This window comes from Gorilla gorilla, chromosome 12 (genome assembly GCF_029281585.2).
Source record: "Gorilla gorilla gorilla isolate KB3781 chromosome 12, NHGRI_mGorGor1-v2.1_pri, whole genome shotgun sequence".
Classification (NCBI taxonomy): Eukaryota; Metazoa; Chordata; class Mammalia; order Primates; family Hominidae; genus Gorilla; species Gorilla gorilla.
In genome coordinates this window covers 45,014,361-45,158,539 of record NC_073236.2, presented here as the reverse complement: position 1 = coordinate 45,158,539, position 144,179 = coordinate 45,014,361, and the positions used below count along the sequence as shown (strand labels likewise).

General features: G+C 38.8%; 2 long non-coding RNA genes across 2 annotated transcripts; one reads left to right on the top strand and one right to left on the bottom strand.

Moving 5' to 3' along the window:
- Window positions 1-25,317: 25,317 nt before the first annotated feature.
- LOC129531848 (uncharacterized) lies at window positions 25,318-135,049 on the top strand. The gene is made up of 4 exons (XR_008677282.1): window positions 25,318-25,411; window positions 123,008-123,107; window positions 124,840-125,014; window positions 134,859-135,049. It is a non-coding gene; the product is annotated as an uncharacterized lncRNA (long non-coding RNA).
- On the bottom strand, window positions 55,137-57,945 carry LOC129531847 (uncharacterized). The gene is made up of 3 exons (XR_008677281.2): window positions 57,519-57,945; window positions 56,938-57,015; window positions 55,137-56,712 (listed from the first exon to the last, which is right to left on the bottom strand). It is a non-coding gene; the product is annotated as an uncharacterized lncRNA (long non-coding RNA).
- Window positions 135,050-144,179: the final 9,130 nt, after the last annotated feature.

Here is a 144,179-nt window from a genome sequence, read left to right as displayed (position 1 = left end):
GTAGTAAATGTACAAGATAAGTCCGGAATATCTTGTTGTAACTGAAGAAAAAGGGACTATCAGAGAATACTGGGTTCAGATGCACACAGGAACACTAGGGGCTCCAAGTGGTCAAAGCTGGAGCAATCTGAGCATTAAAAGGAACAGTGATGTGATGAATTGAAACACATCAGGTGTGCCAAAATCCATGCGATCTTAATGAAAATAAATGAACACAGTCTCTCCAGTTAACTAGGGAGGTTGTTAGGCTATCACTCTATTCTGAAAATTGGCACATAATGTAAAAGAATCAAGAATTTTTCTTGCATTTCCAATATGACTGTTCATCAGAGTAAAAGAATATATGAGGAGAAGAATTCCAATCGATCAATGGGGAAGAATAGGCAGAACATCATTTTGCAAACTCAAGTACAAATAATAGACCTATATAGCAATCATCAGCAGCTGAAAACACCATTAGATGAAAGTTTGATGAGAATTCTATGGAAGATAGATCAGGCTGTGAACCCATTAACCCACTGATCAACTTAACATCATGAAGAACATCCTGTGCTTTTTTTTTTTTGTTATTATTTTTTTATACAGAGTCTTGCCTTGTTGCCCAGGCTGGAGTGCAATGGCACAAGCTCGGTTCACTGCAACCTCTGCCTCCTGTGTTCAAGTGATTCTCCTGCCTCAGCCTCCCGAGTAGCTGGGATTACAGGCATTTGCCACCACGCCCGGCTAGTTTTTTTTTTTTTATTTTTAGTAGAGACGGAGTTTCACCATTTTGGCCAGGCTGGTTTTGAACTCCTGACCTCAGGTGATCCACCAGCCTTGGCCTCCCAAAGTGCTGGGATTACAAGTGTGAGCTATGGCGACCGGCCCATCCTGTGCTTCTTGATGGTATGCTATGGGAAATACGCATAGCATTACCAATGAAATATTTTTAAGAAAAGAAAAAGGAACCTGAATCTCTGAATCTGAATCTGACAAAGTTTCTGGAACCTAAGCAGCAGTTTCAAGGAAGTGAAAGGTTTAAAGGCTTATACAATGCAGGGATGAAATTGGAAGAATCTAGTTGTGAAAAATTCTACAAGGCCAATGGCCTAGTTTCTTCAACAAATAAAGGAAGTAGAATAATACAAAGGGCCATTAAGTCTTTTGTTTCATTGTTATGAGCTCCCCACAGTGAGTGACCAATCCTTCTGTTTGCCTAGGAGAGCCCCAGATTATGTTTATTCAGAATAATTACTACTGTAGCCCTGTCACTCTCAAAAGTGTCCTGATTTGCGTGATTATTGTACACAGTCACACTACCCATCAGCCTATATCACTGTGCAAACACACAGCCAAACTATCATACATCCAACTGTGTATATTGAATTTGTGAAAAGATTATGAGAGAGTAACAATCCTAATTAGTGTGCCCTAGTTTGCCACTGTGTTAGACAGTTTGGGTTACCATAACAAAGTACCACAGACCGGGTGGCTTAAACAAAACATTTACTGTCTCACAGTTCTAGAGGCTGGAAGTCTGAGATCAAGGTGTTTGCAGAATTGGTTCCTTCAAGGGCTGTGAGGGAAGAATCTGCTTCAGGCCTCTCTCCTAAGCTTGTAGGTACCATTCTCCCTACATGTTCACATTATGTTCCTCAATAGGCGTCCATGCCAAACTTCCCCTTTGTGTGAAGGTACTAGTCAAATTGGATTAAGACCCACCCTAATGATCTCATTGTAACTTGATTGCCTCTGTAAAGACCACATCTCCACATTCTGGGGGAGCGGGGGTTAGGGCTTCAACATATGAAACACAAGGAGGGGGATGCAATTCAGCCCATAACAACCACCAGGACTCTGAATGCTAGAGAAGCTATTAGGGTTTTTTGGTTTTTTATTTTTGGCAAATAATGGGGCAAATTTGAGACTTACAAAGGAGTCAGGTATAGTAGGATAAAAATCCTCAAACCTAGAAGGGAATATCACAGCCTCTGGAGGAAGAGTTCAACTGGGTAAAGAACCCTATCCTGAGTTACTGGAGATAGAAGCTCCATCTTGAGACATTGATTGATCATAGGTGGGGTGGGGAAATCCAGGATTTAAATCCTGCGGCTTGTGGGTATTATTCTCAGTTCTTTCAGAGCTAATACAATCCAATGCCAAGATTGAGGCCACAGTTTATTATAGAAAGAAGTTTGTGGTGGAAAAAAGGCTCTCTCCTGTCTCACTAAGAGCAGCCTCAATAGCTATTGGGTGAGAAGCCCGCAGGCACAGGCAGCTCCAAGTACAGCATTTATAGTGGAAGAACAGACAGGGCAAACCACCAGCTGTGAATAAGTCCTGTATGGTAGAATGAGGAAGAGATGCGGCTAGAAGTGAGAGTGTAAGGACTTCGAAAAAAAAGCAACCCTGCTAAGGGAAGAGGCAGGGCATAGAAGACGTGAAGTCTTCTAATTCTTGTTTGTGTGGAGTTGTCATTCAATTCTGTTTTTGGTATTACTTATGGTTGCTTGTTTTCCCCTGCTATAATTTGACTAAGCAAGATAAGAATTTCACAAAGAAATGCAAAAATTCTAATAAAGAAGAAAATGTATCTTTTTTAATGTGGATAATTTTATTTTATGTATTTGTCTAAGATCATTTTATGTTGCTATAACTGAATAACACAGACTGGGTAATATATGTAGAGTAGATATTTCTTTATTCATGGTTCTGGAGGGTGAGAAGTCCAAGAGCATGACACTGGCATCTGGTGAGGAGTTTATGCCACATCATGACAGGGCACAAGGCATCACATGACAAGACACAGCAAGCCTGTATGTCAATTCAGGTCTCTCTTTTCTTATAAAACCACCAGTCCTGTTATGGGGTGTATTAGTCCATTCTCATGTTGCTAATAAAGACATACTCGAGACTGGGTAATTTATAAAGGAAAGAGGTTTAATGGAGTCACAGTTCCAAATGGCTGGGGAGGCCTTACAATCATGGCAGAAGATGAAGGAGGAGCAAAGGGACGTCTTACATGACAGCAGGCAAGAGAGCATGTGTAGGGGAACTCCCCTTTATAAAACCATCAGATCTCATGAGACTTATTCACTATCACGAGAACAGCAAGGGAAAGACCTGCCCCCATGATTTAAGTACCTCCTATGGGCTCCTTCCCACCAAAGGAGGGAATTATGGGAGCTACAATTCAACAGGACATTTGTGTGGGGACATAGCAAAACCATATTATGGGGTCTGCACCCTGATAACCTTAGCTAATACTAATGACTTCTCAAAAACTCCACTTCTAATCAACATATGAATTTGGGGATTAAATTCCCAACCCATGAAATTTGGGTGGCATAACTAAACCACAGCAGTATTTTTATGCACATATTTTTTCTTAATCACTGGAAGATGTAATTATAATCTTCCAATTTGAAGTTCTTTCTATGGCTCTGAGCCAGACACATATTTAAACTCACTGGCAGGTATTTTAATTGCTTACCCTAGTCTATTATTATTTCTATCACATATTAATGCTGGTAACAGACTGGTGGACTTGATGAGAAGGCAGAAAAGAAATGACTTTATCTTACTTTTATATATTGTGAGAAAATCTCATATACAATACCTTTAATTATGTTTTATCACATCCAACTGTTATAAGGATACGATTTGCTTAAAGCCAATGGTTTAATTCCAGGAACACGGGTTCTTAATAATGACTGTCCTTTATGAACAGATCTTCTGTGCTGACTAAAGCTTCCCACATTTGAAACAACATTGACATTGCCTCAATAGAGCAATAAATAAGTAACTAGGGTGGAAGTTGGAACTAATGCACATACGTAGCAAGTTGGTAATGATCTCCCATATCACTTAGGCTTTCAAAGCTCTCTCTTTTTCTAAAACCATTTTGTGCTTTCTAGGCAGCCCCCAATGTCATTCACGTGTCCAAAGGCGTCTCTCTCTTCACCCTCAGAGAAAGCAAATCAACCACCTTTCTTCGCCCATCTGACAAAGTGCCTGATTCCAGCCAGAGACTATGTAAGCCCTTGGAGTGATATCAGTCTCTATTGACTGAATGTTAACCCATGGAATTAGGTAAGGATTAAAAATTAAATACATAAAATGTTTCAAAATTGCTGAAGGAACAGCTGGATGCTGGCAAATAAACTGCTTCTGTGAAGAACCTGTCACAACCAGAAAGTGGATCCCAAACCTGGCAGTGGGTTATTTTTATCTGAAGCAGGCAGGAGATAGAGAGACACTAGGAAAGACTTCCATTAACTTATTTGCAAACACAGGAAATTGGGAGTAATGCTACTCCCATTCTCTGTTTAACATTGAAGAAACAGAGGCTTCTAAAAGCAGGAGGTGGGTAAGGTGAACGTACAGGTAAGTCCCCCTCAAATAGAGAGAGAAATATAGAAAATAATAGCAAGAAAGTGTTTGCCAAAACTTTTAATACAGGACTATGTCTGCGTAGAGATATTTTAAACAGTTCTTCCATTCCCAGCAATATTGACAAATGAAAGTAAAGTTTCACTCCATCTACAGAATGGAGACTATATTAGCTGTCAGCTGCCTACCAAATAGGGACATTGAGAGGATTAATGAGGATCTGGGTGCTACACTGATCGTTGCCATAGAAATGCATAGCTAAGTAGGGTTGTATAAAAGATGTGTCAAATGCAATATTTTTCAGCCCATGGCTGACAATAATGGGAAGACAGAGTGTCCTTTTGCATTAAAGGACTCAATGGATTAGCATGTCCAATGCCTCTATAGTACTCTCCCACCCTCTGTTTTGTGTGTGTGTGTGTGTGTGTGCAACTTTTAGTGGAACCATCAGCCTGAATCTAAAAGGCCTTTAGCAGAATTGATTCAGCCCGTGTCAGTGGATTTTCATGACCTCAAGTAACCTCAGGGCTCAGCAAATGAGTGGGGTATATTCATCGCTGTCAACACAGTGTCTTCATAAGCAACATGGATTTTAAGCCTCTATTTTTTCTGTCTTACAGAAGTGTAGGGGGATTTTTGTCTTACCTATTCTATTGTTTTCTTTTTATGAATATAAATCTAAACACTCTTCTTTTTTATCAGATATCCATGTGAGTCTATTCTACACAACCATATGAAAACCTTATACCGATGCTTACTGGTTTTAAAAGAGGAGATGTCGAACTAAAGAATGGAGAAGAATTTGCAAGGAGTGGGAAAATGCCACTACCCTGCTCAGAACCTTCACTGCAACCCAGACTGTGCCTGTATCTTAGGAGTGCAGATGATTGAGATGGTCCAAGGGTATCCGGAAGAGAGAGGAGAGGACCCAACAGCATGGATAGTGCATGCTGAGCACTTCTCAAAGGAAAACCCGTGGCAGTGGATTCAGTCTGAACCTCTTACTATAATCATACAGCATAGCTGGCAGGGGCTTGCCTTATTTATATGCCACATGGAGCTGCAGTGGCACCATATTATTGTGTGTTTTGGGAGAGGTGGATGTGAGTGTGGGTGTGGGTGCACATGCATGGATGTATTGGACTGTGAGAAAGTATGAGCTGAGGCCTAACTGTTCACAGCAGAGGCAAAGTCCTATCGTGAACAAGAAAAGTGAGACGGGTTGGAGGGACCCTACTTCAGGTCATAGGTAAGCAGGGCTGCCAACAGAAGGGAATGGAAGTGGGTGAGCTTGCAGAGTTCTTTCCGCTTAGTCAAAGAAGGCAGCGGCACTAACAGCCCAACCAGTGACAAGTGCAAATTAGAAAAAGGACACTTCCTCTGGGCATTTTACTCCCATCAGCTAAACATTTCCCGTTGTAAGTGTTAGTCTGTTTAGGCTGTTATAAAAAAAATGCCATAAATTGGGTGACTTACAAACTACAGAAATTTGTTTCTCACAGTTCCGAAGGCTGAGAATTTCAAGAAATTCTGCCATTAGAAAGTGGGAGTTGGGATTAGGCACTAATCCTCTTCAAAGGCCTCACCTCCTAATACTATCATTTTGGGGTTATTATTTCAACATATGAATTCTGTGGCCCACAGACATTCAGACCACAGCAGTAAGTACACAAGTCTCTGACAATTGTGAAGGGCTGTCACTCCCAGGAACTGTGCAGTGCACAATCTGTGAGACCCTAAGTGGCAGCGTGGAGTGGTAATTGCTGCTGCTGCTGTTCTATGGACCTGGCTGCTGGGGCAGGCCCCAATGTGACAGAGTCAATACGTCAAGAAGAACTAGACATCTGTTCCCATCCTTCAGCAGCAGTGGGTCATAAATGGGTTACCTGTGCTGGCCACGACCTTCACGGGCACAAATAAGCCCTGAGCAGTACTTGTCAGGCCCAACCGCATGAACATTTGCAGGAATAATGAAAGCTCAGGAATTAATGACCATAGAGGATGTGTGGGCTCTATTGAATGCCTATCTTAGAAAAAAAGGAGAGTTGGAAAACTAATAAGCCAAGCATTTGTTTCAAGAACTTAGTGAAAGAAATGGTCAAATAAACCCAAGATAAGGTGAGATAGGAAATAATAAAGAAGAAACTAACCCCAACAAGAAAAGTGAATTTATGGGTCAACCAAGTGTCCCGTAGAAAGACTTGTTTCTTCCTATCTCTCTGTCTCTCTCAAGCACACATGCTCAATCTGAAATAAACATACAGACTCACATTCTGGAAACCTGTGTCCCTGCTTATGGGAGGAAATTTGCAATCTCTGATCTACTTCCTGAGATTTAAATGTAGAAAAATAGAAATGTCCATAAATGTGAATGAAATTTCAGAGGCCAACTGCTTAAATTGATATCTGTTCATTCCAGCAGACAAAGCCTCATCATGGTTTTTGAGCTGCTGTGCACAGAAAGAAGATGGCACATCATTTGCCAGGCCCAGGCCGGCCAGTACAGACACATGCCTCAGCAGCACTCTAAGACATTAGTGAAGGCTGAAGCATTTTGCCATCTGGGCAGCGTGGGTGTTGTGCTTTAAGTCTGGTGCTTATGTTTCTGGAAACAGACATACAACCATCAGGTTGGCTAAACTTTCCTCATGCTTTGTGTTAGAAAGGGAGAGAATAGATTACAGGAGACAATGACAATGATAAGATGATTTCTATGGGTTACTGCAATTCAACCCCCTGTAATAACACATTGATTTCAATGTTTCCCCTACACAAAGAATTCTCATATGTTGCTGATGGTAAATGATGCCCCAATATTCAGTCAATCTAGGCAAAAATAAAGTCCACTAAATGAAAGAAAATCACTCAAGCTGAATTGGCCTCATATAGAAATGGCTCAAGAGTTAAGAGAGGGAGCACATGCTAAGATAAAGATTACAGGGGAAATTGTGTTTATTTAATCAAGGCCCAGATGGGCTGAAGGCAGAACACAGCTCCCTGATTTGCATAACTTTTTCTCACTGAGCCATAAGCAAGGGCTTTTCCAATATCCAAGGATAACCTCTGAATTCAAACAAATCATTCTTCTGACCTATGGCCAATCTTTCAGCCTCACACAGATGTCTCCCTTTATGTATAAGGAAGGAATAATCATATCACTCAAACTCAAATGTTCACTCGGGATTAACTAATATTTAAAGTGCTCTTCTTTTAAGAGCCACGCCATGCAAAAGGGAAGTGGCTTATACATATAATACAGCAGTTTATGGAAAAAGACTCCATGGTGTGGTGGAAAAACACTTTTCTAACAGAGCAACCTGGATCCCAGTCCTGGTCTGCCACGGTTTAGCAACATGACCATGGGTAACTCACAAAAACACTGAGTCTCAGTTTCCTCATCTATAAAGCAAAACATCTGTATTTGAGGAGTTTTTCTTTGTCAAATTACTATATCACCATGACCAATGCATACATATGTATTACATATGACATTGATATAATTATTCCTTTCATATAGATAGACAGAAGATATAGATAGAAAATAGATAATAGAAGATATTGATGGATGAAAGAAGATATAGACATGAATAGATGATAGAGGATATAGACACATATAGTTGTGATAATGTAGCATATTTTTTTCCCAAAATGTGGTAAAATAAAGAAATGTTTGACCTAAAGACTTCCCATTTTATTGAAAAGTATGAAATATATTGAAAAATACAATAAAACTAAACTGAGCCAAAGTTGTTGCAGCAACTTTACAATTGCCTAAGTTAAAGTCGTTTTCAAATACTTAAGTGACAATATGCACTAAAAAATAGAATCTTTGAAATACAGAATTGAATAAATGATGCACTGAAAGTTATAAAATTGTGAATTAAAAATACATAAAACAATGTAGTGAATTAATCTTTAAATGTAACATATATTTATTCACTTATTTATTTCATTGGAATTTATTCACTTATTTATATTCATGCAGCACCTACTATGTGCCAGATGTTGTTCTGGGGGTACCACAAGGGATTAAAAAGAATAAGTCCATGTGCTTTTGAGTTTGAAATCTGTAGCAAGTGGAGGTAGCTGCTATGAAGCTAATGAAAGTAAAGTAAGGACATAAACAGAGGCAAGGGGGAAATATCATAGACGTTGTGGCTGTATGCATTTGGTTGTGCCAGACCCACGTCACCTACACCCTCTTCCACATCCCAAAGGTCAGATACTGGGAACATCTGCAGATCTCTTGGAGTCTTTCTTTCCTGTGGGAGCACAGGGCATCTTCCCAGGTGGAAGTCAAGGTCTTAGAGAGGTCACGCCCCCAGAAGTGACGTTCACCCAAGGACAGGAAGGGAGATGGAGAATAAAGCTCTAGCTTGCTCCCCTGTGGGGAAGGGGAACTCTGAGGGGTGTGCTGGGCTTCAGCTCCCCCCTTGCTTGTTAGTACACCCTGTCTTGCCTTTCTCCTCTTCCCATCTCTGCTACAGAAGCTTCCTGGGACCACCTCCCACATAAAACTACTTGCCTCTCTAATCTTTGTCTGAGAGTCAGCTCCTGCAGAATCCAGAAAGGAAGCCCTCTCTGATGAGAGACTTGAGCCAAGTGAATGAGTCACACAGATACCTGGGTGATCCCAGGCAGAAACCGTGGGGTGGGTGGGTGTACAAGTCAGTATGCTGGGGACTGCCACAGACCCCTGTGGGAAATTACACATACTGAGATAAGTATTATTTAGAAGTTGGAAGAACAATAGAGGGAGAGATCCATACATGTGTGAGGATCAGAGAAAGTTGCTTGGACTGTATAACATTCAAAATGGACATTGAAGAACACTGACAGATTAGAAAGCTATTTCAGATGGAAGGAACCCATGAGCAAAGACGTGCAGAGTGGAGTCCGTGGAACTTGTCCAAACAATCAGTAAAATGAAACAGAGAAAATACATGTTGGTTCACCTGCCCCAGCCTGCACGTACCTATTTTCACTTTACTAAAGCCTTGTTAAATAGTTTATTGAAGGCTACACTGATTGAGGCTACATAGCAAAAACTATGAGTGAAAGAAACAAAACATTGGTTTTAAAGAAGCACTTGCTCTAGCTGAACAAACAAGCCATGCCTGCATGGAATATGAATATGCCAACAGATACAAGACATAATGAGGACCTACTTACCTGACATGTTCCTGCAGAAGTCCAAATGAGGGAGTCACATGGTGCATTGATACAAAAAGATGAGTTTTGAGTAGGTTGTTGCTTGTCAACATGTACCTATTTACCGAGGCCTTCCTGTTCTGTTCACAGATGAGGAAGCTTGGGTAGGAATCTTTGCACTTTCCCCTCCTGGCCATGACCTCAGTGGTATCCATTTCTCTGTGTCTCATGTATCTCATCTGTATGTAGAGACAATCACTGTAATGCAAATACAGTGTTAACAAAACACCAGGAATTCAGTCTAGTTCCTGCTGCTCACCCCACACAAAGCCAATCCCTGAGACAATGGGTATTTCCAAGGAAGAAGGCTTTAATTGGGTGCTACAGCCAAGGAGGTGGGAGATCAGTCCCACGTCCATCTTCCTGACTGACTAAAACTAGGTGGTCTGTATAGCAGGCAAAAAATGTAACCATGTGTGGGAAAATAGGAATTAGGGAGGGATAAGGAAGAGGAGTTGATCAACAGGAAGCAGGTGGTTGGTTAGGCAATCATGAGGGGGCGAGGGGTCTGAAATCTTATTGTCCAAATGCAGTGATCTGGTGAGTTGCAGCTCCTTGCTACTGTCTAGGAGGCCTGATGGTTGGTTTCCTGAGAAGGGAACTCAGATAAGACAAATATAACTTTTTCAAGTTTAAGACTGGGATCAGTTTCTATGTTTATTCAAAGAAACCATAAACATCAGCTCTATAGGACAACTGGGTCAATTTCAACAGCATCTACCTCATAGCAGGTGCTCAATAAGTGCTATTATTTGCTCTGCCTCTTCCTTCTTTTTCTCCTTTTCTTTCTCCTTCATTACCACTACCTGAATGCCTTTCCTTTCTAGAAGACACCACTTTTAGTTGTCCACCACAGCCCATTCTTGGCCTGCTGGTCAGAGGAGTGCCACCTACTCTTCTAGTAGACAGCCACATATTTGGGATTATAACTGACTTCTTGGAGATATTCCTCTAATAACTTACTTTTCTTTTTGCAATCTACTCTCTGCTAACCTTCTATGGCAGGAACACACAAACATCCTCAGTGAACATTCTAAAACACATATACACCCTGAAAAAGTATCAAAGAAATTAACATCCTCACTGAACATTCTAAAACACATATACACACCCAGAAAAAGTATTAAAGGAATTAAAGAAAGGAATTATTTATCTGTAAAGTGTGGATAGTAATAACACGTACCTCAGAAGACTCTTGTATTAAATGAATTAATGCAGTAATGCAGGGAATGCTTCAAATATGCCTGTCCCCATATAGCTGTTATTATCAACTTTATTATCCATTCATTTTAAGCTTAAAGCAATCATTTTATACCATAACTGGCTGCTAATATTGACCTCCAATATCAAGATCATTAAGTGGTTATATTTACTTAAAAGTTGACACCATAATTATAGGGGTAAAAGGCGCAGCTATGGAAAACACCTAAGTAGACTGTTAAATTCACAGGATCTAGATTGGCAGAACAATTATCTTTTCCCTAAATGAACATTTTATACCAGTTATAAAACCATCCTATCCATGCCCAATGTTTTCCATTCAATAGCTTTCATATTTCATCAATAATTTTGTGTTTCATGTGTCATTGCATCACATGTGTTTGTCAGATAAAACAGACAACTAAATAACACCCACATTGTCATTGTCATTTTCATTAGTTGAGAAATTTAACTGAAAACTTTTTTTTTCTGGAAGGTTGTTCACTTTTAGTATTTTTAACACTTTAACATTTATGCCTCCTGTAATTAGCAATATTTTAAAAGCCACTGATGATTCAAAATTTAAAAATGAACATGAGGTTTGATGTAAAAGTCAAAGCCTATAATTGGAAATAAATAGGTCTGAAGTTTTTACACTCTTTGGAGAAACTCATAAGATTTCTCTCTAATCCACAGGAAGGGAAGTGTTGTTATCCATCCCATTAGAAAGCATAATATCAAAACCAGATATAAAATAGTGATGTGTAGCAAATTCTAGTTAATCTGTGGGAATTTCTTACCAGGACAACTTCCCACCACTACCTACATTTCAGCCAGTTCCTCCTGTATCTAAGCTGGGCTTATCTCAGTTAATCTATTCTCAATTTATTACTCAAACTAACAACTATATTCAGAAGGGCTGATCTGCTGTAAACACATAATAAAATAAAAACAAAATTCTGGTCTATTAGAAAGCGCTGGAGAAATTACTCTGAGATTATGTATTCTATTAGAGCATTCATTTCATTGTTCCTTCCTTGATGTTTAAATTAGAAATCTGAATAAAGGAGTAAAGTATCTGTACAGTATGCAGGTACCTATAACGGGTGACCTTTTTAAAAGAGGTATTATAGAACAAACCCAGTGAGGATTTCTTTTTTCAGGTTTGTATGTGTGTGCATGCACGTGTGCCATTTCAGAATTATAAATGGAATACATACCCATTTTTAAATTAAAAATTATGGAAAAATATTAATAAGTAAAAGTCCTCTTGTATTAGACATGGCTCAAAACACCTTCTATGTTCTTTTTCTTCTTCTTTTAGTATCCACTGCGTTTCAGTATGGCACACTGAAGCCCAGCTCAAGACGGTCTTCTCTGGGATCTGTTGTAGCTACATGAGGGTATCCAACTAGAAGTGATATATACCTTCTAAATCACATTTTTATAAGAAATCTATTTATCCCACATTCCCATAGTCTATATCACAGGTTGGCATAGTGGACCAGCTTTAAGCAAATGGACAATGACCATACCCTCAGGAATGTTAGAGAAACAGAGTTCCTGAATGAGTTTTAAGAGCACAGTCTCCTACCAAATCTAAACTACAAGCTTGCTTCCTGACTACTGAATGAGAAATAATCACCCTTCTGTTTCATTTGAGCCACTACATTATTGACTTCTTCATTACCATAGTTTATTCTCTAACTTACACATCGCTCTATACCCTTCTATCCTAAAATGATCACACCTATGCTTTTGATATATTATACTTTCCAATATTTTTAAGTCCAATATTCAACTTAAAAACAAGAACGGTTGAAATCTAACTTTCTCTCCTTCTCTCTCTCTCCCATCTCCAGTTTTGCGTTATTTTTGATAATCTGACATTTAATCTAATGTGCGTTCTATGACATTACCAAATCATCCTGTTCATCAGTATTCTAGGTCATTATTAAAATGATGTTATTCATTGTCATTTAAAGGGCAATACTCAATATCATTTTAAGGATATTCATTAATACTATATAATAATAATAATACCAATGCAGCATAAATTTGATAATATTTTCTAAAAATACATTCCCAGAAGCAGGTAAGAAACATTAATCTCTTTATACGACAATTGTCTTATTCCTAACTCATCTTTTTCATGGCCATAGTAAATGTCAATCGTTTTTTTCAGTGAAGAATTTCAGTAAAGTTATTTTTTTAATAATAACTGCATCTGTATTTCACTGAGGAATATTTATTGTTTCCCCTGATAAAAGACTACCTTGCCTATGTACAAATTCTTGCACCACCACTTATTGCCCCAAAATTCTATATACATTTTAAAATTTTCTTCTGTAGTTTAGTACAGCAGAAAACAGCAACAAAAATATCTGAGGTCATGTGTATTCCTTAAAAATAACTTGTTTTGTTTCTTTTTCTTTTTCCTTTTTTTTTCTTCCTACCAGGACATTTGCATAACTCTGTTTTGGATTCAACTTAGGGTTCTCATTTTGGGGGGTTTGAAATATAATTAAGATCTTAAATCAGCATACTCAGATACTTTTAAAGCTCAAGAAAGTTTCTCCTTTTATATAATTGACTATGGCTTATATCATCATTTTCTATTGGAGCTCCATTCTCTATCCTCCATGTCTATCAACTTCTCCTTCAATACTTTTATTTTTTGCTTCCTTTCAATCTTCCTCCCTTCTTCCATTCCTAACTTTCTCCCTCTCCTTCTCTCTCTCTCTTTTGCAACCTAAAAAAAATTATTGTCTCACAGATTTTGTGAATTTGGCATTTGAGACGACCTTAGCTAGTTATTTCTACCTCACAAGGTTGGCCAGGGCTGCAGTCATCTGAAGGTTTAGCCACAGCTGGAGGATTCACTTCCAAAATGACTATTGGCAAAAGGCCTCAGTTCCTGGCTGTCGTTGGCAGAAGACCTCGGTTCTTCACCACGTGGACTTCATAGGGACGCTTGAGTGCCCTTGGATGCAGTAACTGGCTTTTCTCAGAGCAAATAATCCAAGAGAAACAGTAAGTAGGAAACAAAAATGCCTTTCATGACCTAGTCACAGAAGTCACAAACCATCTCTTCTGTTACATTTTCTTTATTAGAAGTGGGTCAGTAAGTCCAGCCCATACTCAAAGGAAAAGAAATTAAACCTAACTTCTTGAACCAAGAAGTATCAGAGGATTTGTGGATATATTTTGAAACCACTACTATGAGTTACCAATTTGTTTTCTCTTTTTCATTCCTATGGGTGAAAAAATGTACAATATGTATCATGGTTTTTAGGTGCATTTCTTTGTTATGTGTGAGACAATATTTTTTAAAAAGAACTATTTGTATTTATGTAAACTTTCTGTTCATCACCTTTATTGATTTTTCTATTGGGGTTTTGGTATTTATGAATATGCATTGCAATTTTTTTAGATCGACTTTAGTTTTTAGAACAGTTTTAGATTATTGGAAAATTTGAGAAGATAATACAAAGAATTCTTATGTACTCCACCCACTAAGATCCCCTTTTATGCACACTTAAATTAGTATGGTACATTTACTGTAATCAATGAGCCAATATTAATACATTATTATTAACTAACGTTTATTCAGATTTCCTTTGTTTTCTCTTAATGCCATTTTCTATTCCAGAATTCCATCCAGGAGACCACATTACATTTACTTGTCATGTCTCCTTAAGCTCTGTAGTGAATTCTTACAATTTTATGTTGCTTCAGCATCCATCTTTAATAGAAGTTTAAATTTCTCAGACTAAAAGCCAGGCTTAGTTACCCTTCACACAGTTTCTAGTTTTATACTATGCCCAAATGCCTCAAGCCTGTAGGCAGATAATAACTTAGAGGTATCTCTACTGCCTAGGAAATTGAGTGTCCTGCTTTTGTGGCCCTTTGCTTTAAATAGGCCATTCATGCTTTTTCCCACAAACTTAAAGTGACCCACACCCTCTTCCCCTGTATGTACTGCTAGCTGCCACACTGGCTGTCTTGCTATCTCTGCCTAACTCTCCATTCCTGCCTAGTATGACCTGGGGACAGAGGATTACCTTCCTGATTCATTATGCCCCCCTTGCCTAGGACTTATTTATTGCCTATAAATAAGTCTCTGAACTTGTTTCCTATTGTGATGGAATATTAAATTTCACCTTCCATCTAAAGAACCAGGAGCTACTCTAGACTGGGTTGTCCCCAGAACACCACAGAGAACAAAAGGTAGGGCTCCCAGTGCCAGAGCAATGGTCAGGCAGGAATAAACTGGACGCTGGTCAGACAAGACCCACAAGGGCATCTTCCAGTATAAAAAAATTTCCTGTGTGATGGACCTCCTGGGCGTGGATCAGGCAGCTAGGCATTAGACCATCTGCCAGGTAAAAGAACCATCCTGTGAAAACCACACTGTGAACACCCACGTCCAGCTCCTTGTCATTTCCTGTTAGGGCAGGATTGCTGGCTGATCCAGAATTAGAACCCCATTTCAGCCGGGGGCTCTCAAAACAACCTTCTCTTGGCTGTACAGTTTCTTTTAGTTTTCTAGTTTTTGATGACCTTGATAGTTTTAAGAAGCACTGGTCAAGTATTTTAAAGGAGACCCTCTCTGTTTAAATTTGTCTGATATTCTTTTCATGACTAGATCAGAGTTATAGTTTTTTAAGAGGAAGACCACAGGGGCATTTTTATCACATCATGTCAAAATACATACAGTCAATATAATTTATTACTGTTTCTATTGCCTTGATAGACAACCTGGCTGAGACAGTGTTTGTCAGTTTCCCCACTGGAAAGTTACTCTAAAGTTACCCTGTAAAGGTGGCTCTCCCCATACCCCAGTCCTCAGAAAGAAGCCACTATGCATGGCCCACACTTCCAAAGTGTGAATTTATGGCACTCTCTCGAGGGTGGAGTATCTTCAGAAATAATCTGGAGTTCTACTGCAAAGGAGATTTGACTCTTCTTTCTTATTTATTTATTTAATCATTTACGTATTCTCAGTATAAACTCATGGTTATTACTTCATACTTTGGATTATAATTCATTACTTTGTTGTTAATTTTGCTGCTAAAATTGTTGCCACTTAAGCAACTGGAAGCTATTTAAATTGATTTCCATGTCCCTTTGACACAGCGTCATCAGTGTAGGAGTTTTTGGTGAAGAGGAGGCACTTGCTTTCTGAAACTACAAGGGGCTCCAGGCTCATCTTGCATAATTCTTGCCCAGTCCTAGAATCAGCCATTTCTCCAAGAAGCTATTGGACAATGGTGTCAAAACCCAGGATCTGAGCAATTAGAAGTGTGCTCATTGCTACTGGTATATGATTTATTTTAGGCCCCCTCAGCTGAAAAAGTAAATAAATACATATGTATATACTAACCCATGTATGTACACATAGTACAAATATTTCTACATATGTGACTATCTGTATGTATGTTAACCTAAACATGAGTTTATATTGTTTTCTCCAGCTCTAATCCATTACCACATAGTTCATTCTAGCTTCCTCTATTGCTTATTTGTAAATTTCCCACTCCAACAATGAACAACATGACTCCCACCCTCTGTTGTCTGTTTATTTAAGTGTCCAATTCTGATATCCATTTATAGCAGCATCAGGATTGTTGACTCATACCCCATGGGAAACAACATTAACAACTCGAGTACCATTGCCTTTAATCTTACAGACAGCACTTATTTCCAATGTTACTTAGGTCAGTGCCTTTCCTTTACAGACCCTTCAGTGAGATTGTTTCATACACTTTTTTAAATACAATCAGATTCCCTTGTCACAGTCTGTATTCCTCCCTGGGATCCCTTCACACTCAAAATGATTTTGTTTTTACTTTGCATTCGCTAAGATTCACTATTTGTTCTGTGCAGTTCTACAGGTTTTGAAACATGTATAATGTCATGTCTCCACCATTATAGTATCATACGGAATAGTTTCACTGCTCTAAAAACCCTCTGTGCTTCAACCGTTTAACCCTCATCCTCTGTACTCAAACCCTTGGCAACCACAGATCTTTTTATTGTCTGTATAGATTTGCTTTTTCCAGAAGATCACATAATAGGAATCATACACTATGAAGCATTTTCCAACTGCTTCTTTTACTTAGATTGCATTTAAGATTCACTCATGTCTTTTTGTAGCTTGATAGCTTATTTCCTTTTATTGCTGAATAATATTCCATTGTTTGGAAGTACCACACTGTGTTTGTCCATTGATCTATTAAAGGGCATCATAGTTACTTACAGTTTTTTGGTGTTTGTAAATAAAACAGTTATAAACATTTGCACGCAGGTTTATATGGACTTACATTTTCATCTCAATTGGGTAAGTATCTAGGAGTGCAATTGCTGGGTTGTATAAGGCTATGTTTAACTTTTTAAAAACTGCCAATCTGTTCCTTCATAGTGAATGTACCATTATCTCTCTTTTTGTATCTGCCATTGAGAGACTTCACAGCACTGTTCTTCATGTTAGTGTTTCCATTTTTAGCAGCATCATTTGTTCTTTTTATAGTTGACAATGTAGAATCTATTATTGCACTTGTCAGATTACATTTAATCATTCTTTTCTTTCACAACTGTCTTCTTTATATGTTTTCCAAACCTCTTCTTTCTATAATATTCTGATACTATTTCATTAAGGTCATCTCTTCTTGCTTTCTGTTGAAGGTGCTAACTAGCATTCCATATCTTCTGCTACTAACCATGATAAATAATTTTCAGATGCCCAATCTTCATTTGAGTGGTCAAGATGATCATTTATCCTTCTATTTTATTTTTCTACTGAATGAACACAGGTCTGTGAGGTATCAGTGTTTGTTAATCAATAAAATGTTTTTATTTCCCCTGGTCCCACTTTCTAGATCTAGCACTGGATGTCAGGGAGATATGCTTTGTTTCTAGGCTAGTGTCCAGTGTTAAGCCTGACATTTTCAAACATTTTCCCATTGAAATTAGAGCATCTCTTCTGAAGAGCATTGCTGGTTCTCTCACAACTTATGCAGAAAGAGTTGTCCAAAATCTACAGTTCTCAATATGTATTGCTACCAGGGTTCTTCCTTGTATCCACTTATTCCTCCTATGCTTTATTTGTTGAAATTATAGCTCTTCCAAACCAGCATCCTCTCATTGGTCTACGATAGTTTCAACACTGCTGTCTTCTGGAATTGTGTTCACTGAATACAGAAAGTAGATGAGTATGCAGAGCAGTAAGGGTAAAGAGAATTATCATAAGAAATGGACCCACATTACTATGGAGAACTGCAGTCAGCAAGCTGAAGACCCAGGAGATCTGATGGTTAAGTTCCTCTTCAAGAGAAGGAGAAGACAAAGGTCCCTTCTCAAGCATCAGGTTAGAGGAGTTCTCTGCTACTTAGTGTTTTTTGTTCCATTTAGGTCTTCAATTGACTAGATGAGGCACACTCACATCAGGGATGGCAATCTGCTTCACCCAGTCTACTAAGTCAAATGTTAATCTCATTCAGAAACACCCTAACAAACACAGCCATAATTATATTTGACCAAATGTGTGGGCACCCCATTGCCCAATCATGTTGACACAGAAAACCATCAAAAGAAGCGAAGCACCAGATCTTAAATAAGTTTAAGTATTTAGATTTTGTTTTTAAAGTAGACAAGGAAGATATTCTTCTGAGGGTAATAACACCACCTGATCTGTTTTGGGAAACATAACAGCAGCAAAGAACCTTCTGGATATATCTACACATGGTTCTAATAAGAATGGTCTTTGCAGCATATTTCTAATGTCAAAAACTTTAAATAACATAAGTGTTCATCAAAAGAAAAATGGCTAAATATATTTTGGATTACAGCATATTGACATAATAAAATATTGTGTAACCAGTTAAGAAAAAACAAATTGAGGAAGTTATTTAAACTGATAGGAAATTATCTCCAAAATATATTAATTGAAAAAGTAAGATGTGAAACAGTACATACAGAATGCTACTATATAAGAAAGAAAATAGGAGAAGAATTATTTTACTTGCATATGCATATTATCTAGAATGACAGAAGAAACTGGTGGCATTGATTGGCTTCAGAAATAGAACAGAGGGGTTAGAAAGCAGGAAAACATTGCTGGGAAGGCTTTTGCAGTTGTTAAATTTAGAAATGTGCACAAAAGTCTGTAGCATTTGTTATACCAATACTGAACTATCTGAAAAAGAAATCAAGAAAAAAAAATCCCATTAACAACAGCTACAGAAAAATGGTACCTAGAAGATGAATGATCTCTGCACTGAAAACCATGAAACATGTATGGAAGAAATAGAAGAGAACATAAATAAATGGAAAGATATTCCAAGTTCACAGATTAGAAGAATTGATATCATTAAATGTCTACACTGCCCAAAGTAAACTACAAATTCCACACAGTCCCTATCAAAACACTAATGACACTTTTCACAGAAATAGAAAAAAAAGATACTAAATTTGCATGAAACCACAAAAGACCCAGAATAGCAAAAGCAATTTTGACGAAAAAAAAAAAAAAAAATAGCTGGAGACATTACACTACCTAACTTCAAATTCTACTTCAAAGCTATAGTAATCAAAACAGCATGGTACTGGCATTAAAAACAGGCACATAGATTAGCAGAAGAGAATGGAGAACTCAGAAACAAAACCATGCATGTACATCCGACTGATTTTCAACAAAGGTATGAAGAACACACATGGAGAAAGGATACTTTTCAATAAATGGTGGTGGAAAAATTGGATCTCCACATACAGAAGAAGGAAACTAAACCTCTATCTTTCAACATATACAAAAATTAACTCAAAATGGACTAAATACTTTAATTTAAGACCTGAGACTATAAAGCTACTCTAAGAAAACATAGAGAAAATGCTTTATAACACTGGTTTGGGCAAGGATTGTTTTGGATAGGATCTTAAAAGTATAAGTCACAAAAACAAAAATAGAGAAATGAGATTACATGAAACTAAAAAGCTGCTACACAGCAAAGGAAACAATCAACAGAGTGGAGGTACAACCTACAAAACGGTAGAAAACATTTGCAAACAATACATCTGACAAGAGGTTTCCAGAATATACAAGAAACTCAAACAACCCAATAGCAAAAAGAATAAATAGTGCCATTAAAAATTGGGCAAAGGACATGAGTAGGTATTTCTCAAAAGAAGACATGTAAATGGCCAATAGATGTATGCAAAAATACTCAACATCATCAATTGTCATGGAAATGCAAATCAAAACCACAATGAGGTATCACCTAACTCCAGTTAGAAGGGCTATTATTGAAAAGACAAAATCTGACAAGTGTTGGCAAGGATACAGAAAAACCTGAATGCTTACACACTGTTGATGGTAATGTAAGTTAGTACAGTGATTATAGAAAATGATACCATGTTTCATTAAAAAATTTAAAATAGAATTATCACGTGATCCAGCAATCCTACTACTGGTTATATATCCAAAAGAAATAAAACCAGTATATTGAAAAGATACCAGCACTACTGTCTTTATTGTAGCACTCATCATGATAGCCAAGATAGGGAACACGTAAGTGTTCATCAATAGGTGAGCAAGTAAAGAAGACATGGTATATACACACAAGAGGATACTATTCAGCCATAAAAGGAATAAAATTCTTTCATTTGCAACAACATGGTTGAAACTGGAGAATATCATGTTAAGCGAAGTAAGTAAGGCGCAGAAAGCCAAATACTGCATTCTTTCACTTACATGTAGAATCTAAAACAATTGATCTGAGAGAAGTGAGAGTAAAATAGTGGTTACGAGAGCCTGGGAAGGATAGGAGGTAGGGTGGATCAGGAGAGGATTGGTCAACAGGTACAAAGTTACAGTTAGGAAGAATAAGTCCTGGTTTTTTATGGCACGGAAGGGTATTGCTAACTATATATTGTTAACTATAGTTAACAATAATGTATATTTCAAAACAGCTAGAAGAGAGGATTTTGAATGTTCTTACTACAAAGAAATGATAAATGTTTGACATGATGGATTTTTGAATCATCCTGATTTAATTATTATGCAACATATAAGCATATCAAAAAATCACATTGTATCCCATAAGTATGTACAATTATTATCTGACAATTAAAAATAAAATAAAACTAAAAAAAGATAGCTGAATTAAACTTTTCCAGAGAAACAATTCAACTTCAATAGCATCTTTATATTGCCTTTGAGTATATTCAATTGATGATGTACATTTAAAATTATTATTATTATTATTATTATTATTATTATTATTATTATTGAGACGGAGTCTCACTCTGTCACTGAGGCTGGACTGCAGTGGTGCGATCTTGGCTCACTGCAACCTCCATCTCCGGGTTCAAGTGATTCTCCTGCCTCAGCCTCCTGAGCAGCTGGGATTACAGGCGCCTGCCACCATGCCCGGCTAATTTTTGTATTTTTAGTAGAGACGGCGGTTTCACCATATTGGCCAGGCTGGCCTCGAACTCCTGACCTTGTGATCCACCTGCCTCAGCCTCCCAAAGTGCTGGGATTACAGGCATGAGCCACCATGCCCAGCCTAAAATTATTTTTAATGTCATGTTTGCTGCACACCACTTGAAGTAATTTCTCTTCATTTTATATTATATTTTCATGTTTTATTTCAGCTTTTATCTAAGTTCAGGGGTACATTTGCAGGTATGTTACATGGATATATTGTGTCATGCTGAGATTTGGGGTATAAATGATCCCAACACCTAGGTAGTTTTTCAACCCTTACACCCTTCCCTTCCTCCCCACCCTGGTAGTCCCCAGTATTCATTGTCACCATCTTCATATACATGAGTACCCACTGTTTAGCTCCCACTTATAAGTGAGAGCATGTGGTACTTGGTTTTCTGTGTCTGTTTTAATACAGTTAGGATAATGGTATCCGGCTGCATCCATGTTGCTACAAAGGACATGATTTCATTCTTTTTTATTGATGCATATTATTCCATGATGTATATGTATCATGGTTTCTTTATTCAGTCCACCTTTGATGGACATCTAGATTGGTTCCATGTCCTTGCTATTGTAAATAATGCTGCGATGAACATAGGAGTGCATGCACCTACATGGGAGAACAATTTCTTTTCCTCTGGGTAGATAACTAATAATGGGATTGGTGGGTCAAATGGTAGTTTTGTTTTAAGTTTTTTGATAATTTTCCAAACTGCTTTCTACAGTGGCTGAATTGATTTACATTCCCACCAACAGTGTATAAGCATTTGATTTTCTCTGCAACCTCACCAACATCTGTTGTTTTTTGACTTTTTAATAATAGCCATTCTGACTGGTGTGAGATGGTATCTCTGTGGGATTTTCATTTGCATCTCTCTAAGTATTAGTCATGTTGAAAATTTTTTTCTTTTTTGTTTTTTCCTTAAGACAGAGTTTTGCTCTTGTCGCCCAGGCTGGAGTGCAATAGCACTATCTGGGCTCACTGCAACCTCTGCCTCCTGGGTTCAAGCAATTCTCCTGCCTCAGCTTCCGGAGTAGCTGGGAATACAGGCGCCTACCACCACGCCTGGCTAATTTTTGTATTTTAGTAGAGACAGGGTTTCACCATGTTGGCCAGACTGGTCTCAAAGTCCTAACCTCAAGTGATCCATTCTCCTCGGCCTCCCAGAGTGCTGTGATTACAGGCGTGAGCCAACAGGCCCGGCCAAGAATTTTCTAAACATATTTATTGGCTGCTTGTGTGTCTTCTTTTGAGAAGTGTGTTCATGTTCTTTGCCCACTTTTTAATGGGATTTCTTGTATTTTGCTAGTCAATTTGTTTAAGTTTCTTCTAGATTCTGGATACTAGACCTTTGTCAGATGCATAGTTTGTGAATATTTTCTCCCATTCTGTAGGTTGTCTGTTTACTCCCTTGATAGTTTCTTTTGCTGTGCAGAAGCTCTGTAGTTTAATTAGGTCCCACTTACCAATTTTTGTGTTTTTGGAATTGCTTTTGAGGACTTAGTCATAAATTCTTCACCAAGGCTGATGTCCCAAACTATATTCCCTAGGTTTTCTTCCAGAATTTTTATAGCTTTAGCTCTTACATTTAAGTCTTTAATCCATCTGGAGATAATTTTTGTATACAGTGAAAACCCGGGGTTGAGTTATATTCTTCTGAAATGGCTAGCCAGTTATCACAGCACCATTTATTGACAAGGAAGTCTTTCCCCATTGCTTATTTTTGTTGACTTTGTTGAAGATCAGGTGGTCATACGGGTGTGGCTTTATTTCTGGCTTCTCTATCCTGTTCCATTGTTCTACGTGCCTGTTTTTATACCAGTACTATGCTGTTTTGGTTACTGTAGCCATATAGTATAGTTTGAAGTGAGGTAGTGTGATGCCTCCAGCTTTGTTCTTTTCGCTTAGGATTGCTTTGGTGATTTGGGCTGTTTTTTGATCCATATGTATTTTAGAATTTTTTTTACCAAATAGATGAAAAATGTCTATAAGGAGAGCTACAAAACATTGCTGAAAGAAAACACAGGTAACACAAACAAACAGAATAACACTCCACATTCATGCATTGTAAGAATCAATATCGTTAATATGGCCATACTGCTCAAAGCAATACACAGATTCAATTCCTATCAAACTAACAACATCATTTTTTAAGAAATATATTTTCAATAAATAAGGTCAAAAATTTAAAAAATAAAAGTAAAATAAAATAACAACAAGCTTGAAATCAATGTGAGGGAGAGATGAGAGAAATGAAAGATTGGGGTACTTCTAATCCCAGTGCATTTTCTCCAAAGCTTGGCCCCAAACCACCCTCTGAGGAGCCCTGCCCTTCCTCACCCCACTCTCATTACCCATATAACACTACATGGGAGGGGGGCATTCTATTGTCTGCATTGTTTTTCTTCCTGTAACATCAAATAAAGTTAAAATTAATATTTTTAAGGGTAGGGACCATTTTCTCAACCTTATTTTGATGCCCAGTACTGAGCAAAGGAACATACGCATGGTAGAATCTCTAAAATTATTTTTTATAATAATAAGGCTTTTGTGATTTAACTAAACAGTGACCCATAATTTCCACAACATGTTCCAAAACACTGGTCTTATTATTTTATAGTGTGCCTGTATCTGTATAGCCTTTTAAAGGCCCATAAAATCAAGACATACATTATAGTTTTAAAATGTAGGCTGTAAAAAGAATAGAAATATAAATAGATATGATTTTATAATAGCAGACATTACAGTAGAGCACAAATCTGAATAAATAGTGTATTCTAACTATAAAAAGTTGCTGGAGAGTTAAGGCAAAAACCTGGCCAATACAATTTAAAGTTTTCCCACATGTAGCACAAACTTCACATGACAACTAAAATTTTATCTGAATGTTCAGTACTAGAACTTCAAATCATTTTCAGAAATGGCTTTTTTTTTGTTTTTGAGACGGAGTCTCGCTCTGTCACCCAGGCTGGAGTGCAATGGCACTATCTTGGCTTACTGCAACCTCCTCCTCCCGGGTTCAAGCAATTCTCCTGCCTCAGCCTCCCAAGTAGCTGGGATTACAGGCATGCACCACCACACCTGGCTAATTTTTTGTATTTTTTGTAGAGATAGGGTTTCACCATGTTGGTCAGACCGGTCTTGAACTCCTGACCTCAAGTGATCCACCCGCCTTGGCATCCCAAAGTGCTGGGATTACAGGCGTGAGCTACCGCACCCGGCCCAGAAATGGCTTTTTGTTAAAATATTAACTGCATTTCTCCATTTCCTCATCTGTTTCTGAGAAAGGAAAATCTTCAGTTGAAGTATAATTTCATTTTTTCCAGCTAATTTCCACACATAATCTAGGGTCATTTGTATGTCTAATTGGTACGAAAGGGAAAGAAGAATATACAGAAACAAGAAATAAAAATTATTTATATATATACACACACTGGGAAAGTACATTCTTCTAACTCTACATGTGACTGAAATTCAGGGGACACATTCATACAATTTGAGACTGAGTTTTTTCTCACATTTTCTATAAAAATGCAAACATCATTGGTTATAAGTATGGATCCACACATATAAATGTTTAATTCTGAAAATAAGAAATTATAAATCCCTTCTGAGGCAATGGTGAGTAAAGAATGAGAGTTTATATTTAAGCAGACAAACCTAGTGACACTAGGGTTGAAGTCAATGATTCCCAAAATTTGAATTAAGTTGAGACACTGTTTCATGTTTTTGAAATTTCACAACCACAGCAGAAATGACAAGGCATAACAAGTCATGTAAGGGAGCTCTTTGGTTTTTCCTGGGAGTTAAAGTAAAGATTTACCTCCTCTTAATTTTTCCAGTGGGGGGTAAACAAACCTCTCTAAGCCTCTTCTGGTAAGGGCTTCCGAGATAGTTTTTACATGTAGGAAGAGAGAACAAGTGCAGGCAACGTCCAAGGTCCTCTTGTTTTGCAGATCACTGCACAACAGACCCTCAGGCAGAACAAGTTTAGATAGTGACTCTTAACCAAAGTACAAGTTAGCATCACCTGGAAGACTTTACTAAGCATGGTTGGCTGAGAGTCTGTGGGAGCAGAAGAGGAAACTGAGGCTTTAGAGAACTGAACCACATTGGCAAGGACATCCAGCTCATAAACAGTGAGTCTGCCTCCAACTCGTCTTTCTTCCCAGCTCAGATGTCTGCTAGGGCTCTATCTGGTAACTATGTCAAAGACATAATTTTAATTCAGAACAAGATTAAGAATCCTACATTTCTTGATGTTGGTGAGTTAAGTTGATATATATTCTGCTAGTGATTAAGATTTTAAATTACTAGATTTAGAGTGAGATTGATATGATCACTTATTTTCTTCGAGAAATTCACAAATGAAAGGTCAAGTGAGGATTGAAAAGTAGGGGTCATTATTTGAAAAGATCGTTATCTCTAGTAAGTCTTTAAACAGAGTGCCCTGACAACATTAGTGGAACCAACAAAATGTGTATTTTACCTTAAGTGGGGTCAGTATTCACAAAGACCTATTGAGCCTTCTTATTAAGGAGCTTTAACTAAAGGACTAGGGAATGCACCCACCACAAGGTGTAGATTGCTATACAGTGTAAGAAGATCACTGTGCAGTGTACTGTGTGTATGACATGTATTGTAAGGTATAGATCACTGTGTTGGTGTGAGAACTACATAACCACACAATATAAAGAGAACACAGCAGTGGAGGGAGTAGATGACTGTGCAGCAGAAGATGTCCTCAGAATGCAGTATAGAGAGTAGATCGCTATGTGGATTACAGTGTTGATCACTGCACCGTATAAGGTGTCAGTCACTGTGTCGTGTAGGGAGCAGATCACAGTGCCATAGGATGTACACCACTGTGCAGTCTAGCGGGTATCACTGTGCAGATTGTATCACTGTGCACTGTAGAGAGTGTATCACTGTGCACTGTAGGGAGCAGATCGCTATGCCATAGGATGAATACCACTGTGCAACATATAGTGGGAATCACTGTGAAGTGCAGAGAGTGGATCACTGTGCAGTGCAGGGTGTGGATGACTGTGCACTCAAGGGAGTAGATTACTGTGCAGTGTAAGGTACAGACTATTACACAATGCAGGGTACAGAGATGTGCAATGTAGTGTTCATCCCCATGTAATCCAGGAAATGCATCACTTAGAGTTTTATCTGAGTTTACCAGTTACCATCTTGTTCATAGTGGTAAGATGGTCTCTTTATATAGGAGCAATGTGTTTTTCAGTGTTTGCTTTTCCTTGGTGTCCTTCATGTGTCTTCGATGAATAGTCATCTCAGAAAAGACTTTGTTGAGCCCCTCACAGTGTGCAGGCACAGTGGAGAGCAAAGACTACAGAGAATGTGGTTCTACCTTTGACTGTTATACGATCTGATAGGGCAGTAAAATACCAAAGTGTTCCCGAAAACATTTATGAGAGGGTGTAATAAATGTTACAGACTGAGGCGCAGCCTTCATCTGAAAAGGGGATGAGTGGCTGATAAGAGTAGCAAGAGAAGTGAAGAGAACATAATTCATAGAGAAAGGGGACTTATAGCTGTGTGTTGGATGGAGGGAGGGCAGTCCAGGATGTGGCAATACAAAGTCTGTGTAAGTCTTGGTTGACTAAGTGATGAGGTTAGAAGGTTACTCCCTCAAGGGTGGCCAAGGAACCATGCACATCGGCATCACTGGGGAGTCTTCATTTAAGAAGCAGGTTTTTGAGCCTTCTCCCACTTAGTGAGAGCCTCTGGGAATATGCATTATAGCCAGTTATCCCAGGTGACTCTCCATGGCACTAAGGTTTGAAACTGCTGGTTAAATGACAGAGACACATATGTGGATCTGGAGAAACTAGACTGAAGCCAGGAGAGCAACAAGAGAGGTCAGCAAGAAGTTTAATGCCAAGCTCCGGTGTACTGGATCATACTCAGGGCTGTCCTTGAGCCCATGAAGGTAGAGGAGAGTAGAAATAAATGCTGCCTGGAAACGGGCACAAGGATGTTAACAAGAGCAAGGCATGGCAACAGGGTACAAAGCTGACTGCAGGCCGGGCGCGGGTGGTGGCTCACGCCTGTAATCCCAGCACTTTGGGAGGCTGAGGCAGGCAGATCACTTAAGGCCAGGAGTTTGAGACCAGCCTGGCCAATATGGTGAAACCCCGCCTCCACTACAAATACAAAAAAATTTAGCCAGGCATGGTGACACGCACCTGTAATTCCAGATCCTTGGGAAGCTGAGGCGGGAGATTGCTTGAACCCAAGAACTGGAGGTTGCAGTGAGCTGAGATTGCATCACTGCACTCTGGCCTGGGCAACAGAGAGAGGCTCTGTTTCAAAAATAAATAAATAAATAAATAAATAAATAAATCTGACTGCCAAGCCAAATAAGGGAAGTCATGCAAATCTTTTTCAGTCTCATTTCCTGTCTTCTTTGAGGAATGTGGGGTAGGTCACATGATCTGAGATTGTGTCCTTCTCTGAGCTGGAAGCAGAACAGTGTACCCTCATACTGATGAAACAGAGACAAGAAATGTCCCTCCTTCTCTCAGACATTATGAAAAACACATATCTACAAAGTTTATGGGGCTTTAGTACCTCCAAGCATGTAATTTCCCAGATGAAGATGTCTAATAGAGGTTCACTGCCAGTGGAATTCACCACAAACATCTCAACACAGTGTTATCCAGCCTGTCTGCCCACATACCTTCTACTCTGATCTCCCACTTATTTTTGGAGATGCCATGGACAAACTCCAACCAGGAGGTTTGTCCTCTGCAGCCCCAGCATCTGCAGACCTGCTGCAAGCCACAGCCAACCGTCTGCTTGATACTTCAAGCCCCCTCTCAAATTCCAGCTCCTTCATAAAGCCCTTCTGATCCCACCTGATCCCTCTTCTCTCCAAGTCCTTGGAACGTTTTATGATAACTTAACACCTTCTGCCTTGTGTTCTGGCTATGTGAACACTAATATCCCTCTGGCTGGGCTGGGGCCTACCAGAGAATGAGTTTGTACTCTGTCATTATCACTAAAATTTTCCTGGATCCCTACAAAACAGGCTGCATATACCAGATGCTCAATAAATATTTATTCAACCAAACTGGACTCAAAAAATTTGTAAAGTTTCAATAGGATATACATAATGAAAAATTGTTTATTAAGTTCAGAACTGTTCTGCTTAGTGAATGCATGAATCAAGCATCAAAAACCTCAGTGCAATATGAGAAACTTGCACCACTTACTCACCCTCACTATCAGTCAGAGCAGTGTTTTCTTTCCCTGGGATTCCCTCATGATTTGCAAGGCAGATCCGATCCCCTCCAGTCCATTCTGATCCGTCCCCTTCATCCATCAGGCACCGACAGCACCAATCCATGATTACTAAGGGAGGCAGAAACCCCAGTCAGCTAGTCTCTTTGTCTGGACATAGGGCTATTCATGGAAACTGCATATTCAGTGTACAAATAAGTGTCAGCTGAGAGTCTGAACCAAATGATTGATTGCTCATTTCTCCGTGAGAGCACTATTTGGAACAAAAGGCCTGATTATCAAATCACGGACACAAAAACAAAATAAGCTGATGGCGCCTTCTGATTATGAACTGAAGGTTTTCTGCTAACTTCATCCTGAATGCCTCCTTCTCAGGCTTCCAGGCACCATATGATTAAACTTGACTGATGGGAGCTTAGATCCAAGGGATGTTAATTTATAGATCAGCTGCATAGTGCCTTATGCATGGATTTTTGGGCTTCCTTAAGCATAAGCCTTTGGGAGCTCAAGGACTCTGCCTCACTGGGTTTGGAAAAAAATTGTCCTATCAGCTCAGCACACTCTAGGGAAGCTTTTATGGGCTTCAGAGAACTCCAGATGCCTTTGATTGGCCTGTCTTTTGATTGAATACAGAAATTATTTGTTGCTTCCAGTTCATAATTTCTAAAGTTTCTTACTGTTGTAGCTTATTGAATCCATGAACTAGAGTTGATGTGCATAGAAAAAATACAAGATATAAATCTTCACTCTTCTCATGAAGAACTATTGTGCATTTTCTCGGCAGGCAAATACATGAAGCATTGCAACACAGATACTCTAGTGAGACCAAAAATACAGTTTTAGCTTTTCCTTTGAAAAATGTTTAATACTCTTGTAGCTGCAAACACAGAAAGATGAAACTAAATTTGTACAAACAACAAACAAGGCCAATAGTTCTTTATGTTATTTTTGCCATGTTTATTGATGGAAACAGAGACATGGGGAGTTTTACCTGACTCTGAGCCAGAAATGCTCAACTGTCTTCTAAAGAATTTGTCCAAGCATAAAGTCAAGATAGAAGGAAAAGACAATACCTAGAATCAGACATTGTTGTGGATTTAAGAACATTCTTGCTTTAGGTAAGGAGAGCAGCTGTGACATTCCTCTCGTTTCACACTCAAGTTGTGTGGGGCTGCTAACTCGGGCAGGGACAAGCCTACAACTTCTCATTTTAACCTGTGTCCACTTGCTGGGCTGAACCTCTGCTGCCACTCACAGTCTCTTTCACAGTCTCTGATATTTTGTAATGGATCCTATGCCTAGATTTTACATTATTTTTTCACATTTCCTTGTAGAATACTCTCAAGTCCAGAGAAAGGGAAACTATTAGGTACAGTAGGAATGTAGAAAGCAAGAGGTCTCTGCTTGGAGAAGGCTTTTTGGAAAGCAGTTTTTGAAATGGTCCTGAGTCAGTAAGTTTGCTTTTGAGATCCATCCTAAGAAATACATTTAAAATATGACTAGGTGCTCAAAAACAACAAGCTCATTGAAGCATCTGTGACGTTGCTACCCTCTGGAAAATGGAGACTTTGCAATGGTGGCAGTCCAGTCACCAAGAATCAGTTGAGGATTAGCTACTGTGTTGGAATGATGCTTTAGGCAGACACGAAAATTGCCATGTCCATGTGTGTCAGGCACTTCAGAAGGCATTATCTCTTTTAATCTATAGAATTACCATTGCCATTCCCATAGAGGGTTAAATGAAACCTATATAACAAGCTGGTAATTGGCAGAGCAAAGGTTTCCATCCAGGCATTTCAAGTCCAGAATTTGAGTATTTAAGCACTTTCTTTTACTGCAAAAGAATTTTCTCACTATACACACAAAACATGTTTCATTCCTCATTGAGGCCCATTGCCGTAGTGAGCCACAAGATCCCCTGGAAGGTGGGAAAGCCCTTAGTAATGAGAGTAGAAAATGGCGGAAGACTGTGGTGCTAATCAGAAAATACTCCAGAGACATCAGATCTCCATTGGTCCCGGAAATTCTACCCCAATATGGTGATGTCTCCATCTACCTTAATCAACATGAAACTTACCAAAATTGGTTCATTTTCTTTTAGATGTATGAGAATCAGGCAGAATCTCTGGGCCATCATTGTTATCATTAACTCATTCATGAGACATACTCTGAGCCAGGCACGGTGCTGTGGATTTGGGCTGTGGGGACAAAAGCATGCCCCAGCCATTAAGGAGCTCAGAGTCCAGTCTAGCAAAAAGAAAGTAAATAGATGATTCCAGTGTGATCAGTGATCTTGGAATAGGCTGGAGGATACAGATATTCAGGGGCAGCAACTGTCATTAGCCCATATCATATGCTATATTTCCTTTTCTTAGGGCCTTGTTCTTGATATTTTTTCGTACAAGATACCACTTTCCTCAAGAAAGCACAGGATAAGTTAATATCTATTAATAGTTAAGGGAGGTGGGTTGATCTCAACATAGTAGACTTTTTTAGTACATGTTCATTGTTTGCTAATATTTATATCAATTGCTTCTCCACTAAGCATCCATCAATTAAACCTTGGAAAAACGGAAATAGGAAGAGAAAATCAAGCTGGATTTTTTTTTCTTTATATGAAATAAAAGAGAGAGTTGAAAATATTTTTAAAGGCACATTAAATAGACCCAGATATTTGAAAAAGTATTTATACCACATGTATATAAAACATGTGGTATACTTTAGAATTCCTGGCTCCTTATGAAGATATTCAAAGTTAAAGCACTTACATTCATAAAGAAAGCCTGTGTGTGTATATCTGAACACATAACCCACAAAGCACTACTTTGGTCCATTTACAAGCAATATAATCATAACATAAATTTTAAAACTAAGTCCCCATTAATACACAGATTGTCCTCCTAGAGTTCAACTGGTCACCCAAGGGCAACAGCAGCTTGAAAAAGACTCTGTGACTTAAGGGCCCCCCACCACCTTCCGTGCCACTTGACATCATCTTGCCTCTTCAAAGTATGGAAATCCAGAATACGTTTTGCAGAAAGCTCAGGTCAAAAAAGCTTTGGGCTAAGGGTGTTAGCAAGAGGAAGGGCACAAAGAGGCTGGCAAGTTGCTCCCACTGGACAAACAACTCTAGTCATCTACCCATCCACCTCTGTAAAATGAGATCATGGAAGAAACACTGGGAAGCTCTCAGAACAGAGTCTGGAATGAGTAATGGGATTTACAGGGGAATTCTCACTGCCTTTCACACTCTGCCACTTTCTGACTCTGTGGAAGAGCATGAGATGAGAATTCCGCATCGCGTTCTGATAATGGACTAATGTATTAGATATGAAACAAACTCATTCCCATATAGGCTGTTTGTTAATTTTCAAAGCACTCCTATATCTACAATATCATCTGATCCCCATAATCATCCTACTGAATGATCCTAAAACATGTCATAGTTGACAGAATGTTTAAAAATAAGATGTGAAAAACATGTAGGCACAGGTAGGCAGGAAGATGATTACAGATTTAACTGTAGATGGTGGGGGCAAGCCTTTTAAACGTTTTATTTCCAGGGAGGTGCTCTTCTAGCCTGTGCGTCTTGTAGCCTGTGTGTCTGGGTGTGCATTTTTTAGAAGCGTACAGAATGAATAAGCACACAGGAGATGAGGGTGAGAGATAGCTGAGGCAAAGGCCCAGAGGTATTACTCCAAGGAAAAGGGAATAATTACTCAGTATCTCTACCAGTTCGGTATGTATTACCTGTGGTAAGAAATCTGTCACAGATGCCTGACTTCCCTCCACCCTCAGTACCGCCCCATCAAAAGCAAAAGTCTTGTGTGAAGGCTTTGTTGTGGACAAGGAATGCAAAAGCAGGCAAGACCGATGATGAGAATTTGAAGCTAAGAGAAAATGAGGCAGCCAAGCATATCCCAAGGCCACTTATGCCTGATAGAAAAATAAAGAAACTTTAATTTGTTCACGCTTGACAGCCGCAGAAATGTGAGCCCCTGAGCAGACTGTGTCAAAAAGGAGAATTATTCTGTCTTGCTTCTACAGCTTAGGAAACACAGAGGGGTTGAGGATAAGGGCGCCGAGCTCCACACCCCCTTGCTCAGTCACAGTGAAATTTAACATTTCACCTGTGCTGTGACTGGCATTGAGATGCTTCCCAAAATCTATTTATGAAGACAGGGGCTGAATTTGCATGACAGTCAGGAAAAATATCACAAGATAGAATATATTTTAATATTTAAAATACAAATTACCCAAAACGTGATGAAAGTTTGCTTTTGCTGCTCCATCAAAACAGATGATTTATAAAACTGTGCATTTTCAATGGACTAAAATGTAGGCCATGATGGTGAGTAGATCGGCAAGAACGGTGACCCCCACCTTCCCACTTGCAGTGACTGCATTGCACTGCCCAGTGGGTGTACGGGAGCACTGGATACGACTGTAGGAAGACTGTTTACATGTTCTTAATTGGGTCCCCTAAGCACAGAGCCTAGTCAGGCATGCTTTTAAGTACAGATCTTTATACTTCACTTGTAGTTACAGGTTATTTTCTTGCTGCTTTGAGACAGTTCTCAGAAAACTTGTAAAAGGCAGTTACACACCTGGAAAAGGCCATGCATCATCAGACAGACTGGCAGGCCAGGCATTGTCTACGTTTCCTAAGAGGAGTATGTAATGAGTGTGTTGCTGGGATGGGTAGCTGCAAAGATGATAATACACATACCCCTTCTCTAATATGGGGAGTGGAATCAAAAAGAGCAAATATTAGTAACAGTAACTTGTCAGAGGAAGCTCCAGAGCTACCTTGACTCAGTGTTTTCCCTCCGTTTTAAATATTTATTTATTTATATACTCATTTATTGATGTTTTACTGATTGTAAATGCAATGTATATCCATTACAGAAAGAAATCTTAAAGTACAAAATATGAACATTAAGTATAAAATCCGCCTGTAACGATATCACCTAAAGATTATAACAGCTAAAAGTTTTAGTGGATTTTCTTCAAATTTTGTATTATGAATTCTTAAATATTAGTGTCAGGGGAGAGTTTTTAACCACTATTTCTTCATCTAACCCCATATCATTAGTAATTTTCTATGTTTCCATATATTTTCCTACAACATCAGTGTTAATGTCTCCACAACATTGAATCCATTCAATGAAGTGGATGGGTATGTCTGCATGAGTTTGACCTCATTTTGAGGCAATTAAGTCGTTTTCTCTTTTTTGTTAATATAAGGGATTTTTTCAATAGGCACTTACATATGTGAATACTAGCCTCATTTTAAAATTATTTTCCTACAGTAGATTTTTATAATTGGAATTGCAGGGTCAGACACACGCGAATTTTCTGTGTTCTGGCTCAGGTGGTTCCTCACAGACACAGCTCAATTTGCCTTCCCTGGAGCAGGAGGAAGGGTGGGTATGTCGGCAAGGGAGGCCGAAATCACTCCCTCTCAATGATGGGTTGAGAACTTCTGAGAAAATCTGACCAAAATTCTCCCTTGTAATTTTCTGCCATCTATTAATTCATGCCAGAAATTTATTTAATGGGAGACTAAATCTTTTATTACAAAATACGTGTGTGTTATGATGCAAATAGCTATGGAAGAGAAACATTATCACTCGAATTCTGGCAGTGCATGTGATTAAACCACGTGTCCCTTTTCATTCCCTACATACCAGCAGAATTTTATATATCCGCAGAGAGCAGAGCACTAGGATTTTAAAATGAAAAGAGTAGAAAGTTAAAGGAAAACAAAATTGATACCAGAAGAAAAATTCTCATCTGCCATAATGTTCCCATGCATATTTTGATAGGAGAGAAGAGATATCAAGCTCTACTTAATAAATCAGTAAATAATAGATTTTTAAGAATTGGGATTCACTTTCCTTCTGGTTAAGAACTTGCATACTGGCATTGAAGGATTTCTGCTTCCAAATAAACTGGATTAATGAGGATGAGTTTATTCTCCTGCCTGAAGCAACAACAACTAAACTGAGACAAAATATGGGTAACAATAGTTTTCAAGTGACTGACCATCAAATATAACCCTGGATATACGAATGAGAGTGACCCCTGAGAGATAGAAAACAAACAAGGTATATTTTAGGATTTCCTGAGTTTACTAATAAAAGGGAGTTTGTGGGATACTATAATGAGAGGCAAAATCCAGGTAGAATTCAGCAGACACCCTAAGTTGAAAAGAAAAAGCTGCGAGTCAGAGAATATCAAGGCAGCTGGGGTGAGATTACCAAAATTCTGAGAGCTGCGCTAAGAAAGAAGCCCAGAAATTTGCAGAGAATCCTATTGTAGCATTCAGCAAAATATTCATTCTTTGAGGAACCTACTAAAAACTAGAAAAAAGAAAAACTATTAAGGACAATGCCCAAAGCTGACATGCAAAAGGGAATGAATCTGTTTCCAGGATACAGGCTGGAGAACCTCAAATTTTATGGATCATTGGATTGCATAATAAGAAGGTATTTGCTTCAATATTTGAAAATAATTAGCCCTAAACCTAAGGCTACTCTGATCTTCGGTAGGAATTCCTAAAATCAAGACACAGATACATCAAACTGTTTCCAACTCTTTAGCTATGCCAGAACAAATCTCAAGAATATCTATAAGAATACCAATATATTCACATACCACAAGATAAAATTCAGTGTCCAGCATTCAATAAAATATTTCCAGGAATATAAAATAAGTAGGAAAATATAACATAATGAGGAGAATACCAATCACATAAAACTTACCCATAAATAACACAGATGTTAAAATTAGCAGCTAGGGACATTAGAACAGTTATTATAACTATATTACATATGTTCAAAACACTCTGAAGTTAAACAGTGGTCATTGTTGTACCATTCAATGAATATATTAAAAAGCACTTAATTGCATACTTTAAAGGGATAAATTTTATAGGATATGAACTATATCTCAATAAAGGTATTATTTCTTTAAGAAGGTGAAGTAAATAATTTTTCAGACATGCAAAAGAAGTAACATTCATTAGCATCACACGTGCACTACAAGAAAAGGTGAAGAAAATAATTTAAGCAGAGAGAAAATAAAACCAGAAGGAAATATAAGTCTAAACAAAGGAATAGAGAACAAAGGATAAGGTAAATACATAGATAAATATATGGAATTGTTCTTATTACTCAAATCTCTTTAAAACATAGTTTACTTTGTAAATGAAAAATAATGTATTTCGAGTTTTATATGTATAAGTAAAATATATGATAAAAAATAGCATAAAGCCTTATAAGGGAGAAATGAATGAGTACCATTTCAAGGTCTTTAAAAAATAATTTTATTTTGGATTTGGGGGTACATATGCAGGTTTGTTACATGGGTATATTGGGTGATACTGGGGTTTGGGCTTCTCGTGAACCCATCACCCAAATAGTGAACATAATACTCAATAGGTAGGTTTTCATCTTTGCCCTCCTCCCTTCTTCCCCTCTTTTGGAATCCTCACTGCCTATTGTTTCTGTCTTTATATGCATGTGTACCTATTGTTTAGGTCCCACTTATAAGGGGAACATGCAGTATTTGATTTTCCATTTCTGTGTTTGGAAAGATGAATGTGGACTTAGGCCAGCCAAGAAACCAGAAAATAGCCAATATGAAGAGGAAAACTAAAGCCAAGGGAATGTGGAGCTTGTCACCGGTGCCACCCCATGCTGTTATCCTGCTCTCCACTGGACTGCCATTACCTGTCTCCGTCAGTCTAGCATCTTTCTTCCTCACCCTGATCACCTTGGTCTGCAAGCGCTTAGAATGAGCAGGCAGTTCACAGCTTTGGAGGGACAGTGTGAACGGGGACAAGAGGGTCTTCTGTGCAATGCCACCCAGAAGATTGGAGATAGGGCATGAGTTAGAAATAAAATTTTCCTCTTTCCTGTTTTAGCAGAATGGCAGTTACAGCTGAAAACTCGCCTGTGCTCAGATGCTTAGGCTAGAGGACATAGAATTGTGCTGGCTTTTATCTCTTGCTCTGTCTGCAAAACTACCTAGTTAATAGATTTCTCTATAATATTTATCTTAATATATTATAATACATGATTGTTGAAAGCATTTAGGAACTATATTCCTAAAATCACTGCTCCAAGTCCGCTGAGTCTTAAGGGCATGATATGGGACAAATCTTGTTATTGTTTTACAAAGAGGAGCAATGTTAAATTTTAGCAAGTCAAGTTGCCCTTGCTTTGGAGTTAAGCCTTGTCATAAAGAGACGATACCTTCAGGTGTTCAGAACTGAGCCACCCTGCTTTGTGGCTGTACCAGCCTGGTGGTGGGATTGTGTCACTCCTGCTGCAGCTGCTGTCAAAAGGTGCTCTGGAGATAATGGCTTTCCTTGGATGGGAAATGAGCTCTGTCTGTCTTTGAGACATTTTGCTCCTAGCTCCAAGTACCAATATCTGGAAAGCAGAAAAAAGTGCCCCAACAATTGACTGCTGTCTGGGTTGCAGTTAATAGTCATTAACAGCTGACAAGGCAAGACCACTGAGGATGTAAAACCTCTTTTGCTTCTTTTTCTCTGCTCTGCTGTGCTCAATGGGTGCACGTTCACTTGTATACACATACATATTTCACAAGCAGCTAGGGGTAAGCAGTGATTTACCCCAGAATGGAACCTGTGCACTTGGCAAAATAGGCTTCCATAGTTCAATGGAACTGTTTTCATGCTTTCTCAAGGATGAAATGTAATTGCTCCCAATGTTGGGAGAGAAGCCCAAAAGTTCCTCTGCAAAACAGAATCCTTTCCTATTCTTGTTTCATATTATGAAAAGTTCAGAATCCTTTGCTTTAGAGTCCGATCTCACTGACAAATTTTACGAGGGGGAAAAAGTTCGTAACAAGAAGGAAATTGTTCATGAGCATTAAATTGAGTTGTAATCTAGCCACGATTCGGTATTCATGAAACACAAATATTTACCGGTCACCTAGTGGGTGCTTGTTATTTGAAGGATAAAACATAGTCCCTGATTTCAACCAGATCACTATCTAATCAAGAAAGTGATAAATTAGAGAATAGGTATTTATCTTTGGAATAATATGCCTGAATGATTGTAAGTCAACTGGGATCAGAGAGAGGGAACTCAAAGACCTGGCAGCTTGGTCACCTAGCCATTCTTTCTTCCATGTCTAAGGATTAGTCCTCAGATGAACTTGGCTACAACTCCAAATTTGACCTGGTATCAAAGTTCCAACCTACTGTGTGCCCAATATATACTAAAATGGTGTATGCCATAGTATTATCTATACTTTAAAAACAAGGAAAAGGAGACTCAACAAAAAGCTACATCACAAATCTAGTGGGTGATAGGGTGGACCTTCAAAATCAAGTAGGCCTAAATTCAATGTCCTTGATAGGATAGCATCATAATACCCAAATGATGTACCTCAGTAATAACCTCTTAGTGATGGATTCTCAAAACCTTGAGAAAGAATAGCAACCCAACTTCTATTGCTATTGTTAGGACATCAAGTAGGACATAATCCCCTTGGTGGGCAGGTCACTCAGTGTGATGCATAGGTCATGATGCATGGTGACCCAACAGGGAACTCAAGAGAAATAAGGGAAATAGAACAAGTGCTTTTCTGTTGGAAATATTTTATTACTGTTTAGTTCAGTTAAACTCCCAAAATATTTGGTCCTCCAACTTTAGACCCCTAACACTAGGCTGCATGTTGTTATTTTGTAAACTCTAGTGAGCCTAATGTCAGGGAAACATGCAGGCCCACAGCAAGTTGTGATAAGAAGCAGCCCTGGGCCGGGTGCGGCGGCTCAAGCCTGTAATCTCAGCACTTTGGGAGGCCGAGATGGGCCGATCGTGAGGTCAGGGGATCTAGACCAGCCTGGCTAACACGGTGAAACCCCACCTCTACTAAAAATACACACACAAAAAATTAGCCAGGCATGGTGGTACTCACCTGTAGTCCCGGTTACTCGGGAGGCTGATGCAGGAGAATTGCTTGAACCCAGGAAGCAGAGGTTGCTATGAGCCAAGATCAAGCCACTGCACTCCAGCCTGGGTGACACAGCAAGACTCCATCTCAAAAAAAAAAAAAAAAAAAATGCAGCAGCTCTGGTAAGCCTTTTCCAAACACAGAATATCCTGGAATAACAGAGTTTTTCTAGGAATATGAGAGACTTTCTGCCAAGCTTCAAGGCCAAACAAGCCTCTTTGGGCTGAACCAAGCATGTGGGCAGATTCTAGGTCCGGCGTCCTCCAAACAGGCTGTAGGTCTGTCTCGTAGACATGCAACCCAATTATACTCTCCTTAAGGGTGACACATTATTCACTAGAACTAAAATAGGCTGGTGAGCCTCTCTCAGACATGATCATCCTCTTAAATGCGGCAGCTGATCTTTCTGGTAATGTGGAAGGGGACACAAATAAAGGAGCTCTTGCTGTGACCCTAAAATCAAGCCCTAAATAAGCTCTTAATTTTCACAGTGAAGAGCTTTTTTCAAACATTCAGTCAAGCAGTCAGGATGGGATTTCCCTTCTGAAGCCAACTCTTAGCTGCTGGCTTTAAGTATAAAAGTCCCTCTTCCCGCAGAAGTAGCAAGAAAGGCAAATGGACTTGCCCCTCTTGAGACATGAGATTCTGGGTTAGTCACCCACGTCCTCTTGGCTGCTGTAATTCACCCCAACAAGAGCTGGGGCTTCATCTGATAGTCCTGTCTAACTGCTCACACCAGGGCCAGGTCTAATAGAAAACCGCCAGAGTTTCATGTCTGACGTTCCAAATAGACAGCTACCTCCCACACACCTCATATCCTAGACACCAAAGTTTGTGCTCAATACAAGAGGAAAACTTTAAAGTCACCAGATGCTAAATTTTAATGAAAAGATAAATCTATAATCTGCATGCAGACCTTCAGTTTGTTTATCACACTGTTTCTGGTAATGCCTTTTTACTATTTACTGACACAAGTCCCCACGACACACACTTATTCTGGATGTCTGCTGGGTGTTGGCATCAGCTGATGAATTTAACGCAGTAGTGGTTGGTCCAGCGGTTTTCAATACCAAGCAGGGGGTACTTGGAAGGAAGCCAGCTACTGTCACCAAGAGCCACCAGTTATGTCTCACAAGTATCTTGTTTATTGGGTATAAGTTTAAGTCACCTCTTCTTCTTATTTTAATTTTTAAATTTTTCTTTAAATAAGTGTAATATAAAATTTACCATTGTAACCACTGTTTAGTGTACAGTTCAGGAATGTTAAGTATATTCACAGTGTTATGAAACCAATCTCCAGAAATTTTTTTCATCTTGCAAAACTGAAACTATGCCTACCTGTTAAACCATAGCCTCCAAAATCCCCCCAGTCTCTAGCAACCACTATTCTACTCCCTGTCTCTATGAATCTGACTACGCTAGGCACCCTATATAAATGGCATTTATATTTGTCTTTTTGTAACTGGCTTATTTCACTTAGCATATTTTTCCCAAGGCTCAACTGTGCTGCAGCATGTGCTGGAATTTCCTTCCTTTTTAAGGCTGAATAATAGTCTGTTGTGTGCATATACCACATTTTATCTACACATCGGTTACTTCTACTTCTTGGCTATTGTGAATAGTGTGGCTATGAACGTGGGTGTGCAAATGTTTCATCAAGATCCTGCTTTCATTTTTTTGGATATATACCTGGAAGTGGAATTGCTGGATCCTATGATTATCATATTTTCAGCTTTTGGAGCAACTGCCCTACTGCTTTCCATAGTGGCTGCACCATTTTACATTCCTGCCAGCAGTGCACAAGGATTCCAGTTTCATCACGTACTCACCAATATGTGTCATTTTCTGTTTTGTTTAGCTTTTTTTTTTTTTTGATAGTAGTCATCTTAGTGGTTGTGAGGTGATATCTTATTATGGTTTTGATTTGCGTTTTCCTCTTTATTGGTGATGTTGAGCATATTGAGCATCTTTGCATATGTTCATTGGCCATTGATATAGCTGGATATTTGTCTCTGCCCAAATCTCATCTTGAAAGGGAATCATCAGTGTTGGATGAGGGCCCTAGTGGGGAGTTTTGGGTTATTGGGGAGAATTCCTTATAGCTTGGTGCTGTCCTCCCTGTAGTGAGTCAGTTCTTTTGAGATGTGGTTGTTGTAAAATCTGGCACCTGTCCTCCATTTTCTTTTTTATGGACAGAGTTTCGCTCTTGTTGCCCAGGTTGGAGTGCAATGGCACAATCTCAGCTCACTGCAACCTCCATCTCCTGGGTTCAAGCAATTCTCCTGCCTCAGCCTCCCAAGTAGCTGTGATTACAGGTGCCCTCACCACACCCCCTAATTTTTGTATTTTTGGTAGAGATGGGGTTTCACCATGTTGAACAGGCTGTGCTTGAACTCCTGACCTCAGGTAATCCACTCACCTAGGCCTCCCAAAGTGCTGGAATTACAGGTGTGAGCCACTGCACCTGGCTCCCCATTTTTCTCTCTTGCTTGTTCTTTCCATGTGAGACACCTGCTCTTCCTTTGACTTCCGCCATGAGTAAAAGCTCCCTGAGGTGGTCCCAGAAGCCAAGCAGATGCCAGCAACATGCTTCCTGGAAAGCCTGCAGAACTATGAGCCAATTAATCTTTTATAGATAAATTACCCAGGCTCATGTGTTTTTTATAGCAGTGAAAAAATGGCCTGATACAGACATTTGTATTTTCCCTCAGGGAACTATCTACTTAGGTCCTTTGCCTATTTTTTAATTAGAGCATTTGGGTTATTCTTGTTGTTGTTGAATGTCGCTTCCTTCTCATAAATAGTCCTGTGAATATTGTTGTTATGTAATAAGAAAGCAAAGCATGAGGGCTTTCAGTGCATACATCACTAAAGGTGTTTCTGGATCACAATTAACTTGTGTGTAATTAGAATAATTATTATCCTCACAAATGCAGACATCAAATAAGTTACTCTCCCCTAATTTACTGTTGCTAACATTTTTACAAGAGAGGAGGTGAAAATACATGTGCATGTTTGCTGAAAAAATTAGGCCTCCTGCAGTAAAACTTCAGTTTTTCTGTTGTTTCAGGCCATGTGCTAGTTCACTGCTTTTCCCTCCAGATCCTCAGGTTTTGACCTACTTGCTTCTCTTTTTCAATTTCTATCAGCTGCTCCCACCTGGTTCCTCTGAACTCCAGGTTGGTGCCTGTAGATTAGAATAAGAGATTCTTGGCTGGGCGCGGTGGCTCACACCTGTATTCCCAGCACTTTGGGAGGCTGTGGCAGGAGGATCAGGAGGTCAAGAGATCGAGACCATCTTGGCCAACATGGTGAAGCCCCGTCTCTACTAAAAATATAAAAACTGGTTGGGTGTGGTTGCACGTGCCTGTCGTCCCAGCTACTCGGGAGGCTGAGGCAGGAGAATCACTTGAACTCAGGAAGCGGAGATTGCAGTGAGCCGAGATGATGCCACTGCACTCCAGCCTGGAAACAGAGCGAGACTCCATCCAAAAAAAGAAAAAAAAAAAAAAAAGGAAAGAAAAAAAGAATAAAAGGTTCTTCAGGTTTCCCCCAGTTAGGTGTTTCTGGAACGAACGTAAGTTATTTTATGTTTTAGAGGAGTTTCTTCAATTTTAAAGCAAGGTAGCATTCTTGGGCAAGCGAAACTAAAAGTATAAAACTGAAATAACTGCAGGAAAACCTTACGCAGTACAGAAAAGCCCCACTCCAGCATTAAGATAATTAGACGTGCATTCTTAAGGTTCCCTTTTTAGGTACCTTTCTATGAAATGGAGAATTTCTAAGATACATGAGATAAACTTGACTAACTCTCTCTGCTTTTGTTCTAGTTGGCAATTTTAGGAAGGAGTGAGATACTTACTGGCTTATTACTGAGAAGGGATCTCCACATAATCCTCTCTTGGCAGCACCACCCTCCACACTGCAGACACCTTATGCTTGCATTCATTTCTAAATGGAATTGAGTGACTGTTGTATGTTAGACACCATACCAAGTGCTGGAAAATCAAAAGGGATTAAATAACAGTGGGTACCTTCTTGGGTAATTAAGTGAATGCCTTCCTGATCCTCAAATAAAACTCCTTTGTCTTTAGAATTTCCTAATATGATTTTGCAGTTATTTCTGGAAGTCTAAATGGCTCTTCCCCCTGAAGTCCTCACTTTTCTTTACCTTGGTTGGCTTTCTCCTGTGCATCTTTTCTGTAGGTGGATTTTAGCTGTTCCCTATCATTTGTAAATTGCTACTTGGGTTTTATTTTACGACAGCCTATGTGGCTGCTTTAACCAACTTTCACACATGGTTTCAATACCCATCTCTTCTTATTTCAAAGCTCTTCTCTTGTGAGGGCTCCTTCTAAGTTCCTATTTCAGGTCTGAAAGGCATTCCAGCTCTCAGTTCATTGCAAGAGAAGAAACAGTAGATATCTTCTGAGTCCAGAGAAAAAGTATGGACATCTTGGGTCAGGTTGCCAGTCCCACACACTTTCCTGCATTTCCATGGACTCCTCTCTCCACTTTGTCTCTACTATTCAATCAGTCATCTAGAATTATGTTCAGAGGTTGATGAAGACAGAATATAATAGACCAGCAGTGAAAAAAAGGACATAATATCATCATGGAAGATTAATTCTCCAAAACATTTTCTACTTGTCTTAAATAATATATTTCTGGTTGTAAATCTTAAGCAAAACAAGTATAGCTGTAGGTTCTACTCCACCCATGATTGAAGGATAAAAATACTAAGCAAATTTCATTTAGAGATATTGTTTGACTCCAAAGATAATAGCTAGCCATTATTCACCTTCCCTGACATTTTACTACATTTTAAGATAAAGTATAAAAACGCTGGAATCTTTAACATGAAAGTTTCTATACACTGGAGTGTTATGAAATCTCCAACACAGGCTAGATTTCTCAGTTATTTAGTGATGGTTTAAGTGTAGTTCTGTCCAGAAATAGATTGGTTCACTACTGAAAATCGTATGTAATGTATGCTGACTGGTTTGCAGGCATTGGATTCCATTTGCTTGACTCCTTGATTTGCACTGTTGGGGATTTAGGAATGGATTTTTTTAATTGCTTAATACAGCTCAATATTTTCTTTCCATTAAGGCAGGTTACATAGTCAGAGGTCATATTTCCAGCCATGCTCAAGATTAATCTGACTTAATGAAAATTATTCTATTACTACTGGGGGCCCTGACCTGGACCAGAGGTATAAGTAACAGAGAAATCTGAGAATGAAAAATCTTAGCAGTCACCAGACACCTTTGAGGGAAAAGGAAGGAAGCACTGTTTCCTTAATACTCTGTTGATGTAATTTATAATACGCAAAGATTACCACAGGTGTGGCTGCTTCCGGGCTCGTGGGTCTGAGGGCAGTCCTGAAAATGGAAAGATGTCTATGTAGAGGGTGGTCCCCAAGAAAATGGCTCTTGTTTAGTTTTTGTCTCTTCAGAACTGTTTATTTTTGGCTCATTTTTTCTAACATAGGGAGTTGCAATGTATGCATCTAGTTGTTTGTATTTGTTTCTCACACTCACTCTCTAAATATATATATTTATAGATAGATACATAGAGATATATAGGTAGATATTTATTTATTTGATATATGTAGACACTTTATATACAGATATTTTATTTATTTTTACACATATGGCAAAGACAATAGATATTGCTTCATTTCTTGCTATTGCCAGTTAGGGAAAAATAGATATGAGTTCATGAATATATACAACACACACATATACGTGTATACATAGATCTATATCTATATCTATCTCTCACTCTCTATGTGTGTATATATATGAGTGTGTACATATACTCACACGTATATACACACACGTATATATACACATATCATATATACACACTCTTTCCATATATTTACACACACACATAGAGAGTGAGAGATATAGATCTATATATAATACATATATAGGTCTATGTGTGATATACATATATGACACATATATAGATATGTATGTGTATATATACACTCCATATATATATACACACATACAGTGTAAGAGATACATATATAGATCTATATATATACATATATGTGTGCATGTATATACATGCTGTATATGGACAGAGATATAGAAATATAGACATATCTATATCTATAGATAGATCTATATGATCTATTTATATATCTTTATATACATATATAGAATATATATACACACACGTGTGTATATTTATGTGTGTGTATATAGATATATATATATGTATGCATGAAATTGTATCTATTTTTTCCTAATTGGCAATAGCAAGGAATGAAACAGTGTCCATTGTCTTCGCCATATCTGTAAAAATAAATGTAGCATGATACATTCTCCCATTCCTCTACCTCTCCTGACAATTCTATTGTTTTATTACTATCATTTTGGATTTTCAGACAAATTGTTATATGATATTGTGCACTTAAAATTTTTTATCTATTATAAATTCTTAATAAATGGCATTATTACAGATATCAAAGTATTATATTCTCATTCAAAAATATATACGTTTTCACAATTTTCTTTCTTAAAATTTCAACTTCTATTTTAGATTCAGAGGTACATGTATCTGTACAATTTTGTAACAACAAATATTTATCATTTACTCTTTACTGGTTTCTTTTGTTTCTGTTATTTTTTATCTACTACCTTTTCCCAGTCTTGGTTCCGTTGATTTATTACTTCAGTTGGCTGAACTATACATTTTTTCCCAGAACTATTCATTGATGGCATGCTTTATGTATCCCCCAATGGTAAAGACTATTTTTCTATTTTATTTTTACATGAATAGCAAGTTGAAAATTCTGCATTGGACTAGGTAGATCAATGTAGAATAATGTGGACAATACTTAGTACCAAAGAATATAGATTTAGGCCAGCTTGTTGAATCATAGTTGGATAACCACAGGGATTTTTTTTCTTTCTTTTTGCCTTAAAATTTAAAAATTCTCAGGTTGCAAATTGTTACCTTTTTATTCATCTTGATTGGTACTTTGCAAGCCCTTGTGCTTTGCACATTACAGAAAAAAGGTTCCACCTATTAATTTGAGAATTCCACAAAATATTAAACTGTATTTCTATGGTCTGTCTTTGTGTCTCATCTTTTCCATTGTTTTCTCTCTTTATTTTCTCTTAAACTCCTTTAAACACTTTAAATTCTCAAAATTTTTCTTGGAAGAAGTAATTTTACAATGTTTTTAATGTAGAATTCATCTTTTTTATTGCACCTGAGGTTCTCTGGTCTCAGACTTTTTTCCTCTTTAAAATGAGGGGAATTTTTTTTTCAATTTTTTCAGTTGAATTTCAGTTCCATTTTCTTGGTAGGAAGACTTATTAGCAATTTCTAAAATTTTTCTCTTTTTTTTTTTTAGAGTAAATCTATTTCAGGGAGATTTACTCTCAGTGTTCAGAGTATTTTCTCCTTTTGAATAGCTGTACGTTCTCATGGGTATAACACTTTTTTTCTGTTCTCTTTCTCCTAATATGGAGATCTATGAATATCTATATTGTTTTATAATCAAGGAAGAATTGAGATAAAGTATGTCAGCAATTGGTTGGTTGGTGTCTACAGATCCAAATGAAGTAGCAAGAATCTAGGGGCCTGTTTCCTATTAATTATGACTGAAAAACTAAGGAAAACATCCCTGCGCCAAGATCTTTGCTTCCAGTGGAAGCCCATTGCATGGTCAGCTTATGCCACCTCTACTTTCCCCCTTGGTCTCCTTCACAAGAGGTAGACTTGTAAAAGAAAAAGGATAGCAGTGATTGCTAGAGAAGTTCTTGCCAAAAGTGAACACCTGTAGGAAATTTGAGAAAGGACTGAGGAAGTTTTCATGTGCCAAATAGTCCTTCTTATTCCCTATTATGGGTTAAATTGTGACTCTCTAAAAATATATTGAAGTCCAAAGCCTTAGAAACTGTGAATCTGTTTTATTTGGAAATAGGCTTTTGTAGATGAAATCAAGTTATGATAAGGTCATACTGAATTAGAGAGGCTCAATCCAATGATCAGTGTTCTTATAAGTAGAAGAAAATGTGAACATAGAGAAATGCCATGCAAAGATGGAGGCTGAGATTGAAGTAATGTCACTGTAAGCCAAAGAATGGCAAAAATTCCCAGCATCCAACAGAAGCTAGAAGAAGAAAGGAAGAATTCTTTTCTAGTGGCTTCAGAGAGAACATGGTCTGATAATATCTTCATTTTAGACTTCTACCCTCCAGAATAGCAAAATAATACATTTCTGTGGTTTTTAAGCCACTCAGTTTGTTCTTGCCCTCTGTTGGATCATTTGCCTGGTGGAAGCGAGCTGCCATGTCATCAGGCAGTCTTACAATTTCTCACAGCAAGAGACTGAGGGCTGCCAACAGCCACCTGTGTGAGCTCAGAAGTGGACTCCCCTCTGACGCATTAGAGCCTTCAGATGAGACCACAGCCAGGCCAACAGCTTGACTGCAACTTCAGGAAAAATAATGAACCAGTGACATCCAGCTACACCACATCTAAATTACTGACTCATAGAAACTATGCAATAATAAATGTTTGTTGTTTAAAGCCATTTGGGGTAATTTATCATGAAGCAATACGTAACTAATATATTGAGGCACATACTATGACTGCATTCATCTTTCATTTTTATGATGCAGTCTTGAAGTAAAAGCAATAAGCATGTGAGTCCTTCATTCATTTGTTCATTTATTCATTTACTCTATTTTGTCCTGGCCATTATACTCTTTATTATATCCATAGTAATGATCAAGTCTCAACTCTTATGGTGCTTAGAATCAAGTTATCCTATTTTCTATAAAACGTAGTACGCACCTCTAACAAAGAGAAGAAAATGAACAATTAAGGAAAAAATGGAACCCAATATTTGAGTGCCAGCTGTGCTAAGTATTGTTCTAGGCATTTTCATATATTCCATTCAATTAATATAACTCCTTGAGATTTATAAGAAATTATTACACTGTCTTTATGTATAAGAAAGCCGAAGCTTATAAAGTTGCAGTTGCTTGTAAAAGTTTCCACAGTTAATAAATGGTGGCAAGTCACATCAGGCCTGTTTTATTTATTCCAGTATCACTCATTTGCAGAAGTACCACTAAATTAATTCCTACACTTTTGTTAATAATGTGAACAGTAACTAGCATTTTCTGAGGATGTACTATGCAATAGACATTGAATCAGAATTTTTACACATTATTTCACTAATAGATTATTTTTAAAAACTGTAGCATGCCTAGGCAGAGATAAGGTAAATCAGGTAATATGTAGAAATAATTCTAGTAAAAATGGCCTATGCCAAGTTAGCAAAAGTTTTCAGAAAGGACAGTGCAGTCAAATCCCATTCATTCATGTATAATATAAATGTTTTATAAATGTAGCTATTCATTAAAATGCAAATAGCTTGAAGGATGGCCTACGTTACACAGTACCAGAGGAATCAACAGGAACTTATTAAACAAAATCAAAAGTAGCAAGTCTTCAATATTTTTTAAAATTTCTCTTTAAGGTGGTAGAGAGGAAGTTATTTTTATGAGAATTATATGCAGGTCTCTAGCTCTTGCTTTCATTAAAATGAGTTTCCATAGTGTTTGTGTGCTCCATGCATGGTTTTGATTGCTTCTTTGAACACTGCATTTTCTACAATAAGCTATTAAATTTATAATCATAAAGAATAAGACTTAAAAAATAAAAGTGGAATAATTTGGTTTTATGTTGTATTTGATTTTTCCATTGTCAAGAGTTCTATTAAGAATGTGCCCACAAACAATGAGTCATATGATGGGTCATTTCACACTGCCTTTGAGTTACCACAGTTCACTGCTTCTACGTAGCACCTTTCCACATTTTAACATTTCTCAGTATGGAATGCATATTACAATAAATGTCATGTCATAGTTAAATTGGCAGCATTTATTTTCTTCTTTCCCAGTGGTGCATAAAGTAATGATATGTCTTAAAATGGATGACGTCTTCAAACTGATGAAAGATGGTACATAGTTGAGAAAGCTGCACCACATTTACCTTATTTTAGGGGAATGTCCCACAAATATGAATCTGGCTAACTATATACTGCCTGCTCCAACTAGTGTGGAACTGGCCAACACCTAACCAGGAGTAGGCCCACCAGTAAGCTCCTCCAAAAGTTATATGGCCTTGCTCAGAACTACGGAAATCACAATCTCTTTCTCACTTCATTAAAACAGGTTGTTGTGAGAACTCATATTTAGCTGGTATGGGTCATTATGTGCATACCATTTGCTTAGGACTAGTGTGCATTCCGACTTGCAGTGCCCATAGCTACTGGTTGTGGAATATTTAGAACAGCATCCCTTGTGTGGTGTTAGATATTGCTCATTGCATTCTCCATCAATTTTTCTCCTCCTTGCATCTCCCTTTTCCCTATAAGTCCCTTCTAATTGCCTCACCCCCTTTTAATGGTGACAGCTAACACTGCAGCCATCAGACCTCATGTGTCCCCATCTAATCACCAGTTCCAGAATTAAGGGACCATGGTACTTCAGGCATAGTCTCCTGCAGTGTCTAGACTTCTGGATGACTGAGTGGCAGTCCTCTCATATCTGCAGCTAAAGCTCCTCCAATGATTTTGTGAGTGCCTATATTCTGTATTGAATATCTTTCTGCTTGAAACACTGGCTGTAGTGTGTTAATTTAGTTTCCTTTATTTGCTGTAATAATTTAGTTGCTGTAATAACTAATTTAGTTGCTGTAACTACTTATCACAAACTTCGTGGCCTAAAACAACAAAAAATATATTCTGTCACAGTCTTGGAGGCCACAAGCCCAAAATCAAGGTGTTTGAAAGTCTGTGCTTTCTCTATGGGCCCTAGAAGAGAACCAATTCCTTTCCTCTTCCAGCTTATGCAATTTCCAGCATTCCTTAGCTTGTGGCCACATCGTTCAAATCTCTGCCATTGTTTTCACATCACTTTCTCCTCTGTGTGTATGCCAAGTTCCTCTCTGCCTCTCATGTATAAGGGCACTTATGTTAGCAATTAAGGCCTGCTCCTATAATTCAGAATAATCTCTTAACCTAGAGATTTTGTATTTAATTACATCTGCAAAGATTCTCCAAATAAGACAATATTCACATGCTCCAGGGCTCAGGACATGCATAAGCATATTTTTGGGAGCCATTATTAGCCTACCACAATAATCTCTGCTTCCTAAACTGTATCCTGAATTTTAGCATTGTACTGGTTTCCTAGGGTTCCTGAAATTAAGGCCCTAAAACTAGGTGGCTTAAAAAACACAGAAATGTATGTTCTTGCAGTTCTGGAGGCTAGAAATTTAAAATCAAGGTGTCAGCCGGGCCACGTTTCCTCCAAATGCCCTTGGGAAAAATCCTTTATTGACTTATCTAGCTTCTAATTGTTGCCAGTAATCCTTTGTACTCCCTGATCTGCAGCAGCATAACTCAAATCTCTGTTTTCATCACCATGTGGCTATCTTCCCTCTCTGTGTGTTCCTTCTTCTTACAGGACATCAGGCATTGGGTTGGGACCCACCCAGTTTGGGACACACCCTCATCCAGTATGATCCCATTTTAACTTCAGTACATTCGAAAAGACCCTATTTTTAGATAATGTCACATTCACAAGTCCAGTTGGACACGAACTTTGGGGGGACACTGTTCAACCCCGTACAGGATTGTAAAAAGTTATGTGACCATGGAGTTGGGACAAGCATTTTATCTCATGGCAAAAGGGTAAGCAGTAAAATCTATGTAGAAATAAGAAAATGATAGCCTTTGTTTCTTCCGATTATGAGGAAGCTTAGTTGCATTTTATACACATCTTTTAATTCCTGCGAGATTTCCAAGACCTTTGGACCAACTGAATTCCAATGCTGGCTCTGCCACTTATTAGCTGTGTTGCCTCACTCAAGAGATTAATCTGGTCGTGCTTCTACTGCTTCATTTGTAAAATGTACCTACCTCATGGGGTTGCTGTGAGGATCAAGTGAGTGTAAGCATTGCTGTCACAAAGTAGGTGCGTGGCAAATATTAGCAGCTACTCTTGTTCTCTTCCTCTTGCTTTAAAGTTACTCAATTTGGTCTTTCTTGTAATACAAGAAACTCTGACTAGATCACTGATAGAGACTCCCATCCTTGTAGTACGAGAGGCATACATTTCAACATTTTGAATTATAGAATATGTTCATTTTACCAGTATATACTATTCTTAGACATTTTATGCTGCAAGTAGCAAAGGGTGGTATGTGTTAATATGTGTCTGCAGGTTCGATCACTTCAGGTGAAAGCTCAGTGTACTTCCACAGGGGTCTGGAAGTTACCAGGAGGTATGTGAGTCAGGAAAGTGACCTCAGTGACAAAAGGATCTTGGGAGATTGAAGAACAGAACTTACAGACCCCATGCTGCCAAACAGGTAATCAGTATCTAATGTTTACATAAGCACTTTCTTCGCTTTGCTCCCTCCATTGGAGACCTCAAATAGATAACATGATTTCAGCACTCTCACGCTGAGTTCAACCACATCTTGGTTAAAAAAAAAAAAAAAGAGTGCATGATGAATTCCATCTCTGTAAATTAGGACAATTAAGGAATCATTTTTTCTTTGGATTTTCTTTAAATATTTGGCAGAACAAATAAGATCGGTAAAGTTAAACTCATTTTCCTTTCTTTGCTTTTGGCAGCTAGAACTGGTGGGGTCCTTCCTCACACCCATCATTCCTGCCTGGAAAACATACTTGCATAAGGCACTTACACAAAGCTCCCTGGAAACTCCGGGAGGCTGTATCACCACTTTTGCTAGCTGAAAGAAAACAAAAGAGTTCCTCCGAGAGTTGAGGCATTGTTAGATTACAAGCTATTTTGTCTGGCTGAAAGAAGGAACATTTATTGAGACTAACAATGTTCTCTACCACATAAAGAAGTCTTTCTCTATTTGACCTTTACAAGTGCCTGTGAGAGAGAGTATCAATATTTTAAGAACTTCAGAACTTTTTAAACATTCCTTTCTATCTATGAAAAATAGCCTTGCCAAACCCCTTTAGAATATAAGTGTTTGGGGATTTTTTGAGTACAAACAAGTTTTTTTTTTAACTAAACTTTTCAGATTAAATATATAAAGCTTAGAAAATAAAATTATCTGAATATTTTAAAATCCACCTCCCCCTTTCCCACAGAGATGTAAGGCTCTGTGGACATGACATCAGCTCTTCTTTACCAGCCTCTCCAGACATCGTAGGGAGAATCATGGGCCTGGGGAGAATCATGGTTCTGGGAAGTAATTGAAAGTTGTTTCGTTTCTGTTCCCATCCAAACTCCCTAGGATTCTAAACTTAGTAGCTCTGAGTTACATGCACATAGTGGGAATAGGCAAAAAACAAAACCACAGCTGACTCATTCCAGAAAAGTAAGAAGTTCCTGATTCATAGGCCTGAATCCTCTCCAAAGTTAGCACTTTTTGGCCACACCGAACTCCAGAGAAGACTGAGAACATCCCTTCCACTTAGGGACTGGTGATTGTTGGTTGTGTAACTATATTCAGATAAATGCCTCATGTCACATATTTCTATTTTCCTTGTTCTTTGCCCAAAGATGGAAGCCCCACTGTCATATTATCCTCTGATAACTGATCTCCCACAGTTACTCCCCTTTCAAAACTCTCCTTTCAAAAGGCCTGTTTGATGGTTAACACACTCTCCCACAACCTCAAACTTCTCACTAAATGTGCCTTTTTTCCTTCTGACCTCACAGGTGCCTGCCTCTCTAGAGGATACCACATCCATTCTAGCCTCTCAAGTGGAGTGTGCTCTTCGTCCTTCTGACCTTATGGTATTTTTCTAGGACAATGCTTGGCATGAGATTTCTTTATGTAACAAGTGTTCATATATAATACATATTGATTACATGAAGAAATACTTGTGGGCCTCATCTTGGGGATGAGGAGCCCTTCTTTGAGACACGATGCAATTCTATATTCCCCTGCATCTTTTTTCATATGGGCCTTTTATGATGTCCCATTCTCTGAAGACTGAGTCCAACATTACACTCTTTCTCTGCACCCCAAGTACTGCCATTAACACAGTGATGTCTGTGATCACAAGGAAACTCCACTCAGGCCCGTGAATTCTCCCAGGCCCTTGAATTCTTTACCTCCAATGGCCTTGTTAACTCAGGTTTAACCACAATTTTCCCAGAATCGAGAAGACAAAGCCGCAAGGAAAGGGCTGAAAGTTTCCCTTTCTTGGAACTTAGAAGTGAAGAACCTATCAAGGCCTGGCTCTCTCTGTATTTTACATAGATCAAGTGTCATTATGCAAGTTAACCCCCAGAGTTCATCTGTGAAATTCCAGAATTCCTGAGGGAAGCATGAAAAATGGTTCTAGTTGGCAGCTGAGCAATGTTTATGTATTTAGTTTATTCCAAATTTGTCAGGAGAAGAGAAACAGAAAGCAACTGAGAGAGGAGCAGAGGGCAGCCATTTATTATCAAAAAGTGTCATTTACTAGCTGAGAACACAGGATTTAGAGCTAAACAGACCAGGGCGGGCAAAGCCTAGTGGTAAAAACCCCACACAGTTGAAGATGTGTATGATTTTTTAAAAGTTACTTAAGTTTCTGAGATTCCACCACTGCATGTAAAATGGAGATGGAGAGACCTCCCCCAGCAAGCTATGAAATACGTGAGATATGTCCCTGGCTCCCTGCCTGGAGCCCGGCATGCCCTGGGGAAAGGTTAGGTTGATGGTGATGACGATGACAATTTTTAGACCATGGGAAGGTGTGGGGCTTGGTAAGCTCTGTAACAGACTAGGATTCCAATCTTGTCTTTGCCACTAATTAGTCAGTTAAGTTACCTTTTTTCTGACTTTCATACTTACGCTGTTTAAATGGGGATAATGCTGTCCCTACCTGTGGATTAAATGGAATGAACCATGCAGCACTGCGTGTGGCACAGTGGGAGCCGACAGGCGTTCCTGCCTTCCACCCTGAGCTCCAAGCCAACCCCACACCCATAACTCTTACATTTCAGACTGAGAGGGAATGTGTAGTTGTTGATGAGCAAAAATAAATAAGTAAATAAATTTCCCTGGATAAAAGAGAGGCAGAGCACTGTGTGAGTTGCTGCAGTTGAGTGACTGTATTTATATTCATAAATTTCTCTGATTGTTATACATACCTCAACTACCACGCCACACTTTTAAAGTCCTTAAACAAAGGGACTGTGTAATTATTTTGCTCTCACATCAAGAGTCACAACACTGGTCAGTAGTAATTTTAATAATTGCATCTTGATGCATCAAATCTTAAATGCAGAGGTACAGCTTTGGTGTAATAAATGTGTTCCTAAAAAGTCATATGTGATTTTTTTATGTTAAATCAAACCATATTTTACATGTACTTTAGTATTCACTATATAACTCAATACTGTCAAAGTCTTTCAGAATATAATATAACTCATCCATTTACTTAAACATAAATTTAAATCATAATACCTCTAATACCAAAGTTTTATGTTTTAGTTTTTCTTACAGTGCTGTTTGACTATATTGCATATTATTAACTTGCAGTTGTAGCAAGATTTTTAAATAAGAGCTCAGCACAAAAATCTATGTTAGCATCTATTGACTTAGGATTTATCTTCCTGCTGAACCATTTGCTGTTCTATTCCATCTTCATAATTATTAATGCTATGCAGATATGCAAATATCAACCCATGCTGTTTGTTTATCCAGGCAGTCAAAACAAGTATAATGGGAAAACTGCAATATTTAAATTTTGTTCATTTTACTTAACAGAGCTCATTTTAAATTTTAACCATCACTGAGAGTAAAAGGGTAAAAATGACACCAAGCTTGAAATTTGATTAATTTCATTGTATGGCTTAAATTAAGAATTAATCTATTTTTATCTTGATAAATATGCAGAGAAGATTATGAAATGACAGTTGACTTTCTCATGTCTTTAAATCAACCCATTTTCTTATTATTTTGAATAAGATGCTAAAAGGGCTTAGATTTTCAATCAATCTTTATTCCCATTGTTAACTTCTTTGACGATAAACCAAAGAAGTATGAATTATAAGTTTTGATTTCTTATTTATTAAGTATTCATCCCAATGCTGTCAACTACTTAATATTGGTTGTTTGTGCCAATTTCAGGTATGGGCATAACCATAATGATCTTAAGTGTTCTCATCTAAAACTATGTAGTCATTAATCAATTGTCACTTCTCACCTATTCCAGCATCTCTTTGAAAGTCATCTTACCCTGGCAAAATTATACAACAGATGGTCTTCATTTTGCTTCTATTCAAAATTCTTTGTCTTAGGTTTCTGACCATCTTTCTTTATTTCATTTATATTAAAGAATCCTGTAGGAATTAAGGAATGATTAAGTATGCATTTAGTTATTTCATACAACCTGTGGTGGTTGTGCACAGTGTATCTTACTGATCCGAAGCAACTCATGATAATAAGATTTCTCTCTCATCTTTCTTCCTCTCTATCCTCACCAAGAACTATTTAAGTCCCTGCAATATACTAGACACTGAGCATAAAGAAATTCCCAAGAAATGAGTCCAGCTTTCAAGGATTAGTCACAGTTTAATGAGCAAGACATAGAAAAATTACAGTACAGACAGTATGATAAAAACTAAAGCCAATGTGTGCCTGAAATATTAAGAAGACACAAAGGAAAAACAATTAATCGAAATGTTACTTCAAAGTCATTTTGGACATGGATCTTAAAGGGTATGTAGGGATTTGCCAAATGGAAAGGTTTAGGAAAATGCATCAAACTATTCACGATGCTTAAAAAAAAAGAAAGACAAAACTGGAAAGACAGATTTATCAAGTGAAAACTGAAGACAACTATGAATAAGGATTTGGAATCAATTACCTTAAGAGAAGGAATGTAAATACTGCTGAATCTCACTTTTCTTTTTCTTTGGGTTTGCAGTATGTTTACACATCAACAAGGGATTAAAAGTGAGATTTTCTTTCTTATAAACCTAAGTGAAGTATAAATTATAGATTCTCTTTTCTTGAAAATTAACATTTTATGCAAAATTGTTGACATCCGAAAGAACCAAATTGTTTATGCCCAAGAAATGAGTAGCCAAGATTTTTGTCTGCATTTTCTAATGCCTTTGGCCATTGGTAAGTGTTAATTATCCATGCCTATGATGTTACTGTAACATTCTACATACCGATAGAAAAGTCAGAGAGAAAAACACCAAGGAGTGCTCTTCAGCTATATTGTTTATATTATGGTGGCAGGGATAGTCAATATACTGTAAAAATGAATGAATATCCAGGAGAAAATCCATGTGCTTGAACAGTGAGTCACATGCCATGGTCTTGAATCAATAGACTAGTTTCAGAAGAAAGTAAAGATGACAATAAAAGTATTAATTGATAATGTTTAAAGAACTCTTCTCATGTATCAGGTTCTGTGTTGAGTGATTTACCTGGACAACTTATCCTCACAATCTATGTGGGAAGTATTGTCATTACTACCCCTCAGTTTGCTAGTGAGAAAACAAAAACCAGCAGGTAAGCCAAAATTGAAACCAAGCACTGTGACTCCAGGGTCCAAGGTATCAATCCATGACAAATTTAAATGCTACGTATGAGATAATACTCAAAATTCTAGTATACCATAAGTTTAATATGAATTAATAAAAGGAGCGAATATCACCATAGATCATATTTAGTACTAGTAATAAACACAAGTCGGCAAGATTTGGTTAATCCAGTTAGGGTAAGTAGGATCAAACTTGCAGTACTCTTCAATTCTTGGGATCTCATAAAGGGGAGCCTATAGAGGGTACATAAGTACTTACACAGTTCGCTAGATGACATTGCCAGTTACAGGTAGAGTAGGACTCGCCTTGTCCAAACTCTACTCCACACATACCAATTTGACACTGATTCAATTGTGAGTGTTGCCAAGTGAGCACCATTGCTCTACGCAGAGTCAATAGGCCACCTGTCCTTAAGCTTCAGATACCTGTATTCCTTGATCTCTGCAGGAAACAGAAGCTGCTGCCTTGCTGTGCCTGGCTGTCTCACTCTGTGTTCATCCTGCTTTGCTTTCCTCTTCCGTGTTCCATCCTCCCACAGTGAGGACCTTCCTCTCACACCCGCAAGGAACTATTTCAATAGTGCTCCAGAGTCTCTATTCCACAGAAGCCAAATACCACATTAGAGTCTCTCCCTCCATTTCTCATCCCAATAGATTTCTAACTGGTAAAATTTCAGACATCATCCCAAGGAAGAGAAAGATCATTTTCTGATATTCTGGATTCAGCTTATCTAAAAATGCTTTCATAACTTTTTTTCTGAAATTAAAAACACAAATCCTATAGAAAAAAAGTCAAGGTTTTTACAACTGTCAACTCACCCCATTAATATAACTGATGTCACAGAAGTCATATTTATTTTCCCCAGGCTTTACCATTCACCGGTGGAGCATCAGGAGCTACAGAGAGGCAGAAGAAATAAGAAGACAGGTGGCAGAGAGGGCCAAGAGGGAGGTTAGGCCTCATAGAGGGACTTGTGTACTGGGAGGGCTCCCAGAGTGGGTCTTCCGTACCCAGGAAAAAACTAGAACCTAAGGTTATTGAATCTTTGGTAGGTAGAACTTATAATAAAAACTTATCCACAGTGAAAATATGGTTTTCAAGAAAAGTTAATACTTTTGATTAGTAAATCACTATTCATTTCATAAGCTCTAAAAAATAAAACGTATACAAAGTAAAAAAATGTAAGTCCCTCTTCACAGCCCCATTACCAACATGATTACCTTCACAGAGGTTACTATTGCTTAAAATTTATTGTGTGTTCTTCTAGATCTATTTTTCTAATACATATATATGTGTGTGTGTATATATATGTGTGTATATATACATGTGTGTGTGTGTGTGTATACCCACAACATATAAGATTACCTTAAAATGGAATCTCTAACCAAAAGATACGTACCCTTTTAGAGACAATTTCTTTGCATTTCTCTGATGACTAGCAATCATGAACCTTTTTTCATATGTTTCTTGGCCACTTGTATGTTTTCTCTTTAGAAGTGTCTGTTCATGTTCTTTGCACACTTTTTGATGAGGTTACTTGGTTTCTTTGCTTGTTGATTTAAATTCCTCATAGATGTGGGATATTAAACCTTTGATGGATGCATAGTTTGCAAATATTTTCTTCCATTCTGTAGGTTTTCTGTTTACTCCCTTGATAGTTTCTTTTCCTGTGCAGAAGATGTTTAGATTGATTAGAACCCACTTGTCAATTTTTGTGTTTGCTGGAATTACCTTTGAGGGCTTAGCCATAAATCCTTTGCCATGGCTGATATCAAGAGAAGTATTTCCTAGGTTTTCTTCTAGGATTGTATAGTTTAAGGTCTTATATTCAAGTCTTTAATCTAGGTTGAGTTAATCTTTATATATGGTTATAGGTAGGGGTTCAGTTTCAATCTCTGCATGTGGCTAGCCAGTTATCCCAGCATCATTTATTGAATAGGAAGTTTTTTCTCATTGCTTATTTTTGTCAACTTTGTCAAAGATTGAGTGGTTGTAGGAGTGTGGCTTTATTTCTGGGTTCTCCATCCTGTTCCATTGGTTTATGTATCTGTTTTTGTATCAGTACTATGCTGTTTTGGTTACTGTAGCCTTATAGTATAGTTTGAAGTCAGGTAATGTGATGCCTCCAGATTTGTTCTTTTTGCTGAGGATTGCTTTGGCTATTAAGTCTCTTTCTTTTGGTTCCATATGAATTTTAGAACTTTTTTTCTAATTCTGTAAAAAACGATGTTAGCCCTTTGACAGGAATAGCATTTACTCTCTAAATTGCTTTGGGTATCATGGCCATTTTAACAATACTGATTCTTCCAATCCATGAGCATGGAATGTTTTCCCATTTATCTGTGTTATCTCTGATTTCTTTCAGCAGTGTTTTGTAGTTCTCCTTGTAGAGATTTTTCACTTTATTAGTTAGCTGTGTTCTAAGTATTTTATTCTTTTTCTGGATATTGTAAACACTCATACACTTTTAGTTGGAATGTCAATTAGTTCAGCCACTGTGGAAACTAGTTTGGAAATTTCTCAAAGAACTAAGAGTTAGTCTACCATTTGACCCAGCAATGCTATTACTGGGTATATATCCAAATGAAAACAAATAATTCTACCAAAAAGACACATGCACTCATATGTTCATCACAACACTATTCACAATAGCAAAGACAAGGAATCAACTCAGATGCCATAAACAATGGATTGGATAAAGAAAAGATGGTACATACACTCCTTGGAATACTATGCAGCCATAAAAAAGCATAAAATTACGTCTTTTGCAGCAATATGGATGTAGCTGGAGTCCATTATCCTAAGTGAACTGACAAAGACACAGAACACCAAATACCATATGTTCTCACTTATAAGTGTGAGCTAAACATTGAGTACACATGGACATAAAGGTGGGAATGACAGACACCGAAGACCAACAGATAGGGGAAGGGCAAGGGGTAGAAAATGACCTATGGGCACTATATTCATTACCTGGGTCATGGATATATTTGTACTCCAAACCTCAGCATCACACGATGTACATTTGCAACAAACCTGCACATGTACCCCTGACTGTAAAATAAAAGTTAAAAAAATAGATGACTTTTGTTGCTGAAACACCATCAGAATAGCTTCTATTTATGCATGCAAAACACAGGCTCTTACTAAAATGGATATGAAATTTCAGATATTTTTAAATGTTTTGGAGATAGGTTTGGTTTTTAACAAAATGGACATGAATTAACTTTGCAACAAAAATAAAATTGTAGGAGGACTTTCTGTTTTCAGTATGGGAAAGAAGAAGCTTGGAAGTCATCACTTCCATCTTCACAGCAAGACAAAAGATGAAGGAACTGAAAATAACCATCTTTAGATCCATCAGATAATTGAAGTCACCAGGCGAAACACTGCCCCTCACACTGGCAGACAGACAGGAAGATGCAGAGAATTACAACTTACCAAAGCAGAAGCCTGGGATCAGAAACCTTTGTAGGAACTGGTATTGGGGTTCATGAGGCTAGGAAAACTTAGAGGCTTGGTGTTGACAAGTTTGAGAGTTAAAAATTTCAGGGAGGGCAGACTTGGCAGCTTTTGTGAGTTTTTACCTCCAGGAGCCTTTACTAGGTTCTCACAATGAAAATAACTTCTCTCATGCTTTCAGCAGGAAGAGTAGAAAAGCAATAATTTTCAAATACACTCAGAGTATTTTGTTCTCAATGAGGCCCATCATCAAGAGAAGCTATTTTAGCAGGCTATAACTGACTGGAGTTTCAAAAAGCCTGATCAACATGGCAGAAGGGAAATCCCCAACTCCAGTTCTGTCTGTTTTTTCTGTCATACATTAGCGAAGGGCGAGAGGGGAGGCAAACCTAATAAGCTTTGTGAAGGTCATAGCCCAGGTGATAAGCTCACTGAAAGACTGAGACCTAATCATAAAAATATAGAAGACTTTCCCTGCCCCCACACCTTACTATCATATTAGTAAGACTCCTGAACAATATCAGAATAATACAACCAAAGAACTGCATGTCTTAGAACTTATTTAAGAAGTTCCAGGCCGGGCGCGGTGGCTCACGCCTGTAATCCCAACACTTTGGGAGGCCGAGTTGGGCGGATCACGAGGTCAGGAGATCAAGACCATCCTGGCTACCACGGTGAAACCCTGTCTCTACTAAAAAAAAAAAAAAAAACAAAAAATTAGCTGGGCTTGGTGGCGGGCGCCTGTAGTCCCAGCTACTCCAGAGGCTGAGGCAGGAGAATGGCGTCAACCCTGGAGGCAGAGCTTGCAGTGAGCCGAGATGGCCCCATTGCACTCCATCCAGCCTAGGCAACAGAGCGAGACTCTGTCTCAAAAAAAAAAAAAAAAAAAAAAGTTCCAAAAAATTCCAACAAAAGCAAGAACATCAGGATAAATTTTAGCTTCTGAAATCTATAGCTATAGTAAACATTGCACACAGCCCTAGCTCCAAGGCAGAAAAACATAAAACAATACACTGAGGTCGTATGTATCTCTATTCCTTTTACCCAGTACATCATGTCTGGCTTTAAGAAACAACTAATTATAAGGCACACCGAAAGACCAAAAAAGTAACAGTCTGGAGAGCAGGACAATCACTGGAACCAGCTGTACATGTGTCACAGGTATTGGAATAATCAGACCCAGACTTTAAAACAACTATAATTAATACACTAAAGGCTCTAATGGAAAAAGAGGACAACATGCAAGAACAGAGGAGTAATGTAAGCGGAGAGATAAAAACTTTGAGAATCAAAAGGAAATGCTAGAAATCAAAAACACTGTACAGAAATAAAGAATTCCTTTTATAGGCTCATCAGTAGACTTGGACTCAGCCAAAGAAAAAAATTAGTGAGCTTGAAGAAATGTTAATTAAAGCTTCCAAAACTGAAATGCAAACATTTTAAAAAAGAATGAAAAAGAAAATAATATCCAAGAATCGTGGGACAATTCGAAAAGGTGTAATGTCCACAAAACAAATGAACTATTTGAAAGATGCAAAGAATAGGGGAAATTTGGGGACAGGTGGATATGATAACTCTTTGTACTTTCCACTGGACTTTTTTTTTTTTGTAAGCCTAAAACTGCGGAAAATACATACCAATTAAAAAAATTGAGGCAATAGTTAGAAAATGTCAGATTTAAATAAATATAAGCTGCAAATGCAATGATTTATTGACTGAAGTATTAGAAGTGAGAATCTGTATAATATTACTCTTAACCTAATAGCTCAAGAAGACGATAAACAAGCAAGGACATAGAAGAGTCAATTCTACCATTAATATCAAATATTTAGTGGAAATATTTTCACATTTGTGTCCTAGAATCATGAATAAACATCCATTTCAACAATTTATAGGATATTTACACATGTAATTCATGTACCAGACTAGAGAGATAATTCCAATAAGTTGCTCAAGACATAAAGTTATAGGCTTTATTATTTAATTAAAATGTGAGAAAACTGGAAATTTATAACAAATGCTTAAACTTTCAAATTCCAATCACTTGGATTTTTTTAAACATGTATAATTCTTTTAAACAACTGGCTTAGAGAGGAAATATACAACTTCAAACTCATCAGATATTAATAAGGAGTATAGACAAATCTATACTCTGAGGAATATTCATAGTAATATTCACAGGCTTTTTGTTCCTTGTCTGGCCAACAAGCAAGATTTCTGAGAATACAATTACTATGTAAATGATTAGAAATATATTGAGCAATTTATAGAAATAGTTTTCAAATAAGTATTAAAATATGACATTTTGGAATGGGGAAGAACAATGCATGTTATCCATCTATTGTGGTAAAAATCTATTTATCTAGAAATTGTGGAGGAAAATATTAAGGTACTTCTCTGAAAATGAAATCAAGGCCCAGCTGGCTACATCCATTAAGACTAATTTGATTATGAGATGATACCAGTTGAAATTTCAGCACACATGTTGTTGTTACCTCCTTTCTCTTTTGCTAATGAACTGTTAACTAAATACCTTAGGAAACCTCAAATGGTCCTTTGCATACTTCAGCCTGTATGACAGTTGATAGTGGTGTGTGGGGAGCAGGGAACAACCAGCTAGAAGTAATAGCTCAGGTGCAGAAGTGGAGATTGCAGTGGGTTATTTGCTGGAGCTCAAAGACAAAAAGGAAGAAAAAGGTGGTAGAGAGTTCTCAGCTCATCCACATGCAATAGAAAGCCTAGGCTTTCTCAGAAAAATTGCAAGAAGCTTCCACTTCCACTACAACACTTCACCTCCACCACCTGCTCTCTTTCCAACACTGCCCATGACAAGCAATCAAAAACACTGGAAAGCAGAAGCAGGTCTGAGAGAGCAGCTCACATACGTGGAGTAAAAATTGGCATAAAGGAAGAGAGAATGATTCATGAGACAGGACACAAAACAAAGAATGTTTGAAGTACACTAGAGACAAATAAGGTGGAAACATAGCCTCATATAATGCTATACATAACCCTGGGATGTCCAATTTCTGTAGGGGTCTTGGTCAAAGTTGATCATCTTGCTGGACTCAGCACTAAGTTGACTGCTTCTCCCTGTCATGAGGGTTGCCTCAGTTCCAGATGTTTGGCAAGTAAGGAAAGCACAGTTAAAGGGAGTTTCCATGGCCTAGTGCTGGGGGGACCAGCTCTACTCATAAGAAATGCAAAGACACCCTAGGGTAAAGGACTGAGGTTATGGAAAGAGTAGTGGGAAGTTGCAAAATCTCAAGAGCGAATAAGCTGGCATCTTGCCTTCCAGAGCCATTTTCCCTTTTTCTTTTTCTGTTTTCTTTGGGTCTAGTCCCAGTAAATCCTTTTGCCAGATAAAGCTCTGGAGTAGAGAAAGCAGCATTTCAGCAGCATTATTGAAAAATGCTCTTTCCTATGGCCAAAACTAAGACAGAAATGCCAAGACTTTTAGACTCAAAGAAGAACTGACTGGAAGCCAAACATGTGCTGGGTTCGCTTGGTAGGAGGGCTGGTGAAGGGGGAACAAAAGGAAAATTCACAAATAGAAAACGACACTAGACAAAAGGCCTTGCAAAGCAAAATTTGCAATATTAAGCATATTTTTCATTAGCCAGGAGAACCTTCAGAAAAGATAAGCTGCTTGGATTTTAGGCAAAAAAGATTAACATATTCCAGTTGGCATTTCCCCTGAGGCTCAAGATGTCCTGTTTTCTTCTCTGCAACAGCTGTTCCCAACCACAAAGGCCCAGTGACTAAGAGAAGTGAAAACATAGAGCCTTCTTGTCAGAGTTCACTTGTGTCTTTGGCCTTTTCTCATTTTTTTGACCCACAGTGTACTCAGGATCCATTTGTAATTAGCCAGGCAAAGGGAATAAAAGGGCGCGCTTCAGAAACTGAGCCACTCTGATTAGCATGTCTTGATTGGGGCTTTGAAATACCCTCAGAGTGTCCCCAACTCATTTAAGGGATGGTTTAAATGCTTAGAGCAAAACCAATGAAAACCCACCTTAACTTTGAATAAAAACATGTACCTAACATCATTTTAATACTTGGGAAGGGGAAGAAAATCTGTTGGAATCAATAAGTACCTATACAGTCTCATAGGTTGTAAAAGTTGTCATGTGATAAAACTCGTTTAGATTGGGGTAATTATTGAGAAGTACAGAAATAACTATGTGGGCATGGGAATAGAAACAAATATGATCTGTTGAGCCACAAATGAAATCAATTGTTTATTTTAAAAAATTGGTTGTAGATAATGTTTCTGCAACATTTCAAGAATGTTTTCTCTTCTCTCCAACTCCCTTGTGGTGGTCTGCCCTCTTGGCTGACAGATACATGACCCTTCTGCTTGGGTATGTGGGCACCATCAAAGAAGAGGAGTAGGTTTTTAACAGTACGTGCTCATGTGAACTCTGGATGGAAAAAGCCTTGGAGGTGATAAGGAAGTGACATTGAGGTCCTCAAAGGAAAGCCCATCAAGCTGTACTAAGAGGACAAATGCCACCTGGATGCACAAGACAGCCTCAGCATCCAAACCGTCAATGAAAGGGCATGGGGCTTCTCAAGTTCCCTGGTAAAAGGAATTGACATGTCCCCCACATTTTCCTTCTAGGAAAAACACAGCAAGAATAAGGCATTGCAAAGGTTGCCCATTAGGAATTTGCCAAGTCTGTCCATAACAAGTGTCCCCAAAGCAAATGTAAAAACATAGTGAGCAGCTACTTCAGCCCCCCACCTCTTTTCCACATCACATCTCTCTGTAGCTCTCTCCTCTCTTTAATCTCCCTCTCTTTGACAGATCTGGCATCATCTTCTTTATCAGTGTTCTGTGATCTTTGAATTGAGGACAAGATTAGGAGAAAGGAAAGAACTGCTTGAACGAAATGAAATTCTAGAGCTGTATGCATGATAGGAAGCTTGTAAAGAGTGAAGTCAATCCTGCAGATTTGCAAATTTGCAAATAGACTGACTCATGAGGCCAAGCTAATTACACAGAATGGTCTCAATACAAAGAAAAATATTTTTCATTGCATTAGTGTTGACAAAACAGGGATCATTTATAGAGTTAAAATATTAGGATTAATTAATCTGGAATCTCATTAAAGGATAGGTACAATGAGAATTGAAACCAGGAGGATGGCTTGGGTTATATAGAAAGAAACATAAAAGAATTTTGGGTTGAATGGCTGTTAAGGTGATCAGTTACATAAATAAAAAGTGCAATTCTTCAAGGGAAGGAGAAAAGAAGTTGCAGCAATCACTTTACCCAGCAATGGTGATGATAACTTTTATGAGGCCAGTGTACTATGTGTTCTTGCAGACTCAGTGCCCCCAGTCTCAGTGACTGCTGAGAATAGCCCTAGACCCCACCACAGAGCTTTGGAAAGGAAGCTCCTTCCACCCTGCCCCCATGCTGCCCTCTGCAATCTCCTCACCACCTCTTAATACTAGCTCCACTTTCTCCCTCCACCCCTGCAGCCTTACTCCTGACAATTGTCAATTGGGCCCACTGTAAGTGCACATTTGCCAGGCTGACATAGATAACCTTGTAGGGCTGACAAAGATTCAAGGTTTAATGAGAACAATATGTTCATCCTGAGCCCACTCCATGCTCACTGCTTAGAAAGCAAGCCAGGCAGACAAGAAGGCGTAGCCTATTGGAATTGCAGGCAGGGACGCACGAGTGTGCTAAGGCTAGAACAGTGATTTGCAAAGTGTGGTCCCTGGACCAACAGCATCAGTGTTGCATGGAAACTTGTTAGAAACATAAATTCTGAAGTTTCACCCAAAATTTATGGAATCAGACACTGGAATGGAGCCTGGCAATCTGTGGCTTCATGACTCCTCCAGCTTAAGTTGGAGAACTGAACTAGAAGATCTTTTACAGCCAGCCACAACATCCTCGTCCCATCTCTCTCCTTGAACTGTGCTTCCCTTATTCCATCTAGAAAAATCCTTCCTGGCCTTTCAAAATGCAACTCCAATTTCAACTCTGAATTATTTTCTAATTCTTCATCTTTTGGGACTCTTATGGTGATCTCCTACCAATAGTTCTAAGAACAGTTTTGAGAGTCTTTGTTTTCCTGCTTGGGTGTTCCTCAATGCTGCCACCAAACCTACAACAGAAATTGCTTATTTTTAAAACTGGAATGATTTGCAAATAAAACAGAACATATAAAACATGAGCAGTTGTATTATGTTTTGTTTCCAGCATGATTGGAATCGACACCATCAGGGTACAAGACAAAAAAGAGCTAAAACATACAGAGTAGATAAGAAAAAGGTACATAAAAGGATAAGTAAGAGGAAGAAATTTTGGAACTGAATAGGCTCTATTACTGAGTATTTAGAAATAACTCTTCTCACAGTCAGAGTTAATTATGGAATGAGCTGTCCTGAGAGGTAATAGGCTTACTCTCACTAAGGTGTTTTAATTGTGGATAGTAGATGATAAATACGAATTGGCCCTGGAGATAAAAAACAGTCAATTGGAGGAAATTGCTTGGAGCACTGTGTTAAGAAGCATTATAATTAGATATGGGACCAGAGGGACAATTCCAATGTGGATTAGTGGTGTCTGCTTTGAGTGTAACAACTAGGAATACAGGTAACCTGTAGTTGACTTACCTTGGCAAGTGATGACAAAGCATTTGGTTGCATTATGCTAAATGATCTCTTAGAAATATAAATTTTGGCCCGGCGCGGTGGCTCATGCCTGTAATCCCAGCACTTTTGGAGGCCAAGGCAGGCACATCACGAGGTCAGGAGATTGAGACCATCCTGACTAACATGGTGAAACCTCATCTCTACTAAAAATACAAAAAATTAGCCAGCCGTGGTGGCGGGTGCCTGCAGTCCCAGCTACTTGGGAGGCTGAGGCAGGAGAATGATGTGAACCCGGGAGGCGGAGCTTGCAGTGAGACAAGATTGCACCACTGCACTCCAGCCTGGGCGACAGAGTGAGACTCGGCCTCAAAAAAAAAAAAAAAAAAAAAAAAAAAAAAAATATATATATATATATATATATATATATATATATAAATTTCACATATCTATGATTAACACCAATAATTTTTAGATGGAAGCTACCATGGAAAGATAAGTTATTATATTATAGTTCCATTTTTGGCACTATTGATAATGATAAGTTACTGGCGATGAAGATCTATCTTGGGGACGAATGGCCTAAGCCAAGGGTAGAGTAGGCAAGCCAGCTATAATGCACCTTTGCCAGATTTGTAAATCAATAGTTAATACCGTGGCATACCTCAGGAGGCTACTCACTAAGGAACAATCACAAAACACTTGGTGAATGTAAATAATTAACGGGAAAGTAATTAGAGGTCTTTTTTAAAAGCCGTCTATCTGGATTAGTGTTAAAGAATTTAGATGAATGGTTTCTACAAGAACAAATAATCACTGTTTCCATCTCGGCCACTTTTAGTGCTGTGTTTTCTCTAATTTATAAACCATGAGAGGATTGAAGAATTAGGGCAGCTACTTTGAGCTAACAATACCTTGAGCAGATATTTTATTTAAAAAAAAATTCTTTCAAATAATTTTCCCTTTTTGAGAGGAAGGTAAAGGTGTAAATTTGCTCAGATTGGGGTTGAGGGAGGACAAGCATAATTTTCTTTTAAAGGCAATTGAAAAATGGAAACTTTGTGGAATGTATCTGGAGACCCCAAGAACCACATCCATTGATTTGGAAGGTGATTTCCTGAGCTGAATTTAAAATCACTCATACAGAGGTTCCCAGGCTTTAGTTACAAAAGCCATCACTCAATATTTATAGATGCTAGGATCCACGTGTGAGGGTGACCCCTTACCCATCTGAACCCACAAGCCTTCTTCATTGCTTGGACTATTTTTGAATGTCATTATCTCCTTAATGCAATATAGTTGAAACATTCTCTCCCATAAATCACCTGTAATCAGTGGTGAGAAATCTTTTAAGCCATCCTTCTTGTACTTGTACTCTGTCACTATTTGATATATACAGGAAATTATCCAGCCTTATGTCATCATAAAAGGAATAGCTTCATTTCAATAGAAATGGGTACAAGTAAGTACCTGAAGAAAATTCTCTTTAGAAACCTAGATTCTTTTTTCCTCTGAAAGAAATACAAAGAGAGCCATGCAGTAGATCTTGTGCAAGGCTTTCAACTGGAGTCTCAGTTTCCTCATCTATAAAATAGGATAATAGTATACACCCCACAGAGTAGTTATAAGGATTTAGTGAGAAAAAAAGATAAAGAATTCACTGCTACACACCCACTTTCTTTGCATGCCATTTCTGAGGTGCTGGCCATCCCACCTGGGGGCTCAACCCTAAGGTAGCTTTTAGGGGAGAGCACAAGGTGAGATAAAGACCACACTGGGGCTCAACATGAAATCTCCCTCACTGCGGGGCCACTCCTGACCTCAAAGTTCAAACCTACCCCCTGATTTCTACCAGGATACTCAGATGCTATCTTTCCATTTTAGCTGAGCTCTGATATCCAGATCCCTGACTAGGGTGGAAAAGTTGCAGTCCCAGGAGTGAGACTAGCCATTTATTTGGGATGTCAACCCTCCATTGTGTTATCTATTCCACCCTCATGCTGCCCTCCTGGAGTCTTAGTTCTGGAAATTGCTGAGGGGCTGGGCAGTGCTACTCACTGTCACCTCCCTGATGCATGGGCTCTGCCTGGATTGGTAGTATGACTGCTCCTGTGGGCTTCTGAGTACCATTCTATCCTGATATGAATATCCATTATATCTCTAAATGACCTGGTGTCAACTGTCTAGACTGAACCTGCTGTCTGTGTTTCACCCTTTGATGATCAAGTTCTGAGGGATGGACTAGGCATATTCTTAGAAATTAACCCTGTTTTTGTCCTTAAGTGACAGCCTCACTCTAATAAAGACAAGACTGGATGCAGCTCTTTTTAGCCTGGTCTGTTTCACCAAATTCAATCATGGCTTAGCTGGATACACAAGGCAAGTAAATCCATGTTTTTACCAAATGTTTACTAAGCATCTACTATATGGCAGGCACTGCTCAGGGGCTGCAGGTGGAGCAGTGAGCAGAATGAAATTGATGCCACCAGGCAGTTAACCTTTTAGCAGGAGAGACTGAAATTAGCCAAGTGTGTTGGATCTTTGCCCTCAGTCCCCTCAAATCAATTTGACTCTCCATTGACTCTCTGCCTCCTCTCCCCTTTCTATGTCTCCTAGATACTGAACTCTGCAGACTGCTTCAACTGATTCCTTTGCCCCCAGGCTTCCAGCTAGGTTTGGCCAATGGGACTCACCCCTCCTGTCAGACAGTCCTCTCCTACAGTCACAGCTGTCTCTGGGTGCTGGAGACTGCTCTCCCTGGCCCCTTTAGGCCCTGCTGCTCTGGTTGTGCCTCTGTCTTGCTTTGTCATTCTGCAGTCTCCCTTGACACTGCCCATACCTTGTAAATAGCTCCCTATTAAACTCACCTCTTTTGAACATGCCCTCTATGTGCTACTAGGACCCTGACTGCTATGCCAAATGAAGAAATATATAGTATTATGTCAGGCAATGATAAAAACTATGAATTCAAAAGTAAAGCAGGGCAGAGTAGACATAGCACTAGGAAAGGTTCTTTTAGATTCAGAGTAGTCAGTAGTGATCTATCATAGTAGGTGGCATTTGAATAAAGATGTAAATAACTTGAAATAGGGTTGCCAGCTAAAATACAGGAGACCAGCTAAATTTGAATTTTAGGTAAACAATAAATATTGTTTTAGTTTATGTCCTAAATATTGCATGGAACATACTAATGCAAATGAAATTATTCATTATTCATCTGCAATTCAGATCTAACAGGATGTTCTATATTTTTATTTGTAAAATCTTCCAATTCCAATCTGAAGACAATAAGCCATATGAATATCTGGAGGAAGAATATTCTAGGTAGAGCCAATACCAAGTACACAGGCCTGAGGAGATCCTTGGTGAATTCAAGGACTATCAAGAAATGACATGCCTGGTGTATTAGACCATTCTCACACTGCTATAAAGAAAAATCTGGGCCGGATGCATGGCTCTTGCCTGTAATCCCAGGACTTTGGGAGGCTGAGGCAGGCAGATTATGAGGTCAAGTGATCGAGACCAGCCTGGCCAACATGGTGAAACCCCGTCTCTACTTAAAATACAAAATTAGCTGGGCATGGTGGCATGCGCCTGTAGTCCTAGCTGCTCAGGAGGCTGAGACAGGAGAATCGCTTGAACCCGAAAGGCAGAGGTTGCAGTGAGCTGAGATCATGCCACTGCACTCCAGCCTGACAGAGCAAGACTCCATCAAAAAAAAAAAAACCCAGAAATACCTGAAACTAGATAATAATTTATAAAGAAAAGAGGTTTCTTTGGCTCACAGTTCTGCAGGCTGTACAGGAAGCATGGCAGCATCTGCTCGACTTCAATCGTGGCAGAAGGGGAAGCAGCACTTCACATGGTCTGGTAGCAGCAGCAGGAAGAGAAAAGTGGACTTCAGGTGACACACAGTTTCCAACAAACAGATCTTGTGAGCACTTACTATCACCAGAGCAACACCAAGGGGAAGATCCTATCCTGTGATTCAATCTCCTCCCAGCAGGCCCCACCTTCAACATTGGGTATTATAGTTCCACATGAGATTTGTATGGAGATACAGATTCAAACCATATCACTTGGTGTCTTAGCATTCACAGTATTGAATATTGTGAATGGTCCATAGAGTTTTATTGGAGGCAGGATGGAGCAAGGTTTACAACCCTGTTTCATTTTTCCTATGGCCTGTGCTTTCTCTCATCCTTTGAATTGCCCAATCCAGTTTCTTATGTTAATTCTAGTAATAGGGCAAAGGAAGACAGAGGAAGAAATCAAGATGTCATAGCCCTCAGTGCAGCAATAAGAAATGAACCTGAAAATTACTTGAAAGTAGCCAAGATGGTATTATATTATAAGATATATACCAAATCTTATGCAAACTACATACAAATGACCGTAATGTTCTTCTAACTCATGCATCTGGATCTCATTCCTGGAAAGCACTGGGAGACCTGTGCTGTTTGCTGTAGCCTGCTGATGGGTTAACTCCCAGTCAGGCAGAGGCACTGTCCACATACCCATAGAAGAGAAAATCTCTCCATTAAAGGATGGGTTCATAGCATCTCCCTGGACCAGAACTGCCCTGCCCCTACCCCATCATTCATGCCCTTTCATTTTATTCTTCTAAAAACCTTGGCCAAGGAGGTATCATTATCCAATTTAAACAGAAAGAGAAGTGCTTTGCCCAAGGCATAAAGTAAAGAGATTGATTCCAGACAGAAACAAACTGGTTGTTTGACTCAATGTACTCAATGGATTTGCAATTTAGAATAAATGCTCTGGCTGAGAGCCCTGCGTAAACACTTCAAAGGAGATGAGTCCGAAATCAGACAAAGCTTTCCTAACAATGTGTGTGTGTGTGCATACATGTGTATTTAAGTGAATAAAATAAAATACATAGGATAGGAAAAAAATGATATTAAAATAATGTTATTTAAATATTTTAAACAACAGATTGGCACTTATATGTCTCATTATTAATGTATTAAATAAGATCTAGTAGAGGGTCAAGTAACTGTGTTTTTAAAGTGGAGGTGCATATACATAATATTTTGAGGTATCTACAGGAAATGTGATATTCAATTATCTCTGAATTCTAATGGTGACAAAGTCACAGTTATTTTACGACTTTGTGATTTTAATTGTAGTAATTACTATATTTCATAAAGAAATAGTGAAAATCAAGGTGTAATATCTTCTCCCAGTTGAGTTCACATATGCCTGGAGTCCGCTCACAGACCCGGTCTAAGGATCATGTGTTAGGAACATAGAGCAAATCTGAATGAGTTTCTCCTAATTCCAAGCCCTAAAACAACTACTGTTTTTATTTCTATTTGTGAGGACTCATTGAGGAGTGCATCTAACTTCTGAGACACTTCAAAAATTAAAAAATTTAATTCAAGTACCTGATCCAGTATTTGCTGGAATTTTTTTTTTTCCCTGAGGCATAATCATGGCTACGGTTTTCTCATTTCCATTTTTTTTTAATTATACTTTAAGTTTTAGGGTACATGTGCACATTGTGCAGGTTAGTTACATATGTATACATGTGCCATGCTGGTGCGCTGCACCCACTAACTCGTCATCTAGCATTAGGTATATCTCCCAATGCTATCCCTCCCCCCTCCCCCCAGCCCACAACAGTCCCCAGAGTGTGATATTCCCCTTCCTGTGTCCCTGTGATCTCATTGTTCAATTCCCACCTATGAGTGAGAATATGCGGTGTCTGGTTTTTGGTTCTTGCAATAGTTTACTGAGAATGATGATTTCCAATTTCATCCATGTCCCTACAAAGGACATGAACTCATCATTTTTTATGGCTACATAGTATTCCATGGTGTATATGTGCCACATTTTCTTAATCCAGTCTATCATTGTTGGATATGTGGGTTGGTTCCAAGTCTTTGCTATCATGAATAATGCCACAATAAACATACATGTGCATGTGTCTTTATAGCAGCATGATTTATAGTCCTTTGGGTATATACCCAGTAATGGGATGGCTGGGTCAAATGGTATTTCCAGTTCTAGATCCCTGAGGAATTGCCACACTGACTTCCACAATGGTTGAACTAGTTTACAGTCCCATTTTTATCTTGATGCTTTAATACAACTCATTTTATAGTTATTTATATGAAATAATTTCTCTTTGCAAATTCATCAAGCTATACATGGAACATTCTGGTACTTTATTTTATGTAAATTACCTATGTTAAAATAATAGAGTGCTCAGGACTCGCCAATGTTTATTAGTATTCTTTTCATTTTCCCCATTAAAATAATATACTAACTTAAAAATCCTCAACTAAAAAAATTTTCTGAAAAGCACTTTCACAAACTATCTGAACCCTTGCAGTTGAAAAGCTAACAGAAAAAATAGGAGTTGATTTTAGATAATAAAATTTTCAATTTTATTCTGATTTCACTCTTACTGTATATTTTTTGATAACAAGAAGGTTGCTTTATGCTCTTCTTCCTAAACATTAATAAATTCAATAATAAGTTCTTAAAGCACTCAGAAGTTTTGTCTGAGCATTTGCCATATTCCAGGGACTGGCATTGTTTTGCATAATTTATTGATAAATACCTAATTGTGACAATAGCAACACTAATCATAGTACTCACTTTTTCTTGAACACCTGTTTTGTACCAGGTGCCATGCTCAACTTGTGCAAGCCATTCCCTCTCACTCTGCATGACATCGTTTTCCTATCAGTTCCCATTTCTTCTTTTCTCATTAGACAAAGATATCAAAGGCAAATTGCTTGCTGCTGATGATTCTGAAATCACAAATGTTGACCTAAGATTATGTGGAAGTTCATTATAAGTAAACTCTCAAATGATTCACAACAGGCTTAACAATAAAAGCTGTTTGAAAAATAGAACTTTGAGAGGCCAAGGGGGGCGGATCACGAGGTCAGGAGATCAAGATCATCCTGGCTAACATGGTGAAACCCTGTCTCTACTAAAAATACAAAAAAAATAGCTAGGTGCGGTGGCACGCGCCTATCGTCCCAGCTACTCTGGAGGCTAAGGCAGGAGAATTGCTTGAACCCAGGAGGCGGAGGTTGCTGTGAGCCGAGATCGCGCCACTGCACTCCAGCCTTGGCGACAGAGCAAGACTCTGTCTCAAAAAAAAAAAAAAAAAAAAAAAAAGATCTTGGTCAGGCACAGTGGCTCATGCCTATAATCCCAGCACTATGGGAAGCCAAGCCAAGGTGGGAGGATCTCTTGAGTCCAGGAGTTCAAGACCAGCCTGGGCAATATAGTGAGACCTTGTCTCGGCAAAAAATTAATAAATTAGCCAAGTGTGGTAGAATGTATCTGTAGTCCCAGCTACTCAGGAGGCTGACGTTGGGGAATCACTTGAGCCTGGGAAGCAGAGGCTGCAGTGAGCCCTGTTCTCAAAACCACACTCCAGCCTGGATAACAGAATAAGACTCTGCCCCAAACAAAAAAACAAACAAACAAAATCTTAAAATGTATTGCATATTTTTTCTTTTCTCTGAAGTATAATATACAATGTTAAAATTCATCCTTTTGATATATAACTCCATGGTTTTCAACAAATGAATACCAGTAGAGCTACCACTCAATTAATATTTAAATTTTCAATACACCAAAAGGTTTTCCTTGTGTTCCCATTGAGGCCAGTCTTCTGCTTCCAACCCCTGTAAATCGTAACCAGTTTTCTGTCCCCATGGTTTTCCCTTTTGCTAGAAGGTCATATAAATTGACTCATTTAGTACATTATATTTTTATATCTAAGTTAATTAACTCAGCATAATGCTTTTGAGATGCATATATGTTGTTGTATATATCTATAGTCCGTTTCCATTTTCTGAAATAAATATTTCATACTTTATTTACAAGTTAAGGGACATTTGTGCTGTTGTCATTTTTTTATTACTATGAATAAAATGGCTGTGAACATTTGCATACAAGTCTTTGTATGGGCATATGTATTCATTTACCCAAGCACTACTAGAATGATAATTACACATGCTTTCTTACTCTAACACTAACGCTGGTCACTGCTGAAGGAGAGGAACAAAAAGGAGGGAAGAATGACACCTGCCAAGGTCTTGGTTTCTAATTACCACTATCTGACAAAAAGAGCCAGAGCTTCTTGAAGAAATAACTGATCCCAGGACTAGGAAGAAAATAGTGTCAGAAAGTAAGAAAATGCTCAACACACACACACACACACACTCACACCCACACACACAGAGAACAATCTGGATAGATCAAAGGGACATAACAGTCAAAGAGCTCCCAATGCTCAAAGCTGGAATAATTTGAGCACAAAAATAAATATAGTAGTCCAAAGTTTAAAATAAATATTCATGAACATGTACTGATATAAATAATTTAATACATTAATAAGTGGGGGAAAATAGATCTTCCATCCAGAAGAATTCTAAACAATTAATGTAACTACTCTGCCCTGAAGGAGGTGAAGCCTAACTCCTGGCCTTAAGTATGAGCTACCCTAGTGATGACTGTCTTCTGAAGAGTATTATACAGAAAGGAAGAGAAGAAGAAAAGCTTTACAATGAAGAAATCTGTCAAACATAACCTCAGCCAAGTGGCCAAGGTCAATACAAACAGGAGTAAGTCATTTTGATGGTGTGTAACCTTGATAAGATGTGACGAGAATCGCATGTTACTTCTGTGGCCTTCCAAAAAATAATATAATAACCACACTCTAATTATGAGAAAAATATTAGATAAATCCCAACTGATGGACATTCTACAAAATACCTAACCAATGCTCTTCAAGACTATCAAGGCCATCAAAAACAAGGAAAGTCTGAGAAACAATCAAGATCTAAAAGAGCCATAGAAGACACGACAACTGAATATCATGTGATATCCTAGGTGGAATCCCGGAACAAGAAAAAAACATTAGTTAAACACTAAGGAGATCAGAATAAAGTATAGATTTCAGTTAGTAATAACATATCAATATTGGTTCACTAATTGTAACAAATGTACCACACTAAAGTAAAATGTTTCATAGGGGAAAATGAGTGTGGGATACATGGAAACTCTCTGTACTATCTTCATAATTTTCCTGTAAATCTAAAACTGGCCTAAAATAAAAATTCTATTTAAAAAATAGAGAAGGAAAAAGAAAGTGGTTACATTTTTAAGTCCCTCTTCCTTAATATATTTTTGTCACCTAAGTGATAGGATAAATGTAGGTCCCCTAAAATAGTGACATCAGAAAGAATCCCCTCTATTCAAGCACTGGTTTCAGTTTGTTACAAATAAAACTGGAACATAACAGTGGTCAAATGTTTGTTGCATGAGTTAATTTTTTCAGTGCCTGGTATAGGGCACTGCAAATCACATGCAAATCACATTACTCAAAGCTGATAGGTCCACAAAACAACCAGTACAGTCCCTTACCTCAAGGAGCTTATGTCATAAAATTGTATGCAGTATGCAGTAAGATTTTACAGTGAATATAAACAATTTCCTAAATGGTGTTTCATCCAGTAAGTGTTGGTTATGTTCAACAAAGGAAGATATTAATATTGACTAAGCATGTTAGGAAAGTCAATCAAGGGCATACAACATGAAAGAGGTCTTACGACACAAGAAAATTTGAAAAATACAAAAGATCATCAGAGACTATTATGAACAACTATACACTAACAAACTGGAAAACCTAGAGAAAATGGATAAATTTTCTCATGTAGCCTTCCAATGTCGAATCAGGAAAAAACAGAAAACCTACACAGACCAATAATTAGTAGTGAGACTATATTAGTAATAAAAAGTTTCCCACCACAAAAAGCCCAGGACTAAATAGCATCACTGCCAAATTTGACCAAACTTACAAATAAAACTAATACCAACTCTCCTCAAACTATGAAGGAGGATATATTTTCTCCTAGTTCATTCTGTGAGACCAGCATTATCTGGATACCAAAACTAGATACTAACTGAATGAAAAAAGAAAACTACAGGCCAACGTCCTTGATGAATATAGATGCAAACATCCTCAATAAAATACTAGCAAAGTGAATCTAACAGCACATGAAAAAATAATACATCATGATCAAGTGGGATTTATACTAGGGATGCAAAGATGGTTAGATGGTGCAATGTATACAAATCAATAAATGTGATACATCACATCAAAGATAGACAAAAAACATAAAATCATCTCAATAGATGCAGAAAAAGCATTTAATAAAATTCAACATCCCTTCATCACAAAAACTGAACAAACTAGGCATCAAAGGAACATACCTCAACATACACAATTTGTTCTGTTTTTCTGGAGAATCCTGTTTAATACAGGTTTTAATGGAATTCTTGCCAAGTGAATGCACGAATAAATGAAAGAATGTCATTGTTCTGTATTTACACAGGCTATGCCCCTTTGGAGTAATCACATGTGACACCACCCACAGTGTGAGTCAGCTACCATTTCCAAAAACATTTTATAAAGCTTATGTTTTAAGTCTTGCCTTGTTTTCAATATGCATTATGCATTTCCAAATGTGATCTCCACTTATCAATATATTTGGTTCTACTACCTTTTCATAATTAAAAAAATGGCAATAATAACACCGCCAATGTCAGAAAGAGATACATGCCATCATTAAGGGCATTTCAAAGAAAATCCCAAATTTCTGTGAACAATTCTAAAGACAATTGTATGGCTGAAAGGAGGCTTAAAGACTCTAAGGAAAGATTATAAAAGTGTTTTGTAGCAGAGACACTTTATTTTTGAATAGGTATTTTTACTTTCTTTTTTTAATTATACTTTAAGTTTTAGGGTACATGTGCACAACGTGCAGGTTTGTTACATATGTATACATGTGCCATGTTGGTGTGCTGCACCCATTAACTCATCATTTAACATTAGGTATATCTCCTAATGCTATCCCTCTCCCCTCCCCCCACCCCACAACAGGCCCTGATATGTGGTGTTCCCCTTCCTGTGTCCATGTGTTCTCATTGTTCAATTCCCACCTATGAGTGAGAACATGCAGTGTTTGTTTTTTTGTCCTTGTGATAGTTTGCTGAGAATGTTGGTTTCCAGCTTCATCCATGTCCCTACAAAGGACATAAACTCATCATTTTTTATGGCTGCGTAGTATTCCATGGTGTATATGTGGCACATTTTCTTAATCCAGTCTATTATTGTTGGACATTTGGGTTGGTTCCAAGTCTTTGCTATTGTGAATAGTGCCACAAGAAACATACGTGTGCATGTGTCTTTATAGCAGCATGTTTTATAATCCTTTGGGTATATACCCAGTAATGGGATGGCTGGGTCTTTACTTTCTAATCTAAAATAGTTAAAGAAAGTTGCCTCAATCCCTCATCTATTATTATTATCACCAGATCAGATTATACCCTTTCCAAAGGTTGCCTTTATTAGACGTGTAGGTGAATAGTGAATGTATGCATCTGGACTATTTGGAAGAAACAGACTTAATTAAGTAAAAGGTGATTCATCATAATGACAACTAACATTCATTGACTGCTAGTAATATTACGGATGTCGCACATGTTTTGTATGAAATAACCCAGGCGCTGGCAAATGTTTTCTGCAGTTCCATATAGTAAATATTTTTTGTTTTGCAGGCTACAGTACAGACTCTGTTGCTGCTGCTGCTGCTTTCCCCTCCTCTTCTTTCATCTTTCTCCTTCTTTATCTTCCTCTTCTCCTTCACCTTTCTCTTAATCTTCTTTTCTTTTCTCCTGTTTTTCCTCCTTCTCCTCCATGCTCCTTCTTATAAATAGTCCATTAAGATACACAAATTATTTCTAGCTGGGGGTTGCACAAAAACAGGCGCTGAGTCTGTGAGCTATAGTTTCCTGACCCTAATTTTAACTCATTTGACCTTCATATCTACTGTAAAGGATTAGATCCCATTGCTTTTCCATCTTAAGGCAAGGAAATTAAGAACAGGAGATGTTAAATATTTGCCTGAAGTCACACAATTAGCACAGACTGATTAGGAAATTGAAACGTGCTGTTTGATTTTAAGCAGTAACTCTCATAGTGTGGTTCCCAGACCAGCACCAACTGGGAATTTGTTAGAAATGCAAATTGTTGGACTCTGCTTCCTGTTTTACAGGATCAAAAATTATAGGGATGGAACAAACTCAGGTGTTTTAATAAATGTTCTAGGGGAAATTGGTGCCTTGACCAAATGTCCAACTGCTACTCCATCACTCTGGATGGAGAGAACGTGTTAAAAGGGCACATTTTGGGGTCCTACTTCAGACCAATGGTCTCACACTCTCTGGGTGAGACACCACCATCTGTGATTCAACAAGTCCTTCACGGGATCCAGATATCTACCAGAGGTGATAACTGCTGCTTTAGTCCAGAGGCTTGCTAGCCTTTTCTTCTCTCTGGATGGTAACTGTGCTCTGTTCCACAAAGCTAATTATGCTTTACATATACATGGCTTATTTGAATATTCTCAGTATTCTCATTTTATAAAATTTCCATCAGTTATAAAATTTTATTATTCTTCTTTGATGTATAGAATGTTATGCTTTGAAGCAGGGTTATTAATTTTAGAGGAATAGACTCATGTCCTTCCAACTAAAATGGATAATATTCACCTTAGATATATAAATTCTTATCTGTTAGGGAAAATTGTTTTAATTTAGGGACTTATTAACATAGATATATGTTTCAGATTATTCTAATTCTCATTTCGTGCTTAATGACTAATGTATATTTTATCTAGTTGCTCCATAAGATGACATCGTTTTCAAGGAAAATGCCTAAAAATAATTTCTCATTGTATATTTTTGCAGTTTTCACATTGAACTGGCAAGGTCACAAACGTTATTGCCAGGGCTACTTGTTCTCTGTGTCTGTATAAGGAAGTCTGACAATGTGGGCTTGACTTTGAGTCCACTTTAGTGATGAGTTTCAGCAAAAATTCAAATAAGAGGAGAGAAAGTAATGCTACAGGCAGAAAAACCAGATTGAATTCCACAAAAGATGACAGAAACCAAAGTAGCATGTGGCCAAGCCCAGTTGTGAACCTCGAGAAGCTTTAAATTATGTCTCATTCATGAACTTCGTATTGAACAAGCTAAACATTATGACTAACGCATCTCACACTGCTATCTGGTGGCCTTAATCACTTTCAAAGAAGATGTATTTTTGAGTTATTTTACTTTACATTAATTCAGTAAACCTTAGAACATGAGTTGAAGAGAGTGAAGCCATAATTTCCTCTTTTTTTTTTTTTTTTTTTTTTTTTGAGGCGGAGTCTCGCTCTGTTGCCCAGACTGGAGTGCAGTGGCGTGATCTTGGCTCACTGCAAGCTCCACCTCCCGGATTCACGCCATTCTCCTGCCTCAGCCTCCCGAGTAGCTGGGACTACAGGCACCCACCACCATGCCCAGCTAATTTTTTGTATTTTTAGTAGAGAAGGGGTTTCACAGTGTTAGCCAGGATAGTCTCGATCTCCTGACCTTGCGATCCATCTGCCTTGGCCTCCCAAAGTGCTGGGATTACAGGCGTGAACCACCATGCCCGGCAAGCCATAATTTCTTGCACATTTCAAACTACTCAAGAGGCTTTGAGGAAAAAACAGAGGACTCAAAATTGCTTTTAAGACCCTCTTTCTTAAGCCATTGCTAATTTCCCGAGATTTGTCAAGGACTCAAACTGAACTCATTATCTTACCACCTAAGTATTATAACAACCCATTCCAGTTTGTTTCTTCTTTCTAACATAATCTTGGTCAACTGAGTTAGTCAATGTCCTCAACAAAATAAAGGCTATATATGACAAATCAACTGCTAATATCATATTCATGGGAAAAAGCTGAAAGTCTTTTCTTTAATAATTGGAATAAGACAAGGATGCTCACTTTCATCACCCCTATTCAAATGGTACTGGAAGTTCTAGCTAGGGAAATCAGGTAAGAGAAAAAATAAAAGGCATCCATATTGAAAAAGAGGAACTCAGATTGTCCCTCTTTGCTGATGACATGATATTTTGTCTAGAAAAACCAAAGGACTATACCCCCAAAACACCCTTGGATTAGAAAAATAAATTTGGTAAAGTTGTAGGATACAAAGTCAACAAAAAGCAGCAGCATTTGTTGCTCACTGAGAAAGAAATCAAGAAGGCAATCTCATTTACGATAGCGCCCCAAAATTAACAAAATACCTAGGAATAAATTTAACCAAAGACATGAAAGATCTCTACAAGAAAAACTACAAAACTCTGATGAAATAAATTGAAGATGATACAAACAAGTGGAAAGACATGCCATGCTCATGGATCAGAAGAAAGTATTGTTAAAACGACCTTACTATCCCGAGTCAAGATGTAGATTCAATGTAATGACTATGAAAATACCAATGCCATTTTTCACAGAAATAGAAAAAATGACTACACAAAGTGGATAATGTTATGGACCTAATGTGAGTTACGCAAGCTTGAAGTATATATTATACTCACCCCTGTCTGTCATCTGCCATCTCTAATCCAGCTCTCAATCACGATGATATACCTCTGAATTATTCATAGCCATCTGTCAGGTCTCCCTGGCTTCCCCTTTGCACATCTACCTTCTCAGTCCCCATTTTCTAACAATCTTTACAGCCTACATCTATATTTTGTAAGGAATGAAAAAAAGAGCCAAAAGAGCCAAAGCTATTTTAAGCAAAAACAACAAAGCTGTAGGAATTACACTATCCAATTTCAAAATATTTTATAAGGCTACAATAAGCAAAAGAGCATGGCACACTAGGACCAATGGAACCCAACAGCAAACCCAGAAATAAATCCACACATTTACAGCCAACTGATTTTCAACAAAGGCACCAAGAGCGTATAATGGAAAAAAGACATCCTCTTTAATAAAGCATCCTGGGAAAATTGAATATCCACATGCAGGAGAATTAAGCTGGATTCCTGTTTCTCACCACATACAAAAATCAACTCAAGATGAATTAAAGACTTAAATGTAAGTAAGACCCCAAACTATAAAACTACCAGGATAAAACATAGGAGAAACACTTCAGGACATTGGCCTAGGGAAAGATTTAATGGCCATGACCTCAAAAGCACAGGCAACAAGAACAAAAATAGACAAATGGGACTACACTGAACTAACTACAAAGCTTCTGCACAGAAAAGGAAACAATCAACAGAGTGAAGAAACAACGTGTCGTATCACAAAAAAAAATATTTGTATCCAATTCATCAGACAGGGAACTAATATCCAAAATATACAAGGAACTCAAACAAATCAACAAGAAAACCAACCCACTAATAATCCCATTATAAAGTGGACAGATAACATGAAAAGATATTTCTTAAAATAAGAAATAGAAATGGCCAACAGGTATACAAAAAATACTGAACATCACTAATTATCAAGGACATTCAAATTAAAACCACAATGAGATACCATTTTACCCCTGTTAGAATGGCTATTGATAAAAAGAAAAAGTAACATGCTTTGAGGATCCAGAGAAAAGGGAACTGTTATACACCATTGGTGAGAATGAAAATTAGTACAGCAATTACGGAAAAAAGCATAGAGATTTATCAAAAAACTAAAACTAGAACTACCATATGATCCAGCAATCTCACTTCTGGGTATTTATCCAAAGGAAAGGAAATCAGTGTATCAAATACCTACACTCCCATGTTTATTACAGCAGTAGTCACAATAACCAAGACATGGACTCAACCTAAGTGTCCAACAACAGATAGACGGATAAAGAAAATGTAGTATATACACACAATTGACTATTATTTGAACACAAAAAATAAAATTATGTCTTTTATGGTAACACGGGTGGAACTGGAGGTCATTATGTTATCTGAAATAAGTAAGGCACATAAGGACAAGTATTGCATGTTCTCACTTATATGTGGGAGGTAAAAAGTGGATCACATGGAGGTAGAGAGTAGAATGATAGATACCAGAGGCTGAGAAGGTATATGTTGAGGGTGGTGATGGGGATGGTGAAGAGGGGTTGGTTAAGGGATACCAACATAAGGTTAGATAGAAGGAAGAAGTTCTGATGTTCAATAGAAAGTAGAGTGACTATAGTTCACAACAGTGTATCGTATATTTCAAAAAAGTTAGAAGAGAGGACTTAAAATGTTCCCACTACATAGACATGATAAATACTTGAGGCAATAGACACCTCAAATATTCTGAGTTGATGAGTACACTTTCTATGCATGTAAAATAATCACATATAAATTACATAATCACATATTAAAAATCATCTATAAATATCTACAAATGTTATGTATACATAAAAAAGTAAAAATAATAAAATCATCAGAAAAGAATCTCGCATGCACATAAAGTTTTGCATATAATTTCAAGAGGAATAGTCTCAGTTACTCTCAGTACATGTATGGCTATCTTAAGGGGTACTTTAGTAACTCACACATTCCCATGGGTACACATGCTGTGATATGTGTGTCTCTACTCAGGGAGAGAGAGAAAGCATTCATTACCTAGCTGGCTCTTGAAGATATATAGCCCTAAGCATTCACACATTTATTTTAGATATAAGCTAAACATTTTAAATTACATTTATCACTGGACTTTTTAAGGCTGTCAGATGAAGGATCTTTTAATAAATAAATGATCTCTCTAATAGATTTGATACTGTGAAAATTCTCAAATATTTGTCAAATAAAAAGATGTGACATTTCCAATACTCTTATTTCATTTGAAACAAATCTCAGATCTAATGGTTTCTCTGGGACTTCAGCCTACAGCTTATGTATCTATAAAGACGCTTTTAATTGTTTTATTTAATCAAATGGCTATAGTCTAATTTCTCATAAAAATTTACACAAAGCACTCCATCTCATGTAACCTTACTTTCAACGAGCATTTATGTGTTTATTAAATCATTGCCTCCTTAATTGGTAAATGTATTTCCTGTACTTCTTTTTATTCTAAGTAAAAAAATATATATAGATATATATATTCACACTGCTACTAACTATGCTTCCTGGTCAAGTGGCTATTCTAGTTAAAATGGTATTCCAGTTTAAAATGATTCTCATTTGACTGTCTGCTATTAGGTCCTATTATGAGAGTTCTGATCATAAATCCCCAATAGGAATAGAAACAATTTCCGTATGAGCACATCAACGACTGCTTTCCCAAGGATGAGTATTATTGTTTGTTTGTTTTTTTTCCTTTATGGAAAAGGACACAATGCTGACTTTTTTGTGGTGGTGGTGTTTTCTTAAAAAGATACAAGCTTGCTTGCAGATTTATCTCTAAAGATACAGCTTAGCAGGCAGGCACATGAATTATTGCAACAAAGTCCCAATTGTTCTCTGACTTGTGCCACTTTGTGGTGTGTGCTCAGGTACATCTGTGTGTCTGGGAGCTTTATGCTGTTTCTGGGGTCTGAGTGCATGCAGAGAGCAGAAGCCAGGTGAACTACCCGCACAGCTACTGACAGAGGGAGACCCCTCAGCTGTCCACTCCTTCCTGGCAGCAGAATCTGTGTTTATGTGAACACCTAGCTTTGCTCTCCCATTCAGAGTCCTTGCTGCCTACATCTCTCTGCCATTAGTTAACCCCACAAATGACAATGAAAGAAGCAAGATGCCTGTTTTCACCAGTTAAATGTCAAATTTATCAAAGTATAGATAATAGCTGTTTTCCAACTTGTTTCAATAAGATCACCTAACTTGTTCTGCATTTTCAAGGAGCAAAGCTGAACAAATTCCTTTGTGTGAAATGCAGTCAACATAACTGGTTGATAGTCTTCTAGCTTTTCAAACCTGCCAGCATCTCTGTTCCCTCACATGTACCATACTTCCCTTCAGTTTCCCTACTGATGGTACTGAAAATGCCGACAGGTACAGAAAAAAAGAGACTCTATTCAAGTGTTAGTGGATAGCTTTTGAAATTCAGAAGTTCTTGCCCTAAAATAAATCTGGAATGAAAGCTGGAATATATTCAATATGTATACTCTGCGATGTTCTTTTGGCTTTAGAAAAAGTTAAGGAAGAAAAATCACATCAGATTTAGATGGTGACTGTGAATGCTTGGCTTAAAAAGGCACTGGGTATGCTTGCTCACAAAGCCACTTTCATATTTCCCTGGTCCTCTCCTTCAAAGAGCTCTTTCAGCTGAGAAGTTCACACTGAGGGAGCAGAACACAGACCTAGGTCCACATCCACGTGGGGCTCCAGGGTGGCTGGGCTGCTGTTAGGATTCTCCCCAGCACAAAGTTTGGGACATAGCTTTTTCTTTTTCAGAACACAGCTGAATCGTGTGTTTGTCAAGTTGCCTTTGAAGGAGTACTTAGTTTACGGGAAGCCCTGTGCGAATGAGGGTCTCAAGAAAGGTCGCCGGGGGATAAGCACATTGTGGAAAATAGTGGCAGAGGCTGTCAGTTCTCCCAAGAAGGAAGAGCGTGTCGCCCTCCACGATCTCTGGGAGCCGGCTTGTCTTGTGCTGTCAATCTGCGTAGCTTTGGGCCACCACAGATATCAGAGCCCACAGCGGCCAAGGCCACATTTGTAACGGTCAGGGACTGTTCCTAATAGTTAAAGAATGTACTCTGTTGTTGTAAGGAATGCTCATTGTCCTACACAGCACCATCCTGACAAATAAACTAACTTTGATGAATCTGTGGGTATACTTTTAGGTTAGCCCAGCTGGCCATAAATTCAATTCAGTTAGAATTTGTGTCAACTAGTTTGGAAAACATATGTTCTTTCTTCCCTCCCTCCCTCCCTTTCTTCCTTCCTTCCTTCCTTCCTTCCTTCCTTCCTTCCTTCCTTCCTTCCTTCCTTCCTGCTGGTTGTTTTCATTTTTTGTTTTTTGCTTGCAAATTATCTCTTTATTGATAAAAAGCTTCCTGGGTATGGCTAACACGAACATAATTTTTCTGCATTTGCTGGTTTAATTACAAAGAACTGTGACTTGTGGTTGGGAAGAAAACAAGTCAAAAGGAACCTGAGCTTAGCTGTAAGCTCATGAATTACACCATGACTTTGTCAACTTCAAAAAGAAAAAGAATCTGACAGAAAGAAAGAGAAAAGAAAGAGAGATAAATAGTTCAAATCACATTATCCTCTAGAGTATTTGAAAAGTTGCAGATAAAATTTATGGGGGCATAAATATCCATACAATTATGGGGTATTTCTCCAATCATTCATATATGTTGCCAGCAAACTCCTGAAAAAACACAAGGAGTCACTACCCTCTGAGAGCTTTAGAGATGTCATACATGAAAGAAAAATGCTTGTGTCTAGGTGAGCAATTTGAAACAAAAGAATAGGAGAGAAAGAAATAGGCAGCCAAACATCCCCCAAACTTTTTTCAGATGAGTCACTCCATTATGTGATGTGCTTGCTGCCATAACAACTTGCCCACGTGTCCTCATGGGACTGAGCCTTATAATGTGTGAGCTTCTCTCACAGAGACCCACGTGGCTATAGGTCTCTCAGCCCAGAATACCACTTCTTCCTTCGCAATCCTAACCCTGAGCACCAATGAGAAACATTCCCTAGGACAAGTTACCCTCACAGGAGCCCACAATCCAATAACAGGCAAGCAAGCTGCTTTAATGATTTGTTATGTGTCCATTTGAAATGGAGAAGTTTCTAAGCCTACTCCCTTGAGAAAGGCAGGACGCAACCTGTCTAAATGCTACCTGGTAAATTTTGACCCTTGTCAAAACTCAGACCCATTAGATAGAAAATAATTTACCAAATACATTTAATTGCATTTCTAACTTATTCCTTTATAAAATGCCTATCATGGTGCCAAACCCATAAAAACAAGACAGAAGTACATTTTAATTCTTTGCCCTCATCTTTTATAATAACAGCTCTTATTCCTAGCCTATATTTTGAAAGCATTTTAGAGTTTGGAGTTTTCTGGCTATGTTGTAATTGTTAAATAAATTATTTGTTAGGGTTATGCAAGTAAGGAATATAAAGCAAGGAGTTTTCAAAATGTTTACTTCTCACACATATTGCCTTTACATATTCTGAAATGAATAAATTTATCAATCAAAGCTGAATTCACAAGATAATTACAGCCCATGCATTCATGTTCCCCTCTCAGAGTAAAAACATAGCGTGTACAATGTTAGTACAATAATGTACAATTAGTGTGTACAATGCATACGTACATCTCAACCACAAATTCTATCAAACCTATAAAATCACAATCTGCCCAAGTAACTGAAGATTATGGCTGGATTGGAGCCTTGTGCATTTCTTGACAGAGCTCTGGGATGAGCCATGCATCCCTTTAACGTGGAGCTTCCCTCATTTTAGCAAGCAGACCAACATTTCTGAACAAAGCAAGGATGTTGTTTCTTTATTATTATTATGCCCCCAGATTCCCAGGTGAAATCAGGATAAGACAAAAGACCAAACAGCTCCATATCCAGGGACAAGTCCAGGTTTCATCAGCAATTCCAGAGAATGGTAACTTGTGTGGAAACAGTGATGAATTCCTGTATATTTCTTTCTTTTGAAATGTAGAACAAACACTTCCCAGTATCCCCAAAAACCTGAACGAGCAAAGTCCATTTCAAATTGCATCACTGTTCCTTCCATTTGTCGTAGTATATATATTAAAAACAAATTCACTTGCCATGATATAGAAACATATACATGTGTACATATATTTATACATACGCATGCACACATTTATACATACACACATATATTTATATATTATATATTTATATTTATATATTTATATTTGAGACGGAGTTTCGCTTTTGTTGCTCGGGCTGGAGTGCAATGGCGCGACCTTGGCTCACTGCAACCTCCGCCTCCCCAATTCAAGCGATTCTCCTGCCTCAGCCTCCCAAGTAGCTGGGATTACAGGCATATGCTACCACGCCCAACTAATTTTTTTTGGTAATTTTTTGTATTTTTTATTTTTATTTATTTACTTTTATTTTTATTTTTTTGAGACAGAGTCTTGCTTTGTCGCCCAGGCTGGAGTGCAGTGGCGCCATCTCGGCTCACTGTAAGCTCCGCCTCCTGGGTTCACGCCATTCTCCTGCCTCAGCCTCCTGAGTAGGTGGGACTACAGGCGCCCGCCACCACGCCCTGCTAATTATTTGTATTTTTAGTAGAGACGGGGTTTCACCGTGTTAGCCAGGATGGTCTCCATCTGCTGACCTCGTGATCCACCCCCCTCAGCCTCCCGAAATGCTGGGATTACAGGCGTGAACCACCACACTTGGCCCTCAAACACATATATGCATTGAAGCATATGTATGATGAATTATCTTCTGTGGAATATGACAAGTATTTCTAACATAGAATCTAATTTCATGGCTCCCCCATGACCATCCTCACTTACCAAGGACAGTCTCATACTGCCTAGTGAAATGTGAAGGTGGAGTTCATGGAGGAGACAAAGCAGGAGCCAGGCTTTTAAGGAAGCACTAAGTTACATTACTGGAGAGAGAGGGAAGGCAGGCACAAAGAGAGAGAAATTTTTGCAACACAAGTAACTAACAAAGGATTAATATCAGAATTATGAAAAACGCTTAATATGAAACAAATTAAGGCAGATTTTACTTATGTAAAGTTCCAGAACATCCGATAGTGAATGATAGGGGCAGAAAAACTTCACCTTTATCCTCTTAGGGTCCCAGCTGTGTGAAGAATTAAATAACATAGGATAGATTAACAGGAGAAGAACATAATACAAGATTTACAAGTCATGGGAGCCCCTCTAAAGAAATGAAGACAAATTAACAGAGTCAGTTGCTTGTATATCGAATTGGACAAAAAAGGAGTAAGTTGTGAAGAAGCAACTAAATTATATAGGAGGCTTAAAAGATAAGAGTTATTTTAACAAGGTCTGTACAGAATTCTGTCTGTTTCGACTTCCCGTCCTTGAAAATAAGGATGCTGTATCTTTCTAGTATAAAGAGGGTGTCTTTCGCCTGGGAATTTCATCTTCTGCTTTTAAGAAACAGTGGGAAAGTCAAAGAGACCTTTTTGTACCTGCTGTTTTCCAAGTGCCTTTAACTTAACTAGTCAATGTGCCAGGGCAGCATTTTTTTAACGTTTTCAGAACTATACATTATAAAGGAGACAAAGTTATAAAAACGAGAGAATAATTTTAAAATCCCAGGCATGACTGTCTTTGCAGAGGGATTAGAAAAGGAAAGGCATGTGCTATTGTCTTCGTTTTGCCACTTGGAGCTTGAGGATTAAAGAGGGCTGTGCCTTTGCCCTGTGAAGGGGCTCACCCAAAGTCTGAACATGAAAAAGGCAGAGGGAGCCTCCCTTTAAGATAGTGCTCCCTTCATTTTAGCAAGTAGACTGACCATTTCATGGCTATTCTGTTTGGTAGGTAGGAAAAAAAGAAAAAAACACTAGATATTCCAAAAAAATTTTCTTACTTGGTGTTGATCATTCCTTTTTACTTATAATAGGTGCTGAGATGAATTCACAATGCCATCAGGATGCAGGCAATAATCGTATGCCTTCTTGTTCAAAAATTAAAAGTTAATTAAAATTTTTATGCATGGGAAGTATCGCCCTTATCCTTTCTGAAAGACTTCACATGTTACCTGCTTGGCTACAAAACCAGAAAATAACTCTTCAGGAGTCTTACTTCCAAGTTTTTTTTTTCTGGGAAGATAGAAACTTTCTTGACTATGCTGTCAGAGTTGGTTGAAGCACCATGAAACAGCTCCCCTCTCTTTTAGTGGCTTAAAAATAATATATTGTTTTATTTTGCAGAATTAACCAAAGATTCTCTTGGTTTTGTCTTGATTCTCCAAAACTAGTCTTTTTGTACAGCCCCTATTATTTATCCCCCGTATTCATGTTCCGATGCTGCAGCAGAAGTAAATGGGTAAGCCAGATGAGGCATGAGTGTCTGCTAGCTTGTATGAGACCAAGCTTCACATCTCACCTGCGTGCAGACTGTGTCACTGAGGAGACATAGCAAGGTCCTTAAAAATGGCCATGCACTTGGACACAGCCAGTCTACTCCTAAAAATATACCATTAGGAAATAATCAGAAATGGGATTAATGATTTGTGAGTTGATGTATTTATCATATGTATTTATATAATGGCAACATAATGTGAACAACTATAACATGGAACAGTAAGTGAATAATAAAATAAGCTATAGTACATTCATATGAGAAGCATTTTACAGCCATTAAAAATAACTTTAAGGAAATACTTAATGACAGAAAATACTCCTGATATTATATTAAGTGAAACAAAACATTCATCAAAACATGAACCTGAGCATCCAAATCACTGAAAACACATTCATATGGAAAAAATAAAAGACAATAAACTAAAAGAAATGTAATAAACTAGCAAAAACTTCTAGGTAATGAAATTAGTGGTTTGGATTCTTTTTCTATCATTTCCCAAATGTATATGGCTATTGTTTCTTTCTAATAAGAAAATCATTATTTAAAAGATATATTTCTATAGATACACAACAAGGAAAATTTCTAACATATTATAGGATAAGTATCAAATATAAGGTAAAATCCATTTATTGTTGATAGAATACCCAACATTAGAGTCATAAGTTGGATATTTAAAACCTATTATAGAGGGTGTGGAGCCAAGATGGCTGAATAGGAACAGCTCCAGTCTACAGCTCCCAGTGTGAGTGACACAGAAGACAGGTGATTTCTGCATTTCCAACTGAGGTACCGGGTTCATCTCACTGCAGAGTGCCGGACAGTGGGTACAGGACAATGGGTGCAGTGCACAGTGCGTGAGCTGAAGCAGGGCGAGGCATCACCTCACATGGAGAGCACAAGGAGTCAGGGAATTCCTTTTCCTAGTCAAAGAAAGCGGTGACAGATGGCACCTGGAAAATCGGGTCACTCCCACCCTAATACTGTGCTTTTCCAAAGGGCTTATCAAACGGCACACCAGGAGATTATATCTCACACCTGGCTTGGAGGGTCCTATGCCCATGGAGCCCTGCTAATTGCTAGCACAGCAGTCTGAGATCAAACTGCAAGGTGGAAGCCAGGATGGGGGAGGGGAGCCCACCATTGCTCAGCCTTGAGTAGGTAAACAAAGCGGCCGGGAAGTTTGAACTGGGTGGAGCCCACCACAACTCAAGGAGGCCTGCCTGCCTCTGTAGGCTCCACCTCTGGGGGCAGAACACAGACAAACAAAAGACAGCAATAATCTCTGCAGACTTAAATGTCCCTGTCTGACAGCTTTGAAGAGAGTAGTGGTTCTCCCAGCATGCAGCCTGAGATCTGAGAACGGGCACACTGCCTCCTCCAGTTGGTCCCTGAACCTTGAGTAGCCCAACTGGGAGGCACCCCCCAGTAGGGGCAGACTGACACCTCACACGGCCGGGTACTCCTCTGAGACAAAAATTCCAGAGGAAGGATCAGGCAGCAGCATTTGCGGTTCACCAATATCCGCTGTTCTACAGCCACCACTGCTGATACCCAGGCAAACAGGGTCTGGAGTAAACTCCAGTAAACTCCAACAGACCTGCAGCTGAGGGTCCTGACAGTTAGAAGGAAAACTAACAAACAGAAAGGACATCCACACCAAAAACCCATCTGTACGTCACCATCATCAAAGACCAAAGGTAGATAAAACCACAAAGATGGAGAAAAAACAGAGCAGAAAAACTGGAAACTCTAAAAATCAGAGCGCCTCTCCTCCTCCAAAGGAACCCAGCTCCTCACCAGCAATGGAACAAAGCTGGACGGAGAATGACTTTGATGACTTGAGAGAGGAAGGCTTCAGAAGATCAAACTACTCTGAGCTAAAGGAGGAAGTTTGAACCAATGGCAAAGAAGTTAAAAACTTTGAAAAAAAATTAGACTAATGGATAACTAGAAGAACCAATGCAGAGAAGTCCTTAAAGGACCTGATGGAGCTGAAAACCATGGCACGAGAATTACATGATGAATGCACAAGCCTCAATAACCGATGCAATGAACTGGAAGAAAGGGTATCAGCGATGGAAGACGAAATTAATGAAATGAAGCGTGAAAAGAAGTTTAGAGAAAAAAGAATAAAAAGAAACGAACAAAGCCTCCAAGAAATATGGGACTATGTGAAAAGACCAAATCTACGTCTAATTGGTGTACCTGAAAGTGACAGGGAGAATGGAACCAAGTTGGAAAACACTCTGCAGGATATTATCCAGGAGAATTTCCCCAATCTAGCAGGGCAGGCCAACGTTCAAATTCAGGAAATACAGAGAACACCACAAAGATGCTCCTCGAGAAGAGCAACTCCAAGACACATAATTATCAGATTCACCAAAGTTGAAATGAAGGAAAAAATGTTAAGGGCAGCCAGAGAGAAAGGTCGGGTTACCCTCAAAGGGAAGCCCATCAGACTAACAGCGGATCTCTCAGCAGAAACTCTACAAGCCAGAAGAGAGTGGGGGCCAATATTCAACATTCTTAAAGAAAAGAATTTTCAACACAGAATTTCATATCCAGCCAAACTAAGCTTCATAAGTGAAGGAGAAATAAAATACTTTACAGACAAGCAAATGCTGAGAGATTTTGTCACCACTAGGCCTGCCCTAAAAGAGCTCCCAAAGGAAGCACTAAACATGGAAAGAAACAACCAGTACCAGCCAACGCAAAAACATGACAAATTGTAAAGACCATCAAGGATAGGAAGAAACTGCATCAACTAACGAGCAAAATAACCAGCTAACATCATAATGACAGGATCAAATTCACACATAACAATACTAACCTTAAATGTAAATGGGCTAAATGCTCCAATTAAAAGGCACAGACTGGCAAATTGCATAAAGAGTCAAGACCCATCAGTGTGCTGTATTCAGGAAACCCATCTCACATGCAGAGACACACATAGGCTCAAAATAAAGGGATGGAGGAAGATCTACCAAGCAAATGGAAAACAAAAAAAGGCAGGGGTTGCAATCCTAGTCTTGGATAAAACAGACTTTAAACCAACAAAAATCAAAAGAGACAAAGAAGGCCATTACATAATGGTAAAGGGATCAATTCAACAAGACGAACTAACTATCCTAAATATATATGCACCCAATACAGGAGCACCCAGATTCATGAAGCAAGTCCTTAATGACCTACAAAGAGACTTAGACTCTCACACAATAATAGTGGGAGACTTTAACACCCCACTGTCATCATTAAACAGATCAACAAGACAGAAAGTTAACAAGGATATCCAGGAATTGAACTCAGCTCTGCACCAAGCAGACCTAATAGACATCTACAGAACTTTCCCCCCAAATCAACAGAATATACATTCTTTTCAGCACCACACCACACCTAATCCAAAACTGACCACATAGTTGGAAGTAAAGCACTCCTCAGCAAATTTAAAAGAACAGAAATTATAACAAACTGTCTCTCAGACCACAGTGCAATCAAACTAGAACTCAGGGTTAAGAAACTCACTCAAACCGCTCAACTATATGGAAACTGAACAACCTGCTCCTGAATGACTACTGGGTACATAACGAAATGAAGGCAGAAATAAAGATGTCCTTTGAAATGAACGAGAACAAAGACACAACATACCAGAATCTCTGGGACACATTCAAAGCAGTGTGTAGAGGGACATTTATAGCACTAAATGCCCACAAGAGAAAGCAGGAAAGATCTAAAATTGACACCCTAACATCACAATTAAAAGAACTAGAGAAGCAAGAGCAAACACATTCAAAAGCTAGCAGAAGGCAAGAAATAACTAACATCAGAGCAGAATTGAAGGAAATAGAAACACAAAAAAACCCTTCAAAAAATTAATGAATCCAGGAGCTGGTTTTTTGAAAAGATCAACAAAATTGATAGAGCACTAGCAAGACTAATAAAGAAGAAAAGACAGAAGAATCAAATAGATGCAGTAAAAAATGACAAAGGGGATATCACCACTGACCCCACAGAAATACAAACTACCATCAGAGAATACTATAAACACCTCTACGCAAATAAACTAGGAAATATAGAAGAAATGGATAAATTCCTTGACACATACACCCTCCCAAGACTAAACCAGGAAGAAGTTGAATCTTTGAATAGACCAACAACAAGCTCTGAAATTGAGGCAATAATTAACAGCTTACCAACCAAAAAAAGTCCAGGACCAGATGGATTCACAGCCAAATTCTACCAGAGGTACAAGGAGGAGCTGGTACCATTCCTTCTGAAACTATTCTAATCAATAGAAAAAGAGGGAATCCTCCCTAACTCATCTTATGAGGCCAGCATCATCCTGATACCAAAGCCTGGCAGAGACACAACAAAAAAAGAGAATTTTAGACCAATATCCTTGATGAACATCGAGGCAAAAATCCTCAATAAAATACTGTCAAACCGAATCCAGCAGCACATCAAAAACTTATCCACCATGATCAAGTGGGCCTCATCCGTGGGATGCAAGGCTGGTTCAACATACGAAAATCAATAAATGTAATCCAGCATATAAAGAGAACCAAAGACAAAAACCACATGATTATCTCAATAGATGCAGAAAAGGCCTTTGACAAAATTCAACAACCCTTCATGCTAAAAACTCTCAATAAATTAGGTATTGATGGGACGTATCTCAAAATAATAAGAGCTATCTATGACAAACCCACAGCCATATCATACTGAATGGACAAAAACTGGAAGCATTCCCTTTGAAAACTAGCACAAGACAGGGATGCCGTCTCTCACCACTCCTATTCAACATAGGGTTGGAAATTCTGGCCAGGGCAATCAGTCAGGAGAAGGAAAAAAAGGGTATTCAGTTAGGAAAAGAGGAAGTCAAATTGTCCCTGTTTGCAGATGACATGATTGTATATCTAGAAAATCCCATCATCTCAGCCAAAAATCTCCTTAAGCTGATAAGCAACTTTAGCAAAGTCTCAGAATACAAAATCAATTTACAAAAATCACAAGCATTCTTACACACCAATAACAGACAAACAGAGCCAAATCATGAGTGAACTCCCATTCACAATTGCTTCAAAGAGAATAAAATACCTAGGAATACAACTTACAAGGGATGTGAAGGACCTCTTCAAGGAGAACTACAAACCACTGCTCAATGAAATAAAAGAGGACACAAACAAATGGAAGAACATTCCATGCTCATGGGTAGGAAGAATCAATATCGTGAAAATGGCCATACTGCCCAAGGTAATTTATAGATTCAATGCCATCTCCATCAAGCTACCAATGACTTTCTTCACAGGATTTGAAAAAACTACTTTAAGGTTCATATGGAACCTCAAAAGAGCCTGCATTGCCAAGTCAATCCTAAGCCAAAAGAACAAAGCCGGAGACATCATGCTATCTGACTTCAAACTATACTACAAGGATACAGTAACCAAAACAGCATGGTACTGGTACCAAAACAGAGATATAGACCAATGGAACAGAACAGAGCCCTCAGAAATAATGCCACATATCTACAACCATCTGATCTTTGACAAACCTGACAAAAACAAGAAATGGGGAAAGGATTCTCTATTTAATAAATGGTGCTGGGAAAATGCTACTGGCTAGCCATATATAGAAAGCTGAAACTGGATCCCTTCCTTACACCTTATACAAAAATTAATTCAAGATGGATTAAAGACTTACATATTAGACCTAAAACCATAAAAACCCTAGAAGAAAACCTAGGCAATACTATTCAGGACATAGGCATGGGCAAGGACTTCATGACTAAAACACCAAAAGCAATGGCAACAAAAGCCAAAATTGACAAATGGGATCTAATTAAACTAAAGAACTTCTGCATAGCAAAAGAAACCACCATCAGAGTGAACAGGCAACCTACAGAATGGGAGAAAATTTTTGCAACCTACTCATCTGAGAAAGGGCTAATATCCACAATCTATAATGAACTCAAACAAATTTACAAGAAAAAAAAACAACCCCATCAAAAAGTGGGCAAAGGAAATGAACAGACACTTCTCAAAAGAAGACATTTATGCAGCCAAAGAAGGCGTGAATAAATGCTCATCATCACTGGCCATCAGAGAAATGCAAATCAAAACCACAATGAGATACCATCTCACACCAGTTAGAATGGTGATCATTAAAAAGTCAGGAAACAACAGGTGCTGGAGAGGATGTGGAGAAACAGGAACACTTTTACACTGTTGTTGGGACTGTAAACTAGTTCAACCATTGTGGAAGTCAGTGTGGCAATTCCTCAGGGATCTAGAACTAGAAATACCATTACCATATACCCAGCCATCCCATTACTGGGTATATACCCAAAGGGTTATAAAGCATGCTGCTATAAAGGCACCTGCACACTTATGTTTATTGTGGCACTATTCACAATAGCAAAGACTTGGAACCAACCCAAATGTCCAACAATGATAGACTGGATTAAGAAAGTGTGGCACATATACACCATGGAATACTATGCAGCCATAAAAAATGATGAGCTCATCTCCTTTTTAGGCACATGGATGAAGCTGGAAACCATCATTCTCAGCAAACTATTGCAAGGACAAAAAACCAAACACCGCATGTTCTCACTCATAGGTGGGAATTGAACAATGAGAAAACATGGACACAGGAAGGGGAACATCACACACTGGGGACTGTTGTGGGGTGGCGGGAGGGGAGAAGGATAGCATTAGGTGATACACCTAATGCTAAATGACAAGTTAATGGGTGCAGCACGCCAACACGGCACATGTATACATATGTAACAAACCTGCACGTTGTGCACATGTACCCTAAAACTTAAAGTATAATAATAATAAAAAAAATTTTAAAAAAAGAAAAAAAACCTATTATAGCAAGACACTGAATAGAATATGCTGTGTGTGTGTGCACATGTGTGAAGGTTTATACAACTCTGTGTGTCTATGTGTATGCCTATGTATGCATGTTTGTATATGTGTGTATTCATATGTATGTGTTTGTGTGTTTTTTTGAATATGTATCTGTGTGTGTGTGTGTGTGTGTGTGTGTGTGTGTCCGTGTTTTTAAGAGCAGAGGCCAAGAGAACAGCAGAACATAAGGGTGATGAAAACATGCTTCAAAATCAGCCTGAACTGGCTGTTAATTCTTGCGGTGTTGCTGACTAACTCTATGATCCCAGGCAAGTCCTCATCAGTAAAACTAGGATAAGTGCAATTGTTAAGAAGATATGTTTGAAGTGCATGTGAGATCTTTAGTATAACGCCTCATGGGAGGCCAATTTGTTGTTGACCCTGTCCATCATTCCCATTTGGAGAAGCTGTAACCAGCCTAGGCTCCAACTTCTTGCCACGGCAGATGTGATTAGAGTGCCCACGTACATGCAGACACCTCCTCCTCTGCCTCTTCCTCCTCACACCAAATACCTTGACAATGTTCTCATTTGACATTTTTTTCCTGTTTTGACTTTATCCATGGACCACAGGAATAAGCCTATCGGGGCAAGAGGTTGGTGTGAAAGAAGAGGAGTGGCCCAGAGAAGTCCTGTGGGTCACTTCTATGGATGAGCTCCTGCAGCCCCAGAGATTGTGGTAGGAGCCAGGGAGCACCCCAGGAGACTCTAGCATTAAGGAAAACAAAATTTAAAGGTGAGATATAAAAGGCCCTTAAGAATGTGCAGGATCACAGGATACCTTTAAGGATAAATTTAATACTTAGAAGAGTAAACTTAGTCTGTGAATGAATGAAGCACTCTAATTAATCAGCATTGTTAACTATATGAACTAAAATACCAATTAGAATACAGACAAAGAATAATATCTCATTACTCTGAAATATAGATATCAGACCAATATCTCATTTACATATATAATCATATACCCATAATACGAATTATCAAAATATGTAAGCTAAGACCTAGGGTATGCACAAATACAATGCCAACACAAAGATGCTTCTACATAATTTAAACTCATGCACAGATATTTGTGCAGTTTGCCACAAACTCTTATGTTAGATACTCCATATAGAAACTTGGAATTCTGGTGAGGGGCATCCTACGGTGGGCTGTTAAGACCTCTTAGACTGCAGCCCCCCTTCTCCACGTGCTGTGGATGCAGCAGCAGAGCTCCACTAGCATTTTCCACATCTAGAGCACCTTGCCCAAGGCCACACCCCCTTCTCAGGATCAGCCTGAATTCATGATGGGTTGATGAGAGTGTGTGAAGGCCCAGTGCCCTCTACCCAACTAGGGGTAACTCTCACCAGCACTTCCTGTAGGAAACTCTGAAGGCCCTGATGTGTTAGAATTACACCGAGCTTCTTGCTCTGCCCCCCAGCTGCCTCCCCGTCCCCAGAGTTTTGACCCAACAGCATTCCTCAATGAGCTCCCTACACACACAGCTCTGTGTCTGGGCCTGGAACACCTGACTTTCCACATCTAATTTTCAGCATATTAGAAGCAGCATATTAGAATGGCTAGATTGGTGCTTCTAGAAGCAGGAATTGTCACTTGGAGTCCCGATGAGTATGCTCAAGACAGTAATTAGTAAAAACTATGAAAAATGATTAACAAAATTTAAAAATAGCAATATGGGACCATTTTGTGTAGTTACAGATAACTCTATATATTTCAATATGTCTTAGGGAGCTATAAACTTTAACTGATAATAAATATTGAACCTGAGTTATAAAGAAATGATTTAATTAGGCTCAGTTATTTTTGTTTGAAAAAGCAAGGAACTATGTGATACTTTTTCTATATATTTTCTTCAAAAGAATAAATTATAAGAAATGTGTGGGATGACACTGTATCACAATAGGAGGAGAATGATGATTTCTAAAAGATGCTGGGTTAATTGCAGATTTCTATGGAGAATCTAGTAATCTCTACTAGTACCTCACAGCATACACAAAAATCAATGGCAGATGCAAATACGAAGAAAAAAATACAGCTTTCAGAAGAAATCTTAGGAGATCTTCTTGAACTCAAAAAAGATAAACATTACTTAATTGGATACAAGAAATACAAACCGTAAAAAGAAAATAGCCTGCAATCCTAGCTGCTCAGGAGGCTGAGGTGGGAAAATTGCTTGAGCCCAGGAGTTCAAGCCCAGCCTGGGCAACACAGGGAGACTCCATCTCTAAAAAACAAAATGAGCCGGGTATAGTGGCACATGCCTGTAATCCTAGCTACCTGAAAGGCTGAGGCAGGAGGATCACTTGAGTCCAGGAGTTCAAGATTGCAGTAAGCTCTGAGGACACCACTGCACTCAAGCCTGGATGACAGAACAAGACCCTATGGCTAAAACAAAAGAAAAACACATAATAAAACAAAACAAAAATATACATAAATATAATAAATTGGATTACATTAATATAAATAACTTTGTTCATCAGAAGCCATTATAGGGAGAATGACAGGGTGAGCCACATATATTTGACAGAGGCCTCACACCCAGAATATATAAAGAACGCCTACAAATCAATAAGAAAAAGTAAACCCAAATAGACAGTAGACCTACGAAAAGATGCTGAATTTCCTTTGTCATTAGTGAAATGGGAATTAAAACTATCATGTGATGCCACTAAAATGAAAAAGACAAAAAATATTAAATGTTGTTTAAGGATGTGGCTGGAACTCTCAGGCACTGCGGGTACCAGCAGCCTAAAGTAAATTCCTCGTTTGGAATCTGTTTGTCAGTGTCTACTAAGGCTGATCTCCTGCACACTCCATGATGCAGCCATCCCCTTCTTAGGGCTAACAGCCCCCAAAGTTGTTTATGTGTTTTCATCAAAAGACATGTGCAGACATATTCGTGCTATAACTATTAATAGCTAGAAACTGGAAATTGTCCAAGTAGACATCAGCAGTTCATTGGATGGACAGATTGTGGTATATCCACTCAATTGAATACTGTAATGCGATGTGAATAAAAACAACATGGGTGAATCTCACAAACAGTACTAAGTGAAAGAAGCCAGACAAACTAGACTACAAACATTCAAAAAAGTTATAACAAATAAAGTTAATCTAAACTTTTTGAAGTCAGAATTGTGGTTTCCCTGGGTGGGAAATGGTCACTAGAAGTGAAAAGAGGGAGTCTGAAGTTTCTGGTAATACTCTGTTTCTTGATCTGCTGTTGTTTACATGGGCACATTGCATTTGTGAATATTTATTTATACCATGTGCAATTTTTTCTACATACAATACACTTCAATAGAAGGTTAAGAATGCAATGCCCCTTAATTGATTAAAATTTGGTTTCTGAAAACTCATTTAGAATGAGATGTCACCGTAATTTAAATGGTATTAGATCAAGAAGGACGAGTCCAGGGAGGGAGGGAAGTTGACTAAGAGATTCTTGCCTGCCCTCCTCTCTTCTCCAAAGCTCCAACAAAAGCCTTATGTTAAGGTTTGGAAGGTCATTTACAGCCAACTGTCTGAAGAGTAGTTTCATAGAGAAAGCCAGGAGGAGCCGGGCAGGCTTAACTGCAGACTGACAGCCTTCCCTTAGTGTGGACAGGAAATCAAGAGATTATGATTTAAAAAATAGAGAAAGAAAATCAACATATGCTTGAATTATGAATTATTACTGTAGAAACTATGAATTAACCTAAATATTATACTAAATACTTCACAACTCTTATGCTCCTTTTTTTTTTTCTTGTTTTGAGAAAGAGTTTTGCTTTTATTGCCCAGGCTGGAGTGCAATGGCGCAATCTCAGCTCACTGCAATCTCCGCCTCCTGGGTTCAAACCATTCTCCTGCCTCAGCCTCCCGAGTAGCTGGGATTACAGGCATGCACCACCACACCCAGCTAATTTTGCATTTTTAGTAGAGTCAGGGTTTCACCATGTTAGTCAGGCTGGTCTCAAGCTCCTGAGCTCAGGTGATCTGCCCGCCTCGGCCTCCCAAAGTGCTGGGATTAGACGCATGAGCCACTGCACCTGGACCTCCCTCTCTTTTTTAGCAAAGTTAAGTTTGAGATTTAGGAAGTTGTGTATAGAAAGTGTCAGCATGTGCTTGTGTGTGTATGTGTGTGCATGTGTGCCCTACATGTGTGTGAAATCTCTCTCTTGGACACAGGGGACCACAGAAGCTCCATTTTCTTCTTTTTGCTTTGGCTTAGGTGACATACCAGAGATCCATGAGCTCTCCTGTTGTTGGCATTCTGGAGAAATCTTTCGAGTGGATGTTCCTTAAAATGGTCTTTGTAGCTCAATATTCTCATCCACAGAACAGGGCACAGCTGGCCACCTTTACGACGTTTAACAATCATTTAGCAGAGAAAGTGGGCAGCAGGCGGAGCAGACAGCATGTGTTGATGGCTGAATCTCCTGTGGCCATTACCTGCAGTACTTTAATTGACATTTGTCAAAATAGTCATCCACATCATTACTTTATAAAGCTTAGCTTGGGATCAAGAAAATAGGTGCAGTGTTAAAAATAAAAATGGGAAATCCACTTTCCCCAAGTCCTGGGCAGTGTTGAAATGCAGACAGTGAGTGTCTGTGGCTAGTTAGAAGCTGCTCTCACAGGAGCTGTCCCAGTGGAAATAGGCAATGCCCATGTGAAAAATGCTTATTCCCTCTGAGTGCTCACCATACAGTGTGGTGTGCTGCTCACTTTTTTTGCTTTACTCACTGGAAACTGACATGGCCCGGCCCTCCAGACACTCAGCACATGCAGCTCAGACCACAGTGGCTGCTCTACCATCTAAACATCCCCCTGGGTTGCACTGGATATTTTTCTATCAAAATATCTCTCTGTCGAAAAAACACTCATCACCTGAGAAGATGTGCATCTCTTATTTTTCCAGAAAATAGCTTTGTTGCTTTCTTTCCCTGATAATCCTCTGAGAAAAGGCATAATAAAAATGCACTCAAGATGAATATGAAGGCAATTACCTCTCAATTTCCCAAGAACCCATCTGGGCTAAGTTAGTTGGGAGTAAATTTTAGAGAGAACACCCCCAGTGCTGCTCCAGGTAGTGGCCTGGCGGCTGCTCTCCTTCCTCCCTGCTGTAGGAGAGGGGTCTTGGTCTGTTCTCTGCTCTGCACAGCCTAAAGAAAAATGCAGGTCTCTTTTAGGACATTGCCTTCCTGTCTGCCCTTGCCTAAGCTCTCATTTTACAGGGTGGAGCCAGAAGGCACTTTTCATGGCATCGATAATTTACACACATTGCAGCATCTTAATTTCATGGCAGAGTCCTCTAGGGCCAGTTCCCTTCACCCCCGCCCCCAGTGGCTATTGAGCTTGCTAAGTTCCTGAAGACTTTTTAGTTGGTCTTGTTTCAGTAAAATTGCCACTGCCAAGAGTAACTATCCAGTTACACAAAGGAAATCATGGGAGGAACGTAATATTTCTCAAGCCCCTCCAGAGTCCATTTTATATTCTTCCCTGTAGTACACCTCTAGAGGATGAATTCCAAAGCCTTGATAACACCTTCAGATTATAGAGCTTTTTACTGTTAACAAAGAATTTCCATGCACTTCCTCTCATCAGGCTTCTGGTAGAGGTCAGAGAGCTGTCACCCTCACTTTGCAGATATTGATACTGAGGCTTAGTGAGAGTGTGTGATTTGCTGAAGGTCTCCAGGCAGAGACAATACCCCAACTCAGACAATGGACTGAAACTCAGGTGTTTTTGTTTCCACCTTACCAGTTTGCCTCATGCTAGTAAATGCACTGTCATAAGTAAAACATTGCCTGATAAGTCTTCACTCTCCCAATATTACTCTCTGTCTCTCTACTGTCTGTCCTAAATGTCGATATTGTAGGAATATTTGTGGAAAGGCCAGAGGCACCAGCTGGTTCACACTCCCTCACTTTATGCAGAAACTCTCTTCTTATCTAATAGTCACGAAACTCTTCTCATGTGTTTCTAAACAATTTAAGGCAATGAAACATGGATTCTCATCATACACTGAAGCTGATGGAGTAGAATGACCGAGTCCTACGGCTTAGCATTAGACTTAGCATTAGACTTTGAAGCCACAGCCAACCCTCAACCTTCCAAAAGAGGCTCAGGCTTTGGGGAACAGTATCTCATGTGTGAGAGGGGTGCCCAGCTAGCTTCTCTTGAGTGTTGGACTCTCCCAACTTTCCCAGAACATCGATTTTACTTGAGGCCATTCCCTTCCTTTTGAGACACCTACCTGACTCTTTTCTTTAAAGCTTGAGAAATAATCCTTTGTGCTGGCCACATACGACAACAACAACAAAAAACCCTATAAAATTTGCTCAAAGGACACATCTGTGGAATATAGCACTTTTGAATTGTTCAGTAGTAAGTGATTTTATGGGGAACTAAATGAATGGATATTTTGGAGGAAAGAAAAGCATGGAGACAGAAAAATAAAACTTTTATTTACTAACATTTTCTTCTCTGCTCCACTGAAAAGAAAGACACTTGATCAATATACTATTTTTAACTAAAAGTTTCCAGGCCTGTTGAGTGGATTCACCTTTGAGAAAATAATCCAATTTTTACTTCATTAAAAAAGCCAATTACACAAACCATACTTCTCTCCCTGACCTTTATTTACAGTAAATGATGTTCATAAAATTCCCCTCCAGGTCATCAGTCCAAATTGGGTCACACTAAACTGAAGTAAGCAGATTTTAAGAGGGAAAAAATATTGCTAAAAAGGTGAGATGGAGAAGAAATGGAAATTATTTAAGGAAAAATCATAAATGAGCCAAAGTGACCAAAGGCAATAGCAACTCTTGGGATCTTCAATTTTATTCAATTTTTAGAAAGAAAACGAGACTTTTTAAGGTACCTCGCTTTACCCCCAAATAACCCCAAACAAGCTTTTTAAGTGCATTACAGCAAATAATCTTCTCTTAGAACTATCTGCTTTACTACTCAACGTAAGAAATTTCAGAGCAAGGTATCCTTTAACAGAGAAAGAAAAGACAATATAGGAGGCAGAGGGGAAGAAAAGATGGAGAATAAACTAGAGACAGAAGAGAATCCCAAGAGGTAGCGTACTGGCCTTTTTACTGCTTCGTCTTGATTGTATATTCAATCACCAAATGCCAGGTGAAAGCATTTGTTGCTTAAAAAGGTATTCAGTATAGTGATTCAGCTGACAGGTTCTGTATTTTATTCATTTTGTACTCTGATGCAAAATTATAAGAAATCCTGTCTTCCTCAACTCTTAAGAACCTGAGAGCTCAAAGGACAGAGATTATTTTCCTAGATTGAATAATCAGAATTAGATCCCTTGTCATGATCTTGTGGTGTTGCAAGATGCGATACAGACTTCTCAACCAGTACAAAAAGATAATGGCTTCAATGTCTCTTAGTTCTAAAATGCATTTTTCTGTATTTTTAATCTTTCAACTTAACAATCTGCATGCAGGAAAGATACTGTTGAAATATTTAGTTAAATGGAAGATCTGGAAATGAAAGTACTCAATCTGGATAAGCAAGAATTGGGTTCAGAATAAGTTGGTAGTGTGCCAGTCACTGGGGATGAGGGGGTCTCTGATTTGTAGTCTTGTCCATTTCTGTGGGATACATATGCCAACCATGGATGGTGTCATGTTACTAACATGACTTCACTAAATGCAGAGTGGGATGGGATGTGCAGAATTATGTCATTGTACTGCATTTCCGCCATGCTTGCAATAGATGTGAGTAATCTCAAGAGCAGAGATAGGTAGGAAGTGATAACTTTGTAGTATTGATTACCTTTGTTTTAAAATAATATGTATTTAATGATAAGTTTATGCAAATTAAATTCTAATAATGGCTGTGTTTAACACTGGGCTCATGATTCCAAAACATTAATAAGCACTCTTATGAGTCACTAAGCTGGTTGCAGTCACCGCTCATTACAGAGTGCATGTAGAAAACAAACAAAACACACATTGTAACTTAGTACTCCGGAAGCTGTACCTGCAGGAATCTGAAAATATGCTGCCTTTGAGAGCCAATGGCACTGACTTCTATCAAGTGTCCATCATTGGCAACTATGTTGGGTTGTAAGATGCAAAGATGAGTCAGCACTGGTCCCCATGCTCAGGGAGCTCACGATGTAAAGGACTGGCCCGTGCCAGGGCAGACGTGGGTAGGTGCCACAGAACAGGGGTGTACACAGTACCCAGCGAGGACTCTATCATGACAGGTGGAAACAAGAGGGAGCATTGGAGCTAGTCTTTAAAACAAGAGCAAGATGAGTGATTTCAGGCAGAGAAAAGGCAGGAAGGGGCATATAGATATGTACCTTTTCAATTTTTTTTTTCAAGCAAGGAAACTGTGGTGAAAATCATATTTAGGATATAAATGCTTCATTACATCCTAGCTGAGTTAGTCATTGCATTACCCTCTCTTTCCTCTGTAAAAGTGTATCTAATGAGGTCACATGCCTAGCACAGTGCTCAGCTCACTGTAAGAATTCACAGTGCCTGCCTGGCACACTGGATGAAGAGGAGGAAGAGGAGGAGATGATGACTTGTGAGGAGCTGATTGCTAAATCTGATTTCTGTCTTTCAAAAAGAAATGTTTGGGTGCTGTTCATGATTATGTGGTAAGGGGTGGTGGGAGAAGGCACAGTGGAGCTACTTTCAGGTCTCAAGCTGGTCAAAAATGTGAGGACTTCAAAATGTTCACCTTCAGCTGTCTGTATTTAAAAGACTTCCCATCCTGTCACATTCCCAACCTGGTTTGGATTTCCCAAAACTTTCTTTACAGGTATAAGCAAAAATTTGGGCACGGTTTTTTTCATAAGTGATTGTTTAATATCCACACGTGTTTTCTAGATGGTTTGGAAGATCTCCTGGTGTTTCTTTGAGCTCTTTTACAATGAGACATTAAGTTACTTCCAGGTGTTCAGTGATAGTCAGAGAGTGGAATAACATTAGCACATTACAGTGTGGCTTATGGGCAGGTATTTTAACTCATTCTCTCTGCCAGTACTATGTGCTTTCGCAATCTGTCACTTGGGTACAATTACTTGTACCTCAGTGTAGTTGTTTGTTTCCAATAGCACAGACTCAAATTCTTAATCACAGTGAATTTTTTTACAAATGGTGCTTGTGTTGGTCCTTTAGTAAGGACCAACCATATTAGATAAAGATGGTCGGATAGAATTTAGCACTGAAATTCCTTGGGAAGCAAACATGATGATCTGGAAATACAAAGTCAAATAGAAATAAACTTTGTATATTTCTAAATATAGTTTTCACTTGTATGTGAGAAGTAAACAGTTATTTTAAAATACATGATTGATTATAAAAGCTTTACTATCTGATATAAAAGGTAGGATGTGGAGTAAATTACCTCAATGTCAGCTACATTTGTCTAATTGGTTAGTACATTTTGGTAACACTGTTCAGTACTTTTGTTGAAACTATCTGTCAATTCTAGGCATTATCAAATAACCAATTCTTCAGTTACAACATCCAGAGGAGCCATAGGAATGAGATGAGAGACAGGGAACATTTATGTCTGGACAGAAAGAAATTGGCAAGAGAAACGCTAGATAGGAAGTAATGTATAGCAATGGAAAAGATGGCCACCAGGCAACCAGGCCTCAAATATTGGAATACAAAGCAGGAGATCTTTAAACACAGAGAAGTATGGAGAGAGAGAGAGAAACTGAAAAGTTGTGAAACACCAAAGAAACATACAATTGCCTCATTGTGAAACACCAAAGAAACATACACTTGCCTCAAATATTTGTCTCTCTCTATGCTGTCCAATATGATAGCTGCTAGCCATATGTGACTATTTAAATTTAAACAAATTAAAATAAATTCAATTAAAATTCAGTTTTTTAGCCACACTTGCTACACCTCAAGGGCTCAATAACCACATATGGCTAGTGGCTATCATACTGGACAGTGCAGATGTAGAATACTTCCAATATTTGAGAAATGATGAACAGAGAAGATAGATAGCATCGGACTCTATTCATAACTAAAGTGTTCATATAAAAATAAAATTAGCACACATATAGTGAGCAGCTAATGTGCAAATTCTGCTGCTGGCTTGTTGGAGGGGGCTGTGGTGTTGGCTGAGACTTTGGGGCATTGCTTCATGGTGTTGCACTTAAGTAATCACAAAGGTTTATATTTCTGAGCAATGGCAAAATCCACTTTCAGTTAAGAGTGCAACACGGAAGGAACTCTCCTTGTCTTACCTTAAGTAAAAAGGAAATTTATCCTGCAAAACATTCCCCAAGACAGGCGGCTGCAACCTCACACTGATAGGCTCCTTTCCCTACTAATGAATCAGTAAGATTCAGTACTCAAGAAACTAAGAACCAAGATCTAGCAGAAAAGACCTAAGCTTGAACCACAAATTGAGCATCCTATCATATACGGCAAAATATATGAGCAGCCAAGAACTAGCAGAAGAAGATCCAGGGAACCAAGATAGCCATGAGTTGCCAGGAGAAGGAAGTTGGTCTCTAGTGCAAAGAGTGCAGCCTTTAGTTAAGCAGAATTCTATATACCAAATGGTACGTAGCTATTTCCAGGTGTGGGTTCAGTCATTCTACACCAGAGCTTCTCAACTTGGGTTGCACATCATCATCAACTCAGGAATTTTAAACATCCCACGTCCTTGCCACACCCTCACCTAACCCATTTATATCAGCACTCTAAAGGCAGCGCAGGCTTCGGTCTTCTTTTAAACTCTACAGATAATTGCAACATGCAGCCATGGTTAAGAAGGTAGATCTGTATTTAGTGTCATGGAAAGATTTCTAGATATTTTATAGAAAAAAGCAAACCATTTCTAGTTGGACATGTAGAGCTTGGAAATATTCATGCCCATCCTCACAACAACAAATGTTAAACAAACTAAAAAGAACTCTTTTTAGATCCATCAGAAAAGTGAGGTCACTGAGCAACCCACTACCCAAAACCTGGACAGACAGAGAAATACAGAAGCATGGCTTACAGAGAGCAGAAGCAGCTGCTGGAGCCACCATCTGGTAGAAACACTTCAGGGGTAAGTGGCCAATTGCTGGAGACTGAGTGTGAACTGGCTTAAAAACTTCAGGACCTCAGTCTTAGGGGAGCTCCTATGCTCTGGGAGTTTTACCTCCAGGAGCCCCACCAGATTCTCAGGGTAAAGATCCGAAGTTCAGAGAAAAACATTTTCCTGCTTCCAGCAGTGGAAGGGGAAAAGGTACCATTCTGAAATACAACTGGAGCATGCAATTCTCCCTAACCAAGGCCTGACCTCAAGGGACACTTACTTTACCAGAGCCTAACTGATGGGGGTCCCACCAGAGGCTGGCCAACCTGGCTCCTTATCTATGGGAAATGCGAATGCCTGCTAAGAAAAAGGGAGCAGGCTGAGATGAAGCCAGACTTCTCACTTGGATGCCTGTGACTGGGTGGATAACAGGCCATTGAGCAGATAAAGCTTCCTGGAGCAGGCAGGGCTTACTCAATGGAATCAATTGCAAAAGGAATCTCAAAGACAATAAATGGATCAGGCTCTTAGGTGCCAATGACACTTCAGATTTGGATGAGCAAGTAAGGGTTTTGGAGGAGGTAGTGTCTGACCTTGATTGTGAATTCTATTTTATCCTACAATCCAACCCTTTCTTTCCAGACGAGAAAACAGTGACCTGGAGACAGTTAATTCACCAACAGTGAGTGGTCAACCTGGTCAGGCCTGTTGATTCTGGCCTAGCTCTCTCTCTCTGACAGCAGTGTGAGGAATGCAGGGATGGGCATGTCGCATAGGTGGAAGTGCTGAGGAAGGCCCAAGGCAGAAGAAGACTCTGAGATGTGACTGAGATGGATGATAGGGGAGGGAAGTATTGGAGGCAGTGTTCAGATTTCTCCCAGTGGACATGAGGAAAGAATGCCAACATTTTTTTCTTGGAGCTTACACACAAAAGAGCAGCCAAAATGTGATAAGAAATTTATTTCATCATTTGCATGGATTAGTTCATGAGCTACAGATCAGCGGTTATGTTTCCTATCAGAAGAGACTCCCACTGACTCTTTTATTGGGCAGGCTTCATCTCTTTTCAAAAAAAAAAAAACCATAGGCAGCCTCTGCTGCTAGTTTTATAGTGGCTTCACAGGGCAGTAAGAGATGGACTGACTTTGCTCCTTTTTTGTTGGTTGTTTCTTTATTGTAATGGCAATTGCCTCAAGGATATCACACAAGCTCTGGCCTCTAAATCATAAGCTTTTAACCTATCCACTAGAAACTTCCACCAATTATGAGCGAATGAGAAACTATATAGGGAAATACCAAAATACATACCTATATCTCTATCTGTATATTATGTCTAAAGGCAAAAAAAATAAGCACCAACTTTGCCCACCACCAACTGAAGGTGATGTTGGTCACTTGTGCAGTATCACTTTGGACTATGCCTTTTGTTCCTAAGCAGAAAACCTTCTACATTGAATATTCGGTAAATAGTTGCAGAAAAATTATTTCACTCTCTTATTTTTTCCTCTCCACTTATAAACAGAGAACTAGAGTCCTAAGTGTCTTGATTTTCAGTTTTTGTTTTCTAATCAACTACAATCTCTTTTATTGCATTTTTTTTCCCAGAGATTAACTCTTTCCACCTCTTGTTGATCTTTACTGGGCAGCAGGTGTCTAGGACCCAGGCCCTTACACTCCCTGGACCTATGTCGTGGTCTAGCACTGCTCACCCACATGTGGAAGGCTTAGTCCCCGATCTCTGCATGGCAGCTGCTACCATGCTCCATTCATTTCCCCTCAAAGGTCACAACCTCAGGGGCTTTTTAATTCAAGTTATCATAATTACTGTATCCTGTTTATTCTGAGCATTTACCCTGCTTTCCTTTTCTTCAAAGAGCTTGTCATTACTTAAAAACACAACATATGTGTTTATTGAATCACTGTGATTTTCTCCACTAGAATATAAATCCCAAGGGAATGTAAACTTCATCAGTTTCGTTCACCACTGTATTCCCATACCCTAAAAGAGTATCTAGCATATGGTAAACACTCCATAAATATTTAAAAGAACTAAGGAATGCTCAAGGGAAAACTTTCATGAGGCAAAGAGTTCTTTTAGTATGCTAGTAATCAACCTTTAATTTATCATGCCCATTAGAGTGAGTCAGTTGAAGTTGTGGTGTCTTTTGTCAGGAAAGACATTAATTGGTTAACTCATCAGAATAAACACAAGAAGCTGCTGCCAGTGAAGACTTAACCTACTTGTAGTTGAGCTTGGGAGGTCATAAAGAAATTTCCAAGGGGACAAACTGAGGTACCTGCGGCTGAAGCTCAGGTCTCATGTGAAAGATAGGCTGATTAGCTATGAAGAAAAACCAGATACTGGGTGGATTTGGTAAAAGTTTCCCTCACCTGTCATGTTCCTTTTTGGCCCACCTCACTGCTACTGTATACCAGGTATTTTCCTCCTAGCAGAGTGAAATGGTCAAAATAATGTGGCTTATTCTGATTATTCAGGGTCATGGTGTAGTTAGCAATAAAGGATAGAGGAAAAAAGACCAGAGCTTAGTAAAACTCAATGAGGTGTATTTAATTTGCATAACATTTCCCAGTGTCTCATGGGACTAAACTGAAGAGCAATTTTCATGGTTGGAGAGTTAGGATGTGATCCTTTAAAGAGTGTTCAACTTTACTCTTGAGTGTGAACTGAAGGACACAAAAGTTGGATAATCTGTAGTTTGTGTAGCATATATATTTTATGACTGTGACCCTCATAATAGTTAAATTCCAAAGAAAGTCATTTTTATTTTGTAGTGACAATAATTTATTAATGTTAGCTGAACCAAAGGTTATGAATGCATTGTATTTGTTGTAAAAGAATTCTGGAAATGAAGAGATTCTATAAAGTATATTAAACTAAAAGATTTCAAATACCTAAAGTATTTTTTTAAATCAAAGCTGTTAAAATAAGGGAGATGTTTTTCTATGACCAACTTAAGATCAAGGAAGTTACTTGGCAGAGGAAGAAGAGGTGATAATCATATCTGAAGGTATAAGTAGACCTTTGAGTAGATGACAGGCTATGTACATTAAAGAGCCCAGGTTTTGGTGCCAAGAAGATCTGGCTTCCAATCTCAGTTCTGCTTCTTATCTAGCTGGCAAATTACTCAATTTTTCTGCTCTTATTCCTTCCATAAAATGGAGACAGTATTTATAGCATAGAGCCAGCATACACCAAATGCCCAGGATAGTAACTTAGACTCAGTAACTGACTGCTGTGGTAAACATCATTGTCACCATCATCATCTTCATCTTCACTGGAAAGGAAGCCATTCATAAAGAAAAGGCACCTTTTGCAGCAAGAGGCTTGCTGTGAAATCTGTGAGGTCCAGGACCTATTCCAACCCATAATGAGGCACATCTGTGCCAGTTCTTAGCCTGCTTTCTCTCAGAATCCCTCTTCCCTTTTCCCTGCCTTGCCCACATTACAAAGAGCCTTTGATCAGCTACACTTAGCTGGCCTCCAGCTAGGTTTGACCAAAGGTGGGTACTAGTAGGAGCCTGGATAACAGTGGGAAAGGAGAAGTCAGGGTGTTTCTCTCTTTCCTCATTTGCTTCAGTTGGGCTCTTTAGCAGCAGCTGGATGTCCTCTGTGGTTTCAACTCCCATGGGACAGACCTACCATGGTTTTAGCTTCGTCTGGCTGGCCCCAGCTTTGAGGCTGCAGTAATGCCACATTCACCTTTGTCCCTAATACTAGGGATGATAACAGCACCCTGAAGGTGCTGATCTCTGGGTTGCACCTAGCTCCTAGATCCAGTAATGCCACCTTTACTTTTGTCTGCCAGCACTAGGGGTCATAGCAGCATTCCGCTGTTGCTGACCTCTGGATTCCAGCACTATCGTCTTTTGGTATCTCAGTTCTTCTGTGTAACCAAGCCCATATATAAAATGCCATCCATTTAAAATGCATAGAAAAGTTTCTCTTTTCAATTTTCCATGGCTGGTGCACCCTGTAAGTTTATACATTGTAGGGACATTATAAATTATAGCTCAGATCACCTAAGCACGTTATCGGAAACAACCAGAAATAATATAAAATAACTCCCACTTTAGGATCCGAAATTTATGGAGTTTTATTCTATACAAAGTATTTTTACATATATTATGACTCTATTCTCCAAAGCATTATTTGAAGCATGGGAATTATAAATTATTTTTTCTTATTTTACGGTTAAGGAAATAAGATCCAGAGAGGTTACATAATCTGCCCAGTGGAAAAGCCATGCTTTTACTATGTGCATTGGAAGAGAATAAAGAAGATAAGTGGATCTCATACTTCTGTATTCAAAGTTGCTTTTCTGGGGGCTTCATCTTTTAACATAAGTGAGCTTCAAAGCAGTGAGAGGTGTGTTAATGCCTCACTAGGAGATAAAATGCCAACCATGGGTATAGAGCTATGGAATCACACTCCTTCCCTTCTGTGGATACAGACTTCAACACAATATCTATTAATTGTATTTTCTTGGAAGCCCCCATGATTGTGTGAATTAAACAGGTGACAGATAACTTATCTGAGACTCACATTATTAGCTTATTACATCAGCTCCATGAACACAAATACTAACTACTTCATAAAGCTGAGTTAGAGATATTCAGCCAATTAATATTTATATTAATAGAAGCAGTGGTTTATAATGTGTTTTAATCTAGCTTAATGATCTCAAAACGCAGCAAGAAAAGTAGAGATATTACTGTTCTTGTTAATAGATGAGTAAACAGAGGCTCAGAGTGGTAAAATAACTTACCCACGGTCACGCCTTCAGCGTCAGGACAAGGACTTGAACCAAGACACTCCGACTCTTATACCAGTACTCTGCTTTGTGATGGAAGCATTCCCAAGTTAATATTGGGAAAAATAATTTTGTAATAGTAATACAACATGTCTGCCTCAGCTTTGTAATCAAATCATTGACATGGCTACAGCTTTAAAATTTCAAAACCCGCAGTAAAAAAAGTCCAGCCCAGATTTTGAAACCCTGTGAACTTTTGATATTAGACAAACAAAGCATTGAGGTTCATAAAAGTTTTGAAGCACTTATAGGCGTACAGCATTGAAATTAGTGTTCCTCTTACCTGAATCCTTTAGGTGGTAGAAAGACAGTTCAACGTTCACCCACAATGTTCAAAATTCCCACATTCTGGATCATTCACTGTATTTCCTCATGTCTAGTCCTGAACCTCTAGTCTGGTCCTAATGTTGGCAGATTAAGGGTAAAAACTCACTTCACATAATTTCACACAATCCACTCACAAAACATCACAATTTGAATCCGTGTAGCCACAGGGGAATCTTTCCCTTGTGATCATTAATCCAGGTGTTGACACCCATCACGATATTGTTAGAACATCTTGATCCAAAACTACCATCTTTATCTGGTCTCCAAAATCTGAAACAAGAAAAGAAACACTTTTTATTTTCATAATCACAGTGCTAAATCGAAATCCTAATACCTGCTGCAAAGGTTTAAAATGTAACCTTCTTACCGTGGCCTTGGAGTCCCTTCTAATCCTCCTTAGCTCACTTTTTCAATGTCATCTTCTACTACACACCCTTCCATATCTATCTGATGCCTGGCTGTTCCAGCCTTCCCAGAAATTTCCCATTACCTGCCTTTTTTCACGGGCTATAATAAGCCCTTTTATACTCTCCTTCAGTTTTTAGTATTCATCCTTCACCAAAAATCTTCCTTAAGTAGCAGGTATTTCAAAATACTCTGTTCCACTTTAAAGGTCCAACTTGTTTCCTTTTCCATGAAGTCTTCTGAGACAACCTACTCCACTGTTAGGGGTTTTCACAATGATCTACCATCAACCTTCTCCATTCTTTGTATTTTATCTCTTTAGACATTAGGGCTTTTTTTGTTTTGTTTTGTTTGTTTTATCTGTTAAAAGAAGAGATTGGACAAAATCACCAGTCCTCGAATGTGAGGGCAAATCATTCAGATATGAGGAGTTCATTGGTAATATAATTTCTAATATTCACCCTGATCCCAATACGCCAAATCCTCCAGGGAACGAAAGGAAAGAAAGGGAAGTCAAATCTGAAAAGCCTCATATGTGACATATGATCCATTCTTACGCAGCCAGTCCCACAGCAGTCTGAAAAACATGTGGAATCTAAGATTAAACTCAAACATAAACACGATATATATTTTATTAACTTGATTTGAATTGTTGACAGAATTAGATCCGACGCTGTTACCAATTGCTTGTCGTATGGGATCGATTCAAATTGGATATTTACTTCTAATATTTCATTGAAGTGTTTTAAGGAAATGTAAATTAAGCCTAAGACAAGGTATGTTCTTGGACAAAGAACTCACTCTTTAACACAAAACCTTGTCCAGGCCAATCACAAAATGTCATCTGCCTTTTTCACATACCAAATCTCTAATCTGACGGGGAAACAACATTCTCATCATTCCAGACTGTAACCCACAAATTATATTACTGCCCCCAGAAGGCGAGGTCACAGCTGAAACCATTTACCAAGTGAAAGCAATTTAATGCCAGTCTGGTAAAATGTAAATACCAATTTGCTTGCAATAAAAAAATAGTATGGATACTTTCATCTTCTCAAATAATAGCTCTTTTTTTTTCTGAAAGACTGAGAAATTGTCAAAGTGAAGAGCGTAAGTGATTTCTCCTCACTCCCCCAAATCCCAAAATCAAGAGGAAAGAAGGAAAAAGACTAAAGTTTTTCTACTGCTCTAATGAAAGACTGTTTTCCAAACTGGTTTTGTTGAAGCTTTGCTGAGAGCGCAGAGTCCAGTAATCAAGTCGCTTCATGATTTAATTTACCTTGATTAGCATAGCAATTTGCTATACTTTCCTCAAAAGTGCTAATCAATTTTAGCAACTAGTAGAGTGAAAACACCACACCAATTGCTCTCATGGCCCCAAACTGCTAATCACTTTTGAAAACGTAAATCAATCTGCATTTCATCCTGTCATTTCTCGCTTGACATTTTTAATACCTCTCCTAAGTCCAAGGAATGAGTTTTCAGGCCAAATAATGAACTAAAGTGATACTGCATTTTGGCTTTAGCATTGTCATCTCATCCTCCCCACACATCCTCCTCTGGCTTGTAAAATATCCGTGTGTGTGTATATAAGAGAAAGCAAGATATTTTAATAATCAAGGTCATTGCAAAGTAGCTTCTCTTCTGTTTCTCACTTCAGAACGGAAACTGCCACATTGTAAAAATATTGGCTTAAGTATGTAAATGAGATGCTGGTGCAGTATTAATTGAATGATAACAGTACTATAGCCACAGCATCTTAGAACAGGAAGAGACAGTAGAAATCATCTATTCCAGTCCCTATCTTAACTAGAGAAGTAAAGTCTCACCTGTCCCCAGGCCTCCTAAATCCAGACCCAAACTAATGGCTTGTATCATGCATGCATGTTTGCCCTGTGTGGCTTCAGTAAGTATGAAAGCACTGCCAATTGAGAATTGAGGGGCTCTTATGCTCCACATAAGCTATATTTCCTGTAAAACTGTCCCTCTTGGATGATTTGAAAATGCACTAATCTCATCATACCCACCAACATGTTTGCATTATTTTAAGCAGGATAAGCCTGCTTTCTAAATTGAGATTTCTTTGTTTCAGCTGTGAGTAGCCTAGACTTTTTTTTTCTTGCTTAGCAATTGAATTAAATCAGCAACCATCTGGATCCTCTAGCAATAACAACACATTTATTAGAAAAAGATTGGGACAGTTCTTTGGAAATGAGGTCTGAAGACCAAAGCTCTGCCTATGACAGTTCATACATTAACAGAGTCTGGAGATGAAATGTACTCAGTAGAAATTCTCTTTTTAATTTTCAAGACTTGTATATCAGATTTTAAGTTGAACATTGTTGTGTCCAAGCATGATAGATGTGGATTACCGAGACAGGGCAGGAAGGCATCACTGGGAGGGACGGGGCAAACCTGCGTTGGAAAGCCAGAAAGAGCAGACCATCAGGTCAGGGACCCCAGGACATCTGGAAGCACCAAATGTCAGGAGAAGGAAAGGGGTTGGAAACCAGGCTGGTAGGCACCAGCAGCAACAAGGTGACAGCAGCCGAGAGACAGGGATCCTTTAGATGTGCTGCTCACACAAAGCAGAATTGAGTGAGGACTGGATTTATTTTTCTTTTCTAAAAACAAAAAAATTTAAAATTTTTATTTTATGTATTTATTTTTAGAGACTTTAGTAAGGATCTTCAGGTGAACAATTCTCTCAAATCATGTATTTTCAAAAAAAAGATACTTTATTTTCATTTTTCAAGGGTGTTTTTACTTTAAAAAATTGGCAACTCTTTCTCTCAGCACTAGGGATATATTCCTCTGTCTTCTGGCTTCCATCAGTCCTGTGGAGACAGCTCTGTATCTTTGATTTTGAAGCATAACCAGATATTTACACAATCTTAGGTATCTCACCCAAGATACTTATTAGTTACCAAGGAAAAAAATAGCAAATTGACGGTGGAGAAACCTGAGATACCATCACAGTCAAGTGATGAAAGTTACCATACTGTAGTTACCAGTAATGTAACTGGTAACTGGTAATGCCACTACTGATGTAACTGGCAACTGGTAATGTCACTGGTGCCCAGTGTCTCCTGCAACAAGGGAGTGAAGGCACAGCATCCCCTCTGTGTCACTCCTGCCTGAGGTGCACATGCTGATTCTAATTGTGAGGAAACATGCCATGCATTGAAATTGAGGCTATTCTACAAAGTAGTTGGCCTCTTTTCTTTAAGATGGTCAATGTCATAAAATGTACAGGAAAAGTCAAGAACTCATCCTATTCAAGGATACCATGAGGACCAAGGAGACATGGCATCCTAACTGGAACACATGGTACAGGACTTTCTTTTACTGAAAAGACTATTTTGTGGGACGCTGGGAGAAATCTGAATAGGTAGACAGAATAGATAATAGAGTCGCATCAATAGCTCTTTCCTGTTATTTAGTAACTGTACTGGTGTTTTGTAAAATAATGTCCTACTTTAAGAACATACTAAGATATTTAGTGGTAATGGACAGCATGTCATTAGCAAACTGACTCACAAACAATCCAGAAAAGAATGAGGTGCCTGGTGTATGTGTGTATGAAAGGAGGGGGGGAAAAGTGAGTCCTCAGAACAAAGCAAGTATGGTAAAATGTAAATATTCAAGACATCTGTATAAAGGACATATAGGAATTACTTGAACTCTTCTTGCAACTCTTCTGTAGGTCTAAAATTATGTCAAAATGAAAAACCAAGAGAATAAAAAGGAAAACAAAAACAAACAACAAAGACAAGGAAAATAATAATAAATCAGAGATCATGGAAGATGCTGTCCTTTTTACTACTTATTGACAGCTAATATGACTTATTTATTAATGAAAACAAGTAAAATCTTAAAAGAAATGAACTTGTGAATAGATACATATAACTTATCTAAAATAATAATACACGGAGCATTTAAAATAGACAGAGAATTAAAATATACTGAAAGTATAGCATAAAGCTTGGTGAGGAAATACATAAAGAGTTTTAAGTTATTCCACTTTTTCAGGAAAGGGTAAGAGTATAAAGAAGCATTGAGTTTGATAATTCAAGGATACAGGCTAATCTTGAGTAATGACTAAATTAATAATAGATAAAAATAAATTAATTTTTAAAACAACCCATATATAAGCAAAAAAAGGAGAAAAAGAGAAACAGAGAATAAGCGGAACAAATGAAAAACAAACAGCTAAATGGCAAATTTACATACACTTTATCAGTAATTATGTTAATTAAAAATAGATTAAATGCTACAATTTAAAGAAAAATATTAGTCACAATTTTTTTAAAGCCACTAGATGTTGGCTATGACTGATGTAGTTGAACTGTAAAGTTACACAATGGTTAAGTATAAAATGATATGCTACACAGACGCTGAAAGAAGGCAGATACATATACGAATATGATGTTTTTAAACAAAACACGTCACAGATCAAAAGGTATATTTCATAATGATAAAAATTTATAATATAGGGAGATAAAATAATTCTAAATTTGTATGTCTCTAATAATGTAGCCTCAAGAATATAGAGCAAAAGCTAACGAATTTGAAAAGATAGACAAATATATGAACACTCAATACTTTCTCAGTAGTCCTTAACACAAGCTGACGAAATAGTCACAAAGAGATTTTGCACATATAGAGAATTTGAGCTTTGTGACTAAGAAACTTGGCTTCATTGACATTTATGAAACACAGCAGCCACTTACTGCAAAACACATATTCTTTTTAAGCATACACAAAACGTTTATAAAAATTAACCATTTACAAACCCATAAAGAAAATCTCAGAAACATGAATGACTGATATAATAAAATGGGTAACTGACTTCAGCACAAGTTAGAAATGAATAGAAAATTTAAAACTGAAAAATCCCATATATTTGGAAGATAATATACTTCATAGTAACCTGTACTTGAAAGAACAATTCATAATGAAATATAGAAATTATTGTGAACTGAACAATAATTTAAAAATTATATCAATCACATCAATCACATGAGATCCTGCGAATATACACTTAGAAGGAAATTATAATTTTCTATCAAATATTACAAAAGAATGCTGAAAATAAATAAGTATCCAAATCAACAGAAAAAAATAACAAAAACTATCTTAAAACAGAAGGATGAAAACATTCGAGATTGTATTAGTCCATTTTCACACTGCTATAAAGATACCACCCAAGACTGGGTAATTTATAAAGGAAAGAGGTTTAATTGGCTCACAGTTTCGCATGGCTGGGGAGGCCTCAGGAAACTTAAAATCATGGCAGAAGGCTAAGGAGAGGTAAGTACCTTCTTTGCAAAGCAGCAGGAAAGAAAGCAAGGGGAGGAGGAAGAGCCCCTTATAAAACCATCAGATCTCATGAGAAGCACTCACTATCACAAGAACAGCATGGGGAAACCGCCCCCATGATCCAATCACCTTCCACCCTGTCCCTCTCTCAAAACCTGGGGATTACAATTTCAGATGAGATCTGGGTGGCGACACAAAGCAAAACCGTGTCAGAGATATAAGTATAAATTAACAAAATAGAAAACAAGCATAGAGTTAAAATAATTAACAAAGCTAAAAGTTAGTTCTTTGAGAAATTTAATAAGATAAATTCCTGATGAGACTGGTCAAAAAAAAAGTAAAGTCTCAAAAAACCACCAACACAAAGAGAAAAGGGTCAACACTATTCTATGCATTTCACAGATATTGGAAAGTCATAAAATGCCGGGGGTGGTGGCTTGCATCTGTAATCTCAGCACTTTGTGAGTCAGAGGCCAGAGAATGACTTGAAGCCAAGGGGTCAAGACCAGGCTAGGAGACATAGTGGGACCGCATCTCTACAAAAAAAAAAAAAAAAAAAAAATTAGCCAAGCATGATGGTGCATGCCTGTAGCCCTAGGTACTAGGGAGGCAGAGGTAAGAGGATCACTTGAGCCAAGGAGTTCAATGCTGCAGTGAACTAGGATTGTGCCACTGCACTTCAGCCTGGGTGCCTGAGTGAGACCTTGCCTAAAAAATAAATAAATAAATAAATAATACATAACTTAAAAATAAAAAAAGTCATAAGACAGTTGAATGAACTGTTTTATGCCAATAAATTTTAAAATTCAGGTGAAAGCATCAAATTCTAGAAAAGTAAAATATATCAAAACTGACACAAAAAGAAATAGAAAATATGAATTGTTTTCTAACTGTTAAGGAAAGTAACTTTGTATTTTCAAACTTTTCCACGAAATAATCTCTAGACTTTGATGGCTTGTCAGTGGTAAATTATATTAAATATATTTTTTTTAAACCCACAAATCAGACCTGGCCCAATGGCTCATGCCTATAATCCCAGTGCTTTGGGTGGCTGAGATGGGCAGATCACCTGAGGTCAGGAGTTCGAAACCAGCCTGACTAACATGGAGAAACCCCGTCTCTACTAAAAATACAAAAAATTAGCCAGGGATGGTGGCCCATGCCTGTAATCCCAGCTACTCGGGAGGCTGAGGCAGAAGAATTGCTTGAGCCTGGGAGGCGGAGGTTGCGATGAGCCAAGATGGGGCCATTGCACTCCAGCCTGGGCAACGAGAGTAAATTCCGTCATACACACACACACACACACACGCACACACACACACACATCATAAACAAGCTCTTCCAGAAAATAAAAGAAGAGGAATCAGTGTCCAACTTGTTTTTTGAAGTCAGCATAATCACATCAAAAGCTGACAAGTCCCTTCTCCCTCTTCCCTCAGACTCTGCTCTCCTCAGTGGGCAGGACTCTGTGCTTCTCCAAATCACACCCTACTTCAGTGTCTAGTTCAAATCCTACCACCTCCAAGAAGTGTTCCCCAAATGCGTATCACATTAAATGTATAGATGTTATAAAATTGTATCTATTTATATAGTTTCAGAGCTGAAAGGAGGCTTTGAGATCATTTTATGAAGTCCCAGCAAGTCTCCAGCCAGAACCGGAAAACAAGCCTCCCAACATTTTGTTCAGGGCTCTTTTCACCACACTATTGAAGGTCACTCTCCAACGCAGCAACATTATGAAGTGGAAAAGAGGACACAGGCTTTGGTTGGAGTTACTTTAATGTAGACTTCTCCTTAATTGCTTTTTGAAATAGTTTGTGTAGCATCATAGAGAAACATTTCCATCCCTAAACTTGTAATGTAATCTTATGAAATATCAGAAGACTACACAAAGATGACCTAAAATATTAATATTTTAAGAGTGGTCTTGACTTTCTCTTGTGACCCTGTATTATGGGGAAGGAACCAACTCTTACAACATACCTACTACTAAGTGTGGGGAACTTCTGTAAACCAGGTGTGATGCTAAACAATTTATATGCCTTCATTTACCCAATCCTAACCCTAATCCTACAGGCCTGCCTCGTGGTTCTGGCAGGAACAGATGGCACATACATAAGGGTAGCTAAAGAGACATTAATGAAGGAATAATTTACAAAGGTGTCTTCATCATGAAGAGAGCACAAAAAGGAGCAGCTGAAACACTCAGGGACTAGGTCTTCAGAGGCCAAGTGGAGAGGATGGTGTCCCCAGAACTTGAGCAAAATAAATGGCCTTACAGAGGGCTCTGTGTCTCCATGGAGGACAGCAACCACGGGCCAGTAGGCAGAGCATGAGGAGGAATAATAATCTGATTCCCCTCCAGCCCTGGGACACTGCTTCCCATGGCTGAATCCAGATACTCAGACAGATTCAGCTGATCTCGCTAGAGTTGAGCCTTCAAACATAGGGCAGAGAAGTAGACCCCACCAGGTACTGCTGCCTTATTTTTACAGATGAAGAAACCAAGTTACCCCAGGGCTCATACCCAGGCATTTCAGATTTCAAAGCTATGATCCCATTTGCCTTGCTGACCACCAAAAGGTGTACAGGGGATGTACACTATACTCTTTTTCTCTGCGTATTTTTGCTTTCTTATTAGACAAAGTCTTGATACAGCAAGTTTCCTTTTATCCTGTATGTAGTTGGAAGGTCTGATGCTCAAAAGGTACAAAAAATGTCAATTAAGCAAAAATTGTCTATTAACCTAGTGTGGTATGGGAGTGTGGATGTGGGTGTTGAGAGACTGAGGCAGGGAAAACACATCAATACATATATTTTTAAAAAATCAAACCTTTCCTGGTGCAGTTCTACAGGATCCTGTCAGATCTTGTATTTTCTCTAAGTTACAACAAAGCAAGAGTACCATTTTTTTCACTCTATGAGATAAAACTTCTGTCAATTAGGAAAAAACAATGCTGATCTCTGGTTCCTTTAAATTCCCCAATTTCCACTTATAGTTCTGGGGAGCAGCATCAAGAGACCTCAAATCAGAGCGTTGGCCACATGTGCGTGAACAGAAAAATGGACACCTACTTTAAGCCTTATCCAAAATTTCAGTTAATTTTCTTTTTTTTCTCCTTAATTTTTGTGGATGCATAGTAGGTGTATATATTTATGGGGTGCATGAGTTGTTTTGATATAGGCATGCATCATTTTATTAGGGTGCTTTGTCTGGAGCTTATTTTAACTAACAAAGCAAATATGAAAAGTAAAAACCAAGTAATGCAAAACCAAGTAAAATATCACCCTTTATTATAAAATGTACAATTCTGCTTATTCTCTAACTAGAACAACTCAACACAATGATAAAGTTGTGACTGCAAAAGACAGGCAACTGCTATGGGGACCTTGTTTGCCATGTTTCTGATAATGGTGCAACTGTAGGAAGCTGGATCTCTAATAAAAAGACTATGGGCTGCTGCAACTCTAGGAATGGAAGCCTCACATCTACCATCTACTGCTTGCTGCATACCCCACTGCATAGGTCACTGAGGCGCCCAATACCTGAGGAATTGAAATCAACATTATGTTAAGATGTGGGAGCTCTCAGAGAACATGCAGCCACTCTTAGGAAGTACAAGAGGACTGGAGGGGGAGTCCTATAGACCGAATGCTTCCATCCCCCCCGCCAGATTCATATGTTGAAATTCTAATCCTCAACGTCATGGTATTAAGAGGTGGGGCTTTTGGGAGGTGGTGAGGTCCTGAGGGTAGTGCCCTCCTCCATGAAATTAGTACCTTTATGAAAAGAGACAGGAGAAAGCTTGCTTCTTTTGTCTCTTCTCTCCCAAGTAAAGACACACCAAGAGGAGAGTCATCTGCCAACCCAGAAGAGCGCCCTCACCAGAACCTGACCATGCTGGCACCCTAATCTCAGGCTACCCAGGCTACAGAACTGCGAGAAAGAATTCTGTTGTGTAAACCACCCAGGCTATGGTATTGGCAATAGCAGCATGAGCAGCATAAAATAGGGCAGGTTCAAGGCCTTTACCTAAGAACCTGATGCTCAAAAGGTACAAAAAGTGTCTATATTCCCATCAGCAATCCACTCTCCTGATGAACTTGCCAGTATCCTGAGGTTTGCAGCCAGGGAAGTCAGCACGTGTTTGCCAAATAAATGAATGAGAAGTGGAAGTGGAGATGATGGAGCAGGTACATGGCTGAAAACCTGTTTATGTCAGAGCCCATTTCCTACCTTTTTACCTACCTAGAAGGCAGCCAGCACTTCTCAGTTCCATCATACAGAGAACATTTTGCTAGATGACACCAACTTCCAGTTCTTCACAAAGATACAGGTGACTATTTACTGCCTTGCACTCTGATATCTCTCCCTGTGCCCTGGGAAGGAAACAGTCTTTGAAGCCTCACTGTGGAGCTTAGCCATGTGTTTCTCACTCCCCTTCCCCCTTCTATCTCTCCTAATTATGGAGTCCAGGCCACTATCTCCACTGGTCCAGATCACTGTCCTAGCATTCTAAATGAACTGTCAGCTCCTATTTGTGTCTTCCAGCAGTTTACACTCTACTTAATAGCAGGAGTGACCCTGTTGAAACATAAGCGAGTTTATGTCACCTCTCTGCTCAAACCATCCAGCGGCTCTTCATTCTTTTCAGAGAAAATCCCAATTCCTTATGGTGACCACAAGGTTCCACGTGGCCTGGCCACTCACTGCCCCCGACAATGCTCCATGACATGAGCTGCTGCAGCCACATGGGCCAAGTGTGCTTAAATCTCAGGGCCCTTGCACAGGCTTGCTTCCTCTGCCACGAAGTCCCACCCCAAATGCCAGCAGGCTCACTTCTTCACCTCTATGAAATCTGCATTCAAATGGCCCCCTGCTCAATTAAATCCAGCTGGACCACTCCATTTAAATTCCAACATCCTCCCTGACTGAATTTCCAAATCCTCTTACCTTGGTTGCATTTTCTTTTCTCCATATGGCTTATCACCTTACAATTTGTTATGTAGTTTACTTAATTATATAATATGACATAATATTATATACTTATGTTTTTTGCTCTTTTCTCCCTCATCTCTCCTGCCCATGCAGCCCTCAGCCTTCAGCATGAGAACAGGGACATCAGCCTGCTTTGCCCATGGAACTGTCTCCAGAGCCTACAACAATGCTCAGCATATGAGAGGTGTCTCCTGTATCCTTGTTAAGTGAATGAGCAATTGAGGGAAGGAATAATTACTAGCTCCCTTCAGTTATGCAAAGAACAAGGGAGATGCCTGCCACCTTTTGCACCCTGAATCACAGGGTGGTAAGGTGTACAGGCCTGGCACCTGGTAGAAGGCATGGGAGTGCACATTAGCTATGCAGCCCTGGGAAAGGCTGCATGCCGGTATACTTTATGCAAGTGAGCAAACAACATTGACAACTATTAATAATTTACAAAATGCTAAAGAAAATAACCCAGTTTTTTAGTTTGCGAGAGGAATTACTGCCGGTGGCTATTATTAGATGCAATTTTTTACCCCAGGAGACTTATGGTCGTATCTGGATTTTTTTTTTTTTTTTTTTTTTTTTTAGTTGTCACATCTGGGAGGATCATGGGAGAGCTGCTTCTGATATCTGGAGAGCAGAGGCTGGGAGTGCTGCTCAACATTCCACAACGCACTGGGCAGCCCCCTGTATAGCATGACCTGGCCCCAAATATCAATAGAGCTGAAGCTGAGAACCCAATCCTCCAAAATACATACAGTGAATATTTTCAAATTGATTAAGTATGTTCATTCATTTATGTGAAACTTTATATGTGATATGCTAAGACTTCATCTAATGCAAAATGTAAATGAATCATAAAAACATTTTTTAACCAGCGCTCCTTCTACAAAAGAAGGTTTAGAGCAACATTGCTTAAACTAGAATGTGTTCATTTCTCATTAAAAAAAATTATTCCCCTCTTTCAATGAAGGTGGTAGGTATTCATATTTACATAATATATAAGTGGGTGAAATATCAGATACATTAGAAAATTTAAAAACAAATAATTGGAAAAATAGTTTCTTGTAGAGACCTTTATTATGTATGTGTTCATTTATTCATACCATGCTTTTAATAGCAAAGTCTTTATTCATGTCTGGAGTTTGATTTTTAAATCTTCTAGGTCATTAAATGAATGTCTTTAATAATCTTAATATCATCATCAGTAAATTTAGCAAGGAAATGCCACAAGAGCCATCAATTTGATCATATTTGAGCTCTGGGACAAATTATGTTTAAGAACTTTTCAGCTAAAAAAAAAAGGGAAGTTTTTATAAAAGTGGAGAAAGAATAGGAAGAAAAGTGAAAAGTTAAGTACTTTGCAGTTTGTATCGGATTTTTTTTTTTTTTTTTTTTTTTTTGAGGTGGAGTCTTGCTCTGTTGTCTGGGCTGGAGTGCAGTGGTGCGATCTCAGCTCACTGCAACCTCTGCCTCCGGGGTTCAAGTGATTCTCCTGCCTCAGACTCCTGAGTTGCAGGGACTGCAGGTGCGTACCACCACGCCCAGCTAATTTTTGTATTTTCAGTAGAGACGGGGTTTCACCATGTTGGCCAGGATGGTCTCAATCTCTTGACCTCGTGATCTGCCCTCCTTGGCCTCCCAAAGTGCTGGGATTACAGATGTGAGCCACCGCGCCCAGCCTGGGGATTTGTATAATGTGGCAGTAAGATAAAATTACTGTCTCTCCACAACCGAAACCTCAGATGTCTATGTTCAAACCTAAACTAGTCTTAACATCTTGAAAGTCTGCAGTCACTTAATCTTTATCTCTAAATCTACTGTTTATTTTCTCTATTTACCTTTTCTGCTGTTTTTTTTGATAAATTAACATTTCTTGAAATAAAAGAAACACATTGATAACAGACTCATGTTCAATTTACCCTAATTATTCACAGAGAAGACTTTCCATTTCAACAAGCCTCATTTATATGCAACTGGCAATTTCTCTAAACAGAAGAAAAGGGGAGATTTTGCCAATCAATTGGCTTCACCATCCCCCAGCCCCAAAGTGTGTTTAAGAACATTTGCCTGTGCCTGCATGTGTTTTCCTTTGCATCCCACAAGAGGAAGGTAGACATATTGCATACAATTGCAGCTTTCTCAGGTGTTTTTGGGTTTAATGTCGGTATGAACCATTAGGATTTAGCATAGCATCAGTGACATGCTAACATATATTCGCTCAGTAGCCATGGGAAGATCACTTTCTCGTATAATTTATGCAATTAAACTTTCCCATTTTCCTGGATGTATGCATGGAAACCATCCACTGAGGCTGCTGTCCATTGAGTTGGAGCTTTTGCACGGCAGAACTGGAGAGTCCAATTGAAAACACAGAAGTGGAGCTGCTCCAGAGAGGGTGCAGCACGAAGACTCTGTGCAGGCTATTTCAGAGCGAAGCGAGTGGGCTCAGATGTGCTCAATGCTCACTTGCTAACACAGACAGCACCAAGATAAACACCTACAAAATAACAGCAAGACACAGACCTGTAGGAACTCCGAGCTGGGCCAGCCTCAGGAGAGGCTTCTCCCAAGGACATTGTTCTTACGCATAGATGGAGAATCACCTGGAAAGAACAAGACTGTGAGCCAGACCCCAGCCTGCAGAGTACTGGTCCCTCAAACTTGCGTTCTGCCCTTTAAATGGTATCACAATGGGTTAACAATTGAGAAGCTTGAAAATAATTGTTTTCCCCTAAGAATGGGCCTGGGCTTACAGCACATTTGTGAGACAGAACAGGGGGTGGAGAGGCCAGGGATCTAGATTCCCCCATTTATTGTCTCATGTTACACTAAAAAAATTGGGGGTTGTTACCCAGTTCTACAGATGAGGGAGCAGAGACTGGAGGGCTTGATAAACCCCTGGAGGTCATGCAAATACCCTGTAGTAAAACTTAGATTTTAACCAGATCTTTTTGTGTTCCAGAAGCTGCATCTCTGAGTCATGAGACATGCAGACCATGACAGATGGTCCCGTGACAGCATTTATCACCTTAAACGGGAAGTCTCAACCCACCCTCCTCCCCCACATCCACTCCCCATTTGAAGATAGATACATATGATAGGACAAGGCTGTGATTTAAACTTAGCTCAGGATGGTGGTGTGCCTGACCATATGGAAAAGCTTTTAAATTCAGTTTCAGATTTATATCTGCTGACAAGGGGTAAAATGAATTCTTGGTCTTTGTTCGAATGGAAAAAAGTCTCTACATTATTAGGCGCCATAATATTTTATTCAAATCTTCTCAGAAATTTTTGGATATTGCATCTGGGGGTAAGTGTGCCTCTTTGATGTCATTCAGAAGTGTGTGTATCTTGGTTACTGTGTACAAAATGCACTGGTCCAGTTTTTTCAAAGTGCCTTGATGCTATACATTAAATTGCAATCAAGAGAATTGAATATGGAAAGTAGAGTTTTTTTTTTTTTTGCAGTCACTTCCTTCAACTCCTAAAGTCAGCTCTTTAGAGAAAATTAGCACTGATAATAGGACAAGATGATAAAGAATACATCCGTGTTACAGCTTCCAGTGCCACTCCCCTAATCCCACATTAATGCTACACTGATTTCAATGGAACACTGAGAAGAAATATTTCTCTAGTCTGAAAGTAAAGCAGGAATTACAAACTCAGTAATTAAGTTAGGATTAGGTTTGCTGCAATATAATGTACATACATGCAGATATAGTTCATTACCCTTACACATAAAAGTTATCTAAAGAGAGGTAGCCCAAAGCTGTTCATGTCTACTATGCCTCCCTGCCTTCCTTAGATGACACTTCACAGTCCAGAATGGCTGCTTTTGCTCCAGCCATCATGCCCAAATTCTAGCCTGCAGTGAGGAGAAAGCAACAAAAAAAGGACATGCTCATTCTTTTTAAAGAACACTTCATAGAGAATGTTCATTTCACTTTCAGCTATCTTTTGTGGCTAGAACATCAAGTATGTGGTCACACCCCACTACAGGAGGAGCTTGGAAATGTAGAGTTTATTTGGGCCCCCAAGTGCTAAACTAAAATCTGGAATTGAAACATAAAAGAAGAAGAGAATAGGTATTCAAGTAGGCATACTCTGCAATTATTTCTAGGTCAGTGCTATGCCCATGGGATAAACTTTTCAAGTAGAGGTCCAATCCTGACAAGAGTGAGAGGGACTGAGGCAGGTCTCCAAAGCATTCTATGATCCTGGTTCTGATGACTGGGCCCTGAAACTTTGCACCTCAATTTCCTTGACTGGATCTCTGAGCTCCTCTCTGTGTATGCGTTCCACCACCCATGTCTCTCCTGGGCTGAGGCCTTGCCTTCCCTGAGTGAGTCCTGCTCTGTTACTCTTGCTTGTCCACCTGTCCCCACAAACTCTAGGAACTAGAACCTGGCCCCAGTCTGGTCTCAAAGCCAGGCATGGGGTGAGTAAAAAGAACATCAGTTTTGGGCTACACTGGACCTCAGTTCCAAGCCCATGTCCATGACTTTTGAGCCACCTGGCTTTGTGCAAATTAGCCTTTGTATACTTCTATTTCCTCTTTTGTGTAAAACTGGAATATTAATAGTATTTACCTCATATGGGCTGCAATGAGTGTTAGCCACCATTGTTATTGGTGTATGTTCGTGGACATAAGGCCTATGTCTCTGTCTAGTACAAGGATATCCTGGAAAAGAACATGCCTAACCCTTCTGTGATTTAATGAGACCTTCCCATATCTCTGGTTCTAATGGGATGAAGCTCCCTAACTACCTAGTGCTGGTCTACACCACCGCTTTGTCACCTCAGCTCAGTTTTGTGATGGGACAGGGACCCTTCCCACCTCTGCAGCACATCTGTTTCTCTCAAATAGATTTGTTTCAAGTCTCAACTCAGGCCATGATCTCTGAAGTTGGGCCCCCTCATGACGTGACAGGATGAACAATTTGTACATAACAGGTGCAATTTAAATTCCTGTCTCATGCATTAAAGGCAGCTTCCATTTAGGCTTCTGTGGCCACCTTCCAGAGCCATCAAACTCTGTATCTTGAAAAAGTTCACCTTGAAAGCCTTTCTGCCATTGCGAGTGACAGGGGTACCCTCTCACCATGCCGGCAGGTTCCTATAGTGTCTGAGGACCTGAGATTGACATTTGTCTCAGCAGGTCTTTGGAGCATAAAGCCAGAGAACTGCCAAAGTAATGTGACAGCCACCATTTGATGATGCAGATAATAGCCACGAGAAGCCAGACAGAAGGATTTCACTCTAGCAGGTAAGTGTTAGCTTAGCCTTTATTTAAAACATGCCTGTCCTGAGATCAAGTTTGCTAGAGAGAAGAAGAATCAGAGGAGTTGGTAATATTTGGATTGATCATAATGAAATGTATCATTTTTCCTTTTAAAAATGTTTATAAGTTATTTGACTAGTTTTACAAGTTTTATATGTTTCGCAAGTGAATTTTACCCCCTATGTTTATCTATCACCAAGACAATGCCTTATATCAGGCATTGATGATCTCAATTAAAGACCTCTTTATTGGCTTCTCAGGTCCTAGTGACACTATTTCCAATCAACCCTCTACCTTTGCAGAAAATGTGATTCAAAATGTAAATTGAATTGTGCCACTGTCTTGCTGAAAAGTCTTCAGTGGTTTTCCACTGACTTCTGAATAAACCATGACATAAGTCCCAAGATGACCTGACAGGCCCTTGCTTCAATGTCCACCAACCTCCCGCACATGCATACGTACACACACACACACACACACACACACACATGCACACACACAATTAACTCCAGCCACCCTGAAGTCCTGGCAGTCCCTCAGCATTTTCCTTCTCACCCATGAACCTATATACCCATCTGTGATGGTTAATATTGGTGTTAACTTGATCGGATTGAAGGATGCAAAGTATTGTTCCTGGGTGTGTCTGTGAGGGTGCTGGCAAAGGAGATTAACATTTAAGTCAGTGGAGTGGGAGAGGCAGACACCCCCTCAATCTGGATGGGCACCATCTAATCAGCAGCCAACTCAGCCAGAATAAAGGCAAGCAGAAGAACGTGGAAACATTAGACTTGTTTAGTCTTCTGGCCTCCATCTTTCTCCCAGGCTGGATGCTTCCTGTCCTCGAACACTGGACTCCAAGTTCTTTAGCTTTGGGACTCAGACTGGCTTCCTTGCTCCTCAACTTGCAGATGGCCTATTGTGGAACCTCATCTTGTGATCGCATGAGTCAATACTCCTTAATAAACTCCGCTTTATATATACATCTATCCTATTAGTTCTGTCCCTCTAGAGAACCCTGACCATCCCTCTCGCTGCATTGACATTTAAGCCACCTTCCTTCTGTAGCTATTTTCCATTTCTCCTTCGGTCTCAGACCTCAGCTTCTTCAGAAAGTTCTTCTGACCATCCATTCTGGGTTATAAACCTCTTCTATATGACAACATCAAGCCCACACTTTCTACTGTGGTCTGAAAATACCTGTCTCCAGTATTGTTTTGGAAACATTTGTGATCAGTCCGCTCTCTTTCACCTACATATTTTATATCCATTTTCTACTGCCCCTAAATGATGCTGCATATCAAACAACCCTAAATCCTTCTGTGGCATACAGTATTAAACATTCATTTTTCCTCAAGAGCATAGGACTGGTTGGGCAGCCCTGCTGCTGATGCTGGCTGGGCTTGTGCATGCACTCGCAGTCAGCAGATGGACAGGGGCTAGCTGGTGAGGATGCCCTCAGCAAGGAAAATTTATCTCTGCTCCATCTGGTCTCTCATCCTCCAGCAGGCTAGCTTGGACTTGTCCTTATGGTGGAGGGGAAGTTCTAGGAAAGAGCACTGAAGCACATAAAGACTTCCTGAGGCCTAGGCTCAGCACCAGCACATGACTTGTGCTGAATTCTTTTGGCCACTGCAAAGTACAAAGCCAAACCAAGGTAACAGATTCCAGCTCTCAGTGAACGGAGCTGGAAAGTCACTTTATAAAGGTAGTAGAGCTAGGGAAGGTGTGAACTGGGACCAACAGTTCAATCAATCTATGGCTTAGCCCCAGTGCCTACTCAATCTCTGGCTACTCAAGAAATATATATTGCATGAATGAAGTGAGGAAAACTGAAAAAAAGTGTTCTGAGGTTGAAGTGTCACCAGTGCCATCAATAAGGCAGCTGGATCTGGCAACCTGATACCCATGAACTTGGCTAGCCACACTGGAGCCAGACAGCAGGCGACTAGGAATGAGCCCCTGCCTACTTCAGAGAGCCAAGATGAGAAACAAGGATTTTCCACATTGAATGTCTGCCTGAGCATCTTTCTGTTTCTGCCCTAATCTCTGTATTAGTCACATTTTTTACATTTTACATTTTATGATGTTTTGATATCTTGGGGCCTTCCAGACCTAGAGAGGAGCTGCCCCTCCCAGCATCAGTTAATTCCCAAAGATAACAGACAACTTTCCCCCATGGTCATGCCTTTGATAGGCAGCTAACCAATCCCAAGTCCATATCCTCCACCTGCCTCCTTTTATCAGATGTCTGCAGTCTGGGACACTATCCCCCTGCCTTAAATCACCCAGGGCCCAGAAGTGGACAACTGGGGACACCTATATATCCCAGAGCTTGGTGAAATTATTCAAACTATCCAATTCTAAGTCTGCTCAGCTGCTTACTCTGCCTCACCCATTCCTTTACTGAGAAACCACAAAAGGGCTCCCCACCCCCACCAATACCCCCCCACCCACCTGTCAACCCTACCTCTGGCTCCTGACTGGCCCTGGTGCTCCCTGTGGCTCTTTGACGTGTGGTGTGCCCCCTCCTCCGGGGAACTGTGAATCACAAACTGTCTTTTCAAAGGCAGTCATCTCCTGATCTGTTGGCCTCACCATATTTGAATAAAAAAATTAAATCCCAGATACATGTTATAATGGCTTCAATACCTGCCTCCAAAAGGCCTGGACACAGGGAAGGTGGAGAAAGGAGCAGGTAGAGTCCAGGAGGAAGTGCTCAATTGCAATGTGGCGAAGGAAATGGTGATGTGCGCAGCCTGTGTTTGTGCTTCTCTTGCCTGTCTCTCCACTCTCTTCCCTTCCCTTTGCCCTCTCTCCCATCCTTATTTAAAGTCTACAACAGAAATGATTCATGGTCCTATTTTCAGCACCGTGACTGACTAGCAATGCATGGCAGAGCATCCATCAACGTGTAATGTTTCATCCCATACATTTCCCTTTCTCTTCTCTCCCCTATATCTCTTCTCTCTTACTTTTCTTTCTCTGCTCTCACCTCAAATCTTGTTAATATGCTTTTCCCAGCATTTCTTAATAGGGTTGCAATTAGCATATTGAAATGGGCCACAGAATTTAACAAATGTGACCCTACCTATTAATTGCAGTGGCATCTCCAGTGAGTGAGACCCGCAGACATTTCCTAACACCACATAGAAAGCCAATGCTACACCTTGCTTGAGAGGTTAAGCACCTTGGCCTTTCTTTCCAGTTTTCCTCACTGACCCAAGCTAACTAGTCAATCTAGTTCTGTAAGGTCACTGGTTAGTCCTTCCTTGTTTGGTCATATGTGGCTGCTTCAGCATAAACACACGCTCCACTGCTGTAGCAAAAATCTGAGTAGGAAGCTGAGATCCCAGTAGAGAAAGGACCCGAAAAATCCACCAGCGCCCTGCTTCCCACTCCTGGGTCAATGCCTTTCTCTCCCTCTGCCTGGCTCCCCTTCTCTACATCCTCCCTCCTTCTCATTTTGCCCCGTCCTTTGTCTCCTGCTACCTGCCAGCCATCTCCACTCACCTTTGCCTGCACTCACCATCACAGCCCCTGGGGGACGTTCTGTTTTACCCACAGCTCTTATGCAACATAGAAAATTCTTCTTCAATGTGGCTTTGCTAATATCAATTAGAATTTCTCAAAAGTAACATTACTAAGAAATCAAGGGATAAGAATAACTGCAGGATGGATACATTTACTGCACTTCTTCTTACTCAACTTTAACTCAAGTGTGGCCATGGTTTGGTCTGGGGAGTTTCATGGGAAGCTCACAGCCCTGGCTATTTCTCTCTGTGGCTTCGTTGCTGGACAATGCACTCTAGCACTGTTTGGACCAGCTGTGGAGTAGCTTTGTGGCTGGTATTGGCTGGCTTCTCTGTCCAGCCAGAATTGGCCTCCTGCTACCTTTCTGAATACTTCCGCCTAAGTCCATTCCTATTTGACATGCTGTTGGCTTTGGTTTAGATGTGCAGCTGCTTTAGGACAGAGAATCATATTGTGGTCTCCACCACCCTGGAGAGAGAGGCCCATTCATGAGGAATCCCAAGACTCCACCCCCGGCCACCTTCACCTTCCTACAAGTCCTCCATTCATTCTCCTCACCCCCGTTTCTACCTACTCAACTGGACCTGTCTGTGGGACTCTCATTGCCTGGGTATTCTTACTAGCTTTTACTTGGTCTTTGTTTATTTATTCTATTTCATTTCATTCCATTTTATTGTTTGCCTAGTAGTCTAGGCTAGTATAGGAAAGAGAAAAGCCCTTGAATGTATAACTATAATTCTGTCTGCCTACTAGGCAGAGGCACCATTACTTTCAGGATAGCTTTTGGTTTAACCAGTTCAAGGATAAGTCACTCAGGAAAAAATAAACCTCAGGACATGGCTCAGAAAGTGAAGAAATAAGATCAATTCTATCACTATAATCAAAGTAATTAATTGGGGTTTCCTGGAGGGAGAAAATTTGGAAAAGTTCAGCGAGAAAGTAGAAGCAAATATCCTACGAAAGGGTTTGGCCAGCAGAAATGACCAAGGACATTTCAAGGATATGGGGGTCTAAAATCTAACCGGAAGGATCTTGTTGTCACCCTGTCTTGTTTGCTTGCTCATTCTTTGGTGTGGTATAGCAATGCTTAATAACACATTCTCCCAACCCTCTCACTCAGACACAAGTCTTTTCCTCAAAACTTAAAGTCTGTTGCAGACATAACCTCCTGTTGTCCATACTTTAGGGGAAAAGATCAGGGATAGAAAAGGACAGCAGGCCCAGCATGGGTGGTACCAGCCAGTTCCATAGAGCCTGGGATTTGCCCTCAGACCACTCACTCTGTCACTCTGGCAATAATTTTGTGACTCAGAAAATTATTTCTTAAACTTCAAGTTCTTCATTTGTAAAATGGGGATAGTAATAATACCTAATTCAGAGGGCTGAATATGTAGTTCTTATTGGTAAAGCCTAGTGTATCATATGTTTTGTTAAACAAATGTGAACGTTCAAACGTACTACCTAGGTAAAAGTGGGCACACGAAACAAAAGTAATCAAGAAAATCAAATCCCAGAAGGACCGGGATGCTGGATTTGCATTTTACATATTATGGCCATGATCTGATTTCATGTGAATCTAAACAGACCAGGACACCCCAATTGATATCAGGATGACACTTGTGTTGTTCCCTGGTCTCCATGCTATTTTCAGGGTTGAAGCACTCCTACTTCCTGCTGAGTTACTGTTTACAGTTTGAAAAGTTATTCATGTGAGTTCTATGTAGAGCCGGGACACCCACCGTGGTCCAAGCCCAAGCACAGCCTTAGACCTCTTGGCTTGACACTGGTGTATGTCCTTGGAGGTAATAGCAGCCATGGCTTTTCAGTATGAGCGCAGAAACTCCGGCCGATTAGAGCAGAAAAGGAAATTATTCACAACAACAAAACGAAATGTTGGGTTGATGGTTGATTCCAGAATCCCACAACAGCCAGGAGAACCAGACTTAGAAAATAAGCAGCAAAAAGGAGGGCTGAGCAGGAGCCACGGTCACAGCCAAGTCTGTCAACACGGCCAGGGCAGCGAAGACCCTGGCACACCCGGCCCACCCGCACCAGCTTCCGCAGCTGCTGCCTCTGCGCCTCCTGCTGGGCTCCCACGCTTCTACTTAGGCTTTGGCTGGGGGTTTGCTGGGGGGTAAGGGGGATTGCCTTCTGAGCACCACTGCTGGAGCAATACCTGTGTTGTCCTTGCACACTGGACGCCAGGACCACTGCAGCAGTCCCCATGTGCCCCCGGATAACGACATCTTTGCTTTCCCACCTCTGAGTCACTGGCTCCCACTACAAGCTCCGTGGTGCGGGGATCTGAGGCCAAGCCTAACGCAGGCTTTGGCCCTAAGCGCACAGAAGGCCGGAAAGCCAGCATCTGACGTTTTCACCTGCTGTGGTGGGAGGTGGGATTCCAAGATTCGCGAGTTAGAGGTTTCCCCGTAAATAGGCAGGGCTTTGATACTGGGCAGCCAAGGCAAAGAGAAGACAACACAGCAGAGTACGAGCCCTGTGCACTGCGGGCCTGAAGAGCCAAGTGCACAGAGGCGGCCAGCAGTAGACCCGGGTCCTACTCACCGCCCAAACTGTGGGACCTGTGCGATCATTCATATGAACACTTCTGATATATTTATTGATTGACTGATAATGTGGTCTTATTACATTATTATATTGGCCTATACAACAGTTCTGTTCTGAATCTATTTTTAAAATACACTTATTTCCATATACTTGCGCGTATATGTATACAGTGAGGTAAAATTTTATAGTGATTGTGTAAATTAAATAAATATATATGCAAAGCTTGGAATATAGTTCACGCTTTCATGAGTTTCACGCCCCTAGTATTTTTCTGGAGTCAGTAATTCCAATATAACCTTACTGTGTTAAAATGTTTTTCACAAAATTACCTGCACTATTCTTCTGTATGTATTTATGGTTAATACATTTGAAATTGTTGACACATTTAGTTGACTCTTCTTTGAAAAGCATAGTATTTTTTAAAGGAGAAAATAGACTTTCTATGGGTGCTGAGGTATCTGATAAATTCAGATAAAATTCTGCTAAATGAAGGATAGTCTCAAAATTATTTTCTATTAAAAAGGATACTGCAGTCTGAGTATCATTGTTTGTTTGTTTGTTTGTTTTTGACAGGGTCTCGCTCTGTGGCCCAGGCTGGAGAGTATGGTGCAATCAAGGCTCACTGCCCCATGTTCAAGCCATCCTCCCACCTCAGCCTCCCAGATAGCTGGGACTAGAGACACACATCACCACGCACAGCTCTGGGTTACTTCAGTAAGTATTTTTCAATAAATATTTCTTCAATAAATATTTAATAACACAAAGCTCATGAAAATTTATCTCTATTATTTCTTGGAATATTGTGGCCAATTTTAGATGGTCCAAAATTGTGATCTTTTCATTTTTATTATATGCTGGTTTAGAATAGAAATTTTCTAATTAAAAATAGCATCATCATTAAAATATTCTTCTTCTAAGTCAAGATTATCCAAAGTATAGCAAATGCCAAAATCATTTCATGTAGACTCTCTGATCTCCCCTCATCGGATGTGTTCTCTGCTTCTGTGCTTCTGTAGGAATAAAGAGCACTCTCTCCCTGTTAGCAAATTTTATCCTCAATGATTACAATTTACTAAAAGCTTTGAAAGACAAAGTTGTTTGGTGCTCCATGTGTCCAATTATTTAGTTAAAAATTTTCAACCAGTTTTGAAAATACAACAAAAATGTAAGGGACTTGTTTCCAAAATATGTTCAGTACCACAGAGGGCACTTACTGTGATTTTAAACTAATCCTTCATAAAGGCTCACACATTTTCTAAAATTGGATTCATAATGAACAGCAAAGAAAGCAAGCTCAGACTGCAAGACTGAAGTTTTATTTATTTATTTATTCATTACTTTATTATATTAATTCAACACCATCAGAAACAATGTTGTAGCTCAGGTATAAATACATAGAAATCTTTATAAATATATAGAATAAATATACAGAAAATTAGGTATAAGTACATAGAAAATTTTGTTAACTGCAAATTCAGTTTCAACTGGTAACAACATGCATCCTGTGTGATTGGTTGTAATGATGGCCTCTGTTTGTGCTACAGCTAATTACACATACATTTCTGCTCTATAGGTTTCTTAATTTAGTTTAGAACATTGTTTATTTTCTTTCCACACTATGCTTCAGTAAAACTTATATTCAAAGTATAAGCACAAAAACAAATAATTTCTACTTTCCATGTTGAATTTTAATTTAATTTACAATAGCATTCACAAGTTATGCCAGATATTTAATTTTTGACAGAAAAAAGTTCAAACATTTAGGTTCATAAATAGAGTTAATAAATCAAATAATTTTTGGTTTTACTTTAACTGATTTTATATTTGAAGTATCTGGTGTCACTGATTAAAAGTGTAATCATTTAACTATTTGCCAAGTTCTTTTGCTAATGAAGCTAACATTTCAGTAAGGGTCAGTTCACTTTTCATGTATGCACAAAAAAATTGCAAATAAAAATATGCGCAATTAGTTTAGAATAACAGGTGTTTGATATAAATACAAAGATGTTTCACTGTGTGAAATGTAATACAGCTTCTGTAATAGCACTCTTTCAAGCTTCATCTTAGGCACATATTTGTTAAAATAACTACTAGCCAACTAAAACAGGACTAAATTATAAATCAGTAACAGATAACTGGAAAACCCCATCATAATTCAATATTAAACAACATACTTCTGTGTAACACATAGGTCAAAGAAGAAAACTTGAGAATTTAAAAACTATTGTCAACTAACTGAAAATGAAAATACAACTTATCAAACATACAGCAAAATTAGATCTTACAGCAAAATTTACAATATTTACAGCATATATTAGAAAGGAAAGAAGGTCTAAAGTCAATAATCTAAACTTTCACATAAGGAAACTAGACAAAGAAGCAAACTAAACCCAAAGTAAGCAGAAGAAAATAAATCAGAATTAGAGAGGGAATCGATAAAATTGAAATTAAAAAGCCAATATAGAAAAAAATCAATAAAATCAACAGCTAATTAGACAAAGGACACAAATTACTAATATCAGAAATGAAAGTCAGAACATCACTACAGATCTCATGGGCAGTAAAAGGATACTGTAAGAATACTATGAGAAACTCTATACCCATAAACTTGATAACTTACATGAAATGAACCAATGTTTTGAAAGACACCATCTGTCAAAACTCACATGAGATACACAATCTTAATAAGGCTATATCTATTAGATTAAACCAATAATTAATAACTTCACAAAGAGCACTGGGTCTGGGTAGATTCACTAGTGAATTCTACCAAACATTTAAGGAAGAAATTGTATCAATTCCTTATACTCTCTTTCAGAAGACAGAAGCAGAAGGAATACCTTCTTACTCATACAATGAGTCCAGCATCACCCTAATACCAAAATCAAAGACATTCCAAGAAAACAACAGACCAACATCTCTTATAAACATAGATGCAAAAATCCTCAACAAAATATTAGCAAATTGAATCCAATAATATATAGAAATAATTATACACCAAGACCAAGTGGAACTTATACCAGGAATGCAAGACTAGTTTAACATTTGAAAATTGATTAATATAATACATCACATCAACAGGCTAACAAGGAAAAAACACATGATCATTTCCATAGGTGCAGAAAAAGCATTTTTCAAAATCTAACACACATTTGTGGTTAAAATTCTCAGTGAACTAGGAATAAAGAAGGATTTCCTCAACTTGATAAAGAATATCTACTACAAATCTACAGATAACAGTGCGGTTAATGGTGAGACACTAGAAGTTCTCCCACTAAAATTAGGAACAAGGCAAAGATGCCTCCTCTCACCACTCCTTTTTAGCATCATACTAGAAAACCCAGCTAATACAATAAGACAAGAAAAAGAAACTGGGTGTCCACAGGTTGGAAAGGAAGAAGAAAAACTGTCTTTGTTGGCAGATGACATGATCAGCTATGTTGAAAATTTTTAATATGGACAAAAATACACTCTTGGAAAAGCAATTATAGCAAGGTTTCAGATATAAGGTTAATATATAAAAGCAAATTGCTTTCTTATATATCAGCAATGAAAAAGTGGAATTTGAAATTAAGAACGCAATATCATTCACATCAGTACCCTCTCAAAATGAAATACTAACATAGAAATTTAACAGAATGTGTACAACATCTATATGAGAAAACTTTAACAAATTCTGATGAAAGAAATCAAAGAGCTAAGTAAATGGAGAGGTAGTCCATGCTCATGGATAGTAAGACTCAATACTTTCAAGATGTCAGATTTCCCAACTAGATGTATAGATTCAGTGCAATTCCAATCAAAATCCCAGCAAGTTATTTTATAACTATTGAAAAATGACTCTAAAGTTTATGAGGAGAGGCAAAAAACCCAGGATAGTCAACATGATATTGAAGGAAAAGAACAAAGTTGAAGGACTGCCATCACCTGACTTTAAGACTTACTATAAAGTTACAGTAATCAGACAGTGTGATATTGGCAAAAGAATAGACACATATATCAATGGAACAGAATAGAGAGCCCATAAATAAACCCACATAAATATAGTCAACTGATCTTTGACAAAGAAGCTAAGACAATACAATTGAGCCCAGATAGTTTTTCAACAAATGGTGCTGGAACAACTAGATGGTCACATGCAAAAAAAATAAATAAATCCAGACAAAGGTGGTCTTATCATGAAAATTTGCTCAGAATGAATCACAGAACTAAATGTAAAACAAAAAAACTATGGAACTCCTGGAAGATAACACAAGGAAAAAATCTAGATGACCCTGGGTATGACAATGATTTCATAGTTACAGCGGCAGAGGCACTATCCATGAAAGAAAAATTTAGTAATCTGGACTTCATTAAAATTAAAAACTTCTACTCTGCAAAAGACAATGTCAAAGGAATAAGAAGACGAGCCACAGACTGAGAGGAAATATTTTCAAAAGACACATGTAATAGAGGATTGCCATCCAAAAAACACACAGAACTCTTAAAACTCAACAACAAGAAAATAAACAACCAAGTTAAAAAGTGGACGAAGGACCTTGCAAACATCTCACTAAAGAAGATATACAGAATGCAAATAAGCATTTTTAAAAGTTCCACATTAGATATTACCAGAGAAATGCAAATTAAGCAACATTGAGATACTACTATACACCTATTAGAATGACCAAAATATGGAACACTGACAATAGCAAATGCCAGTGAGGATGTGAAGAAATGAGAAACATCATTCAATGATGATAGGAATGCAAAATAATACATCCATGTTGGAAGACAATTTAGCAGTTTCTTACAAAACTAAGCATACTCTTCTAATACGATCCAGTACTTCTTAGTATTGTATTTACCCAAAATAGTTGAAAACTTACGTCTACACAAAAACCTGCATGTGGATATAACTTTATTAATAATTCCCTAAACTTGGAAGCAACCAAGATGTACTTCAGTGAGTGAATGGATAAATAAACTGTGTTACATCCATACAGTGGTATAACATTCAGTGCTGAAAAGAAAGGAGGTATCAAGCCATGAAAACACATAAAGGAACCTTAAATGCATATGTCTAAGTGAACAAAGTCAGTCTGAAAAATCATACATATTGTATGATTACAGCCAGATGACATTCTGGAAAAGGCAAAACTATGGAGACAGTAAAAATGTCAGTGGTTGCTAGGAATTGGAGTGGGGGAAGCTGAATGGGCAGAACAGAGAGGATTTTTAGGTCAGTGAAACAGTTTACTGTCTGCATATGACACTGTAATGTTTCATACATGTTGTCATTATACACTTGTCCAAACCCATGGAATGTGCAATACCAATAGTGAACCCTAATGCAAACCATGGTCTTCGGGTGATGATGTATCAATGTAGGTTTATCAGTTTTAACAAATGTGCCACTCTGGTGGTGGATGTTGATAATGGGGAAGGTTGTGAATGTGTGAGGGCAGGGGGTACATGGGAAATCTGTGAACCTTCTGCTGTGAACTCCTCTTTAAAAGTTTTTTTAAAAAACGAATAAATACATAAACAAAGGCTTTAAATACAGATAGGAAAAGAGAAAGAGAGAAAGAAAGGACTAAGTCATCTGTTTTCACTTTCAGTACTAAGTGGGTCTTGACAGGACAAATTTATTTTAACAGATCTTTCAGCTGGTTGTCATTATGCCCTTAGAAATGTGATTTTTCAATTGAGAAATACCAGTCCAATATTATCGCTCTTGAGAACAGCTCCTTTTCTTTATGAGTATTTGTCTAGTGTGTTGATAGAAATAATCAAGTGTAAACACTGGGCACATTGTAAAAGAGAGAGACACTAGCAAGATGATGGAAAAGGAGGTCCCTTGGCTCTGTCTTCCCAAACCAACAATTACTTCACAGCCACTCATGGACAAAAGTGCCTTTGTAGAAGCCCTGGGATTGAGGTAGGAGTATGTGAAATGCCAGTAGAACCCGAAACATAGTAGCTTCCTTTTGAGAGGGTAGACCTTTACCCAGGTAGCAGACTCACAGACTGTGATTTGGGCTGCAGACCAAGAAATGGCCCTGTTTCCCCAAGGGTTTGACTACAGCCCCATTTGGCCTTGGTTCTGCTACCAAACCATCCACCAAGAAGCCCAAACAGAGTTTCATGTATGCTAGTGCCTCCAGAGACAGGCCATTGACCTCCATCCCAGCTGCGAATCCTAAAACACCTCTGTGACTGGCCCTAGCCCCTATTAGCTGTATCCCAACATCAGTCCTGCTTGCACAAGCACCCAGAGGGAGACAAGCTGGACAGTCCCTAAGGCAGGCTTGCCAACCCCAGGTCCACAGCAGATCTTGAAACAGCCTTGAACATAAGCCCCAGCCCCTCTCAGCTGAGGTCTGAGAGCAGTCTGGCAACCCAGTGACCTGGAGAGATGCCTGCCTCTATGTGCCCCAGAAGACAGGCCAGCTGACCTACATCCCACAGCAGATCCAGAAAGGACCCCAAATCTTGTCCCCAACCCCTCCTAGCCAGGCTTGAGGGCAGTCCTGCCAGCCTCCAGTCTCCAGAACCCAGAGAGAAACATGCTCATCAGTGCCCCAGCAGGCTGACGTGCTGTCTTCAGTTCCACTGTGGACCTTGAAAGGACCTTATAAATCAGCTCCAGCCCCTTTCAGCTGTGGTCTGAAAGCAGACCTGCCTGCTCACCCAGGGATAAGCTGGGAGACATGTCCATCCATTACTCCAGAGATAGGCTAGAAGTTTTCAATCTCAGCTGTAGAACCTGAAGTAGACTTCATGACTCGGTTCTAGCTCCTGTCAGTGGCTAACTAAACAAATAAGTGCTGATATTTCCTGAGCACATGTGTGTTTTCCAGTTTTCAAGTTTCTATAAAATCAGTACACTCCTATGACGGATGGTAAATGTCAAAACCTTCTGTACAGGTTATGTGTCTATCATCAACTCTGTTGAGAAACAAAAATGTAGTATTTTATTTTTTATTAAACTTGCATTTTCTCTTTTTAAGGTTATTAATACTAAAAGAGTAGATTGTAAAATTTAAAAGCAAACATTAAAAGAAATTTAGCTGTAGATCTACCCCTATCCTGAATGACAAAACCTCTGTAGAAAAGTCAGCCTCTTCTGTACACGGAGACAATAGTATACTCAGTCTCAGCCTCAGTCTCCCTCACATATTTTAGAGACCTTGGGAGAAAATTTCCCCGGGTTCTCGTGGACCTTGGCCTGGCATGACTGGTTGGCATGCCACATGATTTGCACAAGGCAGGGCTGGATACTTTTCTCACCAGCACCCATGACCAGAAAAATAAACCTTCCTTAGCCACTCATGACTCAGTGTTGGTTTTATCAGGGAGTGTTGCACTGTGGCACTGAAAGGGGGATGCTAGTTGTTTTGCAGCCAGAAAGTACCAGGGAAAGAAAGACGAATCGTCAATGGTCATCTTTCATATATTATCGCATGGCAAGAGAGTCTTCTGCTTTCTGCATGTGCTTCTCACATACTAGAACACAGGACCACAGCAGAAGCTTGAAGCATGAAGGAAAGGTCTTCAAAGCCTGGTCTGGATTCTTTCAATGCAACCATTAATACTTACATTTGTTTAAAAATGAAAGAATCTGGGAAAAACACGAAAGTAGATGAGAGGTCAGAACAGAACTTGCAAGTTTAGCAGGAGTGCCTTCAGGGCCCAGCATCATTTGCAGCCTGTGGTAGCTGGGCAGCTACATCACTACATCACTTCAGATTTTAAACTCCATGAGCTGGGCTTCTCTCTAACAGGCCACAGGTGCCCTGAATCCACAGACCACTGGGTATGGTCCAGATTCTCCTGCAGCCCACTATGTGCGTATAGCCAATGGGTTCAACATCATGCTGTGGTTAAGGTGACATTATATTTTTCTAAGCACTGTGGCTGTCGTACTTAAAAAGACAAACTCTGATGACATGACTAGTGTCATTCTTTGATTATAGAGATGACTATTCATGAGCATGTTTGAGATGCAGCATATAAAATAGGAAAATGAGAGTGACCTTGATGAAGTTAAATATAAAATTTGACCTTCTTAGAAACCCGCATACTTTCACATTGTATTTCAGTGTTACATTTCTCATCTGTAGTAGGATTGCCTTTTTCAGAAAACAACAACAACAACAACAACAACAAAACAACATGGAAATAGACTTGCAATGTCAAGATATTTTTCTCCTGAACTCCTTCTTTACGCTTTATAACCAGTCTTTAAATCTGCAGCCCCAGGATCCTGTAAGTATGCTGGTGGTGTTTCACAATAGGACCTACTAATTATAGATAGTTTTAGGGTTTTTTCCTCAGGCAGACAGTAGTCCCAGCGTGTTAGAAAGGTTTTAGACTTTAGCAAGATTTGCAAGAAAGAACAACACTTTTAAGTACCAAGATAAGAATAGAAAGATCTTAACTAGTGAAAGTTTGCATTAACTCAAAATGTGATTTAATTCTTCGATTACATTTCAGAGTTAGAATCAGGCTTCCTGAAAGCATTACTTTTTAACAACATACATATTTTTCTCATTGTCTCAGCTCCAGATTCTAAGTGTGTCTGACAGTGATACACCAAGACATCACAATAAAGGCAACTGCAAAACCGCTTAGGATTGTCATTTAACTCCTAACTCAAAATATTGGGAAGTACAATCGTGGTAGTAATGTGCAGAAACTGTTGGTTATCAGTTTCCTTCCAGCGGGAGTGTTTTAAAAAATACAATGCTTCCCAAAAGCATGCGTACAAAATGGCAGATTACAGAAGAAATGTATAACTGCCATTTAGTTTACCCCATGAAGTAGCTGCCAAACAGGTTGTGACAATCACAAGTTCTTATAAATAGAGTTAGTATGTAGAAAGAATGAATTCAGGAAAATCCTGAGAAAGGCCTGCAAGTACTGGGTGCTTTGCACATTTGTTTAACTCACTGCGTGGTGAGAAAGGGCCATGCAGTGTGCAAGACAGCATGCACCTTAGTGGAGAGGAGCAAACCCAGCAACACTGTGGTAGGCAGAGTGGAAATGGCCCTGAGGAAGAACAAGGTGTGGGTAAGAGGGAAAAGCCTGCTGAAGGAAGAACACGGGTAGTGGGGATAAAGAATAGAATATTTTAGAAGGACAAAATATTGGGGAAAAGAATGGCAGAAATGACTAAAACAGTGCCCATAATGATTTTAAATTTGAGAAAGGTGGCGGAAATGGCCAAAGATGCCAGAAAAAAAGGGTAAGATTGAAGTCACAGAGAACTCAACCATCTACCAGAAAATAATGTCCATTAGAGGCCACTAGGCTGGTGCCCTCCTTCCCAGTGACTGTCTTCTTTTTTAAGTCAAGGCTCTGTCCCACTTTAATGGACAGAATTAAAGCTCTGACCTTCTTTACGCTTCCATCAAAGAAAAAAAAATTCTTAAAAACTGTAATCACTAAAAATTCAACTTTCTGTGATCAAAGGAGAAAGAGAATTAGCTCTTACATCAACCATCAAAATGATATTAAGAGCCGAAAATGACCAAAGAAAAATTATCACAGTTTAGTGTGCCCTGCTACAGAGTTAAGACTATGCCAGCAACTCATATGACAAATTTTCTTATTTGATGGTTCAGAGCCTGGCCTAACAAATCTACTCTGGATTGTTCTGTAGCTCCAAGTAAATTACATTTGGTACATGTTTAAATAAACTGTAAACTCATTTCAAAGTTACCGGAATGTAAGAAGGTATAAATTACAGGTTTGGGGAGCTGTAGATTTGTATTATGTGGTGGTGTTTACCATCTCTGTATTTTTTACCTCTTAAAGTTACAGATGCCTTTTTACTTTGAAACAAGCATTTGTGAGTGGCTCAAGGAAGTATAACTCACTTTACTTCATAGAAATATCATGGTTCAAGGC